Below are 110,235 nucleotides of genomic sequence, written 5' to 3' on the forward strand. Positions count from 1 at the left end.
CTGTCCCTACTCTGTGACAAGTTTTAAAGGGACAAGATCGTCCGCTCTTTTGTAAAGAAAGCAGATGAAGGTGGTCGTGATCCAAGGATTTCAAGGAGCAGAATTTACGACTTCTCACACTTTTAGTTCTGGATGGGTCTGTGTAAATCTGCACGTCTTTTAAACAGTTCCTTCCTTCAGGTGCTGACTATTTTGAGTTGCACTTCTGAAGTTCTTTGCTTTTCCCTCCTAGTCTGAGGCGCTGGAAGACTTGGCAGCTGGCCTTCAGCATTATGTGTCAGCATCCTTTGTTGTACCTATTCCTCAACCATCAAACTGGTCCTGTTCTGCATAAAACATTATTTGTGGTCTATTTCTGAGCGATGAGAATTTTCCTGGTCTTACCAACCATTTCTGCAAAAGGCAATTTTTTATTAATTTTTTTTTTCTTTTAGAGAAGGACTTTACAGATATGAAGTGGTGTGAAATGGGGAGGCTTTTCTAGGGTTGTCCTCCGCACCACCACTGGCCCCACCAATGACATTTTCTAGTTAATTGGATAAAATAAACTTGTCAGCAGCTCTGAACAATTTTCAGGTTTGCATTGCTGGAAATAGTTGTTAAATGCAAAGCTGGACCAAAATAACAATTGTCAGTTTTTAAAGAGACCAATCACAATCTACCTTAGAAATAGCATTGATATTGCCCTGGGTGTTTCACAGATAAGAGGAAAAGACAAAGGAAAGCAAGCATTCCACCACCTAACTTAGCAAATCTTTGGTAGATTATGGAACAGTTTTTCAACCTGATAGAGAAATTTTCTTACTGCTAAGCAACATTACTTGAAAAATTGAAAAATTAAAAATGAACTGGTAATAAATAATGCTTGCAGTTTGCATGTGAAGAGACAAATATTTAAATGTGACTCATTTTATACTAAATTTCAATCAAACAGCAGAGATTGAAAGTTCTGTTTTTCCTTTCCAAGCACCCTGTCCAAATGCAGGTTCTGTTTATCTCACACTCAGAACTTCAAACCCATTTCTTATGTCTCCTTAAAATGCATACTCTTACTTCCCCCAAACGGAACCTCATTCCCATGCATCATCACACAACATGCCCTGGCTTCCTTCCTTGCCGATCCATATATATGTTAGTGCAGATTACAGACGATCCTACAAAATGCCAGTGCATCTTCCAATGCAAGGATCTTCAAAACAAAAATAGGTCGCATGTAAGAAGTGATTCCTAAAACTGTATAGCAGAGGAAACACTTGGGTTTTTTTCTTATCAAGACAGAAGCTCCACACGGAGGAGAAACAGATTAGACATTAGACAAATAGAGGTAGATTAGATATTCAGACTGCAGGAGGAGAACAATCCAGATAAGCTGATTAGCCAAATTTAGCTGAAAACCTACACCCATTTAATTACAATTACTATTGTTAGCATGGTGAAAACTCGGAGAAATTATGAACTTTTAATTGAAGCATGCTATCATCTTGACAAAGACTGATTTTGCAGACATTCAGGTAATCACTCTCAATATTAATAATAAAAACACCATATCAAGATCAAAAGACATTAGTCAAGTCTGTGGCCTGCTGCAAGAATATTGACAATGCTGATTCAGCAATTGCAAAGTTTATATAGTAGGGAAGAGTTAAAATGTCAAAGGGCTGTCAGTAGTGAAGAAGCCTGTATCCTTTTAGATATATACTTCAACTAAGCTAACAAAAACATACTGACAGCTATTTAAGTGTTAGGGCAATCACATCTCCTAAAAAAAAAAAAAGTGTCTTGCCTTCTAATCTTACACCTACCTTCATGCTCAAAGAAGGGTCAGCTAGAGCAGGGAGACACTACAACCTCTCTGGGTAGCCTGTTCCAAAAAATTCTGTCTTATGTTTAAGTAGAATTTCCTGTGTTTCAGTTTGTGCCCAATGGCTCCTTTCCTGGGCAGTACTGAGAAGACTCTGGTCTGAACACATGGACGAGACTCCTCAGAGCCTTCTCTTCTTCCAGCTGAACAGTCTCAGCTCTTTCAGCCTCTCCTCATATGGGAGATGCTCCAGTCCCTTAATTATCTTCATGGCCCTTTGCTGGTCTCACTCCAGTTACGTCCATGTCTCTGTTGCATTGAGGAGCCCAGAACTGGACACAGCACTCCAGATGGGTCTCACCAGTGCCGTTTGGAGAGAAGCAATAATTTCCCTCAGTACTATTTTACAAATAATACTTCTCTGGTTTAATTTGTGAAACCCATTTGCAGATCAACCCTGAATGGCACTCCTGTCACTTTTTAATTTTGGTAGTTAAATAAAAGTAGCTTCAAAAAACATTGTAAACTCTCACACAGTCCTTAGTTTTAAGGGTTGTCAAGACCAGTCTGAGCTACCGTAATTTGATTCAGTGATCAGTTTGTCCGTGACTGTGGGACTTGCTAAGGTTAGTTGGAGTCTCAGCAAAACTGCCACTTAAAAAAAAAAAAATCCCTACATTCTAGGGTCATCAAAAGGTGGGGAGAGGTGATTCTGCTGCTTGCCATAAATGCTAAATACTTGCTAACCAGCAAAAAAAAGAAGGGCTGTGCATCGTAATGAATCAGCTTCAAACTCTCCTTGTCTGTCCAGAAAATGACAGCCTAAAGCATAAAAATATTCCTTCCAGCTTCTGAAAGCATTTGGATCAGAGATCCTCTTGTAACCAAATTTTACTTTTCTCCACCATCATTGGGACTGCGAATTATCATTATTATTAGCGGCATTACTACACATAGGAATCCCAGTTATGAGCAGGATTATGTTCTACTTTGTTATGTAGACTAATTAGCTATTGTTTTCAGTTGAAGAAAAAGAGGAAGCAGATAAATGCAGAAACAAAGAAAGATAGGGACCTACATGCAAAAACGTGGAAATGTAACCCTATCTGTAACTCTCACTGAGAGCCTGGAAAAAATTGAAATGTGGTATCTGAACCTCTGTCACATGCTGTCTGTTCTCCCAGGTGCACAACACAGTCAAATGACAGTTCTTTTTTTGTGAGTCAGATTGCGAATACTGATTCAGTCAGAGATGGAAATTAAAACTAAACCATCAATATAGAAAATCTACATCCTACCCCTTCAGTGGCACTCAGGATGTACATGTTATTAGATGCCATTTCCTAAGCTGTCAAAGTTGCTAGCCCTTCATGCTGAGTGAAGGGAAATCGGATGCTGAAAGTTAACCTGTGATAATACACAGTAGACCCAGCTCCGCACCCAGCCTATGCAGCCACTCTGTTACTCTTAACATATCTGAAGAACATGGACAAGAACTAACCACATGATAAGGCATTCTGGGTTAGAAATTTATGCTTTGCTCAGGTTTACAAACTCGGCACATCCTAGGGAAGGAATACCTCATTGATATCGAGTTGTACTAATTACCAGCTCAGCCAAATTCAAGGAAGATATGAATAAAATGAAGAATTTACAGTACTCAGACATTGTTTTTTAAGACATAGGGGAAGAAATTAAAACCATGTTTAACTGGCTTGCTCCAAAATTAACTTTATAAACCATCTCAGTAGAGAATGCAATGCTTCCCTAGAGCTGGCTGATACGCTGCAGATTTTTTTCTGTTTCATTTTATTTCATGATAGAAAAATATTAGAAGTGAAACTAAGACTCACGGAAACTCGGTCCAGCAGATATCTTACACACCCCCCACACCTCCCCCCAGAGGATAGAAAGCTATATTTAAATGTTTATCATTGTCAACTATGAAATTAAAATGTTGTGTCAAACAGAGTTCTGTAAGGATCAGTCCTAAGCCTGGTATAATTTTATTTATGATCTGAATGATAGTCTACAGGGCATATATAGAAGTGCTATGAGTACCAACAAAGAAATGCTAGAATGGTGGAGGACATCTTATGCACTGAAAAATGCCTGATAAATTTGAGATGTCTTCAAAAATGTGTAAAATACTTCACCTGGGAAGAAATATATGTGTTATAAATATTGGACAGTAGCAGTTGACTAGAGGCTGAGTAGATCTGGATCTTCAGGTTATAGTTATAAGTTGACAATGAATCAGTAATAGTATGTTACTAGGTGTTAGGAAAGGAACACAATGACAACATCTACAATACAGATGATGATGATCTTGCTCTGTAGTCAGGAATGGTATAGTCTCACTTGGAGTTTTAGTCCTAGTTTTTAGTACTGAACTTCACGTAGTGAGAGGTGAATAATATGAGAATACACAGAAGAGAGCAACAGTAATTATCAGACAGGCCTAAGAACTATTCCCTAATGGAAAGGCACATACAGTTGGAATTCCCCGACTCAAAGAGAAGGCTGAAAAACTGAAGTTTCTTCTCAGACACTTAAAACATGAAGAGGAAATAAGTCATCTTTCCTCAGTATACATCTTAGTAAATACAAGAATTAATGTTCTTCCCTGCAACAAGTTAGCAGTAAGAAAATAATTTTTAATATGGAGTGACACACTATAAAATGTTACTTGGGAAGATAGCAGGGTCTCCAAGAATCAGCAAAACTGAGCAACTATCAGAAATAATGCATGTTCAGTTGACTCCTGGTGATGGGTCGAGAGCAACAAAAATTGCTGATGTCTAGGTACTGGTAATTATCACAGAACTAGAAGAATCTATGCGGGCAGGGGAGGAGTGCAGGATACAATAGACTTGGCATTTATTAAGAGTTATGGAGCCATCTCACACAGCATTCTCATTTGGGATCTGAGGGAGTACAGGCAGGATCAGCAGGCTGTTAGATGTTTGAAAATTGTCTGTAGAACAGTATGAAAGGGCTGTAGTTAACAACTTAATGACTGTGGGCAACCAGTAAAGAAAAAAATGCCCCAGGGATGAATGAATACTTGATATTAATTGGTGTTTTCGTTAAAGATCTGGTTGATAAGAGGGAGTGTACCCTTAGCATGTGTGGATGATACTGAGTTAGGAAGGGTAGGCAGAGCCAAAAGTAAGACATCAGTTAAAAGGGACTTTGATAAACTTGAGGTATGGGGCAAAAGCAACCTTTGCAGTTTGTCAAAGAGAAGTGCAAAGTTGTGCACATGAAGCAGAACAGCTACTTGTATCAGCATGGGCTGGGAAATGACTGGTCTGACCTGGGCAGAACTTGGATGTGGTGGTGGCTTTCTCAACTGCTGGATCCTTAAAGGCAAGCCTGCTGCTGTGTCCAGAGCCTAAGCATAAATAAAACCCTGTAAGCAGCTGGGGTTTCCAACCAAAGTATTTGGTTTTCCAACCAAGTATTACTGTAACAAAGACAAAGCACAGCAGTAGTGTCTGGAGACACCGACACAATGCACATCACCATTTTCCAGACTTGGCTTCCTCCAGAAACACGCAGCCCAAGACAAAATTTAGTACATTCCTACAAGGATGCCCACAGTAGATTCATTACTTGGAAAATGATGCCCCAGAGAGACTGTTTGGACAGGGCAGTACTTCAGCTGCTGTTAAGTACTTACAACTCTGTAAGAGTTGGCAGAGTTCAACGGGAAGACTGACTGCCCAGTGCAGCTCTGCAGGAGCCCAGGCAAGGAGAGGAGCTGATCAGTCTTGGCTGTGCAGGAAACACTGTGCTTACAATGCTTTCATGATGTGTCTTTCTATTTTAATAATGTTCAATGTATCAGGAGTCCTGTACTGCTTCAAATGTCAGTTTAGAAAGCAGAGTAAGGATTTAAGAGAAGCAGTCACGTGTCAGCTGGTTTGCTGTTTGCTGTCCCTTGCACAAATGCAGGAGCAGATTTGCATGGTGTGCTACAGAGCTCTGAACTCCATGGGCCACCCTATTCCTGGGAAACCACCTGGAGTGCGTGTTAGAGAGGTCTGACTGGGCTTGATCCTTCATTGTCTACCTGGGAAAAGCTCAGAGCCCAGGAAGGAAAATAACATGGGCAATGGGGTGCCCCTGTCCCCAATTGCAGGTAATGGACCCTATCTCATCTTTCCCATGTCCTGAAACAGCTTCACATGAGGAAGTGGGTATATTACAATCTTCTCAACACCTAAAACCTGGTTTAGGACTTCCTCCAGCCTTTCTTCATAGAGCTTCCAAGGGAGCAGGCAGGCTGTTGATGGGGGTAACTGTCAGGCTGCAATCAGAAGTCATGAGTGGATGTTTCCTAAAACTTTGATGATGGGGGAAAGAGGGACCTATGTATCTTAGCAAGGCTGCAACTTGTGCATGGTGTAGTGGGGATGAGGCCCATGCAAGCCTTCTCCTTCCAAGGCAGAATGAGACACATCACAATCACCACTCCAAAGTCATGCAGGCCATGAACTGCTGTCCAGACAGCTGGTACATTGTTGTGTGAGAGAAACACCCCAGAGAGGGTATTTTTGCAATTCTAGCACAAACACCATTGCTTTGAAAGGAACCCTGAAACATCTGTCCTGGTGAGGAGGTGTGAGTGGTGGCAGAGCCATGTGAGTGCTTGGGTGTTGGTGCCTGCCAAGCACAACATTCCTTCGGAAGTGCGTGTGCAGTCTCTCTTCCTGCGATCTGCTGTTGTGGAGACTAATCCTGTGATGTTGTTTTCCATGAGTAAATGGCATCCAGCTCCTGCTGGTTTGCAAAGCAACATGGCAGTGACTCAGACAACATACACTTGCCCTTGCTCACAGCTGGCATAGTGCAGGGGAAGCGGACAATTTCTGGAAGATTTTGCTCCTGAATGGATTGTCTTCTGATCTGTAAGAAGCCACTCTCTGTGCATGGCGAACTGTATCCTCAAAGGTCAGCCCGGGCTGCTGGGCCACGACAGAGGTCTTTTCTGTCCCTGTGTAGTTTCTGAACTTGGCAGCAAGAAGAAGATTGGAAACAGTTCAAACCAGGGCTGAAGCCCAACCTCTTGGATCTCTGACTGAGGAGAGCCTTTACATAAAAAGGTGAGAATGGGGCTCTCCCCCTCTATCTGTCTCAGTTGGTGGGGAAGAGGGAGGGGAGAGATGAAATTAGTTATCAATCATTAAACTAAATTAATGATCACAGTCCCCCCAAATCTATGGTCATATCTATCAAATAGATAGATATGATCAACACACTGGGAAGCTGATAGTTGTAACATTTAAACATTAAACATTAGGTGACATTGTTTGCTAGTTTTATTTAAGCAACATAAGCACTTCTGCAACTATGCTACTGCTGGAAGATTCCTTCCAAATGGCAAATTCATACATGCAAATGTTGACTTGGGCCTCAGTCTCAACATAAAAGCTTTCTGTGCTTAAAATACTTCTTACCAAAATCATATGTTCTGCTCCATCTCAGTAAGCACAGCTTTGTAGTGTGGCTTACTTGCTGAACTGAAGATGATGTATGTGGGCACAGGGAACGAGGACCACAGGCGTAGATTTAGAAGCCTGAAGTGTGCCAAAGAAGTCAGTTCATGTGCCTCCAACCAGGTTCTTTTAGATATTACGCATGAGGAGAGTTTAATATTTAATAGAAAATTTCCTTATTCACCATATTTGGCATTACATGGGATTTTGATTTAGTGGAGTGATGCAGCAATGTACTGAAATCGTATAATATAGCAATTGCAATATACAACTGAACCACACCACAGATGTGATTCTCATTACTGGTCTCTATATGCTCATTGTCACAATGCTGGGCCCCCTCAGTTGCTGGGAAGGAATATGTTGCTTGAAACCATCTCAGGCCCATCGCTCTCTTCAAACTTTGTTTTATTTGTTGTCCAGTTTTTATACTTCATATTGGGCTGAGCCACATATACATCAACCGTCCCTCCCTGTCCTTCATGCTGGTCTGGTTTGCTCAGGAAGACATTATTCTTTGTTAGGGAACCTGATGATTCACTGGTGCAGCTGTCTTATCTAAAACCGTGGTAACCCTCCAGTCTTGCTGGCGTTGAGATAAGTGCAGCTTTCTTTACAGGACATTGTTCCTCAAGCTCATTGTCTTTTTTCCCTACTCCTCTGAGCTCTCCTCCACTGTGGGGGTGTGCTGGTCTGTCAAAAGCGCCCAGGTTTTCACTACAAGGGTGGAATTTTTTTCTTTCCCCCAGGTAGTCCAGATGAGATCTACTGTTTTCAGCATGGCAGATCACAGGAGCATGATAACAGTGCAAAGCAGGTGTCTGAACAACCTGTCTCATTCACAAAGGACAGATTGAAATTCCATGTTTTTCTTTGAGAGACAGAAAATATTTTAATAGGGAATAAAGCACCAGCTGCTAGTGAGTGGAAGGCACAAGGAATATGAAAACCTGTACAATAGTCATATAAAATTCAAAACTACTAGTTTGAAAAATATGAATACTTTTCCACAAGTTTATTCATGTATATACTTACAATATAATGTCTGACAGTAATTTTTTTGCCCACTGTTGATCTAAACCTGAAGCCTGAAGTTGTATTAACATTTCATGAATGATGTTTTTTAAGTCAGGATTAAAATAATAACTGCATATTCTAGTTACTCACCCTGAGGTGATCAATACAGACACCATGCCCTGCTGGACCCCTATCTTATTCTGCTAGACTTTAAAAACATAAATTAATTACCTAGAGGATGCAAAACCAGAATATAAGCAAAGCAGCTGAAAACTTACAGATGGAAACCAAAAGCTGAGCGTAAAAATCATGGAGATAGAGAGCAAATGTTCTCAGCACATTAGAGGTTTAGTCATTTGCCTCTGTTTTGCAGAATTAAATCTATCTTGATTCTGTCTTGTTGTGGATCTGTCTTTAGTTTACATAGGTGCTAAATGAACAAAAATTTAAGTGCTCTTGCTTGAACACGGTCACTAGTAAGTATGGTCAGGAGTTGGGGAGCAGAAAGGGAGTAGTATTGAAATTTAGTGTTCTGCTGCTAGTGAGGAACTAGTAAGTGAAGAGAGTCATAATTAAAAAAAAAAAAACAAAACAAAACCAAAACCAAAACCAAAACCAACCTATCCTAGAGTCCTTCTTTAGGCTAGTTACAGCAGAAAAGGCTTGAGTTTGTTTACTGTTTTGTGACCTGTCAGGTCCGTATAAACAAGAACTGTAGCAAGCTAATGCATTTTTTAAGCCCCAGTAGCATACTCAGCTGACCTGTTCACTCCTCCCAGGAAGATAAAGGAGGTATGTTTAGGGCTATACCAAATCTAAGGAGAGTCTCCATTATACCTATGCAGTCCTCTGCACCTCTGCAACAGGAAGCACAGTTGCTACAGCCTAGCTAAAAAGCTGTGAATGCCTCTGCTAGGTGAGGGATAGTAACTGATTAGAAGAGTTCAGTTAGGGTTGCTTCATATTGGAAGAGGGAAAAAGCAAAGATCATTCCCATGTTTCTTAATATACTCCTTTGTCTGAAGTGATGCAGATTAGCTAGGGAGAAGAATTTTTTCATCTAAATCTTATTTGTTATCTTCTTCTCACCCCCCCCCCCAAACCCTGAAACAAAACAAAACAAAAAAGCCCCCTGACACTCAAAAAGACAGATTTTATACTGATCATGAAAACATCTAGGGACAGTATTAGAAACAATATTTGAGATGGCAGGATAATGAGCTCCTCCATTAATCTTTTAACATGACCGTAGAGAGCAAAAGACTCCTTTGGTTTCATGATGGAATTTAATTCCATCATTATTAAATAGACTGGGGGAAGCTACTCCTTCCCAGTTTAGCAGCACAATAGAGATAAATTACTTATTACATGTTTTAATATGGCACAGTTTAAAAGAGTATGTAGAAATTATGCTTGCATTTCTTACATAAAAGGACAGAAGAAAATAAATATTTTTTATTTTTTCCCAGAAAAAATGAAACTATTCTTTCTGCATTAGTCTAGTAGCCATTCCTGCTGAGAATGTTCATTTAATGTGACATTTGAAACATCCTTAGACAAGGTTTGCTCCTTACTTTCATAAATACTAATTAATAATTTCATCTGTTTCTGTTATAGATTTAGACCCAAAAAACAACAGCTAAAGATTGAAAACGTGATCTGCAGTACAAGAGAAAGGTGATTTTCTTACTAATTAAGGTAGCAGAAGTTTAAATTTATACTAAAGGATATTTTGTAAAAAATAAGCAAAATATCCTCACGGCAGTAACTCTGAATGAGACAAATTAGAAAAAGTCACAATCTAGTATAAAGTTAACAATATAAAAAAAGATTCTATTCTGCCTTCTGGTTAATATGTGCTTACAGACTCAAAATTGCTTATGTAAAAATCGAAAGAGAGTATCAAACTTCCCATTTAATAAACAGGAGGTGGAAAGCAAAACACAAACCCAATATATTAGAAAACCTGATAGCACAGATGGTGAAGAAAATTCCCCAAAGCCAGTAAGAGATTTCAAAACACTAAAACTTCTGAAGAAAAATTTTTATATGATTGAATACAAATTTAAAAAAGGTTAATGAACAACAGCGTGAAAATAATGAAAATATAAAGTAATTGAAATAAAACGTTAGCCATTGCAAGAAAATAAAATACACACACGTATGCATAGCGAATGGGTTTATATAAATCCAAGGAAGGGGATAAAAGCGTTCCCATTGTTACTAACATGTACGTGGCTAGGATTGGGGTTTTTGGGGGGCGGGGTGTGCATTTTTTTGCTTACTTTGTGGACTTAACAGCGCTGTTTTAACAGGTAATAGCAAGCGATGGCCCATCACGACCCGTGACGGAAACAGAAAAAAATGGCAGGAACCCCGCCCCTCCTCGCTGCAGTCCCCAACCAGGTCGGCTCCCAACACATAAACAGCGCCGCGCCGCCCCGCTTTCACCACACTCGCTCGGCAGCAGCGACAGCATCATGTCTGGCAGAGGCAAGGGCGGGAAGGGGCTCGGCAAGGGGGGCGCCAAGCGCCACCGCAAGGTGCTGCGCGACAACATCCAGGGCATCACCAAGCCGGCCATCCGCCGCCTGGCTCGGCGCGGCGGCGTGAAGCGCATCTCGGGGCTCATCTACGAGGAGACACGCGGCGTGCTGAAGGTCTTCCTGGAGAACGTGATCCGCGACGCCGTCACCTACACCGAGCACGCCAAGAGGAAGACGGTCACGGCTATGGACGTGGTCTACGCCCTCAAGCGCCAGGGACGCACCCTCTACGGCTTCGGCGGCTAAAGTCTTTTCGCTCCCGCACTATTTCCAAGAACCCAAAGGCTCTTTTAAGAGCCGCACACTTGAGTTTTAAAAGAGCTGTATCACTTCAAGGCTAGTAAAGGGAAAGTAAAAGTTCTTACACTGCGTTTCCGTTAATTGGTCGCATTTTTCACTGGTAACTTGCTATATAGATCTTAAGAGGTGATTAAGTAGGTGATAATGGTGTGTATTATTAATGAGTTAGAGACTACCCTAGTTAAGTAGATTACAGAACTTAGAAAATTATTAGATTTCAGTATCGGCGTAATCGTAATGAATACGTTTTGGACTTTTTTTATTTACCCCCCAAAAAATCAAGTCGAATAAGGAATATATCCTAAACTTATGTCCAGTTTCGAGCTGGTGAGTTGGCCCGGTTCCGAGGCAGGTACGCATTGCCTAGCACGCACCTCTCAATTAGTTTGCAACTAATTTAGGAAACGGTAGCAAAAGTAGGTACGTATCGGTGTTTAAGTTACGTTGATCCCTGTAATGGTGCTCTGCAGGTGGAAATGTACGGGTGGGAGGTGTCACAGCTGGCCGCCTCCTAAACCCCTTCTCATAAAAACTTTGAATATGAGAATGATCCCAAGTCTGTCCTCTGAAAGTGGCTTTTAGGGACTCGTCCATTACTCTTTGTGCGTCCCATGTATTAAAGCTTAAGAAGCTTTTTGTGTCAATTTAGGGCTGCTGACGCCGGAGTCAGTACCAATCCTCTCTTCGCCCGAAAGCCTTTCTCTACTCGGGCTCTAGGGACAACTCCCCCGGCTAGGAAAGCACCACAAATATGTGGGAAAAACGGAACGCTCACAGACAACAAACTTTTTATTCCAACAAGCAAGATCCTGAGAGTACGCTATCCCTTTGAACTAGAACGTTTTCATGTGCAATTCGTCTTAATAAAAAAAAAAAATTACCATACTAGTTACGGTATTACTTTCTACTATTCTCAGATTTTAGTTATTCTGTTAAGAAAAAAAAACACAACAAAATACAAAAAAACCGCCAAACCCAAAAAACCGAGACAACCTCCACCCCTTCTCCACTAACAAGACCCCCAACGCACACACAAATACCCACCCTTAAACTAAGCCCCGTAATACCTTCATTAGGTTTCCTATTGAGGAAATCCTATATAATATTTATTTTTCAAAGCTCTAGTTTCAGTGAGTTAGAAGACGATAAACGTGAATCTTCTATGCGTTGAAGAAAGCGTAATTTGCAATTACCCATTTCCCTTTTAAACAATTTTTGCTAAAGGTTTTGGAGATAGACTGTAAAAATTGCTGAAAGAAATAGATTAAACGAAAACAAGAGCAGCTCTCAAGCCGCCGCCGCCGCCGCCGCCCGCCGTCCCCCCCCCCCCCCCCCCCCCCCATCTTGTACTCGCCAGCGGGCGGTTGGTGAATGAGCGCGCTTTCGAGGCGGGCTTTTCGAATTTGAAAGTATCCAATAATAACGGCGCATCGCTGCCAGCCAATCAGAGAGGCGAACATGCTATAAAAGTCCCACGGCACCAGAGCGGCAGCATTCTACAGCACCGGTTTCAAGAGGCGGCTTAGTTCTTTCAGAGCGATGGCGCGTACGAAGCAGACGGCGCGTAAGTCGACGGGCGGGAAGGCGCCCCGCAAGCAGCTGGCCACCAAGGCGGCCCGCAAGAGCGCGCCGGCCACGGGCGGCGTGAAGAAGCCGCACCGCTACCGGCCCGGCACGGTGGCGCTGCGCGAGATCCGGCGCTACCAGAAGTCGACGGAGCTGCTGATCCGCAAGCTGCCCTTCCAGCGCCTGGTGCGCGAGATCGCGCAGGACTTCAAGACCGACCTGCGCTTCCAGAGCTCGGCCGTGATGGCGCTGCAGGAGGCGAGCGAGGCCTACCTGGTGGGGCTCTTCGAGGACACCAACCTCTGCGCCATCCACGCCAAGCGCGTCACCATCATGCCCAAGGACATCCAGCTGGCCCGCCGCATCCGCGGTGAGCGCGCCTGAGGCTCCTGCCCCAGCCCCTCCCCTGTGATCCTTCATCCCCGCACCCTAAAGGCTCTTTTAAGAGCCACCACATTGCACAAGAGGGCTGTCACACTTGTTTTCTGATGCTTGGATACAAGAATAAGTAATCCTCAAGTTATTTTTGCTTTTTGCGAAATGTTTCATAAGTAGTAATATTAGCATTTAGTTTGCTACCCATCCAACTTCCCTGACTCTGCTCAGCTGATTTCTCTGGACATTTGTCAAGAGGCTTCTGCAAGCAGGTACCACAATTCCACTGAAATATGTTTATAAGTTTTCCTAAGCAGTCATCTCAAACTGGTGGGGTGGTGGGTTTGGGGTTTTTTTGGCTTTGTGGTGGGGTTTTCTGTTTGGTTTTTTTCAAGCAATCTTGCATGCTGTTAGAGTGAGGGGATTGGAAATATCTAATGGACTATACAGAAAAAGTAACTGCACAAATCAGAGGAAAAACACTCAGATAAGATAAATGAAAAATACTTTTAGTTTAATAACCGTGGCAAGAGCTATAATTTTAAAAAAAGTGGAGTAGGACAGAAAGCTTATGATAATTCTCCCACCTCCTCCCCAGACTTGATACTTCCTGTAAAATATTTTAGGAGCAAAGCAGGCTTTTAATTTTAAGCAATGTGGAGGGCTGAGTTAGTATTGGAAGATAAGCTTCAAAGAGGTTTTTATTAAACAAAAAATGATGTAAATATACTTTATCATGGCTCTTACTGGGACATACTCTAAAAATGCTAACACTATTAGATATGAGAGCTCTAATTCTCTAAGATGAATAAAACAAAAGGGCAAAAAAGATGAGCCTGATGCAAGGGATAAAAATGGGAAATTCAATACATTAGTCTAATTGTGATTTATAGTCTCAATTTTGTTTGCTTTATGACTTTGAGGAAAGGCTTGAGTAGAAACCAAAGGAGAGCTTGGAAAATGCAAAGAGAATCTGGTGGATTTTCCTGGGAAGTTTGCTCTCCCATTTTCCAAATAAATGGCATGGGGAAAGTTTCATGGCTTTTCTTTGGGACCAAAACAGCTGGAGGAGAACAAAAGAGGCTATCAAGCCTCGGCAGCTTTGTAAGGGATGAGAGGCCTGCAGGAAATATGCTTATATGGTTTTGAGAATTGAGGACAATCATTTTGTTTGATGATAAAAGAAGGTGGAGTCATTAGAGGAATACACACAGAGGAATCAGGTCAGAATTTACTAGAATTGAATTGATTCAATAAAGTTTTGTAGTCAGGAAGTTACAGTTGGCATTTAGTTCAGTTTCTTGCTTGCTTGTGTGAAGCCTTGCAGACTCTAGCAGTTTTAGTATTTCAGAGAAGTCACATTTTCTATTAATTTAGAAATAAAATATTCAGATTCCAATGGGTTTTGTTGCTTTATTGTCACAGCATCTTTTCCTCTGCCCTTGATAACAGAGTCTGGCCTCCCCAAGACATTTCTGAAAATGTTACCAGCCAAATTGGTCTGAAATGAAAGTTCAGGTATTTGAGTAAGGCATCTGGGGAACCCTGCAAGAAGAAACATTACACAGGAGGTAAAAGATAGTAGATACAACTAAATTTCATGGCATAAAGATGTAGGTATAGATGTATACACACATGTACGTGTTGTATATGTATGTACACACATATCTATGCTTTTTCCTTCACTCACAAATCTTAATTCTTCTCAGTATCCATCCACCTCTGTCTCTTTCCCAGTCCCCTCTGCCCCAGCACCATCCAGCTTTGTCCATCTGGCTTTATTTTTTGTGGCTCCAGCAATACAATATGATAGATCAAATGAAAGAAGCTACTTTGCAGTTGGAGTAGATGGCTGTTGTAGGGCCCTTCCAACTGAAATATTCTATTAATCTCTTTGTACATCACCACTTGCAGAGTAAGGGATGACAATTTTATAAAGTTGAAGTGCTTCTGCTGGAATAGCACAGAGACTGTGCCTGTCAGTGTAATTTGAAAGGAATCATATGATTATAATTTTAAAATTAACTGTATGTCTGGTACACTCAAAGACTTCAGAAGGTTCCATCCTGTTTGTAATTGTTGCTCCACATTTGCAATGTATTATTAACTGAAATGACTTAAGTTTGTAGCTAGGTGCTGCTTTGAGGTGTTGAAGTGTTCAAGGCCAGGTTGGAAGGTGTCCCCCCCCAAGGCAGGGGGGTTGGAACTAGATAAACTTTAAGGTCCCTTTGAACCCAAACCATTCTGTGAGGTTAGCAAAGGTTACAATGGCTAAAACCTCAGTTTTGTTACAATTGTAAGTAAATAATGAGTGAGGTAATGGCATGAACAAAAATGACCTTACCAGAACAGACACTGGTACCTGCTTATAGTGCACACCCAGGCTCTGTAAGGAGCCCTCACCGATACCAAACTGTGGAATCTGTTTTCAAAAGTGAATAAGAAAATTATTAATTGTGACTGATAAGTAGTTGATATCTTGTCTATGTTCTGAGGCCTTGTATCAGTGCTATTCAGTAAAATTGCTACAAAGGGTGGGGTAGGATCTTATAGTGTTAACAAGGTGGTACTTGTTAGAAAGAAGACAGAGTTCCTTCCCACTCTCCCCCTCCTTCCCCCTAACACTAAACATACTCTAGGACAATTGAACCAGTAGAAGCAAGGAATGAGGTTATGAGAACACAGAATTTTTATGGCTTACTAGGTTTCCTTCACTCCCCAGCCTGTAAGTGTAAAGTATCTTCTCACATCATGCTGCTTCTCAAGACAAAGGGAAATCTTAATGACATATTTTTCAATTCCAAAACCTCTTCCCCCCCCCCATTATTTGGGTTTCTTTTCTTCTTGTTCACTATGAACTCAGAAAGGTTTTTAGTTTACATACAAATAGAGGTGAAATCTACCTTAAAAAAAAAAATGTGTACATACGTTCTGTTTGAAAGACAAAAAAACCCATAGACTAGCTCCCCTGTCTATCACAGACTGCACAGCCATTCCGTTCATCACTTGTTAACATTGTAGCTCTTTACTTCTGTTGCAACCTGGTTTCAGAATAAGGCCATGGGGATCAACAAACTCATCTGAGGGACTTCATGTAGAAGGAAAAAAAAAAAGAAACCCCAAAACCACCCTTAATCTGGGCTGATTGCTACAGTCAGCAAGTCTTTTCACCTTTTCTCATCCATCAAAGTGCTCTCTCTGACTGATTGTGGCTATAAGGCAGTAAGCACTTCTAAGAGAAAGTATGCAAACAATGCCCAGAAGCCTCTAATGACATCAGGTGACAGTTCTGCCCTCTAATAGTGCTCTGCAGTGTTACCCAGCACTCAGGACTGTTACACCCCAGGTATCAACTGTGACCTTTCACAGCTGGGGAGAAGACAGGAAGATGTTTCCCAAAGTTATGATAGAAACTGCTATTGCTCTCTGTTATGAACCTGAGGCCTAATTTTTAACTTCCTATTTTAATGCTTAGGATGTTATTAGGCTCGTCATTCCTGTATGTATGTCTCCTAGAATTCAAGCAAAGGTGTATCCTTATAAGGAACGTTGAAAGCTCCATACATATATGCATATATCCTGCCAGTATCTTCTGAAGAATCCTAGAAATCCGACTGCAGAAATCTAACAGCTCAGCACATTTTCTGACTGCCTAAAATCTCTTAATCACTACCCGGGGATGTGCAAGTTCAAAGACAAATACATGTACATTTGTTATTAGAAGAATACACAAATTTCCACTCAAAGATTTTTATACAACTATTATTAAAAATGCATGCACACACCCTCCCCCACAAAAAAAAGCAACCACCCCCCCCTCCCCCAAAACCCAAAGCAAAACAAAAAACAACAAAAAAAAGAAAACCCCCATGAAATACATAACCTTTTCCCCCACAGTCTTGTATTATCAATGGTAACATATCTGAACAAACTTCATAGGTATTCCTGTGTACAGTACTTTTCAGTCATAGTTTCCTAGCCTTTTTAGGTATGTGAGAAAGAAGCTTCACAGGCCCTGTCCTTTTAGCATCGTCCATCATTTTGAGACCAGCTTCAAACCCCATCTTTTGAGACAGATATTCTTGCTCCTAGAGTTAACAAATACTGGAGCAAGATCACAGCCCCCTTGAAAACAGACTGCCTTACCAGATTCAACAGTAACAGAATTCCAGAGAGCTGCGAGAAGTTTCTGTTCTTGCCTAGACCCAGCCAGCCGGGGGAGTTCGAAAGTTTAAGGCATAGAATTCCTGAGCCCGTGGCAGTCCCGGACAGAGCTCTGTTCTGTCACCGTCTCCCTACCCCCTGCTTTTCTCCCTCAAAGCTATTTCAAGTCCAGTGGAGTCATAGCGATGCAAAACCCCATTCTACCTGATGCTCTCTGATTACCATCCTTAGACTAATATATCGACCACCCCCATCCAATTTTACCTCTCCCACCCTGCCCAGTGTTCACAAAGTGCCTATCGCTCCCCTTCAGTATTTGCAAAGCACCCCGGTGAACTGCAGAACAGGAGATTTAGAGCTTTGTGAGTTTATAAAATAGCGAGGTTGTACGCAGGCAACATATTTTTTTAATTTTAAAAAAAGTCAAATTATACAGCCTAGAAAAAAAATAAGGAAACATTGTTATCTCTAAAGCGTGCCTGTTTAAAAACAGTGCTACAGCCCTTTTTATTGTGCATGGAGTGGCTCTTAAAAGAGCCTTTGGGTCTGTGTAGGCTGCCTCGGCGTCTGCCAGAGCCGGGAGAAGGGCTGGGGCAGGAGCCTCAGGCGCGCTCACCGCGGATGCGGCGGGCCAGCTGGATGTCCTTGGGCATGATGGTGACGCGCTTGGCGTGGATGGCGCAGAGGTTGGTGTCCTCGAAGAGCCCCACCAGGTAGGCCTCGCTCGCCTCCTGCAGCGCCATCACGGCCGAGCTCTGGAAGCGCAGGTCGGTCTTGAAGTCCTGCGCGATCTCGCGCACCAGGCGCTGGAAGGGCAGCTTGCGGATCAGCAGCTCCGTCGACTTCTGGTAGCGCCGGATCTCGCGCAGCGCCACCGTGCCGGGCCGGTAGCGGTGCGGCTTCTTCACGCCGCCCGTGGCCGGCGCGCTCTTGCGGGCCGCCTTGGTGGCCAGCTGCTTGCGGGGCGCCTTCCCGCCCGTCGACTTACGCGCCGTCTGCTTCGTACGCGCCATCGCCAAGTAGATACAAACCTCAACCTGAAGAGACCGGAATAACTGAAATAAGCGCTTCAGCGCCGGTATTTATAGAGCCGCCGCGTGTCTGATTGGGCGACAGGATGCGCGATCTCATTGGTTATCCTGACAACCCCAGCCGGCGCTCAGGGTAGCCGAAGTCGCCGCCGCCTGCAGCCCCACTGTCCCCACCCCCACTCCCCCCCCCCTCCGAGTCACGGCTCCCTCTATGCGAGTCCGACGCCTTGGGGGGAGGGGGCGGGGGGGATATTTCAGGTACAGCGTTCGTATCTCTTCTGCTTCTCTAACTCTTTCTCTCCGCCAGGCTCCTGAGAGATTAAAAACCGTGTGTAGCCTCAAATTCAGGAGCTGTTCTTAAACCCGCAAATTATTCTAATAGATTTGGGTTTTGGTGGGCTAATTACAGAAGAAGAAAAAACTTCCTTCAATGCCGTACAGAGCTCCCTCTTACAGGAACAGGTACACGATCCCCAAGGGAAAGATCGCCTGGTACTTTAAAACACTTGAGAAATCCTACAATACAAGCTTGTAGCTGTAACAAGCTGTAACAATGTAGATGCATCTTTTAAACTAATTTTCACATGTTATTTTCTTTTCTCTAGAAAAATCGACATGAAAAATCATGAGTATCGTCAAGTAAAATCCTGACTCTGAGAATACTGAGGCAATTAACTTATTTGTGAAATGAAGATCTTAAAAGAGAATACAGAATTACTCTATTACTTAATTTGCCCCTACTCGTTAAAGCTGTGAAAACAAGAAGTGACCGCGAGTATTTATTGACCACCGTTGTTTACGAGTGGTCAATGACTACCGATAGTTTTATATAAATCTGCAAAATTTTTTTTGCAGTTTTTTCCTCCGGTGATGAAGGAAACAGCACACCAATATTTCACCAATACTCTCCTCGGACGAGAATGCAGGAGGACTGCGACAATGAGAAGAGTCTTCACACAAGACTCTCTTTGAACGCATTTTCTTAAGATGCACTGCCAGGGACAATTTTCCGTCATGGTCCCCTCCCCGCCTCCAGTAGGTAGTCTAGAAAACTCTATTTGATTTACTCCTGAAATTGTTTTTAAAAAGAAAGAAAATGTATTGACAAGAAACTAGGCAGAGGTTATAGTAAAGAAAAGTTTATTTAGAAATATCAGAAAGAAAACATTTATCTCAGAGCAACTTTCATATTTTTCCCTAAGTGATAAATTGGTTTCGCTTTCTTCTGTACGGTGGATTCAGTTAAACGAAAATTTTAAAGTACAAGACAACAATAATCCAGACTGTTATGCTTAAATTGGTGAAGATTTAACCAAAAGGTAAACACTCAGCTTTGATTACAAAGAACACTTGAATTAATTTTTAGTGGGGTACTGCATTTGTATGGGAATTTAAGGAGTATGCAAAGAGAAAGTATCTTACACAACAAAAACTTCCGCCATTAACAGCAAAATGAAAACATTACATCGGACTTATCTAATCACAAAGTCTTTTAGCAGTATTCCATAATCGTCAAATTTAAGTAGTTTTGGAAATTGGATAGTAGGCGCTTCTGATGTCCTTTCAGAGAAAAGAATGTCACAGCTCTTCTTAGGAGGAAGTGTGCGGCTCTTAAAAGAGCCTTTGGGTTCTTGGAAATAGTGCGGGAGCGAAAAGACTTTAGCCGCCGAAGCCGTAGAGGGTGCGTCCCTGGCGCTTGAGGGCGTAGACCACGTCCATGGCCGTGACCGTCTTCCTCTTGGCGTGCTCGGTGTAGGTGACGGCGTCGCGGATCACGTTCTCCAGGAAGACCTTCAGCACGCCGCGCGTCTCCTCGTAGATGAGCCCCGAGATGCGCTTCACGCCGCCGCGCCGAGCCAGGCGGCGGATGGCCGGCTTGGTGATGCCCTGGATGTTGTCGCGCAGCACCTTGCGGTGGCGCTTGGCGCCCCCCTTGCCGAGCCCCTTCCCGCCCTTGCCTCTGCCAGACATGATGCTGTCGCTGCTGTTGCGTTCGGCGGAGCGAGTGTGGTGAAAGCGGGGCGGCGCGGCGCTGTTTATGTGTTGGGAGCCGACCTGGTTGGGGACTGCAGCGAGGAGGGGCGGAGCGTGGGGCTCGTTCCCGTCGAATCTCCCCGCTCTCCCTATCGCGCGCCCCTCTAGCACGAAAAAGTGTGTTTCCTGCGATTTACCCTTCCCCCGGCACAAGCGTTTCGGTGTTGCTGCCCTTTCTCGGTACGTTCTTTTTTTTTTTTTTTCCAGCTAGCAAAGACATTGGGCCTATGCGTATAATAGTTCATATATTTTTTAAAATCTGTGATACGTCGTGATAATTTAGAAATAAAACCTCGATCATAGCAGAGTATCCCGGTTACTGAATCACTTCAATTACTCTTTGATTTTTTTACTATGATTGTTATTTTAAGGTACTGGTATGTGTTATGTATTGCAATTTCACGTGGTTGCATTGATTCTCACGTGTAGCTTCAGTGTTCCAAACAGCTGCTCCTCATGTACTGTTTTTTTGTTGTTGCTGTTTGTTTACTTTTTTAAATGGAGCATCTTGCAGCAAAATCTGTCCAATCATGTTTCTGAGAAATCCTACCTCTTCTTGAATTTCTTTCTCATCTCCATTTCCTGCTCTTTCTGAACGTTTAGCAGTAAAGGCACGCTAGTTGGGAGTTTAACAATTACATGCTCCACTTTAATTTTTTTTTAAGGTAAATTGGTTCTTTTGGACAAATATTTTCACAGTACTTTCCATTCCTGTGGTATCATAGATAATAACATGGCTATTTTTTTCGAGAGATTGAAAAATTTAATTCGTAAAAAGAAGGATATTTTCGTCCTTCAGGGGAAGGTGTCGAACTCTGGTTTTGATTGCTTTTGGGAAGAAAATTCTTCTGAGGTTTTGCTTTTGAAAACAAGAAATAGTATTTAACAAAAACGTGCGGCAGCTTGCTTTCGACCTGAAAATTATCAGGCAGGGCAAAAAGTTTCCAGTATTGAGCGTTTGCTGCCCTCTCATGGACGTTGGGTTTTTGTTGGTTTTGTCTGGTCTTTTTTTTCCCCTTACAAGCTGAGCAGCTTTATATAATGTATCCTTTCATAAGGATGCACCATAAAATTAATCAATAAATAGTCTCTATTTTCACATAGGCCACAGATACAGATCTTGCATCTGCTAGCAGAGAAATAACTGTTCCAGTGGTCCCTCACTGGCAGATGAAAATAATGTAGTGTGCCATGCTGTTCATACACAATCTTTTCAGCATAGGCTCAAAGGAAACCAAAATGGGGCAAGACAAACACCAAGACTCTGAAGAAGAAATCCTAAAGGCTCAAACCAGTAACAAATGTCCTGTTCCACAAGGAACTTGACAGAATCCTAGGTTGGGCTATGGCAATGATTCCAGAGTACAGTGGGGATGCCACAGCTAAGTCCATGGTGTTCCCTTTCCTAAGGCCAGTTTGCTCAGTCTGGGAAGGGAAGTTCAGGGACCATGACTGGACTGTTGCTGGAGAGTGGGTAATCTGTAGTCAGATCCTCTGTCATTTGCAGAAGATTTTGGGGGTAAGGCAGCTATAGCCTGCACTATAGGAAAGACACTTGATGTAACATTTGTTGCAGGCTTTATCACTCTCTGAGCACACAGGCAAGTCCCCAGGATGCTAGTAACAGTGTAGTTTAGTGGTACCTGCTGCAGAGCTCCCTGAACCCACAATGCCATGAAAATGCAGTTCTTTAGCCTACTCAGTCCTTGGGAATCTGATTGTATCACAGGACCCCCATAGGAGTTATTACCACTTGCAGACCACTGCCATGAGGTAGTGGACAAATCTGGGCTTCACCAATCACCTCCTCATGCAGTCCCTGATGGGTTGTCCAGCTCTGGGGAGCTTTTTGTTTCTGCTTTTTTTCATGGGGTAAAATTCAGTTAGAGATTCATCCTATAACTCTGCTCTATAACAAGCTGGTTCTGCCCAGAAATCTGTGACTACATAAAATATTTCCCCGTCTCTTGCTGTCTGTCTCCTTATCTTCATGCTCTCATTGGCAACATGTCAGAACCCATTTATGACTGTAAATTGAGGTAGCAACGTCACATCTTCTGGACAGCTGCTAAGATTCATAGAATCATTTGCATTGGAAGGGGCATTCAAAGATCATCTAGACTAACCCCCATGCTGTGGGTAGGAACATCTTTTACTTGATCAAGTGAAAACCCTGTCCAACCTGACTTTGAACACTTCCAGGAATGGGGCATCCACAACTTCTCTGGGCAACCTGGTCTAGTGTCCCACCATCTTCATCATAAAAGATTTCTTTCTTATGTCCAATCCAAATCTACCCTCTCAGTTTAAAACCATAGCCCCTTGTCCTGTCAGTACAGGCCCTTCTGAAGTCTCTCTGTCTGTCTTATAAGCTCCCTTCATATATTGAAAGTCCACAAGAAGGTCTCGCTGCAGCCTTCTCTTCTCTAGGCTGAAAAGCCTCAACTCAGCCTTTCTTCATGTGAAAGGTGTCCCAGCCCTTTGATTGTTTTTCTGGCCCTTCATGGGGTTCACATGGGCCCACTCATCAAGTCTGTCAAGGTCGCTCTGGATGGCATCCCTTTCCTCTAATGAATCAGCTACACCACTCTGCTTGGTGTCATCAACAGACTTGCTGAGGGTGCGTTCAATCCTACTATCTATGTCATCGATGAAGATAGTAAACAGTACTAGTTCCCGTATGGACCCCTGAAGGACACCGCTTGTTACTGCTTTCCATCACTTGTTACTTCTTTCCATTTAGACATTGAGCCTTTGGCTATAACTCTTTGGATACAACCATCCAGCCAATTCCTTATCCATTTAACAATCCATCCATCGAATCCATACTTCTTCAATTTACAGGTAAGAACATTGTGGGGGACCATTTCAAAAGCCTTACAGAAGCCCAGGTAGATGACATCAGTTGCTCTTCCCCTATCCACTGATGCAGTTGCTCCAATGTAGGAGGCCACTGGATTAGTCAGGCATAATTTGCCCTTGTTGAAGCCATGTTTGCTGTCTCTAATGACATTCATGTCTTCCATCTGTTTTGACATAGCTTCCAGGAAGATTCGATCTATGATCTTACCAGGCACTGAGGTGAGGCTGACTGTTCTGTAGGTCCCAGCATCCTCTTTATTATCCTTTTTTAAAATGGCTGTGATGTTCCCTTTTCTCCAATCTCTGGAAACTTCACCTGACTGCAATGACTTTCCAAATATGATGAAGAGGGGCTTAGCAACTACATCTGCCAATTCCCTCAGGACCCTGAGATGCATCTCACTGAGCCTCATAGATTTGTGTATGTTCATGTTCTTCATAGGGTCTCAAAACTGATCTTCTGTGATGGGAGGGACTTTGTTCCCCCAGTCCCTGCCTTGAGCTTCAGGGACTTGAGAGATGTAGGAAGAGTGATTGCCAATGGAAACTAAGGAAAAAAAAAAAAAAAGAGTACCTCAGCCTTTTCCATGTCAGTTGTCACTAGTTCTTCTGTCTTATTTATTGGGGGGAGGTGACACATTTTATTTAATCTTCCTTTTCTGAGGGGGAAAAAAAAAATCTTTACTGCCCTTGTGTAGCTTGCTTTTCCTGCCCAAGCAACTATGATTTTTGGGATAGTTGTCACATGGAATACTTAGTTGGCTTTTCTTTGACACTGGAGAAGAGGAAATATGTCTGAAACACACCCCCTTTTAATGAAAGAAGTCTCCTGCCTCAGGAGTGCACAAACTCACCAGATCTGGTCCTGACAGGAGAGAGATGCTGGTGATAATGAAGTGTTCTCTCTGACAGAAGGAGAAAAAAAAAAAAAAAAAAAAGGGGTTAAGAACCAAGTGGCCAAAGGCAGGCAACCAGGGAATTGTTAGAGAGTTCTTTTACGAAGACAGTATATCTACAGCGAAGAAAACAGAGAAGCAGGGAAGATGTGGCAAAACACTGAAATAGCAGTGTGCCTTTTTACTAGGGCAGTCACATAAAACTGAGCGTGAATACATGGTATGCAGACCAAGTATACAGAGCTTGACTAGTGCCGGCATACACACTGGTTGTTGAAAGAACAATAGGAACTTTTTTTATGTGCAGTTCCTGACCTACGCTTTGTTTATTTTTACTGTTTTCAGTGTTTGATGAGAACACTAATCCTATTATTATTTTTCTACATTTCATTTTTTCCACAGCTCCCGGCAGCCCAATCCTGAAATCATTGAAAAGCAAACCCTGCAGTCCTTGAAAAAACCAAGCACTGGGGTTTCACTGATGTTCCAGCAGAAGGCCTGCAGGAGTGATGAACAAAGCTTGCGAGGCACTGGAACTGCAAAGAGATCACAAAAACAATCTGCCAAGTGAAAATTTAAATGAAATACAACCTCAAATCTAGAAAAAGTTGTGCAAAATTGAGTATGGAGAGTGAAGGGGGATCCCAGGAGGAGTCACATCAATGATTTTGTTGTGCTTTCACAACTGGTTATGGAGAAGAGGGATCTCAAATCCCCACAGAGAAACGTGGCTAGTATCTCCCACTGCCCAGCACTGTGATCTAGGTAGCAAAAACAAAACCTGTGGCAGAAAAACTCTATTGTGTAACCTCACTAAGTCAAAGGTGTCTAGGTGACAAGTGCTTCTGTACCTGAACTCAAGCTGGCCCAAATCTGTACTGCCATGTAAGCAGCAGAGAACACGTCCGGTATTAATGATATTTGTATTGCACTCTGACTTTTGGGGACTCCACGCTTGCTGTCCTCACCTTCCTGTCCGTACACAATAGCTGTCTCCCCCCTCAGCTCCTTCCGTTTGAGAACCTGTAAACTTAGTCTTGAAATGTACATATTTACATCTCTCCATTTGTTCACCCCAGGATATTATGAAAGGTTTTTTTCCCTGCATTATTCAGTTTAGGATGTTCACTACTACTGAGGATGTGCAATAGCAGCATATCCCTATTTTAAACACCTTTGCACCTGAACTAACATCATTCAGCCTTTTATTGAAGACTAGCTTCCAATTTTCTGTAACAAATGCAGCAGCTTTCTTATGTTAGTATTGGAATAATTTAGCTTAAAAGTCCAGCTTTGATATTTTTCAGAAACGAACCTCTAAAGGGGACCTTTTTATTGGTTTTCAAAGATACGCTGAGGCCATGTAGAATAAACTCTTACTCTCACATGACAACAACTACAGCAAAAGACACAGCGATACACAAAAAGCACAGGAGTAACAGAACCCACTAACAGAGAACAAAGAGATAAAGAAATACATGTATAGAAAGTACCTGGTTTTGTGGTAATCTGACAGCCAGTCTGGCTTTGTGGTGATTAATGCTGATGAAAAATTCTCTAAACCCGTAATACCAAAGTGTTCAGCAGTACAAAGCAATTTATTATTCTGTGAGGGAGTAACTTGACTTCAACAGAATTCTTACCAGGCTGCTGAGAGTCTGTGCTGCTATATGGAGAACTTTTTTCTAACTCATGGATTCTTTTGCCATTATTTTCTTTCTCCATTTCTACCTTTGGTGCTGGAACATCACAGACTTCTGATATCACCATTTACTTAGTAAGTAAATCTGTGAGATAAAAAGTTGAACTCATGGAAGAGAAAACAAATTAAAGCAAATCTTCCTCAAAATAATTTGCAATTCTGAACCCATTTTTTTACTTTCCTCCTATTTTTAGCAGCTTAGTCAGCATTTAAAAAAAAAAAAAGTGGATACTTGTTTTTTCTATCTCAGTATGGCCCCTCACTAAACATAGGCCCTTTTTTGCCTCCTGTTAAGCCACCTTCTCTTTGGCGACCAGCATTTCAGTTCTCCATGTCAAATAGTTGCACAGAATCACTGAGCAGTCTGATTCCAATCCAGTTCCCAGAGCTATTCACAAAAGACAAAATGTGTTTTGTGCCTCAGATCCTAAAGCTCTGCTTTTCATATTGCTTGTGTTCCAGGCAGTGGTATTCAAGTTCCTTAGAGTCCATACTATGGGGAAGTGTCCGTGCAGTGCAGAAATATAAGATATCATGTATTTAAGATATCATGCATTTAAGATATTAATCTCAGAATAAGTATTAGTCTGAGTACTTAGAAAATGTGGACCAGGCTAGGGCCATGACATAGTCCGTATAAATATATGTTGCATTGCCACAGAGATTGTTGAGAGATATTAGTCATTTAACACAAATAAGTAGGTTTTAATTAGAATAAATTACTTAGGAATATAATAGGGTCTGATTTGTGCTGTTTGCTTAGCTTTACTTAGCAAGAGTGGGTAGATTTGCTGAAGCCTTTAGGCCCGACAGAGGTATTTATCTCAGTAATTTTCCTAGTACACAGCTAGTACAGAGCTGTGTTTAGTCTTTTAGTATGGGAAAGTGTTTTGATATCACACTGATGTCTCGGTAGTGTTTTTCCCAGTCTGGGACTCTTCAGTTCTCCATGTTCCACCAGCAAGGGCAGGGGCACAAGGAGTGTGAGCCAGATGATAAGGAGGCTCCAACCTTCGGGGAAAACTGTGGAAACTGCAAGTCAACAAGATAAGAGCCAGCCTGGACACAGGAGAAGAATCCAATTAAATGCAGGAAGACCCCAGACCAAAAATCACCATTGGACTAAAGGGTGTGTGGACAGTGCGTGAAAGGCAGGTGTGTGGGACCCAAGGGTAGAATTGCCCTGGGATTTATTTGCTCTGGGTCCACCTCTTTGGAGGCACCCAGCCCTGGCTGATCCTGCTGCTGCACCTTTCAATTAAATTAATTCTTTTATAAAATCCAGTGCCCGAGACTGTGCTGCGGGAAACCTAGGGTCGAGCCTGAAGAAGGAGGAAGCGTGCCCAAGAATAAGTGTGCGTGTGTGTGCGACACCATGAATGGCGTGTGATTGCACGGGCAGCAACTACTCCTTTAACAGAAATATCCTGCGATATAATTTAAAAGTCTTGTTGGAATCTTATTTTGGGATATTAATACAATCCCTGAATGTGGTAGGAACTGTCTCGAGAAGCTTCTGCTCATTGGTTCTTAGAAGAGGACACTCAACTAAAAGAGAGACAGAGATAAAGGCATGACGGAAGATCTTCCTTGCAAGAAATGTACCCAAATCCAGAAACTGCATAGATCACCAGCATTTCAAGATGACAGAACAAAACAACACTAGGCCCTCTTAGTCATTTTGAGTTTTGACTTTTCATTACGAATGCACATCCAAGTCTTTTCAAGCTGCCCTGAAGAGCTTCATCTCGGCACATGGCATATCTTGGCAGATATTGAACAGAGCTCATCTCTTTTCCTTCTTTTCCCTGTTTCATGAGGCATTATAACAGGTTTCAGAAAATAAATTAATGCCCAGATGTCCGAAAAGGATGTCATACAATAAAGTGAGACGTGTTCCCTCTCCACTGCAATCGTAAATCACACACTTCAATCTCAGCTCAGCAGGTTAGTTAGAAAGTTGAACCATGACAGCAGAATAATATCCCCTGATTTTTTTCTTAGGATATAACCAGGACAACAGGATTTTTTTGTTCTGACGTTAAATTTGTCCCTATACTTGACAGCATATCCAGTGAAGCCTATATAGCTAGTCCATTCAGTGTTCCTGTATACACATACACTTCCTTTCTGTAGTGTGGAACAATCTCTTACATTATTGCGCAGCTATAAAGTCCACTCAGCTGAACCCACAGCTGAGTAGTCTTTGCCTGTAATGGTATTTTAGACTGATATCATTGTACTTGGGCTGGTGTTCTCCATCATCACTTGTGTTCAGAGATGTACTAATCTTCTAAATCGCAGCTACTGCAATATCCTAGGTGGCTAACTGCTCCAATTGAATTTTCTTAAAAAAACAGTTATAATAATTTGAGTTTTCCCTCTTATCTCTCAGAAAAGGGAAAGAAGTGTCCTGTCACCTCCCCCAAGTGAGCAGGGAGGGTAAATTGCAACAGGCCAAGAGTGAACTGCTGTCATTACCCCAACTCATTTCAGAGGCCGAAATGTTTATTCCAGGATGGTCCCACCAAGGTCAATTCAATTTCCAGGGGTGTGTGCGATACAGTTTTGCTCATGCTACTGCAACTGTTTGGGTTTTGCCTTTTCAGGTTCAGCTGTGAAGAAATAAATTAAGCATGAATATCTCATTTGCTACAGCAGCCGTACCTGCTCTTTGACTGTAACCAGTCAAATCTACTCCTTTCCAACTAGTTGTAGAGAGCTGGAAAAATCACACTCTCCTCGAGTCAGTGCACCTAGTTGGGTGAAACCCTTTGAAAATTAGTGGGTGTGACTCCCAACGCCCTTCGCTTATGGTAACTGCGAGAGTCTGGTAGGCACACCTCCATCCCAAACAGGGGCACAGGCCTGTGACCTCAGGAATTCAGGATGTCAGGGTGAAGGCATATGGCCCGATAGTTTTAGAAAAAAAGTGGGATGTGTTTGCAAATTTGTATGTTATATAGAGGAAGAGGTAATAAACCTGAGCAAGGACCAAAAAGTCGGATGACCCTAACAAGTAATGCAGAGGAAGAGCAAGCATAGCGTTTCAGGAACAGGGCTTAAAAACAGAGGTTCTGGTTTTCATTCATTTCCCTTTTAGTACAGGGATTTAAGACGTGGACAGTCTTTGGAAAAGCACGAATACCGGCGAAATACGATCCCACTATTTCTCCTCCCGTTTCCGGGTAATCCCTTCAGATACACGAAGTTAACAGCTACGGACTTGAGATCAGCCCTCTTTTATTGAGAGCCAAGCAGGTAATTCCACGAAATTCCCCGTTTTCCTGCCCGCTGGGGAAGCGGTGGTACCAGCACTGTGAGCTCAGCGGGGCGAAGGGCATCGCTTGAGTGCGGTAAGGGCGACGGAAGGAGGGCACGGTCGAGTCACCAGGAAAAGGAGGCGGCCGCCGGGCTGGAGGACAGGCGGGGGAATACCCACGGGAGTCTCTGACCCCCCGTGGGTTCCTACCGCGCACCAGCGCTGCCTCCGAGCGTTTCCTTTGCAGAAATGAGCTCACGGCAAAGAACGACCCCGGCAGCTCCAAGGCGCAAGAGGTTCAGCACCGAAGTCGAGGACCGGCGGGCAGCACCAAGGATTGCTCAAAAGGCAGCTAGAAACACCCGCTGCCTCTCGGACCCCGCTGTCCCTACGATTTCCAGGGAAGGGACAGAAATGGAGTGGGAGTGAAAAAGCCCCATAGGAGGTGAGGCGAGCACGTACCCAGGAAGTTCATAAGCCTCTTCCGCCGAGTGGAAAACCCCGTCTGTTTTAACCCGAAAACTGCTGTGCACCAGAAAAGCCCGAGAGTCGCGGCCAATCTCTGCCCAGCGCGGGCTTTTCGAAATCGGTGGAGCTCCGGGGGGCGGGCGGGAGCGATTCCGAGCGCGGCTTTTCGTTCGTCCGTCCGTCGTCCGCCCCCCCCCCCCCGCTGATCGGAGAGAAACTACAGGGAACCGCGGCACTCACGCCCCTCACCACCCCAAAAGCCGGGGTGCCGTGCGCGCTGCCCACCTTCCACGGGGATTTTGGCTTCACACCGATTTATTACGGCTAATGGAAAGCTATTTGCACCCACGCCCCCGGGAGTGTGCCGAAACGAGCCGTACTGCGGTGAACACTGCTGCGGTGCTACCCAGCACTTGTGGGTTACAAGAGTGCGGAAGTTTGTGCTGTTACGGGATCGACCTTACACAAGAGCAGCGCCGAAGCAGGGTAGTTAATACTGCACGCGCACATACAGACTAGAGACATTAAAAAAAAAAGAAAAGCGTTTCAGCTCTTTTCAGGAAAGCTTGGGTGGCTCTTAAAAGAGCCGTTGGGCTTATCTGCAAGGCAGACGAAGTTTTTTTGAGGATCATTTATTTCTTCTTGGGCGCCGCCTTCTTCGCCTTGGCCGCTTTGGGCTTGGCCGCCTTGGGCTTGGCTGCTTTCGGCTTCACAGCCTTTGCCTTGGCCGGGCTCTTCGCTGCCGCCGCCGCTTTCTTGGGCTTGGCAGCCTTAGTCGCCTTCTTGGGGCTCTTGGCCGCTTTCTTGGCCGCCGCGGCCGCCGGCTTCTTCGCTTTCTTGGGGCTCTTCTTCGCTGTCACAGCCTTCTTAGGCTTCTTGGCGGCGCTGGCGGGCTTCTTAGCTGCCGGCTTCTTGGGCTTGGCTGCGGCCGCCCGCTTCTTGGGGGCTTTTTCCTTCACTTCCCCGGGCTTCTTGTTGAGGCGGAAAGAGCCGGAGGCGCCGGTACCCTTGGTCTGCACCAGGGTGCCCTTGCTGACGAGGCTCTTGAGCCCCAGCTTGATGCGGCTGTTGCTCTTTTCAACATCGTAGCCGCCGGCGGCCAGCGCCTTCTTGAGCGCGGCGAGGGAGAGCCCCTTGCGCTCCTTGGAGGCGGACACGGCCTTGGTGATCAGCTCGGTGACGCTGGGGCCCGCGGGCTTGCGGGCTTTGGAGCCGCCCGCCGCTTTCTTCGGCTTCTTGGCGGCGGTAGTCTTGGCCGGGGCCGGAGGGGCGGCGGCGGCAACATCGGGCGCGGCGACCGGAGCGGTCTCAGCCATGTCGCTTTCTGCGAAGTCAGCACGAACAATAGCGATACCGGCCCCGCCGCCCCCTTTTATAGCAGCGCCGCGCGCGCTGATTGGTGCGCCCCGCCCCGCCGCCCGCCGCCGCTCCCGTTGTGTTTCTTCCCGGTCCAAAACAGGCTTTTTCCTCCCGAAATCTACCGCCGATGCACCCCGTTTCTTCCCGTGAGGCGAGGGGGGGGCCTGTCCTACCAGCTAACGGAGATTCCCGTTGGAAGGAACAGGAATGAGGGAAAAGCGACCCCAGAAACTCCGCGGCGTGGAGCCTCAGAGACCTCGGGAGAGGGAAACTTTCGTTTTATCTTTTAAATTAAAATTAGACTATCGGCTAAATAGGGGCAGCCGGCGTGAAACATTGTGCTTTAGAAGGTCCTCTCCAGAGTAGGGCAAAAACCAAAGTGGCTTGAACGGTCAGAATCAGGGTAAATTGATATTAAAGTCGAGGAAGTAACACAGCTTCGCCCCGTCGTCCCGGACGCGGATGGAGAGGTGGCTCCTTCGGCCGAGCCGCTTCCCTCCGAAATCACATAAACCCACTCACTGTCCCTTCGGAGACCACGGTATCTTAGCTAATGCCTTTTGGGGAGACGTTTGTGCTTTAGCAACACATACGAAACCCGATGTTACCTTACCTCTGCTTAGGAATTGCAGTGGAACAAAGCACCGACGTGCCCCTCTGAAGTCTGATGTTCCTGTCATTGTGCTTTCGATGTAACCTTAACGAAGTGGCTTTCGTTTGTTAAATTCAGGAGTCAGAATAGTTGCAATTGCAATATAATCTGCTTTTAGTCTTAAAACGTATAGAAGTGCTTGTATTTGCATCGCGACTTGCTAAAATTGATTGGCGAATAGAATCTGGGGTGTAATGAAATCTGAAATGGACGGGGAGTTAAAGCTGAAAATTCGGTCCTTTAAGGGTATGGTTGGTAATCATAAAAAGTGCTTATGCAAAACTGATTTCTCTGTTCTAATGAATGAATGTTGATGCTGTAAGTGTTTTGTTTTGATAACAGCATCTGGTGAATCACCGCTTTGCTCCTTTCAGAAGTAAGATAAGAATTTACACCTTTTCAAGAGGGTTCCTTCCCTGGGTCAGTGGCAGCTCCATATTCCAACCAATAGATGAATTCTCACTTTATTCCTTTGTTTTCAATTGCATGTTACGTTCTTTTTAATACAAAACAATTAACATTCTGCCTGTAATAATACTGTGCTTCACACGCTAGATACCAGGCTATCATCACCTCATAAAAACGGGGTTTTTTTAATTCAGAGCTAAAAGAAAGTGTAACAGGGTGAATGGAATAAGGGTACAACGTAGAGTTCCCGCTACCTGGGACTGTGAAAATATACAAATACGCTGACTTGAATATTCATATGGCATTCGAGAAATGTCATATTATTTTCTGATTACGCGTGTTTAACTGAAAATGCTAAAGGGATACAATCAAAGCAAGGACTAGAGTTATTCTAGTAATTTAACATACCGGGTTTTTTCTCTTTTTGGAGGTGAAATGTAGGAAGAAATACAGCTTTGTGAGGTCTCCCAGCGAATCATTTCAACCTGTAAGACAAAGGTGAATACATGGTTTGGCTGCGATAACCAGCACGACGGAACTACAAAGTGTGAGACTGCAGAACTGTGCATTGTGTATTGATTAAACACAGAAATTGGAAACTAATTTTAATACCCATTTAATCTGATGGTTATTTCCAATAATGGGGGAGGATTAAGGTCCTCAGTGACATGACCAAACACTGTATCAGAACTGCTGACACTCTAATGAAAAGATTTTTTTCTAAACTATTAGTAGTGACTCCATAGTAAGAAAGAACGGAGATTTCAAGTCCTCCCAGAGACAGTGGAGATATGATTTTGTAACTCTCCAGTCCATTGATCTCTGTGTATGAATGGTTTGTTTGTTTCAAGCTATTCACATTTAATGGCAGCTTTCAATAAATTCGCTGGAGTCGTATAATAAAGGTGAATATTGTCATCCTTATCGGTCTTTGAAAGATTCCTAGTAATGTTTTTATTTCTCCCAAATTCTTTAAGACAGAAACGGACTCTGAGATTCCTGGAAATAGAAACAGAGCATTCGGGTTTTTTTGCTTTCATTCTCATGATTGTATCTTGACTTACTTGGAAACTGGAAAGTGTTTAGAGATTTGATTCCGATCTCTCAAACCTGTCATTGCTCCATGTAAAAAATATTTCTGTTCATTGAAGATTATCCACATCCACTATGCGAGAGATTTGTAACCAAAAAAAGAGAGATTGATACTATCAGGCTGTGGGTTCTCATCGGAAAACAACATTATGATCCCCTACAATGTAGGTCAATTCAAAGATGGGCATGAACCAGAAGACAGGAAGGACAGACTTGAATGGTGAAGCAACTTGCAGATCATTTGCCTCCCTCTGGTTCTTTTATTCTGTTATGTTTTGCTTTTGGATGTTCAAGAATAATATTGTAGAACTATACAAGTCTTTGGATTGCAATCCAGTAAGTGGATTTTAATTTCTCAGCCACTGTAGACTAAAATTCAATTTTTCAGCCACTGTAGAATATGACACAAAACAGAGGGCATGTGCTCAACACAGGAACTTGGTGCAGTTACATAGATACAGCAGGAAGGCTTCCACAGGCTTTAATATTCCATTATTTCTTCAGGTAGAAGTTGTATTTGGGTATCACCGCTCCATCCACCTTCCCTTCATTTTTAGAATCAGCAAGTGTCAATAAAAATACTGAAATATTTCACTAAAATGCTGTTTCTTTCTTTCCAGGAAATAAACACTTTTATGAACTAACACAGGCCTATGGAGTGATTCTGCCCAGAATTTCTTTAAGAGGAAACTGGGAAAAAAAACATTGACAAGAGTCTGTGATGGGTTCAGGTTCTACATCAAAACCCCACACCTACTTTGGACCAATTCAACCTTATCTAGATTGCTTACTGAAACTGGACATTTACCCTTGCTCTTATTTCAAGGAAGATCAGGGTAGGTAGTACTAAATGATTGTTGCCCTGTGTTTTAATCCTCTTTTTCAAAACTAATGCTAACCACAGATGTCCTAATAGTCAGTAAACCAAGAATCCTTGCTTCCTTTTGCTTAAACGAGTCATAGGGTCCTCTTGTTTCCCTCTGTGCCTACTGACATTAATTTTCCTGAATTACTAGGAAATTTAAAATGTACTATAATAAATGTTGGTGCAATATTTTCATTACCACCATGCACAAATGAACAGCAGCCAATTTGTTCACCGTGAATTGCAGTTTTCACAATGGTGAGGCCCTTGGATTTTTTGTATTTTATTCTTCTGACAGATTTCTGGATATAGGCCATAGCTCATGCTGAGATATGTACTACAAAATGTTCAGAAGAGTCTGTATTCCACATTTGAAAGACATCTGTTTGTGGGTTTTTTGGTGTTTTTTTGTTTGTTTGTTTTTGTGTCCTGTCCCCGTCCCGTCCCCCCCCCAGAACATGCCTCGTTTTCAGGAAAGGGAACCATTTTTTTAATCACATAAGCACCATTCAAATACAGATGAAAACTACTTCTCTATCATCCAGCCTTTGTACCCTAACACTCTTGAGAGGACAGAAACCCAGCTGCTCAGCATGCAGAAGCTCCAATGGACTGGAACTTTTCATTTTTCTTTTTCTCTCATGTGGAACAAGAGCTGTTTCTGACACGGATTAGACGTAACGTGCTGCTGGAGCTGGCTTAGTGGCACAAGGATGAGAATGATAAGGAACGATTTACACTTTGTCAACAGTATAGATCTAATAATAAGTATGGGTTAGGAAGAATCATTTTCCAGAGAGTACCAAAAGACCATTGAAGAATGAGGTGAACCACAGTGTTTTTCTAAAAATCATATTAGAGCTTTTTCCAAAATTGCAGGGTTAAGATGTGAATGGGGCCTTCTTGACCACAGGCAACTGGCAGTTGTTGCCCTTTGGAAACTCCAGATATGGCACAAGCAGAAAAAGCTTTGGTATAGTAGAGAGGGAAGTCAAGGATATTTGTGAAACTCCTAATGCACTTGGAATTTTTTTTATTTTCCTCCATATGGCAAAAGCAGTACATAGTGTTCCCCAACTTCATTGACACTAGTTAGCCTAATTCCTATTACTGTGTAACAGCCCAAGTTCTGGGGGCTACTTCAGACCAATCTCTAGGTATTTCTACACTGAAAGGAACATGTCTCTGCCTGCCTCAAACCCTATTAAATCTATGCTGTAGTTTTAACATTTAAAAAAAAAAAAGGAAAAAAGAAAAAAGAAAACTTTGTAACATAAAAACATAACATGGCTTTTTTTCCTATCACTTTCTATTGTGCTAACATAAAATGTTGATTGCCTCTTCTGCTAAAAGAGAGTCTAACATTCTTGCATCCCTCCTTTAATTTTTGAACCTCCTCTTGTCCTTTAATACCACGGTGATGAATCTTTTAACTGAGCCTTACATAACCCAAGAGAACGATTTATGTATAACCAAATGGCTGCAAACTGACAGTAGAAGGAAGCAAAGCTGTCAAGAGACCTTCCACCCTGGTTTTGGCGCTTGGAATTCATGATTAAAGCCACCAAATTCAGTGTGTTCCAACAGTCTAAACCCTAACTAAAATTCAGTTTACAGCTGTTATGCTCACATTTCACATCTTCAATGCTCACCCTCACTGATGACATACAAAGAGGTCAACTTTGTGTTTGTAACATATAAACCAGAATTTAATCTGCATATAAAAATATTTTTGTGCTGATTTTCTGAAAAAAGAACAAAATAAACCCCCCAAAACCCAAACGAACAAACTGTGGTCTCAAGGTTGATGATTTGTGATGATAAGAAGCTAAGAAGAAAATTGTGACAACAAATTAAATGGAGATAAGCTAAAAGATCAGTGAACATAATTAAGAAAAAAAGATGTAAGAACTGCTTTCAGAATCTTCACAGATACTTAAAACTATATTTGTAATAGTTTACCTATTGCTTTATAAATTATTAACAATTGTCCGTTGTCTTCTAGGCAATATATATATCTTTTCATATATAATGCTATTTAAAAGAGTTCCAGGGCATATGTAGGCCCCAAATCCATATCTAAAAAAGGCAAATGGGAGAAAGGAAAAAAACCCTCGACATATTCTTTCTGACGATCATATTCACTATAAACTCTACCTGTTTCACGTGGTTTATAACGTACTGTCATGTTCATTCCCTGTGTACCGTTCCCAGCATCAAAAGAAGTAGAAATTAAGAGTTCAAGGATTTAGGGCTATGCACAATACAAACCCGTAAGATCTGCACCCTTTCTTGGAAATACTTAGTACTCGTAAACTGACAGGGTAATTAATACACAAACATCGATATGGGAAGGATAAAGATGTGCTGCACGTATAGCAATACCGTAATATTCAAAATATTAATAACATTAAAAAAACAGCAATAATGGACAGATCAATAGATGCTCCGAACACTTATGCAAACTTGTCGAAAAAGTAATAACAAAAAATTTGAAGAAAATGAAATGATGTCCAGTAGATGGCAGGAGAAAATAAGACAAGCGAATCAAGGAAAGTAACTCCCAACCCTTTTCGGCACAGCTGTGCCGGGCGAGAGCTGCTCCAACCCGCTCGAAAGGTCCGCCAGGGCCGCATAACCGCCGATTCCAGGCGCACGGGCCCGCTGGGCCGCTGGGCACCGAAGCACTTAGGACAGAGCACAGCCGGCTCCAGAGCGAGGCGGCCGCGGTGGCGTGCTCGGCCCCGGCAAAAGGAAGGTCTGCGCACCGTCGCCCCGCCCGGAGGGAAAGATGCCGGGGAACGGCGCTTCAGGGGCACCGGAGCGGAGGGAAGGCGAGCGAGGCGGGGACCGGAGCGGTGAAGGCGGCCGGGGCCCCGGGGAGGTGCCCGAGAGCGGCGAAGAGCGAAGGCTCCGCCTCGCCGCGCCCGCGGAGGGGGCGGAATCGCAGGCCCCGCCCCGGCCATCCGTGCCCGCCCCTGCTCCCAATCAGGTCGGCTCCCAACACATAAACAGCGCGGCGCAGCCGGCTGCAGCTCATCAGCGCAGGGCAAACAGCAGCGACAGCGTCATGTCTGGCAGAGGCAAGGGCGGGAAGGGGCTCGGCAAGGGGGGCGCCAAGCGCCACCGCAAGGTGCTGCGCGACAACATCCAGGGCATCACCAAGCCGGCCATCCGCCGCCTGGCTCGGCGCGGCGGCGTGAAGCGCATCTCGGGGCTCATCTACGAGGAGACGCGCGGCGTGCTGAAGGTCTTCCTGGAGAACGTGATCCGCGACGCCGTCACCTACACCGAGCACGCCAAGAGGAAGACGGTCACGGCCATGGACGTGGTCTACGCCCTCAAGCGCCAGGGACGCACCCTCTACGGCTTCGGCGGCTAAAGTCTTTTCGCTCCCGCACTATTTCCAAGAACCCAAAGGCTCTTTTAAGAGCCACCCACTTTCTTTTTCAAAAGAGCTGTGTCGCGCTGCTTGTGTTCTGGTAGTGTTTGCTACGTCTCTCCTGTTGCCTTCCGACTCCCCTTCTCCTTATTCTTCACCCGCGATTTTCTTGCTGCACCCGGACTGGCCAGCCTCGCATTGCGCCTCTGGGTCCCTCCCTACTGCCCTGCTGTTGTACCACCCCCCTTTTTCAGCCCTCCTGCTTCCTCTTTCTTTCTCGGGAGAGCTTGTTTGCTGAGGCCCTCCGCCCTGCAAGGCAGGCAGCGCGCGAGTTTGTGACTCTTCCCGAGGCAGTTGCCGATGCCAGGAAAGCCCGAAGGGCGAGCCGAAGCGCCTGCCTTCTCTTGGGTGAAAAAAAAACCGCGGGGCAAGGCCCCCCCCCAGCCCTCCCGGCTCAAAAAAAAGGCGGGGAGGGGGGCAAAACCCGTGTCTGTCCCGCCAAGTTTTCTATTCCAAGGTGGCGAGCTGTATTTTCCTCCTGCCCGCTCATGCCTGAAGGTGACTACTGACAGGGGCTTTGCTTCACCCGGCAGAACGCGGAAGACCTCGCTCTTGCGGTGGCGGCCTGGCAGCCTCTGCAGCCGGACCCCGTCTCCGGCCGCGAGCGGGTTAAGCGCCCTCCCTCTTTCCAGAAGCCCGTGCGGGGGACGATTGGCTCCGGGCGATTCCGCGCTCGGCAGATTCCGCGCTCCGCTCCCCGGGACCTCGCCTCAGCACAGCCCCCACCCCGGGCGCTGCCCCCCCCGGGGGAGCAGCACGACCCTCCGCTCACCCGCTACCGGACCGAAAGTGCGGGGCCCACGAGGAAACGCACGCTTCCCGGCAGCGCCCGAGTTCTCGGCATAGCTTAGGCCGGGGCGGCTACAGAGGCGACATACACACCCCACCACCCCCCCCGCCGCAAAACGAGCCAACCCTCTCTCCTCCTCTTCCCTCCCACGAGGAGGGCACGCAGACCGTTCCCCTACCACCCGGCTCAGTAGCGTCTCAAGCTCCTTCTCGAGTTTGTGGGTGGCTCTGAAAAGAGCCTTTGGGTTTCGCTTCTGTACTAGGGACGCTTCGCCGGGCCCGGTTTACTTGCTCTTGGCTTTGTGGCTCTCAGTCTTCTTGGGCAGCAGCACGGCCTGGATGTTGGGCAGCACCCCGCCCTGCGCGATAGTCACCTTGCCCAGCAGCTTGTTGAGCTCCTCGTCGTTGCGGATGGCCAGCTGCAGGTGCCGGGGGATGATGCGCGTCTTCTTGTTGTCGCGGGCCGCGTTGCCCGCCAGCTCCAGGATCTCGGCCGTCAGGTACTCCAGCACGGCCGCCAGGTACACCGGGGCGCCGGCGCCCACCCGCTCCGCGTAGTTGCCCTTGCGCAGCAGGCGGTGCACGCGGCCCACGGGGAACTGCAGCCCGGCCCGCGACGAGCGCGACTTGGCCTTGGCGCGCGCCTTCCCGCCCTGCTTCCCGCGGCCAGACATGGTCGGTCGGTCGGTCGCTCGCTCAGCGATAAACTCCCGCTGCTATAGGGAAAAGAGCAGGTGAGTTACCCGCGCCCTGAGGCCCGCCCTTATATCCCTTCCCTTCGCGCGGCCGCCGGCTCCTGATAGGCCGACGCGCCTATCGGGGAACGCGCACCCAATGGCGGAGCGAATCTCGTTCTGACCAATAGCGAGGGCCACAGCTCTGAAGGTCTCCGCCCGCGCTCTCGAGACGGCCAATGACCAGGCGGGAGGGGCGGGCTTCAGCAGACGGCTCCGCCCGGACGGATTCGTCGGTCCCGCCGCCGCAGCCCGGACCCGCGGGCACCGCGCCGACCCTTTTTTGCTTCTGGCTCCCTTTTCTTTCTTCTTTCTTCTTTCTCTCTCTTTTATTTTATATTTTTTATTTTTTTAATTTTATTTTAATAAATTGTTTTAAAGCAGCTGGCTCGGCAAAGTGCGGGCTGGGGGCGGAGGGCGGGGTTGAGGAGGAAGAGAGGGGCGGCGTGGCTGTGTCAGTGAGCGGGAGCACAGAGGGGGGTTACCGGGAGAGGGGAAAGGCGGTGCACCTCCCCACCTTGTTTCACGCTGCATCGTTTCCCCGCGGGAAGGTTTCGCCCCTTTCTAACACCGGGCCACCCCAAAGCCTTACGACCTTCCAAAACTGTAACACGCTTCCTTGCATCGGAAAACCACCACAGCTCGCTCCCTTCTGTTTCCCCCGAAGGCACAGCGGGACGCTGTAATTAAACACGGCCCCTGCGCTCACTGCCTGAGCACTGCCAAAACTTCAGTTTAATTACTATAGTCATCCTCTGGTCCCTATTTTCTTACTACAGTTGTATCCATGTGCTGGTAATAGGGACTAAAAGGGGTGGGTCTTTTCCATTATTTTATTAAACATATTTTATTATATTGCATTTTTCGTTATTGTTTTCAATCTCTTATTTTCTTTCAACTGCCATCTTTTTTCTCGTTTGTTCTCTTTTTATATTCTGTATGTTTCTGTAATATTTCCACATATGTAAATAAAAAATCCAGAGAAATTTTATCCTTATTAACTCCGCATGGAAATATCCATACCAAAAAAGAAAAAAAAATTGCACAAAGAAAAATATTTTTTTAAAAAGAAGTCTTAATTATTAACTCACACAATGTCAAAAAAATTAAAAATCAATAACATATGAAGGGTTTCCGGAAATGGAAAAAATATACAGTGGTCAAAGAATGGCTTCTTTACGCGACACACAGTGTACAGCAAGAACAAAGACGAAAAAGGATAGGCGTTACCTGCCAGTGGCGGGATTTTTAAACTTTGAATACACCAATAGGACTCAGCATGAACCCATCCGCCTATCAGAGAAGGGACCAGTGCTATATATACTCCCCGACTAGCCCCAGGATGTTAGTTCATCTGTTGCTCTCTAGGCTCTTTGCTTCAGAGCGATGGCACGTACGAAGCAGACGGCGCGTAAGTCGACGGGCGGGAAGGCGCCCCGCAAGCAGCTGGCCACCAAGGCGGCCCGCAAGAGCGCGCCGGCCACGGGCGGCGTGAAGAAGCCGCACCGCTACCGGCCCGGCACGGTGGCGCTGCGCGAGATCCGGCGCTACCAGAAGTCGACGGAGCTGCTGATCCGCAAGCTGCCCTTCCAGCGCCTGGTGCGCGAGATCGCGCAGGACTTCAAGACCGACCTGCGCTTCCAGAGCTCGGCCGTGATGGCGCTGCAGGAGGCGAGCGAGGCCTACCTGGTGGGGCTCTTCGAGGACACCAACCTCTGCGCCATCCACGCCAAGCGCGTCACCATCATGCCCAAGGACATCCAGCTGGCCCGCCGCATCCGCGGTGAGCGTGCATAAACCAGTTTAGTACGTGTATTTTGAGAAAATATTTTGACCAACACAAAGGCTCTTTTAAGAGCCACTCCATACACAATAAAAGGAGCTGTGACACATTTTTTTACTGCTTATATTACCTTACAAATTTTTACTAAAATACAGTATTGAAGCATACATATGTAACAAATAATGAAAAACAAATAGAATAATGGAAAAGACCCACCCCTTTTAGTCCCTATTACCAGCACATAGATACAACTGTAGTAAGAAAATAGGGACCAGAGGATGACTATAGTAATTAAACTGAAGTTTTGGCAGTGCTCAGGCAGTGAGCGCAGGGGCCGTGTTTAATTACAGCGTCCCGCTGTGCCTTCGGGGGAAACAGAAGGGAGCGAGCTGTGGTGGTTTTCCGATGCAAGGAAGCGTGTTACAGTTTTGGAAGGTCGTAAGGCTTTGGGGTGGCCCGGTGTTAGAAAGGGGCGAAACCTTCCCGCGGGGAAACGATGCAGCGTGAAACAAGGTGGGGAGGTGCACCGCCTTTCCCCTCTCCCGGTAACCCCCCTCTGTGCTCCCGCTCACTGACACAGCCACGCCGCCCCTCTCTTCCTCCTCAACCCCGCCCTCCGCCCCCAGCCCGCACTTTGCCGAGCCAGCTGCTTTAAAACAATTTATTAAAATAAAATTAAAAAAATAAAAAATATAAAATAAAAGAGAGAGAAAGAAGAAAGAAGAAAGAAAAGGGAGCCAGAAGCAAAAAAGGGTCGGCGCGGTGCCCGCGGGTCCGGGCTGCGGCGGCGGGACCGACGAATCCGTCCGGGCGGAGCCGTCTGCTGAAGCCCGCCCCTCCCGCCTGGTCATTGGCCGTCTCGAGAGCGCGGGCGGAGACCTTCAGAGCTGTGGCCCTCGCTATTGGTCAGAACGAGATTCGCTCCGCCATTGGGTGCGCGTTCCCCGATAGGCGCGTCGGCCTATCAGGAGCCGGCGGCCGCGCGAAGGGAAGGGATATAAGGGCGGGCCTCAGGGCGCGGGTAACTCACCTGCTCTTTTCCCTATAGCAGCGGGAGTTTATCGCTGAGCGAGCGAGCGACCGACCGACCATGTCTGGCCGCGGGAAGCAGGGCGGGAAGGCGCGCGCCAAGGCCAAGTCGCGCTCGTCGCGGGCCGGGCTGCAGTTCCCCGTGGGCCGCGTGCACCGCCTGCTGCGCAAGGGCAACTACGCGGAGCGGGTGGGCGCCGGCGCCCCGGTGTACCTGGCGGCCGTGCTGGAGTACCTGACGGCCGAGATCCTGGAGCTGGCGGGCAACGCGGCCCGCGACAACAAGAAGACGCGCATCATCCCCCGGCACCTGCAGCTGGCCATCCGCAACGACGAGGAGCTCAACAAGCTGCTGGGCAAGGTGACTATCGCGCAGGGCGGGGTGCTGCCCAACATCCAGGCCGTGCTGCTGCCCAAGAAGACTGAGAGCCACAAAGCCAAGAGCAAGTAAACCGGGCCCGGCGAAGCGTCCCTAGTACAGAAGCGAAACCCAAAGGCTCTTTTCAGAGCCACCCACAAACTCGAGAAGGAGCTTGAGACGCTACTGAGCCGGGTGGTAGGGGAACGGTCTGCGTGCCCTCCTCGTGGGAGGGAAGAGGAGGAGAGAGGGTTGGCTCGTTTTGCGGCGGGGGGGGTGGTGGGGTGTGTATGTCGCCTCTGTAGCCGCCCCGGCCTAAGCTATGCCGAGAACTCGGGCGCTGCCGGGAAGCGTGCGTTTCCTCGTGGGCCCCGCACTTTCGGTCCGGTAGCGGGTGAGCGGAGGGTCGTGCTGCTCCCCCGGGGGGGGCAGCGCCCGGGGTGGGGGCTGTGCTGAGGCGAGGTCCCGGGGAGCGGAGCGCGGAATCTGCCGAGCGCGGAATCGCCCGGAGCCAATCGTCCCCCGCACGGGCTTCTGGAAAGAGGGAGGGCGCTTAACCCGCTCGCGGCCGGAGACGGGGTCCGGCTGCAGAGGCTGCCAGGCCGCCACCGCAAGAGCGAGGTCTTCCGCGTTCTGCCGGGTGAAGCAAAGCCCCTGTCAGTAGTCACCTTCAGGCATGAGCGGGCAGGAGGAAAATACAGCTCGCCACCTTGGAATAGAAAACTTGGCGGGACAGACACGGGTTTTGCCCCCCTCCCCGCCTTTTTTTTGAGCCGGGAGGGCTGGGGGGGGGCCTTGCCCCGCGGTTTTTTTTTCACCCAAGAGAAGGCAGGCGCTTCGGCTCGCCCTTCGGGCTTTCCTGGCATCGGCAACTGCCTCGGGAAGAGTCACAAACTCGCGCGCTGCCTGCCTTGCAGGGCGGAGGGCCTCAGCAAACAAGCTCTCCCGAGAAAGAAAGAGGAAGCAGGAGGGCTGAAAAAGGGGGGTGGTACAACAGCAGGGCAGTAGGGAGGGACCCAGAGGCGCAATGCGAGGCTGGCCAGTCCGGGTGCAGCAAGAAAATCGCGGGTGAAGAATAAGGAGAAGGGGAGTCGGAAGGCAACAGGAGAGACGTAGCAAACACTACCAGAACACAAGCAGCGCGACACAGCTCTTTTGAAAAAGAAAGTGGGTGGCTCTTAAAAGAGCCTTTGGGTTCTTGGAAATAGTGCGGGAGCGAAAAGACTTTAGCCGCCGAAGCCGTAGAGGGTGCGTCCCTGGCGCTTGAGGGCGTAGACCACGTCCATGGCCGTGACCGTCTTCCTCTTGGCGTGCTCGGTGTAGGTGACGGCGTCGCGGATCACGTTCTCCAGGAAGACCTTCAGCACGCCGCGCGTCTCCTCGTAGATGAGCCCCGAGATGCGCTTCACGCCGCCGCGCCGAGCCAGGCGGCGGATGGCCGGCTTGGTGATGCCCTGGATGTTGTCGCGCAGCACCTTGCGGTGGCGCTTGGCGCCCCCCTTGCCGAGCCCCTTCCCGCCCTTGCCTCTGCCAGACATGACGCTGTCGCTGCTGTTTGCCCTGCGCTGATGAGCTGCAGCCGGCTGCGCCGCGCTGTTTATGTGTTGGGAGCCGACCTGATTGGGAGCAGGGGCGGGCACGGATGGCCGGGGCGGGGCCTGCGATTCCGCCCCCTCCGCGGGCGCGGCGAGGCGGAGCCTTCGCTCTTCGCCGCTCTCGGGCACCTCCCCGGGGCCCCGGCCGCCTTCACCGCTCCGGTCCCCGCCTCGCTCGCCTTCCCTCCGCTCCGGTGCCCCTGAAGCGCCGTTCCCCGGCATCTTTCCCTCCGGGCGGGGCGACGGTGCGCAGACCTTCCTTTTGCCGGGGCCGAGCGTGCAACTGCACAGCGAGCAGGCGGCCTTGCGGCCCCCGCGGACCGTTGTTATGGTTATGCTGGCAGTGTCTCAGTAGTTCTGAGGTCACATCGCAGGGACTCAATGCTAGGATTGAGAACTGGCTGCTAAATTCAAGAACTGACAGGTCATCTCTGTGGCCTTTACTGCTAGTATTTGGCTTATGCTGTGAAGCATCAGAAAATCATGTCTATGTGTTCACCTAAGACCAGAAAGAAGCACACATGTTTTTCTAGAAGCTGGCTGTGCCTAACTCTCGGACTATAAAATCAATGGCAATTCCACAAAGGGCTTTTTCAGCATAGAACGGGAGAAGACCCTTTATTTTCTGCCTTGTGTCTGGAGTGTTGCTTCTTATCAAGTCCCAGACTTAATGCTGGTCACATTCAAAAAGATTCCATTTAGATCACTGCTACTAGCTGGATGAAAATTAGTCATGTATGTCAAATGCAGAACACAAATGTCTACATCAGCTATGTGCATGTGTACCTCCATGTTTTCAAAGGCTTGACATCATTCTGAATGGATACTCTTTCTTTCCCATTTCTCTTTGTTATTTTAGTACAACTTCACAACTGAAAATCAGTCATCATGACTGTTAAATCCATATCTCATTTCTGCTGTCTATCCTTGCAGGCCTCCTTTTTTGTACCTCAGGGCCCACTGGGGCTATGAGATTAGCATAATTCCAATATGGAGAATTTCCCAGTGCTCATCATGGCTGAATACGCACATCATTATCCACACAGAGACAGAGGAGATCCTTTCATGATGAAAGACTCAGGGAGATCTTTGTGAACCCTTTGTCTTGCTGACGTTGTCATTTGGTTCTGCCTCAGTCATAGTGACTCTGGGAGGGAAGGGCTATGTGAGTGATGGGATCTAAAAATATAACGGTGAGGTAATTCTTTCCCAGCATCTTTCAGCTCAGATATTTTATATAGGAATGTCTCTGCCTGGTCCTGAAGGCTGCTGATTTCTTTTTTTTGCTCTTTCAAATGACTTGTCATTCCCTCTGCTTCAAATATATTCTCTTCACCTCTCTTCAGCTACAAGAAAGGGAGTTCAGTTCAGCCTCTCTGCTGGTTGCTGCTTTGTCCCACTTCACCTACACCACAGAAAGCATATTTTCCAGCACCATTTTGTAACACACACAATGAGGACACTTAACTGTATATAAATGAGATCTTCCTCTATGATAGGGATGCACTGCATGTAGCATACGTGTCCATTACCCATTTGTCCATCTACCACTCCCACTGTACCTATTCCTCAGCTTTTTATACTTTGTCATGTTAAAGCCACATCCTAAAGCATGAAAAACGAGAGATCTTATGTCCAGGGAAAACAATCAATAAGCACACAGGAGAAAAATACATTCAAGGCTCTCCAATTCAAAGACATCCCCTCTGACTCAGTGAGTCCCTGGCCTACAAATCACTAGGACCTAAGAGATCATTTTTGATGACGTATCAGTTATTGTTCTTGTACTCTTTTTTTACTGGCCTCTGTCACAGCTGGGATATTCGCCCAGGTGGAAATTTCCTGTGAATTATTCAGTTCTTCCAGTGTTATGATCATAAGTCTCTGTCCAGAATGCAATTAAAGGGCAGCACAATCTCAAGGCTATCCCACTCATATTGCCCATTCATTTCTCCCCACTCTGGATCCATGCCGATATTCCTAACTGCAAAAACAAGTTCTACTTACAAGTTCTACTACTACATTTTGTAGTCTTCCTCTATCGTGTCTCAGACTTATGGACTGTGTGTCCTAGATACTAGCCCAATAGAGCTAGTGTCACCTTCTACACTGACCATAACCAGGTGACCCTGCTACCCTGGCGAGAAGAAGGTGACCAAAAAAAAGAAAAGCTAAGACCATTTACCGTGTTAGGAAAATAAGCATATACTGTAAAACGAAAACGAAAAAAAACAAACCAACCCCACCCTAAATCAGAACACTTTTCAAGTGTATGAATATTTTCTTTTCATTAGTGCCAAATGCAAACAAACATTCTTGTCCTCATCCAATGATGTAACTGACAGTGGTAACCCTTGAAAGCCTTTCCATGTACTCAAGTACATAAAGGCCTATTTTCTTCTAAAGAATTAATAAAACAAGCACAGATTACACCTTTGCCTCCACTTAGGTTTTGGTTCTTTTTTTCTTTTTTTCTTTCTTTTTTTTCCCCCAGGGAAGACATTTATATAAATGAACATGCATTAGATCTGGACAGTTAATATCAGAATTACTCAAATGTTTACCTCGTTGATCAGCAGGCCTTTTCTCAACAGCTTTCAGTAATTTGGGCTATTATGGGGGTTTTTTTGTAGGTGTTTTCTATTGCAATTGGAGTAAACCCAAAACACCATCTAGTTTCTCTTTACTTATCATCTCTATATAGCTGGACACAGGCTGATCCCTGCTTCTAGCTACTTAGTGCTGGCCTTGTGTGCTAGTCCTGTTAACCACACAATTAAAAGTAAGATGTTACAAACCACTAACCTCAAACAGCACACAAAAGTTAAACTTGTTATTTAACTCTTTATTTCATGCACTAATCAACCAAAACTTGATTGCATTTTCAGTGTCCAAAATGGCAAAAAACTATGTCAGGAAGACCAAGATTTAGACTTAATACACTTATGGAAGCCAATCCTTCTTTCTGGGACCAGATCATACAAAGCAAGTTGCAGGTAAAATAGGTGAAATATTTTCTTCTTGAATGTGCCCACACTGTATACACATACACTTGTAAGCCTGTGAAGCAAGATTCCTGACTTCCTAACTGTCTGATAGCAGGAGTGCTGATTCATTGGCCTCATTTGTATATTGTGGGGAAATCTGGGCACCAGCCTGCTCTTCCAGTGCCCCTGGCAGTCTGGATGACATCCTAACCAGGGACAGTGCAGCTCTGGCACCAGCCCATGGACTGTACAGCTGCAAAGCAGGTACTGTAAAAAACACAAGCTACAGCACAGCACCCTTGCAATGAACAACTCTTCAAAACCTTTTTGCCCCCTTCTATGGGAAGACAGACAGACTATATTGCTGGCACCCAATTGCTACCTTGCGATACTCCTGCTCTGGAAAGATGGCACAAACAGCCTTATCTGGAGCCAGTACTTGCTTCACCCCCACACTTCTGAGGAAAACTGGCAAGGCAGCATCACTTAATGAGAGCACCTTCACATGGTGTGTGACACAGTGCTTTGGCTCTTATCCAGCCTACACAGTGTCTGGGTGCCACCATCACTGCCTGTGTGGCAAAAAAAATGGGTTGCCTGCCAACCCAAAGGTACCTGGAAGCCCATCACATCACTGCTTGGGGTGTCACCAGCCAGAGAGATGGCACATTGCAGGCCAGCTGTGCAATGCACTATGTGCCCCAGGACACTTTGTCACTCCATAGGTACCAAACATGACTCTGGCTGGAGGGGGCATGTAGACTGGTCACATTGCTCCCTCCCTCTTACCAGCATTGCCAGGGAGCATTGACACACAAATAGGAAAGAGTGGAGGGCAGAAAGCACACAGAAGTGCCAGGATGTTGTGGGGAGGAAGACTGGGTTGCTCAGCATTGCTCTGTGTGGGCTGCTCGCTTCCCTGAGCAGCCAGGCTTCAGTGCTGATGGAGAGGCTGCTCTGAAAGGACACTGTGGTGGCACCCACCCTTGGTGGAATTCATCGTTAAATGCAGGTGAGAGAGAGGTACTGTCTATTCAGGAGGATATGATTTCTTTGGGAAGCCGTGGCTGATGGAGCTTCCATTAATGTTGCTTAGCTTTCATGGACAGTTTGCCTCAGGGCCTGAGGTCCTCAATCACTGGTTGAGGACTACATTCAAAGCATGCCAGGGTGGTCCAGAAGACAGTTTCTTTAATATCTGACTGACAGTGAGGATCTTTTCTTTGCCTGTGTGTGAGAAAAGTAAAGATGTGTTAACCTGGTAAACTCCTGTACATTATAGAACCAAGTGCATTTTTTTTTTCCTCATTAGCTATTCTGGGAAGGGTTTTGTCCCCTTGAGTTTTTGCTGGGATTTTTTGCTTTCCCAGGAAAGGCATCCTTCCTAGTGCCTCCTAACGATGGACCCATTCAGGTTTTGGACTATAGGTTTTCAATTGCTAAATGACATGCCATGGCAATGATGAAGGGAGGCCACAATAGGTGCCCCAACCCTTAACCAAGAGTACAGGGAGGAGTGTGCAACATTCCAGGTAGCTGAGTCTACCGGAACAGTCATCTGTTGCCTTACCCCATTTGTCCTGCCCACTATAGATGCTCAGCCATACATCGGATTTAAAAGGCCTTGTGTGGCCTCATTACACTTAGGAGTCTTAACACCACCAGCAGCAGCATTAGCATTATGTAGGCAGAGACTTGTTTGCTGAGCTGCAACGAGTTTGTAGTTTGGTAGATACCACTTTAAAATTGCTTAGCTAAGGGTTAAAAGCTGTTAAACTGTGCTGGCTGGTTTGATCACACGAGTTACTACATTTGTAACTCAGATGAAGGATGAAGTCACTGAGGGCAAGTAAGGCATGGGTGTAACACTGCAATATGAGTGTAATCACGGTTGCAGGGAGTATTTACACCTCTTTCCTGTGGAACATGTACGCAAGAGTAAATGTAAAGGCCCTCTCACCTAAATCTCTCTGGAAATTGTCACTAGAAGGAAGGAGAGGGGCTGTGGTGCACAGGCATATCAGCTGTACTTCCTGCAGCTGTCTAAGAACGACTGACCACAGCACTCACCTACAGCAGGCAGAGCAGCCCATTAGCCACATTTGTGTGGCTAGCTCTCACACTAATGCCTCATAACAAAATTGCTTGAGAAGAACAACTACCATGCCACCTCTCATCATTGCAAATATATCTAAATATAACCCAGAGCTCGTTTTCTTAGGAACAAGTACTGGCAGGTCCTAAACTGGAGATGGGAATGTTTGATAGCTCTCAGGTGCAGTGCCAGCCCTTGACTGGGGTTCATGTGTCTCCCTGCTTATGCCAAGAGGTCTTAATAGATAACTGCAAAAGTTGGACAGATCTGGGTATCTGAAGGGAAGTGACTTGCATGGTTCAGATTGCAATCTTGTTCAGGTTTCAGTGTGGCCTGCTGGGGTGCCCATGAGGTGAGGAAGGATTGAAGTCATTCAGATGTAGTAGACATTAGAGTGATCCTCTCCCCAAAACCATCTCTGGAAATCCTGATATCATTCTCCTTCTCTTTTAATGAATAATGAAGTCTGCCTCCCTCCAGTGTCATTGGGAAAGCCAAACTGCATATCAGAGTCTAAGTGGCACCTTCTTCATGAAGTATTTCTACAATATCCTATACCTAAACCAAGATTATTTCCTTTTTTCATTTGCTTAGCTGGAGGTGAAACTGCCATTCCTGCCTTTTATATAATCCTTCGCCACATTTTTTCTTTGCCTGAGTACATCTGTTCATTCCTTCTAAACTATCTGCTCTGACTGCAGAGCAAACTCTTTTTAAAATTGCCAAATCTACCTTAACTTTCCAAAATTTTGTTCCTGCATGAATTTCCTTCATGTAGAGAACACCACGTGTACCAAGCAGCAATTCCACATCGCTAAAGTTATGTCTCTGCTGTCAAGCCATTAAAAAAGAAAGATCACAGTTTCTCTCTGTGTCTCTGTGAAATTTCTGAAGTTACTTCAGTTTATTTTAAGATAGTAGACTGTAACTGTTGGAGATCAGAAGCTGCTACACATATTATTAGCTATCCCTACTGGGAATAGGGGGAGGGTAGCAACTGCTGGGAGAAAAGCCAGGCAGACAACTGGGATGGTGACCATTTTACCCACCTCAATTTCAGCCACCAATAAATGTGAATGAACCACTCTATGAAGCCACAGCTGAGGTCTGGAGTATTTAAATCTCCTCCAGTGAAGGTTACTGAAGTAAATGTGTATGAGTTCAAAATAACAAGAGTAGGCAACATGAGATTTCATTTTGCTGACATGTCACTCACAGTCTACGCTTTTCTTCTGTTTATGCGCTATAAAGCATCTTGGTAGGTGCTAAGTGTCATCTCTTCCCAGTGTTGCTACTTTATTTCACTATGTAGTTAAATCAATGGAAAGTCTCATTCATTGATTTACAAACACATATATGATATAGGCTTAACAATATATGTATTTATTTTACTTCAGTTTTGGTAATTTGTGAAGGTATATCTTCAATATCCACACCCACTCCAATTTATTTCATTCCTGTATCCTTATTTTATGTTACACAGCTTTTACCAGCAAGACTCTGAAAGTCCCAATTTCATTAGACCTTCTCTCAATTATATTCCTGTTGAAGCATTACAGAGTTCAGATGCACTTTTCCTGCAACCTTTTTCCTGATATTTTTTTCTTCTGGGGTACAGGTTGTGATTTTTCCCTTCATTGCATTTATTCATAGTTTCATATTCACTGAAACACAATTTTACAGCAAAGTGTTTTCATGTAATATACACATTTAGTATTTAAAAACCAGCTATTGTAAATGAAAAAAAAAAAGAGGTGAAAATAGGATTACACTTACCTAAAACTACCTATTCATAAAATCTGAAATTTTGGTTTGTAGTATCTACTTAAATACAGTCTTTACATTATATGTTATATCTGGTTACATCAAAGGAAATTAGAGGGCAGGGCTGAAGTGTAGTCTTTGTGATTCTTAAATAACTACAAAAGGCAATGGATAATACACTTGTTTATAATCAGGTGCAGATTCATGAAATATTATTCCAGAGCTCAGTTCTGTTCAGCACACTACATCGACTCCAACCAGATATTAATATTGATTGAATTCTTCCTGGTTCTTTAGGAACGACCTATGGCCTACCTCTCCCCTTGTTAAAACTCAGGTTATCACAAAGTGCACTAGTTTTTGTTCTGAAAGCATTTCCTCATTTCAGTGATGGCTGTAAAATACATAAGGAAGAATTAGGTGGGTTTTATTTAGAGTGGATTCAGAATTGGCTTTAGATAAACCTTTGTGTAGCCATACTATGAGAGATGTGTTTAAAAAAAAAAAAACCCACACAAAAAACAACCAGTAATATGGTTTTAAATTCTACTACAATCAGAGAAAATACATAACAAGATGATACTCCCTGGGCAGGAAGAGCATAACTACTAAGCTGCTACACTAGCACTAGAGAAATAAAGATAATTTCAGTAAATACCACCAGAAGTTTAGGAGCTTGTTTTATTTTACAAAGCTGCAGTTTTGTAACATCAGACATTAAATGACTGTTTCCTTGAAAGTGACATGCAACATGAAAAGCAAATAGCTTGATTTGCTTAATAATCGGTACAGAAATTCATATGGAAAACAAACAAAAGAAAGAAAACACCCAACACAAGGTAGCAGGGTAACTTTGCCTCCCTTCTACTGAAATTCCAGGAAGACAAAATAAAACAACTGCGTGTTCATAAATCTCCAGATATTAACAAATTGCTTACGGCTCTATAATAAGTGCAATGGGAGGTTGTACGAGACACTATTTCACTAGACTTTAGCGTTTTAGGAGGTAAAACACATGGTCAAAGGAACCGGTTCTTAATCCATATTCAGAGCTGAAAGAGGAGTTTGTGTTACTTCCTCCTCTTCAAAATCAATTTAAACTGTCAAAAAAGCTTTAAATCCGCAAATTTTGGCTTTGAACCCAAGAAAACCCTCTAAAGAATCAGACTGAGTCGTTGCTGTAACATTTATGTCAATAGGAAATTTTTAATTTGCAAGGAAAAACAAAAGTTTCTCTCTTCAGAGGTCCCTCCAGCAGCAGCACACGGGATTTATCGCCTCTCCTTTAACTCAGCCCGCGTGTTTGCGGCTGGAAACTCTCCCGAACGCAAGTACCTGCTCTTCTCCTCCCTCACCGGGGAAATGGGGCGATTTGGTGGCAGAAATTCCGAGGAAAATACACTTTTGTTAGTCCAAAGAAACACAAATCGAGCACACCGAAGGGCTCCCCGGCCGTGCAGCGGGGCGGGCTCTGCAACGCACCAATCACCGCGCGGCTCCTCTCTAAAAATACGAGCATCTGACCCGCGCCAGCCCAATTGTGTTCGCCTGCTCCGCAGAGGACGTTGCTGCGATGTCCGAGACCGCTCCCGCCGCCGCCCCCGATGCGCCCGCGCCCGGCGCCAAGGCCGCCGCCAAGAAGCCGAAGAAAGCGGCGGGCGGCTCCAAAGCCCGCAAGCCCGCGGGCCCCAGCGTCACCGAGCTGATCACCAAGGCCGTGTCCGCCTCCAAGGAGCGCAAGGGGCTCTCCCTCGCCGCGCTCAAGAAGGCGCTGGCTGCCGGCGGCTACGATGTGGAGAAGAACAACAGCCGCATCAAGCTGGGGCTCAAGAGCCTCGTCAGCAAGGGCACCCTGGTGCAGACCAAAGGCACCGGCGCCTCCGGCTCTTTCCGCCTCAACAAGAAGCCCGGGGAAGTGAAGGAAAAAGCCCCCAAGAAGCGGGCGGCCGCAGCCAAGCCCAAGAAGCCGGCAGCTAAGAAACCAGCAAGCGCCGCCAAGAAGCCCAAGAAAGCGGCGGCGGTGAAGAAGAGCCCCAAGAAAGCGAAGAAGCCGGCGGCCGCGGCGGCCAAGAAAGCGGCCAAGAGCCCCAAGAAAGCCGCCAAGGCAGGACGCCCCAAGAAGGCAGCGAAGAGCCCGGCCAAGGCAAAGGCTGTGAAGCCGAAAGCAGCCAAGCCCAAGGCGGCCAAGCCCAAAGCAGCGAAGGCAAAGAAGGCGGCGCCCAAAAAGAAGTAAATTATACCAGAAGAGTCCTGCTCTACCTATTTTGTTATCCAACGGCTCTTTTAAGAGCCACCCACACTTTCCCTAAAGGAGCTGAGGCACCGAGGTCGGCAGTAACCTGCAGCCAAGGATCCAGTAATTCGTAAGTCGTCAGAGGTCAATTGTGTCTTTCTTCCCCCCCCCCCCCCACGAATACCGAAAGAAACGCTAACGAGCACGGTATAACGCGGCGGCTTTAGGGAAGTGTAGACTTTTACACCTTTTTGCCGAGTAATTGGTTTGACTACCAGGAAACAATGTTTTATAACATTTGATGATTTGATAAAAATCGGATGTACGGTTTTTTAAGAATATATTTTGTAACAAAAGTAATGCAATTATCAGGCACGCTACTACTGAGCCATGTCTAATCTATTGTATTATTTCTCTTAAGGTGTCTCCTTAAATGCTTTTGTCTTTTGGGGAGGAGGGTTTTCCTTACTGACCTGAAAAGAGTTTTGAGCTCTCCCATTCCTTTTGTTCCTAATGAGAAAGAAAAGGAGCTTTTAAGTATTGAAAAAGCCCGCCCTGATTAAGGATTGGCCAGCAGAGAGCCCGTCCCTCTGCCCCTTCCCCCCCCTCCCCTTCGCCTCGTATCTCTGGTGCCGTTTCAGCCACTCTCGGAGAAGGAAAAACGCGGAAGAGGGGGGTGGGGATGGGACGGAACAGGAGTTCTCGACGAAAGACACTGTTCCCGTGTTCTCCGGCTTAAGAACTATACGGAAAATATATCATCCCAGGAAGAACTTGCTCTGGGAGGACATTTCGGCACGACTGTTTTGTGTTAACAAAAAAACATGGAAAGCGTTGTTACTATCACCAAGCCAAAAATACTGTTAATAAACATGGAGAAAGTAAGAAAAAACACGGCTTGAGTAATTAATATAAAACAGCATAATTATAGTAGGGATAACTGAGCTCTCTCATGATTTTGTGGGTGGCTCTGAAAAGAGCCTTTGGATTATGTTATCGGGAAGAAACAACGTGCCGGTTTTCCGTTGATGTTCACTTGGCTTTAGCCTTGTGGCTGTCGGTCTTCTTGGGCAGCAGCACGGCCTGGATGTTGGGCAGCACCCCGCCCTGCGCGATGGTCACCTTGCCCAGCAGCTTGTTGAGCTCCTCGTCGTTGCGGATGGCCAGCTGCAGGTGCCGGGGGATGATGCGCGTCTTCTTGTTGTCGCGGGCCGCGTTGCCCGCCAGCTCCAGGATCTCGGCCGTCAGGTACTCCAGCACGGCCGCCAGGTACACCGGGGCGCCGGCGCCCACCCGCTCCGCGTAGTTGCCCTTGCGCAGCAGGCGGTGCACGCGGCCCACGGGGAACTGCAGCCCGGCCCGCGACGAGCGCGACTTGGCCTTGGCGCGCGCCTTCCCGCCCTGCTTCCCGCGGCCGGACATGCTCGCTTTCTTCTAAGGGCAACCAACAGCAGAACAGAACAACCGTCTGCCGCTCCTCAGCTATAGCCTCGCATTCCCACCTCGCCCCTTCGCTGATAGGCTGAGAAGTAGGTCTCCTCTGGGCAGCCAATGAGGAGGTGAATCGAATTCCGACCAATTGAAAACGTTTATTGGGGTTATGACGCGTCGTTGTGTTCTGACCAATAAAAGTACGCAGAGGGAATTCTTCTCATTTGCATAACGGAGCTATAAATACGTCGCACGCGGCTCCTTCCCCTCAATTCGCTTTTGGCTCTTGCTTGTGCAGTACTTGGTGTCTGCGATACACGCGCGTTTGCTGCGATGCCCGAGCCGGCCAAGTCCGCCCCCGCGCCCAAGAAGGGCTCCAAGAAGGCGGTGACCAAGACGCAGAAGAAGGGCGACAAGAAGCGCAAGAAGAGCCGCAAGGAGAGCTACTCGATCTACGTGTACAAGGTGCTGAAGCAGGTGCACCCCGACACGGGCATCTCGTCCAAGGCCATGGGCATCATGAACTCCTTCGTCAACGACATCTTCGAGCGCATCGCCGGCGAGGCCTCGCGCCTGGCGCACTACAACAAGCGCTCCACCATCACCTCGCGGGAGATCCAGACGGCCGTGCGGCTCCTGCTGCCCGGCGAGCTGGCCAAGCACGCCGTCTCCGAGGGCACCAAGGCTGTCACCAAGTACACCAGCTCCAAGTAGAGCGCCTCGGGCCGTCAGTTTTAACCCAAAGGCTCTTTTAAGAGCCACCTACCTTTTCAATAAAGGGGCTGTACAGTCAAATATGGAAAAAGTTTAGTATGAATTATTTACAGTGTTTTTTAAAATTCTGCATAAGATTAATTTCGATAAGATACTGTCTTCCAATTTTCTGTGTCAGGGAACACATACTCTAGGTAACAGATGATTTGCTGTAACTAAAGTTTCTGTAACTAGAGGTTTTTTGTGTTTTCTTTCCAAGTGATACTATTTTCTTAATTTATCGTTTCATTATACTTTTAAGTTTGTGGTACGTATATTTCTTGTGCAATACATCACATAATTCTAAGATATGTTCATGTTATATGCGTTGTTAATTGAAGGAAAAACCCTGTTTCTGTAGTTTTTCTAGTTGGGAAAGAAAATTATTGCTAATGGCAACACTGCATCGTGGTAACTGCTGTATCATTATCTACCACTTGATGGTGCTCAGTCTTCTCTGTTTTTCGTAGCAAAGTGAGAGGCCTACAGTGTACTGCACTGTAGAAGAATTTATGTAGTAACAAGTTACATTTATCTTCATAAGCTGTTACCAATAGTCCAGTGATCAATATGATATAGATTTTCTAAAGTTATTTATTTTCAGCAATTTTCTTAATTCTCCTGTGCATGTGACTTTTGCAGTAATTTACACGTCTTCTCCCTTGGACTGCTTTAGGGAGAGAATATTCCTCTCATTCAACTTAGTGGTTTTAGTTATATTATTGCATACCTACTTGACATTTCCTGTATTTATATGACATTAGTTGTATTAAAACTATTAACGAATAAGAAACAAGCCACTGTGGACTGACTTACTAAACTCAGACTTTATCATATAGCTACTAACCAGTCCTAAAGTCTTTCAGCCTCAAAGCACAGGGTGAATCAGTCCATCGTATTCTTGGGTAAGTAAACACTGCAGTACATGCAGATCCAAGCTATTGTATTCTCTCAAACTGGATCTGAATAATAATGAATTCCAAGCATATTCTGTGGATTTGTGAACACAGTCAATACAGGGACCACAGAATCACAAAAGTCAACCTTTCTAGTACTGACTGCATGTCATTTGGTGGTACAGAGACAGGCACCAGGTCTCTCTTCAATTAGCCACCAATTTATCAAAGTTAATTTCAACTTGAAAGTTGATGGGCATCTCTCAAACTGGATTTCAGATATCCAGTGGCAAGAGGCATCTTCCATACTCAGTTTTCCAGCAGCTTCAAATGGAGTTTAGAGATCTGGTCTCCAAGATCTTTTGTGGAAACTGAAACATAGTTTGCATATTCTGGGCCTCTTTATATGTCCAGTACCTAAAAAAGATGAATAAAACATAGTATATTCCAGTCTCTAGGTTTTTGTGTAGGGGGATGTGTGTGTCACTACAAAGGGACTCTAGAAAATATCGTATACTAAAAGTGCTCAGATTTTGACAGTGGTGGTGATCATTGGAACAATTTGTCAGTGGCTATTATTCTCAATAATCCGTCATGTAAAAGTCAAAGCTGGTAATGTTGTCCTAAAAAAAAAAAAGACCTTAATTCAAACTGCAGTTATCACATAGCAGACCTGTTGCCTGAGCTCAGTGGTGCCTTTTTGGCCTCCCAGTTCAGGAATCCATAAGCATTCTGTTTGCCTTTCTTGAGTTTGTATGCTCCACGCTGCGTGCTTCATTAACACATCTTTCATAGAAAATTCAGTTTGTGATTATTGGTTGGTTTGTTGTTGTTTTTTTAGTTTTGGTGGTTTTTTTTTAAGGCTGTTTCAGTATGTGAAATTGTTTCTAGGCTTATGAAACTCTTCACTCAACAGAAAAGAAAATGTTGCTTATGATTGCTTCTTCCAATCTCAGTATGAATGATAAGGCAATATTAGGGGCATTTCTACCTGCAAACACGCGTCAACGGATCTGATTCTAACACATCCATTATTTTTCCATCAGTGCTAAGACCAAAGTCTCTGAAATGACAAAAAACAACTACCATGGAAAATTTTGTGTGCTTGTTCTTTTCAGCAGAAGTAAAAGTAGTAGGATTTAGGCTCAGCAAGAATGGCAAACACAGCAATTTCATCCTACAGGAGGATGAGCATTCAAAATTAACAAAGCAAATACTGTGAACATAAAATCGTGTGACATCATACTCTACCATCTTTAATGTTCTTTAATGTTCATTCTTACTCAGTTCAAAGCAGCTTGCTTTGTATTCTTAAATCCACTCTACTCAGATGAAATCACCCAGCAACAGTAATGTTGAGGGCTATTAGTTGTTTAACATAAATAAGTATGTTTTAATTAGAATAAATTACTTAGGAATATAATAGGGTCTGATTTGTGCTATTTGTTAGCTTTACTTAGCAAGAGTGGGTAGATTTGCTGAAGCCTTTAGGCCTGACAGAGGTATTTATCTCAGTAATTTTCCTAGTACACAGCTAGTACAGAGCTGTGTTTAGTCTTTTAGTATGGGAAAGGTTTTGATATCACACTGATGTCTCGGTAGTGTTTTTCCCAGTCTGGGACTCTTCAGTTCTCCATGTTCCACCAGCAAGGGCAGGGGCACAAGGAGTGTGAGCCAGATGATAAGGAGGCTCCAACCTTCGGGGAAAACTGTGGAAACTGCAAGTCAACAAGATAAGAGCCAGCCTGGACACAGGAGAAGAATCCAATTAGATGCAGGAAGACCCCAGACCAAAAATCACCACCAAAGGACGCATGGACAGCGCGTGAGGGGCAGATGTATGGGACCCAAGGGTATAATTGCCCCGGGATTTCTTTGTTATGGGTCCCTCTCTTTGGAGGCACCCAGCCCTGGCTGATCCTACTGCTGCACCTTTCAATTAAATTAATTCTTTTATAAAATCTGATGCCTGAGACTGTGCTGCAGGAAACCTAGGGTCAAGCCTGAAGAAGCAGGAAGTGTGCCCAAGAATAAATGTGCCTCTGCGTGTGACACCATGAATGGTGTGTGATTGCACGGGCAGCAGCTACTCCTTTAACAAGAAAGATGCACAGTGTTCAAATACATCACCCTGGTGTAGTAGGAATTATGCCGCTGCCACCCAGACCATGGTTGGAATTATGCAGATGCCATTTCAACAGGGCTTGGCCCTAGGTTCCTGCTTGAAGAAGATGAGTCTCCAGTATGCTGAGTAAATAAGTGGTTTGTTTATCAGACACTCAGAGCAGCTCAAGCTGGGTGCCTCTAAAGAGGTACCCCTACCCCAGATCGCACACCCCCCCCCCAATTATATACCACCCAGCACCCGATCCCCAAGTCCAGTTACTTAATTCTGGACAGTGGTCTCTTGATTTCTTATTGGTTTTCTTGGTCACTGGGCAGGTCGCCTTCTGAAGTTGCCTCATTCTCTTGGAATTGTTTTCTTGTTCCTTACCTCCTTATTGTCTTCATTCTGCTCGCATCTGCCGTTTTCAGCTAGTTCAGTGTTTGCAGCCTTAGTTTTATCAAAAAGTTTACTCTCAATCAGCTCTTGCAGCCTAAGGCCTCAACTACTTTAGCTTCTAGTGCTAAGCAAGTCTATCAATCCTAACAATTCTCAATACTGGGAAGTGCTAGAATAATATTTAAACAGGCCCTTTCTACTATATTTTTATCTATCCTAAATGTCTGTCTTCAAAATACCTCTTTATTCACAGCAACTGAAATATAGGGTATATTTATTTTTGGTTATACAAACGTTTTTGTCAAAATACTTTTTTTAGATCATCATCCTTTTGTATATCAAATTATCAGAGTTACATTACAGTTTACTCCTGTAGTGAATAACCAGCCATAAAGAATACTAAAGAACAATCCAAACAGTTACAAAAAAATCCCGTATTTTATTTTTAATAAAGAAGTTAGTAGGATTCTGCAAAGACATATATCTTCTCTAGATCAGCATATCTACAGTAAAACTTATATTTATTAATCATCATGTTTTTGTTTTTTTTTTTTAAAGTGCTTTTATTTCTGCAAAATAAATTTCAGCTGGGCAAACAAATAACTGTATTCCACAGTTAACTGACCAGACAATGAATCAGAAACAAGAAATAGATATCATACACCTGATCCAAAACCTGACCAAATCACACACTGGCTATAGCAATTTTATACTACTTCCTGCTTTTGGTTTGTTTGTTTGTTTGTTTGTTTTTTAAGTGGAGTAAATCAATATCTGCTCACCTATTTATGAAATCAAACTGTTTTTCCTAGTGGCCAGAGATTACAATTATTCAACGCACAGGGGAAATTATTGCTACGCTAGTTTCCCAGAGACTTTCTTTTCCAGTTTTAATAAAAAAGATTATATTTCAAAATAATTAGCATTGAGGGAGTAAGTATTAACTGCAGCTAGGGAAGAAAAGATTTGGTCTTACATACACTTTGACATAATGCTTTTTGGTCGGTAATGAAATGTGCCTGGTTCAGATTGTAAAGGAAAAAAAAATGAGTCCTTGGGTTCCCAAAGCCTGTATCAGAGCACAGCACAGCTCAGGATATGACACAAGTCCCACTGGTGACAAGGGCTGGAAGTAGAGGGGAATGCAGGTGGGAATTCAGGCTTATAGTAGCAGCTTCTAATTGTGCGTTTATCGACGGGACGAAAATCAAACAACGAAGGTTTCTAAAGCGTTAATAAAGACTATCAGAGAGATTAAGCCTTTTCATAACACCATGAAGGCGGATAAGTCTTTTACTCTTTTTTTCATTTTTACAGTATTTTCCACATGAGAACATTTGCACAAATGACTATTTCTCAGCAGGAAATGACACAGGGTGTAAACAACAGGGGATGTCAGGAAGCTTCAGAAGAACAGGGGTTTATTTACAGCATTTATCTGAACTGAATAATGTGGACTTTTCCGCTTACCCTACAGGTTTATTTCCTGACAATGAAAGTGTTAAAGATACTTTAATTAGTGAAAAGGAAATAGCTTGTTTCTGGGTTTAAAAACCCGGGCCCCTGCTCTGCCTTTCTCGGAGATATCCGACCCTTTTCCTTACCTTCTCCCCGCTGTTCCCAGGCGCCTCTTGCAGTGCAGGGGGTTTGGAGGATACCGCAGAAGCAGCGTAGCCCGCTCAGCCTCCATCGCCCTCAACGCCCCCATCCCCTCTGCGTCGTCCTTCTCCGCCCAGCCCGGCCTCCCCCCCCGCTTCTCTTCTCGAATCAGCCCGTGTTACACCTCACTCCCTCCTTCGACTCGTCCTCAACGGAACCCGGCTCCCTCCTCCCCTGGAAGCGGATCGTCCCTTAACCCTCCCATCTCCGGCACCGGCGTGGGGAGCAGGAAAATCTCCGCTTGCCACGGCCGGACCGACAAACCCGGAAAGTTTCGTCGTCACTGGAGAAATGAGGGAGGGGGTCCTGGTGGGGACTGCCCACTCCGTTATCCGCCACCAGCTGCATTTACGCAGGGACGAGCTATCTCGGCTTCAGCCTGAGCTCTCCTCCTTTAACGTACCCAAATTAAACTCGTGGGATTTAATCACGCAGTAAAGCCAATATTGTTTAGTAGATATTAAAAGCCCATTCGAGTGTTTTGCTTCTTTTTCTATTTCCCTCACTCAAGGAATAAAACGCGCAACGAAGAAAGAAACAAAATCGTATATAATTAATTCATTTCCATGTGCAGCCATCTCTTCAATCCGGGTGCTACTGTACGGTCCGCTGTCGGAAACAACGCAAGTCCTCCTTTCCGCAAGCGCGATGGATGAAGAGTGATGTGCGGTGGTGGCTGTCCCTTCAAGCAGCCGAGCTGCGCGGGAGCGGTGGGGGTTCGGGACCCGCTGGGAGGGACGCCGGGGGATGCGCTGACTTTTGCCAGGCCGCCCGGAGCGCCGGTTCGTCAGAGCTGCTGAGTGGTCCCATTCACACGGACTCAAGTAGGTAGATTTCTCTTTGTCTCCTGATGACAGGCGTTTTCACCTTCCTCTCCCATTCTGCTGTTGCAAAAACGAGTTGATGTTACAGAAATAACCGGGGGATAATCCGTCTGTGCCGCTTATAGGAGACTGCAGATGTTTACACTCGCCTTGTTAAAAAAAAAAAAAAAATATATATATTTTCAACCCAATCTGACCACTTACCCGAGTTTTGGTAAGCCACATCTATGAAGCATCTTCACGAAAGTGTCTGGATATACAATATGCATTTGAGGCCTTGCGGCCCTTCACAGTTTAAACTTCACGCAGCCCAATTGGTTTTTTAAGGCTTTGTTTCCCAGATATATGATTTGAAACTAGAGCTACATAATGCCTAAACGCCTTCTGCAACAGGGAAATAAGAGGAAAACTTACAAGAATAATAACGAATACTATATCTTCTGCAATATTACATTTGTACTGTTGATACTAGAGCATTCATTTATAAGGGAAAGAAATCCAAAAGATTGTCTTCTTGGAAATTTCTACAGTCTAGAAACTAGAATTTAAATCCTCTCGCACAACATCGAGATGATGCACATGTACCCAGGGGCTTTCACAGGACCCTTCCCCATTTTTGCTACAGTTCCCAGTGGTTTCGATATGCAGACAGCAGTTTCATTATATGGGAGAGAGAGACACGGAGGGGAATGGAGACTTCCCTCCCTTGTAGATGGGTGAACTTATTACCGACTCAATTTTAGGAAAGCTAAACTCAGTGAACACCAGGTCCAGAAAGATTAGCCCACCTCTCTCTTTTCCCTATGCTGGAGAACAGAGATGGGGGAAACTGTGGTCATGTTCAAAACCGCTCCTGTTACTCCAGCGACACCGAAATGATCACTAAGGCCATGTCCGTCTCCACAGAGTGCAAAAAAGAGCCCGAGGAAAGTCAAGCAGCTGGTGGCCTTTGTGGCCAAGAGCCTGCACAAGACTGCAAGGATTTAAAAAAAAAAAAAAAAAAAAAAAAAAGCGAGGAGCCCCGCTAAAGCCAGAAAGAAATCGGAAGCAAACAGGGTGGCATCACAGTAGAGAAGCAACCTTAAGGCAAGAGTGTGCCCTGCTAGAATGGCAGCAGCTCTTCGAAGAGCCCCTCACCTTCTCCGAAAACGAGGTAGGAGCTCGAAAATTCTCCGTATCTCACGGAGAAGAGGGGGCGGATCCAGCCAGCAGTACGAGAAAAACGAAATTAAAAGCGATAGTGCTCGTTGCAGGTTAACGCACCAGCCGTCACTGCGGTGGCCAGCTCACTGAGAACATGAGTAACCCTCCGCTGCCTGAAATCTTTCCCTAGCGCTCTGCAGAGTTAGTTTTGCCAGGGAAAGTTAGCTGAAGTCTCTCACACGATAGTATTAAAACGCAACGAAAACCCGGAAGTCAATGAGGGGCCAGAGACAGGGAGCACCCCTCCTGTTGCGAAAGAACGGGTCCAGGGTCGCGGCCGGGACCACGTGATTTCTTCAGGGTTTAATTTTTTGTGCGTGTGCTTTGCTCCCCCCAAACCCCCCGAGTTTGAAAATTCTACGTTGCAGGGAGGTGCAACAGTGATCGGCTACTGATACTCTCCAACAGAAGTAATCTAAATACATACAAAAAGTTCGGTTTATTTCGCCATCTAATAAATAAATACTGCTTAAACCATTTACAGCAAAGCCAGTTTGCTTACTAGGAGATGCAATGCTTACTGCATTGTTATACGAAAAGATAGTTGCCACTGCTGGTGTTAAAAGTGCACACTTTCTCAAAGCATATTTTATTAAAATAGGAAAAAGTTATAAAAGGCAACAAACAACTAAATTAAATACCTCAGTAGATCAGCACAATTTTTTAAGTAACATTTAGTATTAACAAAAAAGCAACCTCCTTTTAAAAAATAGGCAGGAAGGGAGAGTAGCATAGCAGAGGCACGCACAGTCCAAAAAAACCAAACAAACGGCGTACATGATTCGGCTTGCATTCATCAGAGAAACCGAAACCGCAGAGAGCAACTCAACCCTTTATGATCATTGTGAGTGGCTCTGAAAAGAGCCTTTTTTGTCCTTTTTTTTTTCTTTTGATTAGTCTTAGATGCGTTCACTTGGCTTTAGCCTTGTGGCTGTCGGTCTTCTTGGGCAGCAGCACGGCCTGGATGTTGGGCAGCACCCCGCCCTGCGCGATGGTCACCTTGCCCAGCAGCTTGTTGAGCTCCTCGTCGTTGCGGATGGCCAGCTGCAGGTGCCGGGGGATGATGCGCGTCTTCTTGTTGTCGCGGGCCGCGTTGCCCGCCAGCTCCAGGATCTCGGCCGTCAGGTACTCCAGCACGGCCGCCAGGTACACCGGGGCGCCGGCGCCCACCCGCTCCGCGTAGTTGCCCTTGCGCAGCAGGCGGTGCACGCGGCCCACGGGGAACTGCAGCCCGGCCCGCGACGAGCGCGACTTGGCCTTGGCGCGCGCCTTCCCGCCCTGCTTCCCGCGGCCCGACATGGCAGCGACTCAGCGAACTGAGAACAGCAGCAGCAGCTCCGCAGAAACAACGATGAGCTGCCGGGCCGCGCACGCCCGCTTATATTCGCCTCGGGCGGAGCGGCGGTGCCACCGCTGATAGGCCAGGAAGAAGGCGTTGTTCCGGCAGCCAATGGGAACGCGGATCGAGAGGTGCCCAATAGCAAAGCTTAGGGCTTGGTGACGACCAGAAGTAGAACTTTCAACCAATAGCGATGCGACGGCGTCGAGCCGGGGCCTCGCCGAGCGCTCTATAAAAGGGGCTCCCGCCGGCAGCAGCGTTACCGTGTGCTTCGTAAGCGCTGTTTGTGGGTGAGCGAGAGGTGCGCGTTTGCTGCGATGCCCGAGCCGGCCAAGTCCGCCCCCGCGCCCAAGAAGGGCTCCAAGAAGGCGGTGACCAAGACGCAGAAGAAGGGCGACAAGAAGCGCAAGAAGAGCCGCAAGGAGAGCTACTCGATCTACGTGTACAAGGTGCTGAAGCAGGTGCACCCCGACACGGGCATCTCGTCCAAGGCCATGGGCATCATGAACTCCTTCGTCAACGACATCTTCGAGCGCATCGCTGGCGAGGCCTCGCGCCTGGCGCACTACAACAAGCGCTCCACCATCACCTCGCGGGAGATCCAGACGGCCGTGCGGCTCCTGCTGCCCGGCGAGCTGGCCAAGCACGCCGTCTCCGAGGGCACCAAGGCTGTCACCAAGTACACCAGCTCCAAGTAAATATCTGTGTGAAAGACTGTTTTAACCCAAAGGCTCTTTTAAGAGCCACCCACGTTTTCAGTAAAAGAGCTTTAATTTCTATATTCTACTTCAGTTTTACTGATGGTATATGTTATTATATTAATGATGAATGTTCAGTCTCAGTTGTGTAAAAGCCCTAGCATAGTTTAGTACTAATAACAACACTTACCTCTTTATGGCTGAACCCTGCCATTACTGGCAATCTTCATACTGCCCGTTTGTATGTGGTCTTGTGGGCTGCTTTGATTGCTGTTTTTCTGTAAAGATGCCTTCTCTGTTATGTCTGCTTCCTGCGTGCCATTGCCTAGTGAAAGAGTAGTTATTGTGCAGGTACTCCCCGCCTCAAGCCTGGTCCATCCCTTCTCCACCTCCTCACACCATGTTATCACTCGGACACATGCTAATATAATTTAAACGTGTCTAATCAGTCAGAAAACACTTTTTTATTGCTCTGTTTCTTTGGTCAGGCCTATCTGGAAAAAATCTATTTACAATGTATGCCCTAAATGATTATATAAGCTATTACCTAGTATTTCTTTATTCTGAAGTTCTTAATACGAGACTGTTACTGTTTTCAGAATGGACTGACATTAAGATAGATAAGGTCTAATCGTGCGTCAACGACTGCACTTTCTTTGTCCCTGCTGCCCCCTTATGGGCGCTTCCGAAGTTTCTGTCATTTTGCGGTTTAGAGCATCAGGTTAAGACCTCAGACTCAGACATAAGAAAAACTGCAATAGCTGATGCAAAACTGGTCCCGAAGGACAGTATGCAAGTAAGACTTAGAAGACAGGTAAGTTAAATAACTTGCAGAAAACACCAGTGACAGACCTCTTCAAATGTAAAGGGTTGGTGGTTCTTAAAAGAGCCTTTGGGTGGAGCAGGTCTGGCACAGGATGCAGACGCAGCTTACTTGGAGCTGGTGTACTTGGTGACAGCCTTGGTGCCCTCGGAGACGGCGTGCTTGGCCAGCTCGCCGGGCAGCAGGAGCCGCACGGCCGTCTGGATCTCCCGCGAGGTGATGGTGGAGCGCTTGTTGTAGTGCGCCAGGCGCGAGGCCTCGCCGGCGATGCGCTCGAAGATGTCGTTGACGAAGGAGTTCATGATGCCCATGGCTTTGGACGAGATGCCCGTGTCGGGGTGCACCTGCTTCAGCACCTTGTACACGTAGATCGAGTAGCTCTCCTTGCGGCTCTTCTTGCGCTTCTTGTCGCCCTTCTTCTGCGTCTTGGTCACCGCCTTCTTGGAGCCCTTCTTGGGCGCGGGGGCGGACTTGGCCGGCTCGGGCATCGCAGCAAACGCGCACCTCTCGCTCACCCACAAGCAGCGCTTACGAAGCACACGGCAACACCACTGCCGGCGGGAGCTCCTTTTATATCAGTGGGGAAGGTTGCAGGGAGGAGGTTCTAACTCCTCCCTGTGTTCATGTGACGCATTGCGGCGGGGGGGGGGGGGGTGTTACCGGCCAGGGCGATGTTGCGCAACGATGTGTGGGGATTCGGACGCTTCGACGATGCGTCGCGTGGAGAAGAGCGATGTGTTCTGATCGCCGCAGGCATATGTGGGCGGCCCTCTGTGTCTCCTGGGGAGCAAAGGAACGTGTATTTCGCGTACCGTAGGGCGGCAGTATCGCGGGGCACTGAACGATGCGTAGTCCCTCGTTGCAGAACGATGCGAGTGTCTTCGGGGAGCGAAGCGATGTGTGCGAGGGGGAGGAGTGGAGGGATGTTTGTCAGTCTAGGTAGAGCGATCTGTGTGTCCGTTGTCGCGCACAGCTATGTGTGTGTCGGGCTCAGGACGATACATTTCGGGGGGAGCATAGAGCAGTGTTCGTGTCGGGGCATAAGGATAATGAGTTTTGGGGGCCCCGTGTGTTTCGAGGAGGATGAAGAGCGACGTGTTTCGTGAGTGGTAGAGCGATGGCTATGTCGTAGACAGGACGGGGCGCGGACCGATTCGGGTATGCTTGTGGCGGAGAACACTATGTGTTGTGCGATGATCAGAGCGATGTGGGTGTTGTCGTGGGGCTTAGAGAGATGTGTTTCTCGTAGCCGCAGAGCCATATGTGCGGTGCGTGTGTCGTGGGAGCAGAAGGATGGGGTTTTCATGGGGCGCAGGGAGATTTGTACATTGCGGAGCGACGATCGCTGCGGTCAGCCCGCGTGGAGCTGCGATCGCTGCGGTCAGCCCGCGCGGAGAGACGATCGATGCCGTGAGCCCGCGCGGAGCCGCGATCGCTGCGGTCAGCCCGCGCGGAGCGACGATCGATGCCGTGAGCCCGCTCGGAGCTGCGATCGCTGCGGTCAGCTCGCGCGGAGCCGCGATCGATGCCGTGAGCCCGCTCAGAGCGACGGGAGTGTCTTTGGGGAGCGGAGCGGTGGGTGTCTCCATCGGCGCAGAGCGGTGTGTGCGTAGGGGAGGAGCGCAGCGGTGTGCTCGTCGTTGAGGTGCTGAGCGATGTGTGTTTCGGGAAGTGGAAAGCGCTGTGTGCGTGTCCGTCGGTGCAGGGCGCTGAGTGTGGTGTTGGGCTCAGGGCGCTCAGTGTGCTGTCGTGGGGAGCAGAGAGATGTGTGTTTCGGGAGGTGCAGACCTCTGTGTGTGTCAGGACGTAAGGGGAATGTGGTTTGGGTGCGCAGGGCGGTGTGTTTTGGGGAAGACTTAGATGTGTTTCGGGGGTCGCGGAGCGATGGCTGCGTCGTACGCAGGGGAACGTGTGCGTGGCGGAGCGCTGGGCGATGAGAGTGTCGTACGCAGGACGAATTGTGCGCGGTGGGGGGCAGCGCGATGTGTTTGTCAGCCACTGCAGAGCGATGGGAGTGTGTTCGGGGAGCGGTGCGATGTGTGTCCGTCGGCACAGAGCGATGCGTTTATAGGAGAGGAGCGATGCGTGCACCTTCGGGCGCTAAGCGATGTATTTGTCAGTCGGAGCAGAGCGATGTGTGTATGGATGGGCTCAGGGCGTAGTGTATGTTGTGGGAGCAGAGAGGTGTGTGTTCCGGGATGCTCAGAGAGATGGAACTGTGGTGCGATGGGAGACGTGCGCGCTGTGGCGCGCGGAGCAATGCGCGTGTCTTTGGGGCGCAGGACGATGTGTGTTGACGTGGAGAGACGAGTGATGTGTTTGTCGTAGCCGCAGAACCATATGCGCGGTGGCATATGTGTGGTGGGGTGCGGAGCGATGTGTAGCCAGCCGGAGCAGGGCGATGAGAGCGTTCCGGGAGCAGAGCGATGTGTGTGTACGGCAGAAGCAGAGCGGTGTGCGCCCTCGGGCGCTGACCGATGTGTGTGGCAGTCGGCGCAGAGCGCTGTGTGTGTCCTTCGGTGCAGAGTGATGTGTTTCGGAAAGGGAGGGGGACGACGACGCTGGGCGATGTGTGTTTCAGCAGGCGCAGAAAGTCGGGACTTTCGTACGCAGGGCTATGCGTGCACCGTGGGACGATGAGCGATGTGTTTGTCAGCCAGTGCAGAGCGATGTGTGTTTCCTTCGGTGCGGAGCGATACGTGTGTAGGGAAGAGCGGAGCGATCTATGCTCCGTCGGGTGCAGAGCGATGTGTGTTTGGGAAGGGGCAGAGCGGTGGCAGTGCCGTACGCAGAGTGATGTGTGTTTCCTTCAGCGCAGAGCGATGTGTGTGTCGGGCGGTGCACAGCGATGTTTGCGTCGGGGAGTGAAAATCTAATGTGTGTTTCGGGATGCATTATCTTTTTCGGGAGCACAGTACGATGTGTGTTTCGGTGAAACTTAGTGCGATGTGTGTGCCGGGGACATGGTATTGAACGTTAAGGAAGTGAAGGCTTGTTTCCAGAACAAAGCAGTGTAAAGGAACACAGCAGTGGGCTGTTGAGAGAAGCCGTCTCTAAGGTAACAAGTGCTCCGTCTTGGGACCCCCGAACACTTGGAAGGGGACATCAGGTCTTCCTTCTCCGGCTGCTTGATGACATGGGAGTGAGTGTGTTGTGCACTTCACATAGATCGTCTTTTACTAGTTTCATTTCAGGTTTCTTCCGTCGAGCTTGCGCAAGCCGCGACAGCACAGCGCCGGGACTACCTCCCTACCCCTGGATTTCCGTATGCCCGTTTGCCGAGCATGGCGCTGCCCTGCTACCCACCGTGCCCGAGGCTCACTCGGCGGTAGGACCCACCTCCGCGCAGCCTCTACGTAAGACGAAGATGATCGCGGAGGTGCCTGTTGCGATCAAGAGCTCGGCGGCTGCGCCCAGCGTAAAGTCGCGGCTCGTTCCTCTCTGGTCCCGGCGCCGCGTCCCACGGACCTCTGCTCCCGGCCGCGCTCCCGGCTTCTCTCCCGGTCTCGCGTTTCGACTGAGATGTTAATCAGACACGCGTTCCTTTAACGAATTTGTATTTGACTCATCTGGCTATTCCTTCCTGGAAACATTCGTGTTAGGGGCTCAATTACCTTCTGTTTCTTGCACCGCTGCCGGAAGCCCTTGGAACGGAGCTGCCATACTCATGGGTCCCGAATTAACCCTTACGGGGCTTCAGCGGTAGAGTGCGGAAACAGAGTGCTCCCAGCAGTGTCCCGGAGCAGCTCGGGGGAGGAGCGAAACCTTCCCCCCCGTTCCCCGCCGCTGCACCTCACCTCGCCCGCCCTGTGCAAGAGGGACCGGCGTGGGGCGGGCAGCAACCCTGCCCTGCTTCGCCTTTCGGTACTGAGGCTCTGTCGTGGTTGGTCGTCGAGGGAAAAACGATTGTACGTGGAAGTTTTCTAAGTGTGGGAACTGCTGAAGTAAAAAGCCGTGTTTTTTTCCCGTATGGAAGTATTGGACTCATCCCCAGACCCCCCGTCCCTCCATTTGCTGGTGCCCAGACCCGTGTCGGAGCTCACTCATACCGGAAATAGCCACGAATCGGGAAACGCGAGGGGAGAGCCTGCGGCGGTCAGGCTCAGGGCCGAGTCACAGTAGGGCACTCGCTGGCAGCCTGCTTACGCAACACCCTCTCCCCCCCCCCCCCCCGGCCCCCCTCCTCTCCATTTTCCCACGCTGGTTCCTCCCTGATTTCGTCCAGCTTTAGGCTGACACACTCCATCGCCTCTCCACCGCGGCTGCAGCTGCGGCTCCGAGCCCCGCGCACACATACGGCCGCGGGAGGGATCTCCGGCCGCGGCGGGAAGGAGACTCCGGCAGAGCCCGCAGCGAAGGTGCGGCGCGGAACCCTTAGCTTCCCCTCGCTCCTTGCGGCACAGGGGGAGTCCGCATTGGCAGCGCTCGAATCAGCCCGGCATTGTTCCTTTCAGTAGTCGAAACTTTCCTCCCAGCCCATACAAGAGGCATATAATAAGGAAAGAATCGTGTCTCCTCCTCGCTTCCATCAGGAGCACGTATTCGTGCACAGATTTGGCAGGGAAGCCACCCTTCGCCTAATTAAGAGCAACACATTGGTTATCACTAACTGATTTTCTGTGTTATCCTTAGCTGTCTCATATGGTCCCTTCACAGTGGAATAGTTAGCAACAATGGTGAGAATATCTTGGCATGAAGTGGGAATAAATTTACTCTTCTCAGTGAAGGGTGAAGTGCCTTCTCTCCTCAAAATTATGGCAACCATCATCGATATAAACAAATATTTTACCAAATGCCACTTTCGTTTGTATACGATTTGTGCCTTTAGAAAGTCGCATAGTTCCAGGATTATTTTTTTTCTTGACATGAAGAGAATCTAAATTAAAACCCTCTTCTCTTTGGCTTTTTGCAGACATGTGTCACCTCTCTGTGATTTATCGCCTGCTAAAGTCTTCTCCCTAATAGACACTGGTGTGTATTGCATATTGTCTGGGAGAGAAAAATAAGTGCCGTGGAAAAAGATGATGAGAAATAGCTGTAATCAGTATCAGAGGGCGTGGTAGAAAAAAATCCCGGGCAGTATAAATCAGTTTTCCTTTGGGAGTTGCTTATCAAACTTCGCCCAGAAGCCACAAGCATATGGAAACAAAAACATACGAGCCACAAAGGTTAGATGTCTTTCTAGACACGAATTAAATATCATAGAGAGCTGAAAACGAGTAAGCTGAACTCATTCCTCAGCGTGGATCTACCAACCTGATGTCAAAGGAAATGGGAACAAAGACAAAGAAAAAAAAATGCACATCTGAAGACAGGGGGTTTAGCACTCTTTTGTTCTTGCAAAGCACTGTCTTCCCCGCAGCAACAGCCCACAGAGATATTCGGCCAGCCTGTTCCTCTCCTAATTTTTTGTGTGCTTTCAGATCTTATGGAAGAATTGATTCCCTGAACACAGACGGACATTTGGAAGGGGAGTTCTGGGCACCGGTTCCATGTGATGGAAAATCAAACCCTGGGCCGGCAACGCAGAGTAAAAATGCTTTATTCACCACATTAACTGTGTACAGGCAGTTTTCCCGGCATTCTGCTTGTATTTCTGCATCCAGTCAGACTCTGTTCCCATAAAGAAAACATGCTTCTTGTTGCTAGGACCTTCTTTCTCCCTTTCCCTTTGCCAGACTTGAAGGTGACTTGTTTGAGGATTTCTCAAGATCTTGATCTCCACCCATTGATTTTAACCTCTTGGCTTTGTGGTTGCATTTGCTTTACCTTACATTCTGTTCTTGTGCATCTCACTCCACTGGCTGCACTTTCCTGGCTCAACCTCATCCCAGCCTTGTCCCCGTAGACTTGCCCAGTGATCTAGGGCTGTGCCTGTTCCCAATCACTGCCACCATCCCTGCCCCACTTGCATGTGTGGGTGCTGTGGGGCTGTGTCCTTGTTGGTGACAGCATGGCCCTGCCTGCCCCACTGTCCCCCCTCGTCTCCAGTTCACCTGCCCTTGAGGGGCAGCCACCTCCTGGTGCTCCTCCACAAACTCTGTTGAACTTTTTTGTTCACCTAGGAATGTATTTACTTAAGTTAAATTAGACTTAATAGAGAATCTCCTCCCCTTTCAAATAGCCATCCTTTACACATCTGTCCCCATCTAGTGTGTTAGTGATGGTAGCATAGTGTTGTGGTTTTACCCCAGCTGGCAGCTGAGCACCACACAGCCACTCGCTCACTCCCCCCCCGTTGGGATGGGGGAGAGAATTGGAAAAGTTAAAGTGAGAAAACTTGGGGGTTGAAATAAAGACAGTTTAATAGGTAAAGCAAAAGCCGTGTGCACAAGCAAAGCAAAGCAAGGAATTCATTCACCGCTTCCCATGGGCAGGCAGGTGTTCAGCCATCTCCAGGAAAGCAGGGCTCTCTCACACATAACAGTTACTTGGGAATACAAGCGCCATCACTCCGAATGCTGCCGCCTCCCTTCTTCCTCTTCCCCAAGCTCCTTATAAACCGAGCATTACATCATATGGTACGGAATATCCCTTTGTTCAGTTTGGGTCAGCTGTCCTGTGTCCCCTCACAACTTCTTGTACACCCCTAGCCATCCTGCTGGCAGGGCAGTGTGAGAAGCAGAAAAGACCTTGACTCTGTAAGCACTGCTCAACAACAACGGGTCTATATAACAAAAACATCTCTATATTATCAACACTGTATCAACACTGTTTCCAACACAAATCCAAAACATAGCCCCATACTAGCTACTGTGAAGAAAATTAACTCTCTCAGCTGAAACCAGGACACACAGATCTGAGGTTTGAAGCAAAAATCCAGCCACTTCCAGGCAGTTCCTGAGACATTAGCCTTCACTGTTGATCCTGCACAGATCACTTTTTCTAGCTCAACGTTCCATCACCTTCTCAAATATCTGATGCTAGGATAATACCAGGGCAGGCTCCCCTTGATTTGTGTAACGATGACCTGTTGCTGACTTGGAGTGACACAGTTCAATATTGCACCTGCTTCTATGAATATTGGCCGCAAAGCATAGTAGGTGTCAATAATAGTGGCCATCAACCTGTTCTGTCTTTCCTTCCTCTTTCCTTCTCCTGTCCTTCTTCCTATCCACCTCACACATCTGAAGGTGCCTCCTGTTTGTTATTCCCCTTGTTCCCAGGAAGCTGCTGGATACCAGCATTCTCCCATCCCCACTCCTCCTCCTAGGGAAGGACCATTTCTTCCTTACAGCATGCAAGCAATGCCTGTCATTACTGAACATGCAGCATCCACCTCTTCCCTGCCTCATCAAATGTCCTGATTCCTGATTTGTGACATTGAATTGTGATTTTGAGCTGTAGTAACTCAGCCAAGTAATGTGCTGAACATCACTGTGGTCGGCCTAGACAGACAGGAGAAACTTGTCGTGGATATTCCTAAGCACCAGAGAAGACAGATGATTTCTTTGTCCAGCTGAACAGAAAATAGTTATTACTCTCACTATCTTGCTTCAGTTGTCTGTGTGCAGTCAGGCAATAAAGAGATGGACAAAGGAGAGAGCTAGTGGCAGAGGTGCCATAATGATGCAAATGCATCATATCCTGAGGAGAGAGAGATATCCCAGGGAACCTGTAAATCAAAGCTGAGCTGTATTGACTACCTGCATCAAGTGCCTGTATGCCCAAGTGATAGTTGGCACCATCCTGTAGGGATGTGGATGTTGGTAATGGCCCCACACTTTCCTCTGCAATGGTCCTACTGACAGGTGGGGCAGCCAGCGTACTCATGAGCCAGGTTAAGAGACGGAATTGTCAAAATTAGGGGTATCATAGGTACATCCTACTGATTTTGCTGATCTCATTCTGTGAATGAGATTCACTTATTTTCTGAATACTGGGCTGCATGCAGAGCAACCTTGTCAGGGAAGCTTGCAGAATAATCTGCAAGGCCTGTAACACTCTTTTTTTGAGAAGGGGGAAGGAGGAAACAGCAGTTAGGGACTGTAGCAAACAACCAAAATGGCTCCTGGGAGCAAAAAACCTGCTATGACTTCCTGGGTATCACCTAGAAGGAGAGGAGCACAAGCTCCTTCTGAAATGCATAGGTCTTCCCAACCTCAAAATGTCTGGGAAGGAGCCATGGATATCAGCTTTCCAGTGTCTCAGCTGTCTTCTCAGTGCTCACCTGCAATGCTCTGCATTTATCACAGTCTACAAGGAAGAAGGGTAGCTTAGATGTCTTCCACATCCTGAAGTACTGCAACTGATTGCACTCTTCCCATCATCGTAGTATTGCTTTCCACCATCAACCACAGGTCTTCTGAGCCAAGGTACCAGGCAGCTAGGAAGTGGCTCAGCCACTCAATCTCTGTCTGCGCTACCTGCGGTTTGTAGGAGATGATACAGGACAGTTCAGTTCTGCAACAAGGTGTACCATTACACATTTGTCACTTCTTATTTCACCTGACAAAAACCAGACCCACACTGCTGTAGGGACCAGGCAGAAGTCAAAACTAAAATTTTGTTCTCACCATCTTGAAATGCAAATAAAAACTTGGCCATTTGGCGCAGCACCTTTGCTGAGGCTGTTTGTGGAATGGATGGCCTAGGAAAGAGAGTTACTCCCCCAGAGTAACCTGCAGTGGGAAGGAGATGCTCTTCCCCAATGCACAGGGCAGGCAACAGCAGTCAAGACATGCTGCACTGGGAGATCCCAGATGACATGCACAAAGCGTGCAGCAGCAAAGGAAATGTCACATTCATGTGGCATTAAAATGCATTATTTCACATGTTCTTGTCCCCCAAAAAAGATCTTGAACATTTGCCTGAACAATTAGATATACTCAAATTAGTGATACCTAGAGTTTCCATTCTACACATCCTTTTGGTCTCCAGCTTGTGCACACATTTTCCAGACACGTCATATTTTTGTGTGACCCTCTCAGATTATTAAAGGAATAGGTTAAGCAGAAAGGAAGAGTGGTGACTGCCTGCTTTCTCTCTACCTGAATTCACATTCCCTACTGGCAAAATTAGGCTTTTCATTAGACCATTAATATACACATATAAATTCATCCAATGCTGTACCATTTTCATACATATTATATGTATATCACATTGAAACATTAAATACTAAACAAGAAACTTTATCATTTGAGTGACTGATTGCTTGCTTGATTGATCTGAACTGATTCTTGGAATTATCCCTTAACTGGGCTTGGAAGTTATCAAAAAATACAGAGTCTGGAATGATCAAGTTTTTAAATAAATCCATCATCCACAAAAAAGATCCAAAATCATCCAAAGTCTGCAATTACATCAAGGGCAGACTTGAATAGCCTGAGTAACTCTGTGACTTCATTTAAGTTTCTTATGTACCTGGAGAACCAATAAGTCAGAATGAATTTAACTGGATCACATATACAAAGTATGAATGCTCAGCAGCACAGGCATCAGGAAGGGCTACTTGATTGAGAAAATACTGAAGATGCTGTGCAGCATTAGGCAGCCTAATGTGAAAAACATGTTAATGTGGCTTTGGAGCTGTAGGCTTAATGCATGACCTTGATCACCCTGTTTGAAATATGCATACATGCGCTACAGTCCTGCCTCCTCAGCTGCATCTGTCAGACGGATGCCTTCATATATCCTTCTGAGCAAACAGTACAACTAGCACGGTCATAGTTCACTTGGTGGGATGAATCACAAGACCAGAGTGCTGCAACTGATGGCTATAAATTGTTCAGAAGGGACAGGCAAGGAAGGGGGGGGGGGGGGGGTTAGGGGGGAGGAGGCTGTCCTCTCTGTAAAAAAATGGATTGATTGCACAAAGTTGCTTTGAAAACCAGTGATGAACAGTTGAGAGCTTATGGGTAAAAATTAGAGACCAAGCCAACAAAGGAAATCTCATGGTTGGTATTTGCTACAGGTTGCCCGATTAAGGGGAGGATGTTGATGAAGCTGTCTTAATTCAACTACAGGAAGCATCACGCGTGCAGGCTCTGATCCTGCTAGGGCTCTTCAATCAACCTGATATCTGCTGGAAAAGCAGCACAGCAATTGTAAGCCATCCAGGAGACTCCTGGAGTGTGTTCAGGATAATTTTTTAATCCAGGTGAAAGACCGTTCTACCAGAGGAGAAATACTACCAGACCCGTTGCTCACCAACACAAATGAACTAATGGAGAGGTCAAGATTGGTGGCAGCCTGGGCTGCAGCCTTGGCCCAGGCCCATCACAAACTTGACATAAAGTGAAGACTCTGAATTTTAATACAGCAAAGTTTCAATTGTTTAAGGAACTAGTGGATGAGACCCTCTGGGAAACTGCCCTCAGGGATAAAGGAGCAGAACAGAGCTGACAGCTATTTAAGGACATTTTTCTTGGAGAACAAGTGCTCTTGATTCCCACATGTAAGAAAGTAGGCTAGGAAGGCAGGATACCAATATGGCTGAGTAAGGACCTTCTGGTTGAACTGAAGTGCAAGAAGGAAATGCACAGGTACTGGGAGCAGGGACATACATCCTGGGAAGAATATAGGGATGCTGCCAGGTGTGTAGGAATGGGATCGGGAAAGCTAAGGCACATCTAGTGCTGAATTTGGCAAAGGATGTGAAGAATAATAATAAGGGCTTCTGCATGTACGTTGATCAGAAAAGGAAGACTAAACAAAATGTACCCCCCAATAAATAAGGGAGGAGATCTAGTGACAACTGACATGGAGAAGGCTGAAGTACTCAGCAATTTTTTTCCCTCAGTTTTCACTGGCCCACATCTCTCTTCCCACATCTTTCACTCTTCCCACATCTCTCAAGTCCCTGAAGCTCAAGGCAGGGACAGGGGGAAGAAAATCCCTCCCATCACAGGAAAAGATTAGATCTGAGACCATCTGAGGAAACAACATAAAGAAGTCCATGAGACCTGATGAGAGACATCTCAAGGTCCTGAGGGAATTGGCACATGTAGTTGATAAGCCACTCTCCATAATATTTGAAAAGTCATGGTCGTCAGGTGAAATCCTCAGCGATTGGAGAAAAGGGAATATCACAGTCATTTTTAAAAATGGTGTGATATTCCTTTATAACTGGGAATAGGTAGAAAGGAGGATACTGGGAACTACCGACCAGTCAGCCTCACCTCAGTGCCTGTTAAGATCATGGAGCAGATCCTCCTGGAAGCTATGTCAAAGCATATGGAAAGTGATAGACAAGAGGTATGGATCTGATGGATGGACTGTTGAAGAAGGAATTGGCTTGCATCCAAAGAGTTATAGTCATTGGCTCAATGTCCAAATGGAAACCAGTAATGAGCGGAGGCCCTCAAGTGTCTGTGCTGGGACCAGGATCTTCATCAATGACACAGATAGTAGGATTGAATGCACCCTCAGCAAGTCTGTGGATGACATCAAGCTGAGTGGTGCAGTTGATTTGCTAAAAGGAAGGGACGCCATCCAGAGGGACAGGCTTGAGGAGTGAGCCTATGTGAACCTCATGAAGTTCAACAAGGCCAAGTGCAAGGTCCTGCAACTGGGTCGGCGCCATCCCCAACATCAGTACAGACTGAGAGATGAACTGATTGCAAGCAACCCTGCGGAGGAAGACTTGGAGATACTCGTGCGTGAAAAATTGGACATGAGCCGGCAATGTGAACTTGCAGCCTGGAAAGCCAACCATATCCTAGGCTGCATAAAAAGAAGCGTCACCAGCAGGTCAAGGGAGATGATTCTCTCCATCTAGTCCGCTCTCATGAGATCTCACCTGGAGTACTGTATCCAGCTCTGGGGTACACAGTACAAGAAAGATGTGGACCTGTTAGAGCAGGTCCAGAGGAGGGCAATGAAAATGATCAGAGGGCTGGAACACCTTTACCATGAAGAAAAGCTGAGAGAGTTGGGGTTGTTCAGCCTGGAGAAGAAAAGGCTGCAGCAAGACATAATTGTGGCCTTTCAATATATGAAGGTATATATCCCAGTCCACTGTGAGCAATACCTTCTATCCTTTGTATTTTAATAAATTTTCTGTTTGCTTAACTATTTTTTTTCAGGGAAAAATAGGAAGCAGAGGTTATTCTGTCTTTTACTGAGTACATCATTGTACAAATCTTCATATGGGGAAAAAAAAGTTAAGATCTTATTTTCTTGAAGATAATATTTGAAATAAGTAATGAATTATTTTTTAAGAAGGTTGGCCATTAAATTAAAGGAATTAAAGGGCACTGACAAAATTATTTTCTCCTTCTTCTTCTCCACCTGATAACATTTACCAGATCTCTTTGCACTTCCTCCTTTGCTGAGCCTAAAAATAACTGTCTATGATTGTAAAAACAAAACTAAAAAGTGCAGATATATGGTCAAAATTTTAGGGCACCACAAAAATGAGCTTTTAGGAAAGCATATAGACCGCTCCAGGACTGTGCTGCTACATCAGGTGTTGAGAAGAGGAATAGAGGCCTAGCCTAAACCCAGGAAAATGCATTTGCAAAAGATCAAAAGAATTTAGAGGTAAAGCTACTAGTGAACTGACTCTGATATGAGTGACTAGAATGGAGTAAGTTACAGAATTTGAAGGAAATACGTATTCTACATTACTACCTCCCAGACATTTCTGCTCAACGGTATGTGGCCTTCCCAACAGATTCACTTCTGTAACAATGTAGTTCACAACCTGCAATCCACAGTGGGGTCAGCAGGTGAAACCACCATGAAATATATCATCAGTACAGACACTGGCCCCAAATCCACATGATCTTCTGTTTTTATACTCTGGCATATGATGTTATTCTGCTGCTTGTCTTCTCTAGACAAAAGCCCCTCTGAAATGCTACCACATCTCTTGGCAGTTTCTCACACTTTAGGTGCACCCTAGTCATGGTAAACCAGCACTACTGACAAGCTCTTAAAAGTGACCCCCTCACTGCCAAAACTCCACGAGACAGTGTGTGGTATTACATTATAAAAAGAAAAAGTGAAAGATGACAAATGACTGCATTTTCAATCACATGAAATAATCACCAGGGTCTCCTAATACTACATATTTTTGAACATGACACTCCTCTATCCATCTCATCCCAAGAAGAAATAATTTTATGTATAGTCAGTTTATCCCACATCACAAAATTGTTTCATGGTCAAAATGTCTGACCAATGACATAATTGCTTGATTAAGCTATTTGATTTATATTATTTTATTAAAGAAATGCATGCAGCCTTACCTCTGTTTTTTATAAAGAAAACATGCGCAGCTTTTTTTTTTTTTTTTTTTTTTTTTTGCACAACTGCTGATTCTGGCTGACAAAATGCCCGAGGCACAGTGTAAAAGTAAGCACAAAAATAAACTCTATCTTAAAATAAGACCATACCAATGAATGTGTTTACTTATTGTGCTTAATCAAAAAAGGTATTTTGGAGAAAAAATGGAAATATAGTTCATCAAAATATTAATACGAGAATGCAGAAAACTGAGGAAAACGGTGAAAGAACTTCCATATGTTCTTATGATAAGTTGAAGGTACCTGCTGATTTGAGAGCTGTTTTTCACATTAAGGTTTCTGGTGAAAACCATCTTTCTTTTACTTTTTATTAGCTGCGAGTAGAACTACATAGGGTACTATGTCCAAAGGTTTCATTATTTTTAAGAGATGAAGCCGTCTTACGGGAAACAACACATAACCCAGATACAGAGCTGAGTGGCTACTTTGTGTTACTTGCTTCTTTTCAAAACTAATTTATGCTAAGAAAATGTCTCGAGATTACCTCAATTTTACATTACCTTGATGAAAAGCCGTCTCAGGAACATGAATTCGCTGTCACTGGGACAGTGCTGTCAGAAGTAAAGTTTTAATTCAAAAGGAAAAATAAAAATCTCACCGTCCAGCTCTGTGTTCAATCCCCAAACTCAGGGTTTCTTGGCTTGCCTGAAACTCATTTTAAGTCTCCGCTAAAAGAAACGCCGAAAGACAAAAATATCTTCGGTCCCCAGCAACACTGCTAAGAAATGGGGTGCCGCGGTCACGGTTTTTTTACGAAAAACACACTTTTTTGAGAAGGAAGAAACACAAGCCGAGCGGCAGAGCGCGGGGCGGTGGGGCGGGGCGGGCTCGGCAACCCACCAATCAGCGCCCGCAGCGCTGCTATAAATGGGGGCGCCGCTGCTGTTACCGCAGCCACTGCGTTGTCGTCTGTGTGGTATCGTCATGTCCGAGACCGCTCCCGCCCCAGCTGCTGAGGCAGCGCCTGCCGCCGCCCCGGCCCCCGCAGCCAAGGCCGCCGCCAAGAAGCCGAAGAAAGCGGCGGGCGGCTCCAAAGCCCGCAAGCCCGCGGGCCCCAGCGTCACCGAGCTGATCACCAAGGCCGTGTCCGCCTCCAAGGAGCGCAAGGGGCTCTCCCTCGCCGCGCTCAAGAAGGCGCTGGCCGCCGGCGGCTACGATGTGGAGAAGAACAACAGCCGCATCAAGCTGGGGCTCAAGAGCCTCGTCAGCAAGGGCACCCTGGTGCAGACCAAAGGCACCGGCGCCTCCGGCTCTTTCCGCCTCAGCAAGAAGCCCGGGGAAGTGAAGGAAAAAGCCCCCAAGAAGCGGGCGGCCGCAGCCAAGCCCAAGAAGCCGGCAGCTAAGAAGCCCGCCAGCGCCGCCAAGAAGCCTAAGAAGGCGGTGACAGCGAAGAAGAGCCCCAAGAAAGCGAAGAAGCCGGCGGCCGCGGTGACCAAGAAAGCGGCCAAGAGCCCCAAAAAGGCGACTAAGGCTGCCAAGCCCAAGAAAGCGGCGGCGGCAGCGAAGAGCCCGGCCAAGGCAAAGGCTGTGAAGCCGAAAGCAGCCAAGCCCAAGGCGGCCAAGCCCAAAGCGGCCAAGGCGAAGAAGGCGGCGCCTAAGAAGAAGTAAGCTCCCGTGGAGGAAAGCTTTTCTTCCGCACTTAAACCCAACGGCTCTTTTAAGAGCCACCCACGTCGTCTTAAAAGGGCTGAAATAAGTTTTGGGTTTTTTTGCTTTGTTCTTAATATCGCGGTAAATGGAGGAAATGCCTTTGAAGTTTTCGAATCTCCCATACGGAAGCTGGTAGTGTCCGCCGCGACTAGGAGGAACTTTATCGTTTTAGGAACAGCTGTTGAGGCTGCACTACTAGGGAGATCGTTCGCTCCTTTGAGGACAGACGTTGCTTCAAGGCGGTTTAAGTATCTAGAACTTTGAAATTAATTCCTTTGTTTTTAAACATAGTATTGTAGCCACTACTTAACGCTTTCTTTTCAGAATCCGTGCGTGCGAGTACGTGACAGGGCAAGCAGAGGGGAGGGGACGGTTTTTTGTTTGTGACTCGATAGCTCACCTTAGCGGTAAGATAGGATGGGGCAGAGAGATTTATTTTGCACTTGACTCGAACTATAGGATCTAGATCATGCAACGTTTCCGGTTCCAAGAATGAATCTCACTTGCACGCTACAAAAATAGACATTTTAAACCAGTCGTAATTATTAAAGATCATTCATCCATGCATTCTTTTTTAGAAAGCTAAGACCACTGGTGTTTCCTAAGCATTTCCAAGCACGCTTAAAGCAATTTAGCTCTTCAGTGATCTAGTGGGTGGCTCTGAAAAGAGCCTTTGGGTTTCTCTGGGGAAAAAAATTCCCGGGCGTTACTCTTTAGCGTTCACTTGGCTTTAGCCTTGTGGCTGTCGGTCTTCTTGGGCAGCAGCACGGCCTGGATGTTGGGCAGCACCCCGCCCTGCGCGATGGTCACCTTGCCCAGCAGCTTGTTGAGCTCCTCGTCGTTGCGGATGGCCAGCTGCAGGTGCCGGGGGATGATGCGCGTCTTCTTGTTGTCGCGGGCCGCGTTGCCCGCCAGCTCCAGGATCTCGGCCGTCAGGTACTCCAGCACGGCCGCCAGGTACACCGGGGCGCCGGCGCCCACCCGCTCCGCGTAGTTGCCCTTGCGCAGCAGGCGGTGCACGCGGCCCACGGGGAACTGCAGCCCGGCCCGCGACGAGCGCGACTTGGCCTTGGCGCGCGCCTTCCCGCCCTGCTTCCCGCGGCCCGACATGGCAGCGACGCAGCGACTCAGCGAACTGAGAACAGCAGCAGCAGCAGCAGCTCCGCAGAAACAACGATGAGCTGCCGGGCCGCGCACGCCCGCTTATATTCGCCTCGGGCGGAGCGGCGGTGCCACCGCTGATAGGCCAGGAAGAAGGCGTTGTTCCGGCAGCCAATGGGAACGCGGATCGAGAGGTGCCCAATAGCAAAGCTTAGGGCTTGGTGACGACCAGAAGTAGAACTTTCAACCAATAGCGATGCGACGGCGTCGAGCCGGGGCCTCGCCGAGCGCTCTATAAAAGGGGCTCCCGCCGGCAGCGGCGTTACCGTGTGCTTCGTAAGCGCTGTTTGTGGGTGAGCGAGAGGTGCGCGTTTGCTGCGATGCCCGAGCCGGCCAAGTCCGCCCCCGCGCCCAAGAAGGGCTCCAAGAAGGCGGTGACCAAGACGCAGAAGAAGGGCGACAAGAAGCGCAAGAAGAGCCGCAAGGAGAGCTACTCGATCTACGTGTACAAGGTGCTGAAGCAGGTGCACCCCGACACGGGCATCTCGTCCAAGGCCATGGGCATCATGAACTCCTTCGTCAACGACATCTTCGAGCGCATCGCCGGCGAGGCCTCGCGCCTGGCGCACTACAACAAGCGCTCCACCATCACCTCGCGGGAGATCCAGACGGCCGTGCGGCTCCTGCTGCCCGGCGAGCTGGCCAAGCACGCCGTCTCCGAGGGCACCAAGGCTGTCACCAAGTACACCAGCTCCAAGTAGAGCGCCTCGGACCGTCCGTTTTAACCCAAAGGCTCTTTTAAGAGCCACCCACGTTTTCAGTAAAAGAGCTGATGCTGTGGTGACTTGTTCTTGGGTGTCCCAGGTTCATCTTGGGAAAAGGGGCGATAATAGTGTGAAAGCACTGTTGGTTATAAGGAACCCCGGGGTGATAAACACGGTTTTTGGGGTTGCTTTTTTGGTGGGTTTGTGGTTTGTTTTTTTGTGTTTGGTTTTTTTTTTTTTTTTTTTTAATATCTGCCTCAGTGGAGCAGAGAATGCTCACGATTCGCTAAAAGTACCCTGGGAGACCGCTTCCCTTTCGCGTCCGTTGTGGGGGAGGTTTAACGATAAACGATGTAGGTGCTCTCTTTTAAGGTCCAAAAGAAGCGTGTTCTGGATACGTGCCGCTTGGCTCTTTTTCCCCGTGAGGCGCTCTAGCGGAATGCGGATACATCGAAAGCACAGACGGTTCAAGACAGCCGTGGGGGTCTGGGATTTAGTTTGGGGTGGTTTGGGGGGGGTTTTGTTTGGTTTTTTTTTTTGGTTGTTTTGCTTTTTTTTTTAAGCCAAAAGCGCCACGCTGGATCCTTCCCCCGCCGTTAGCGTTCTCGCGGACGACCGGGGGAAGAAAACCGGGGCGCTTCACGGCGTTCTCGCCCTCGACCCGCGCCGGCCCCCCTGTGGTCCCGGGCACAGTGTACCCCTCAGCGCTCTCCCGCGGCTCTCGCCCGCTTCTCCCTCCACAGCCCCGTTCCCCCGCACCCCGCGGGAGCGGGGGCCGGGAGGAGGAATCGTGTGACGCGCAGCTGCCGGGGCTCAGTCCGACCTGAGTGAGGACTGCACGGCGCTCCCCAGCAGGCGGGGCCGGCCCGGCCGCAGCTCCTGAGAGGGCGGTGATTGGTCGCGGTGACGCTCGCGTCTCGGAGCCCGTCCCGGCTTACACCCAGGAGCGCGCCCCCGAAGAGAGCCGGGCCTTAAACCGGGGGCGGGACAGCAGCCAGGAAACGGTCGCCTTAGCCGGCGTTTCGCGTGTCACCTGCGCCTGCAACGTTCCCGCCCCGGCCCTGAACCGAACGCGATTACGGAGTGGCAGGAAAGAGCGAGCTCTCGGGAGAGACGGAGGTTGCCAAACGAGGGAGCTTTAGCCAGCAGTCCCGATACCGGGCGGGGAGGGGGCGCGGGGAGCGGATTGGGACGGGGACGAGCCCGAGCCCGAGCCCGAGGCGAGGGCGGCGGGATCTGCTCCAGCCGCCACCCACGCTGGTGCCTACCACCACCCCCATTCCCCCAGCCCCCGCCTCCCAGACCGTATAGTTCGTGGGGATGGTACACGCATTTGCTCTTAGATAGCGAGGGAGCCAGCGCTAAAGCGTTCTGGAAGGCCGGAAAAGAGCAAGCAGCCGAGCCGGGGCCAGGGCCGCTTCGGCGGCTCTGGAGACAGAGGGGGCGGGGCGGGGGAAAGAAGGCAGGAAGGGCCGGCGGGCGGGTTTCCCGCCGGCGAGGCGCGGGCTTTTCGAATGCTCGCGTCGCCCAATGGCAGCCGGTCTCGCGCGAGCGGCCAATCGGCAGGGAGCTCCGGCTATAAATACTGCCGCGGCGGAGCCGCTACCGCGGTTCAGTCTTTGCTGACTGAGAGTGCTTAAAGGTGGGCGCGGAGCGATGGCGCGTACGAAGCAGACGGCGCGTAAGTCGACGGGCGGGAAGGCGCCCCGCAAGCAGCTGGCCACCAAGGCGGCCCGCAAGAGCGCGCCGGCCACGGGCGGCGTGAAGAAGCCGCACCGCTACCGGCCCGGCACGGTGGCGCTGCGCGAGATCCGGCGCTACCAGAAGTCGACGGAGCTGCTGATCCGCAAGCTGCCCTTCCAGCGCCTGGTGCGCGAGATCGCGCAGGACTTCAAGACCGACCTGCGCTTCCAGAGCTCGGCCGTGATGGCGCTGCAGGAGGCGAGCGAGGCCTACCTGGTGGGGCTCTTCGAGGACACCAACCTCTGCGCCATCCACGCCAAGCGCGTCACCATCATGCCCAAGGACATCCAGCTGGCCCGCCGCATCCGCGGTGAGCGCGCCTGAGGCTCCTGCCCCAGCCCTTCTCCCGGCTCTGGCAGACGCCGAGGCAGCCTACACAGACCCAAAGGCTCTTTTAAGAGCCACTCCATGCACAATAAAAAGGGCTGTAATACTAGTTTCAAGGGTAGTAATTTTGAAGCATCATGATTCATACCTTTATAAGGATTTTTTTGTTCAGTGTTTTTGTGTATTGAATTACTTATCGAAAGTCATTACACCACAAATTCTAATCTAATGATTTCAGAAATTGCCACTGCCACTTTTTTAGCAGGACATTTATATGCACTAGTGGTGGGCAATGCTTGGAGTGAAACATTCATTGTATTCTATGAACTCTTACATTTTTATATGTCAGAACACAAGTTCCAATTAGATCACAAAGTATTACAGCCCTTTTTATTGTGCATGGAGTGGCTCTTAAAAGAGCCTTTGGGTCTGTGTAGGCTGCCTCGGCGTCTGCCAGAGCCGGGAGAAGGGCTGGGGCAGGAGCCTCAGGCGCGCTCACCGCGGATGCGGCGGGCCAGCTGGATGTCCTTGGGCATGATGGTGACGCGCTTGGCGTGGATGGCGCAGAGGTTGGTGTCCTCGAAGAGCCCCACCAGGTAGGCCTCGCTCGCCTCCTGCAGCGCCATCACGGCCGAGCTCTGGAAGCGCAGGTCGGTCTTGAAGTCCTGCGCGATCTCGCGCACCAGGCGCTGGAAGGGCAGCTTGCGGATCAGCAGCTCCGTCGACTTCTGGTAGCGCCGGATCTCGCGCAGCGCCACCGTGCCGGGCCGGTAGCGGTGCGGCTTCTTCACGCCGCCCGTGGCCGGCGCGCTCTTGCGGGCCGCCTTGGTGGCCAGCTGCTTGCGGGGCGCCTTCCCGCCCGTCGACTTACGCGCCGTCTGCTTCGTACGCGCCATCGCTCCGCGCCCACCTTTAAGCACTCTCAGTCAGCAAAGACTGAACCGCGGTAGCGGCTCCGCCGCGGCAGTATTTATAGCCGGAGCTCCCTGCCGATTGGCCGCTCGCGCGAGACCGGCTGCCATTGGGCGACGCGAGCATTCGAAAAGCCCGCGCCTCGCCGGCGGGAAACCCGCCCGCCGGCCCTTCCTGCCTTCTTTCCCCCGCCCCGCCCCCTCTGTCTCCAGAGCCGCCGAAGCGGCCCTGGCCCCGGCTCGGCTGCTTGCTCTTTTCCGGCCTTCCAGAACGCTTTAGCGCTGGCTCCCTCGCTATCTAAGAGCAAATGCGTGTACCATCCCCACGAACTATACGGTCTGGGAGGCGGGGGCTGGGGGAATGGGGGTGGTGGTAGGCACCAGCGTGGGTGGCGGCTGGAGCAGATCCCGCCGCCCTCGCCTCGGGCTCGGGCTCGGGCTCGTCCCCGTCCCAATCCGCTCCCCGCGCCCCCTCCCCGCCCGGTATCGGGACTGCTGGCTAAAGCTCCCTCGTTTGGCAACCTCCGTCTCTCCCGAGAGCTCGCTCTTTCCTGCCACTCCGTAATCGCGTTCGGTTCAGGGCCGGGGCGGGAACGTTGCAGGCGCAGGTGACACGCGAAACGCCGGCTAAGGCGAACGTTTCCTGGCTGCTGTCCCGCCCCCGGTTTAAGGCCCGGCTCTCTTCGGGGGCGCGCTCCTGGGTGTAAGCCGGGACGGGCTCCGAGACGCGAGCGTCACCGCGACCAATCACCGCCCTCTCAGGAGCTGCGGCCGGGCCGGCCCCGCCTGCTGGGGAGCGCCGTGCAGTCCTCACTCAGGTCGGACTGAGCCCCGGCAGCTGCGCGTCACACGATTCCTCCTCCCGGCCCCCGCTCCCGCGGGGTGCGGGGGAACGGGGCTGTGGAGGGAGAAGCGGGCGAGAGCCGCGGGAGAGCGCTGAGGGGTACACTGTGCCCGGGACCACAGGGGGGCCGGCGCGGGTCGAGGGCGAGAACGCCGTGAAGCGCCCCGGTTTTCTTCCCCCGGTCGTCCGCGAGAACGCTAACGGCGGGGGAAGGATCCAGCGTGGCGCTTTTGGCTTAAAAAAAAAAGCAAAACAACCAAAAAAAAAAACCAAACAAAACCCCCCCCAAACCACCCCAAACTAAATCCCAGACCCCCACGGCTGTCTTGAACCGTCTGTGCTTTCGATGTATCCGCATTCCGCTAGAGCGCCTCACGGGGAAAAAGAGCCAAGCGGCACGTATCCAGAACACGCTTCTTTTGGACCTTAAAAGAGAGCACCTACATCGTTTATCGTTAAACCTCCCCCACAACGGACGCGAAAGGGAAGCGGTCTCCCAGGGTACTTTTAGCGAATCGTGAGCATTCTCTGCTCCACTGAGGCAGATATTAAAAAAAAAAAAAAAAAAACCAAACACAAAAAAACAAACCACAAACCCACCAAAAAAGCAACCCCAAAAACCGTGTTTATCACCCCGGGGTTCCTTATAACCAACAGTGCTTTCACACTATTATCGCCCCTTTTCCCAAGATGAACCTGGGACACCCAAGAACAAGTCACCACAGCATCAGCTCTTTTACTGAAAACGTGGGTGGCTCTTAAAAGAGCCTTTGGGTTAAAACGGACGGTCCGAGGCGCTCTACTTGGAGCTGGTGTACTTGGTGACAGCCTTGGTGCCCTCGGAGACGGCGTGCTTGGCCAGCTCGCCGGGCAGCAGGAGCCGCACGGCCGTCTGGATCTCCCGCGAGGTGATGGTGGAGCGCTTGTTGTAGTGCGCCAGGCGCGAGGCCTCGCCGGCGATGCGCTCGAAGATGTCGTTGACGAAGGAGTTCATGATGCCCATGGCTTTGGACGAGATGCCCGTGTCGGGGTGCACCTGCTTCAGCACCTTGTACACGTAGATCGAGTAGCTCTCCTTGCGGCTCTTCTTGCGCTTCTTGTCGCCCTTCTTCTGCGTCTTGGTCACCGCCTTCTTGGAGCCCTTCTTGGGCGCGGGGGCGGACTTGGCCGGCTCAGGCATTATAGTCTGCCTGTCACTACACCTCTGCTAACAAACCCACAACAGTAGATGAAGTCAGCGGTACGCGTTCTCCTTTTATAGGGACCGTATGCAAATTTCGGTTCCCCTAATCTTAGTTTTTATTGGCTGAGAGATGTTTTAGAGGCGTAATTCTCCGTGTTTAACCACCATTGGTTAATATTCGATCCGCGTTCCCATTGGCTGTTTTCGCAATGTCACCTTGTCAGCCTATCGAAATTCGCTCCTTTTGCCGAGAAGGGATATAAGGGCGAGCGGCGGCGCTGTTTTTATTTCCATACGTCTGTAACATCTGTCTGCAGAGTCGCTACGATGTCGGGCCGCGGGAAGCAGGGCGGGAAGGCGCGCGCCAAGGCCAAGTCGCGCTCGTCGCGGGCCGGGCTGCAGTTCCCCGTGGGCCGCGTGCACCGCCTGCTGCGCAAGGGCAACTACGCGGAGCGGGTGGGCGCCGGCGCCCCGGTGTACCTGGCGGCCGTGCTGGAGTACCTGACGGCCGAGATCCTGGAGCTGGCGGGCAACGCGGCCCGCGACAACAAGAAGACGCGCATCATCCCCCGGCACCTGCAGCTGGCCATCCGCAACGACGAGGAGCTCAACAAGCTGCTGGGCAAGGTGACCATCGCGCAGGGCGGGGTGCTGCCCAACATCCAGGCCGTGCTGCTGCCCAAGAAGACCGACAGCCACAAGGCTAAAGCCAAGTGAACGCTAAAGAGTAACGCCCGGGAATTTTTTCCCCAGAGAAACCCAAAGGCTCTTTTCAGAGCCACCAACAAAATCTGTAAAAGAGCTTGAACTTCATTGAAAGAGTAAAAAGCCCCCACGCTTTTTTAAATGGTTGGCTGAGACGGAGTAATCCGCTCTATCTGCAGGTACTCATCCCCGTGCACACCCACCCCCCACACCCTCCTCCGCTCCGACTCCTTGTTGCTTCCCTACCCCGGACCGGGGGCGGGGCTGACAGGGCTCCCGGGAAGCGGCTCGGCCCATCCGAAGCCGCAGCCAATCCCCGCGCCGTGCGGGCTTTGCAAACCCACCAACGCGCTACTTCACTCTCCTGGCTAAGCAGCAGCGAGCAAGTTTAACAGCAGCTTTCGGGTTTGCTGCTGCGACGTCTGCCTATCCCCGCACTAAAAACTTTATCGCCAGCAGCGTGCTATTCCCATAAAAACCCTCCCCATTTTCTCCTTCCCGAAGACGAGGAACAGCCACAGCGTTTCAGCCCTTTTAAGACGACGTGGGTGGCTCTTAAAAGAGCCGTTGGGTTTAAGTGCGGAAGAAAAGCTTTCCTCCACGGGAGCTTACTTCTTCTTAGGCGCCGCCTTCTTCGCCTTGGCCGCTTTGGGCTTGGCCGCCTTGGGCTTGGCTGCTTTCGGCTTCACCGCCTTTGCCTTGGCCGGGCTCTTCGCTGCCGCCGCTGCTTTCTTGGGCTTGGCAGCCTTAGTCGCCTTCTTGGGGCTCTTGGCCGCTTTCTTGGCCGCCGCGGCCGCCGGCTTCTTCGCTTTCTTGGGGCTCTTCTTCGCTGTCACAGCCTTTTTGGGCTTCTTGGCGGCGCTGGCGGGCTTCTTAGCTGCCGGCTTCTTGGGCTTGGCTGCGGCCGCCCGCTTCTTGGGGGCTTTTTCCTTCACTTCCCCAGGCTTCTTGCTGAGGCGGAAAGAGCCGGAGGCACCAATGCCTTTGGTCTGCACCAGGGTGCCCTTGCTGACGAGGCTCTTGAGCCCCAGCTTGATGCGGCTGTTGTTCTTCTCCACATCGTAGCCGCCGGCGGCCAGCGCCTTCTTGAGCGCGGCGAGGGAGAGCCCCTTGCGCTCCTTGGAGGCGGACACGGCCTTGGTGATCAGCTCGGTGACGCTGGGGCCCGCGGGCTTGCGGGCTTTGGAGCCGCCCGCCGCTTTCTTCGGCTTCTTAGCGGCGGCCTTGGCAGCGGGGGCCGGAGCTGCGGGGGCCGGGGCGGCAGCAGGGGCAGTCTCGGACATGACGGCGGCGCAGGCTGCACTGGGCGGCCGAAGCGGCGGCGCCCCCATTTATAGCAGCGCGGTCGGCGCTGATTGGTGCCGCCCGCCCGCCCCGCCCCGCCACCGCCCGGCGCTCCGTGCTCCGGCTTGTGTTTCTTCGGGGATAATAAAATGCGTTTTTTCTACTTTATCTGTCACGCAATTGTCCCTTTTCTACATCTGGGAGGCCGTGGAAGTGTCTATTTTCGCGTATTGCTGTTTTGTCGCGAAAAGAGTGGATTTTGGGTAGAGAAGGGACAGTAAATCCCGAGTCCTGGAACGGAACAGACCTTGAGAGCGCGAAAGTTTTGTTTTTCTTTATAAATTAGAAATTCCCCTTTAAAATTAACGTGAGACAGGAAACTCAGTGTTAATCTTCAAGGGGTCTTTTTCATATTAAAGAAGAAAGCGAACAGTTAGAATCTCATTCTTTAAAATAAAATCGTTTCAAAGAGAGTGAGGTAGCACAAACCCCCACAAGCCGTGCCTCCGCTTCTCTTACCGACGTTTATACCTCTGGCTCCTGCGAAACACTCAATTAGGGATTTTTTTTTTTCCCCCTGTACTTCCAAAACAAATGTTTCCGGCGGCCGTGCGTGAAATAATAGACAGCATATACTTTATTTACCTTAGAATAGACTACTTTCTCTGCAATTCTTTGTTGTTGTTAACATAGCAAAAAGCTCTCTAATGTTCATGGAATAAATTGGGACACAAAGACCAAATATGAAAAGGTTTGTGTCGAATCACTGAGCTTCATGTAAAGTCTCTGGCATACAGAAACAGACCACACTCTAAATAAAGCACACAGTGCTATATCTGTAAAATCTGCTTGTACGATTCAGTAACATGGAAAAAATTGGCAGAGATCAAGTCTGCAAGAGATGTGAAAGCACCATTTTATTCATATTTTGATACCAAGCTAGGAAGAAAAATCACAATGTTTGCTCACTGCTCTTTTGCCAGGTTACAGATCAAGTCAGAGCAGCTTCTGTACATAAAACCTTTGGCTGCAGCACAGTGATGCAAAGCTGTTTATCCACAATGTGGTGACTACTCTATTAGCATGCACACCTCCTTATCAGCTAAAAAATTGTATATATTTTTGTCTCTCTGGAAGGAGTTCTTAATTAATTTACATTGAAGTTTAATGGCCATTAGCCAGTTTAGCACCATCATATTGCTGCCTTTGTACCTGATGTATACAAACTGCACTTGCATAGTTTATGTATGATGCTGACCAGATAATGAACTTCATTATTTCAACGAAATGCAAGATCTCTGAGTGGAAAATATCACCTCACTCCTCTCTTTCATTCCACTATAGCGAAGGCAGATGAATCTCTTGAAGATGTTGGGTGACCCTTCATCTTCAATTAATTCACAAAATCCCATTCTTTAAAACTTCATTTAGGCAGTTTGACCTTTTCTTGTATATTTATGGTAAAAAGTACTTTAGGAAAATAAACATATTTTTCTCTCATGCATGTTTTCTTTCTAACTCTTTCTCGTCATTGAGGTCTCCTAGCTGAGGAGTTATCCCTGAGACAGGGAAGGCGAATAAGATGGCAAATTTGGCAAATCTGGATCTGGGCTTTCAAAGCTGTGTTAGAAGCAGGATGGCTTATACAGAAATGGTCACTGGAAATTTTACAAATGCAAGAGACTCGACTGTAACACATTTACTTCATGTAGTAATAAGGACCATAAAGAATTGAATAGTGAAATTATTAACGTCTCCTAAAATTTCCTGAAATCAGGCAGATGAATGTATGTCTGCTCTGTCCCATCTAGGTCTGGTAAAAGTCCTGACATCCCTTAAAAACTAAACTTATTACAGTGTCTGTAAGCTGCATCTTTTTATACTCAACAACTCTTTTCACATTACCAATGTCAATACTGGGGTTGGGACAGAAGCCTTTCTACCTCACAATAAAACAATTTACCCCATTCTCTGCAACTCTTATTTTGCAAAAGTAATAATGCAGCACAATAGCACATTTTCCTCCAATCTGTAATTTGATATTCTCAAGACTGTTTTCCTTACACACACATAATCAGATGGAATACAGCTGTATGTCTAAATCCTGTATAGCAGTGATAAGTACAACACCAGCCATCTCAAGAGAAGCTTCTCAGTATGTGCCAGAGCAACACTGCAGCTCATTGTGGTAGTCTTTGTCTTACTCCACTTCTGAGGCTATCAATCTCCATCAAACGTTAAATGGCCATTTTGCAACTTGAAGCTATTTTTTGTAATTACTTTAAGTACTTCTACTTATCTGATTTTCCACTTATGTGTTTACGCCATTATTCCCTTCCTTTATTGTTAAGAAGACAATATATTCTCATGACCATCTCACAAACAAGCAGTGAAGTCAGGTGTATTAGGCGGAGGATGCAGAAGTACCAGAGAAAAATCAAGGCATACAAGGAGAGCTGAATGCAGTGTCACCTCATTCAGTAGTAAATACACAAGGACCATGATACACTCTCCTCCAAATACTGCTATTCCTTGTGTGATTAGCAGCATGAAAAGCCTAAGTTATGCACCAGAGGTCATTAGCCTATTCATGATCAAGCTTAATTAGTATATGTGGTAGTAGTACACATTTCCCTGCAACACAGACACAAAAAAGGAGCAGCTAGGGAGGACACTTGCTGAGAGAGATTCTCCCTCCCTCTTATGCATTTGCTATCACAATTACAGCAAGCTTTGCTGCCTCACCTTAGAAGAAATGACCATTAAGAACCACAGGACCTCAACAGTATTTGACGCTGTCGGTCTCTACATGCTCTGTCAGTATGGACAGAGATATCTGGCAGCAAATCCTGCAGAATGTTTTTTGCTGGTGCTACCAATGTGAGCCAGCTCAGACTTCAGGGCTAGATCTGAAAACCTCTTTAGAGCCCTTCCCAGCCAGCATGAAAAATATAGATTATTATAACCAGTAACATATGCCTACTAACTTGAAAAAATACATAGAAATCCAAACCAAACTTAATGCCTGCAAGACAACAAGCCATTTTTGCAAGATTAAGGTAATTTTCCATTTATCGCATATCTCTTTTGTGATACTTAACCTGGCACTAGCTGACAAAGAATAGTGGCCAAGTCCTAGGAAAAGCAACTTACAGAGGTTCAGTGTTCAGCTGTTTGTACACATACTGAGGATAATTCTTCCTGAATTTTTTTCTCCTTTTCCTCCCCTTCCTTATGACTTTTCCACATGAGTATCTAACTGCACTGCAAGTATTCATTTCACATTTCCACGCCTTTTCCAAACACGTAAAGCCCATCCCCACTTTGGAGATGGGAGAATTGAGAGTCACTTACCCACATTTCTTAAAAATGCAGTTGGGTATTCCGATTTTTGTCTGGTTCAGGTTTTCCACCCTCCTCCTGCTGAGGCCCAGCTATATATGTTAACTCTCATCATTTCCTGCATAGCAGAAAAATAGTTCAGAGATGATTCATCTAATTTCACAGGGGGGAAAAAGCCAAAACCTGTTCAAAATGCAATCAATTTGTCAGCTCATTTTAACTTTTAATTTGTCACAAACCTCAGCTCCCTCCTGCACACACAGAGGCCAGGTCAGGATGTCAGTCTGCAGGTGGGGTCAGGATCAGGCCCAGTGAGGGGCTCCAGGGTCAGCCCCAGCCCCGGGCATCGGGCACCTCCCTGGTGCAGCGGGGCCATGGCCGGGCAGGGCCGTGGGCAGCTGGAGACCGGCCCTGCTGCAGCATCGCTGGGGCAGGGACTGATGGCCCCGGGGGGCTGAGATGGGGTCCTGGGACCTGGGCAGGGTGGGGGGAGTCCCGGGAGATGCTGAGCAGGGTCAGGCAGGGCTGGTGCCCTGACAGGACCCCTCCTTGGTGTAACAGGGATTATAAAAGGCTCTCAAAGCTACTGCTTCAGTATCCCTCTAGATCCAGACAATAAAGAGCAATTTTGGCCAAGTTGCACGCAAATGTTTGATTACAGTCCTAGTAGACAGAGAAATAGCTTTCACTTATAACAAAACTTTACTGCCACTTGCACTTACCGTTGACATTGAATGTAGTCACCAGCTTTAGGTTCAAGATTGCTGAGAACAACAGTTCCTGATCCTGATTAATGAGTCCCAATTCTTTTATCATCAAATACATCAAAATGTGGGAATGGCTTGGCTGACTTTGTATAGGGCTCTCAGTGGTCAGCTGGATCTGAACCACCCTTCCACCTTCATTTCATTGACCCTTACAGGGAAACATCTCAGGAGGTTTTGGACTAGCAGCATCCAGCTTCAGTTGCCAAGCTGTCCTAGATAACAGCGTTTCCATCCCCTCCAGCACAGTCAGAAAACCCCAAAGGGGCCAGTAGAAAGAGCCATTTGTCCCACCTTTTATCTGCTATCTGGAGAAAATGCTGACCCACAGTTTTGGTCTGGGTGACAAGGTACAAGTTTCCCTACTAACCACTGGTGGGAACTCCCATCCTTTCCTGTCCCACTGTGGACCATGGGACTCACGTCACAGGGGTGCCTCAGCCAGTTTCATTTCCTCTAAGGCAGCTGGTCTCAAACTTCTGGCTGGCATGCAGCTCTTGGGGCTCACCTGCTCCCGTTGGTGCCCACCCTGGCAAGTAACTGCCTTTACTTGCTATCATTAGATAAGCATATTAGCCGTTCCCTAATTAATCTAGACACTTAAGAGCTGCCTTTTGGACCTGTTTCTCATCTCGAGTGCTGTCACCCAGGGTTTGGGGAAAGATCTGCTTGCAGATGAGCTCTCACTGCATTTAGGCGCTTCTGCAGCCTCAGTGGAAAGATCCTGCATTACTAGGTTTGTTCGTCCTTTACTAACCAATAGCTTTGACTCTTCTCAGTTCCCTTCTTCCACCATCAGTGACCCACAGTGCGCCAATACAACCTGCAACCCCTCCGCTTCCTGCAGAGAAGCCAGGGAGATGAGCTGCCACCTCACAAAAACAAGCTCACAGTGGGTCAGCACAGGTGGACAAACGTCCCTGAGGGAGAAGAGATTGGCCCCCCTCTCCCTGTGTTGCTGGAGGGCAGGAACTGAAGGTGACGTTCCCTGCACTTTTCCTAGAGTACGCTGGGATGCAGAGTCTGCAAAGGAAAGGAGCACTTTGGCACAGATGTCCAGCAGCTGAAGCGCTGCCCTGAGCTAAATGCAAAAATAGCTGCTGGCATCACTGCACCTGTGAAACCAGGGGAGCTGTGTGGAGCTGGGCAAGCAGACATCCTCTGAGAAGAGCTGGAAGAGGAGGGATACTTCTGGTGGGTTGTTTTTCCACCTTCTTTTTGAACATATGTAAGGTGTGTTATGTAAAGTGCTTAGTATCAGGACCCTGAATACATCCATGTGTCTTGTTCCTTTTCTGCTAGATTCCTCTGGTAGTTTTGAACTGATGAAAAGCTTCTAAGAGTTTTTAAAAATTACCTTCATGAAGTAATATTCTTTCCTTATTGCTGGTGTGTATTCAAATGAGAATTCCTATGACAGCTGTCCCGTCACTTCCATATTCAGCAAAAAAAAAAAAGAAATTTTGTCTCAGGGATCTTACAAGGGAAAGATTCCTGTTGGCGTACTGATGACTTTTCTTTTCCAAGAAATATAAAGAAAAGAATGCTGTGGCCTTGAAGACTGGTTTAGTATTCCTCACATCAAGCTGTCTAGAATCAGAAGTATGATATAAACTTAAAAATGAAGAAGTCTCACCCTCCAATCTTGAAGAGGCCCAGAACAAGGGAATTTAAAATCATGACGTGGTCAGTATTACAAAAGCTGTGCTAGGTCACAGGGTAGCCTCTGGGAACAAACACTCATCTGTAACTGAGGCCACCTACGTTCACCATTTGGTTCTGCCCACGAGGCAATAAGCAAACCACCAGCTTCCTCCCTACCTCTGTTTCCCTGCACATCAGGTGACAACAGGCACCTCCCAAGTTTGTTGAGATTTCTGCAGAAGAGCAAGAAAGTGTGAGTTGTCTGCAGCTTCATGTTGGTAATCAGAGGTCCTGGATCCAAACTGATGTGATTTTTGAGTATACATCAGGATATGCATCAACACCATATGCTTCCTGAAATATAAAAGGTAGTGAGAAGTAGGCGGCCAGATTACCAATGCCTACTTAGTCTACTGTGCTAAGGAGGAAAAGACTCCTACTGAGGAGATTTTGGGAAAGAGACTGCTTTTTGCTAGGCTCCTTCATGACCGCCCACCATGGGAAGACCTGCCTACAGAATGGCTAAAGAAGAAAAAGTGTTTCAGGTGCAATACTTGGTCTGCGCTAAAGCTGAAAGAAGAAGGATGCTCATCTTCAGGTACCTCTCTAAAGAGGCACATATTTGTTTTCTGAGACCTGATCCAGCTCCCTGACTGCACCGTGCTCAAGCAAGGGCTGACAATAAGAGGCTGTATCCACCCTCTCTGCTCAGTTCTAGTTCTCCAAGCCTGCAGAGCTGCTTCAAGTGTGAAAACATTTTCTAGATCTATACCAGTTCAGTACAATATGTTGTCATCTGATCTGTGCAGTCACTCAATCTCTGACGTGCTGCAAATATAAAATAATACCCAGCCTAGAGGGGAGCCCTAGGATACTCCAAAAGATGTTAGTCTCATGGATTTTGATTGAAAATCTGATCTAGGTATCAAAAATGCATTTATTCTTTAAGGCAGAGTCCACAACCAGTCTCCAAAGCAGGTTTGTCAAATTCAGAGCCTTGACTCAAGATGGGCATAGAGGCCATCCCAACAGCCAAACACCCCCTGCCAAATACTGAGTTCAGTACGGATGCGACCAGTGGTACGTGTATGAGCAATGTTTGGGAGGTACAGAAGGAAACCTTCCCTAAGGATGATCTCATGACATCACCACAGTGCACAGCACCAGTCCAGGGAGGTCTGGGGTGCCTGGAGGTGGGGATGCTCAAGGCAAAAGCATCCTTGCTCTCAGCAGCAGCACCAGCAAATGGCAGACCAGTGGCTGCCCTCCACACTGCAGCTCTGCTGCTTCTCCTGTTAACCTATTGCAAAATTTCTCAGCTTAAATGAGGCCTAGGACCACTAATAACAATTAAAAGGCTCCAGCTTGAGCTATGTGATCTATAGGCCAAGGTTCCAAATGATTATTTTTTTAATTATCACCACCACCACCTTCCGGCTGTAAGAGCAAACATGGATTAAGATGATACTTAGCGGACATCAACGTCACATTGCATTTGTGTTGATATTCATTGAAATAAAAGCTTCTCTAAACAAACAACTGCACCAGTGCTTTGGCCAGTCATATTGTCAGCAAACCCCATCATCTCACTATTCATCCCTTTTTCCACATCATTTTGGAACTTGTTAAAGAGCACAGAACCTAGTGCAGACCCCTGCAGAACTCCCTGATGAACTTCCTCTATTTAGCCCTATGCTTTTTTCAACCTTCTATCAAATAACTATCCATGCTAGATTTTCCCTTTTATCCTGCTGCAGTTTTCTTTCAGGTCTTTTCAGAGAGGCTTTGTCAAAAGCCTTTGGAAATCCAGGCAGATCACATCAATCAGATCACCCTTCCCCACATACTAGTTGACCTTGTCAAAAAAAAACTCCAAGAGGTTTGTAAGGCAGGACCTCCCTGTGCATGCTGAAATTATGCTGTCAGTATTGAAAAGGCTGTATTTATCCAGGAGGCTGTTCTGACCCTCCATCAGTGTATCTGGCACAGCCAGTAGACTTATAGACCAAGAGCTCTCAGGCAGGATTTTTGCTGCTGCTGTGACAGATGAAGGATTTAGTACCAGATTTGATTTTTTTTAACCAGCCGATCTTCTGATCCATTTTTTGACAGCTCAGTTATATTTTTATGCTTAATCTGCTAGAGTTTATGTTCTTTTCTGTGTTCTTCATTCAGACAAACCTGCAGCTTTTTGAATGATGCTTTTTTATCTCAACCATCCCTCCTGTTATTGGTGCCAGCATCTTTCTCTGTTTCAGGCCTTTCTGGTGGGTGGTAGCCCTACCACTGTGTCCCCAGCAGTCACTTCAGCCTTCTCCACCCACCTGTGAGGATTTAATCCTCCCAGCTGTTCCTTTGAGCTTCTCTTTAACAAGCTCAAGGTTTCCAAAGTGCCTACCATATCAACAAAATGTGCCAGTGTCCTGTCTTGTTTCCCAGGCTTCAAGCCCTGATGTTGAGACAATCACAGCACGGACTGGGTTCCCTGGACTTCTCTTTGAATGCTAGCCCTCTTGTTTTATGCTATCCTCTGATGTATCCTTCCCTAGAGGCTACAGAATTTGTGATGTCTTTTCCTTGGGAACACTGTCCTGAAAAATGTCACCACTGGTTGGCTTTCCCCCACTCCTCAGTTTAAAACCTCACTGACAACCTCCTGCATGCTCATAGCCAGAAGCCTATTTCTCTTCTGATCCAGATGAGGTCCACTCCTTCTGTGCAAGTGCTCTGTAGTACAGAAGTGTTCCCAGCTCCTGCTAAAACCTTATTTTCAGCCAGGTTGTGAAACCACCATCCATGTCCCTCCCTGGTCCCAAGCAGCATACTGGGAGCTTTTCAGCAGCAGGCGAGCATAGACATTCTGGTTTTCATCTTCTTCCCCAGGAGCTTACACACTGCATCCAGAAATTTTCTCCTTCCTTTCACTATGACACAGGCACTGAAGCAGTCCATGACAAGCCCTCTGGCTTATCCAAGGAGCCACTCATGTACCTTGTGGAGTTTGTCATCTTCATGTCCTTCCCCAGAGTAGTGGGAAACTCCTCTGGCCCTCCAGCCCCAGTTGTTCCCCACCTGTGTCTCAAAACAGGGAATTAGGCTGGAAAGCTGGATGCTGGCTCTAGCGTGCGTACACATAGAGGGGAGGGGATGAGTGCTAAAAGGGCCCTGTTGGGGATACTGCAAGAAATATGTGTTATGGAAGAGGGTTCTGTATGTATGGCATGGAGCAAGCATGAGCCACGAGTCCCTGTATGCACGTGGGAATGGTGTACTTCAGTCTGGCAGCTTACTCCAGGGTTGTTCTTTGGAGCAGTCCTCCCAAGCCTTATGGATGTGTCCTCCAGTCAGGAATGGGATAGGGAGAGTGAATGGGAGAGCTCATATGGTGAGGAGACTGGCTACAAAATAATCTGGGAAAAAGCTATCTTAACACCTAAATTAAACATGTAGCCATGTGTAGTCTGTGAGGAAATAAAGAGGAGATTGCCTTCCACACAAGCATTTCTTCTGCATAGTACTTTTATGGACCATTATCCTGATGTAAGCATGAGTCAGAAGAGTGGTCCTTGGTAATCTAATTCTTCCCTGGTGCAGCTTAGGGGTTTCACTTTTGCCAGAGTTCCAAATGTCATGGAGCTCAGAGGAAATGCTGTTGTTAAGATGTTTTATCTTTACAGAATTTTCATTGAAAATACTTTTTGGAGTATTTCAGAGGAGAACCTCTTCATCTCACTCCAGCAATTTCCTGCTGCCAGCAGAGCATCAGTGAGAAGCGAAGTGTAAGGTAGAACCTGTTTTGAGTTGCCCTCAGTGACAACAGGGTTTATCTTGGCTCCATCCAACTTGGGAGATACAAACAGCTTTATTGTCCTCTGTAAACGTCCTAGGCCCGGCTCAACTAGATCCAAAAGCCAGGTCTCTCTTTACTGTTTGTGTCTGGGGTGGGTTAGAAAAAATCAAAGAAGAGCTAAGGAAGTATATTTTTTTAATTTTTGTTTGTTTGCTAACTTTGGTTTTGGGATAGGCTTGGGTTTTTTGTATTACTGTTCTGGTAAAAAAGAGGCACTACCTGATCTTTTCAAGAGCTGCATTTGATCAGACACTACCAGACAGGTTTACTACCCCTCCAAGCCTTTGTACCTCCCAGAATGATGCCATTTTTAGAAAGTATTTTTTAAAACTTGCATGTGTTTGCAAACCACAGGGTCACTCAGCCCTGCCCTGCCCTTATGGCTTCTGCTAATCATGCAGGGTGTATCTGCAGATGCAGGGAAGCACATCTCTACTAAGTTTCCTTTCCTCCCTCACATGTCCTGATCATTTATTCAGGAGGGTGCAGGAAGTGGGCCAAATCCACCTGGGCCAAGAGCATGTACTGACCATCCCTGTAGTCTTGTGAAAATCCTTCAGGGACACTGGGCAGCAGAAAGCCCCGTGTTCTTCTGTACACATCTGGCTTGTACATGTCCTCTGCTAATCCTGAGAATGTGACTGACAACTTGTCACTCACAAGCATGAGGGGGGACCACATGCCATGCACCGTGCAGTGCAGGATCACCAAACCCATGGGCTTTTCTTTCCCTGATCCCACACAGCTAGCATAAGGGTCACTCTATGAAAGGAGTACATTAGCTGAAAACAGTCAAAAGAAAATACTTTTTTATACCATGAGTAACTGGGAACTTCTGGATTTTACTGTCCCAGGAGGCAGTGGAGGCATCTGGAATCAGAAGGGTCAAAAGGTACCAGATAAATCCATAGGCCTGCAGGGGACAGGCAGGGATGTACCACTGCCACCCACGCTCTTTTGCAATAGCATCTCCTACTAGCGCTGCAGGACACCATGTGCTGGGTTACAGGGACCATCTCTGGCCTGGTGGGACAGGACATTTGAAATTGGAGCATAAACCTAGCAAACCTGGGGGGCATTAAACGGGGTGGGAGTGGGATAAAAAATTGCTGTCTATAATAAGTGATGTATTATAGAGCAGGTGCCTGAAAGAGATGGACCTTTGGGGATGGCTGTTTCTTCTCCTGGCTCTAGAGGGAGCTTTGGAAAGTGAATAAACTGTGTGAACCTCTGAAGAGGGCTGAAATTAGGTGAGATGCAACCCTGTCTGAAGTTCAAGGTAATAGTTTCTAATTTCTCCTGGACTGCTTTAGGCCCTTGTGTGTCTGTCATGTTTCTATGGTGCCAGATGGGTTAGCCAATGTAATGAATTTCATTATTTTGTTTTCATCACAGTGCGTTTTTTATATGGAAAGTTTCCTGCTGAACCTTAATCCTGTTAGTGAAAGCTTAACAATAGGAAATTAATAAAAAATAAAAAACAACAACAACAAAAAAACCCCACTCAGAACAACCCCCCACCCCAAATGGGTCTCCAATACCTAAATTTGATTACAAGTTCTCTTATCTAAGTTATTTTTCAATGAAATGCCCATGTATCATTATGAATATTAAATATCTCTCTTGACTAGCTGCAAATTATGTACCATAGAACAGTTGGTTAATTTGAAGAAGAGAAGAATTAAGATTAAATAAAAGCACAAATTCTAAAACAATGATCTTTTTCTTTCATATATTTAAAAAGAAATACTAGAGCTCATAAAAATAGTAAAAAAAGTTGTTTTCTTTACAAAATTTAAGTCAGGCAATGTCAATGCACTGAGACTCCATATCATCTCATGACTTTTTGTTTTTATTTTTTCACATTCTTGGTTCAATATCAGAGCAGATGCTTTTTTAGCACATTTGAAATCACATTGGCCAGCCACTGCCCAGGTAGCTGGTAGGGAAGCACACAAGGATGTGGGACAAACCCAGTCACTGCAGCTTTCTCACCTTGGCCGGTGACAAGTACAGAGACAGGATCAGGAACTTTTCATTGTGCAAATACAGGATGATACCAAATCCAATTTTCCTGACAAAGGTACATTTTCCTAGCCCTTCCCTCCCCCATGAACATTCAGTGAATTGTTGCTTGGTGCCTTCAAGCCTGCGAGTTTAAAGTTTTTCAAGTCTCAAAGCTGAGACTTGTTACCTCACCAACAGCCATATCAGAGCAATTGAGAGCAAGAATTGAGGAGCAAGAGATAGCGAGAGTGTCTCTGATATCATTAACCCAGACAGCAATCTGCTACCGGCAGGGGTAAATAGCGGAGCCAGGTAAAAGCTCTGTCCTGTGCTGCCTGATGGTAACACAGACACTCTCATTTCCTAGCTATTAAATCTACCCAGTAATCTGTTATCCCAAGACTCCTAAGACTGGTTTCAGGGATTTACACCTGAGTCTTTCCAGCACATTAGTTTTCTTGGTAAAGACATGATGTTGGCACCACACTTCCCAGCTGAGCAGCTTTTCCTTCCCATTCAAACTGTGGTCCTGGGGGCACTGCCCAGACCCACCAGCACGCGGTACAGAAACGCCACCAAAGGCTCCTGCACCGGCAGCTCCTCCTCCTGCACTGGAGGACATGGACATCACCTTGGCAGGGGGAAGACCACAGAGCAGTACACAAAACCAAAGATTGGCTAAATACTGCAAGACTCGCACCAGCAAAGGGGAATAAGAAACCATGGACATCTGTGCTTTGTGTTTTGGTTGCAGGACACAGAGATTTGTTCTCGCCTGGCTCCCTAGGGAAGTGAGGGTTACGGAGTGTGGCTGTTGGCAGTTTTGTCAGCTAGTTGCTTTTGAGCTTCCTGAGCAATCTCAGCCAGAATTTGACAAAGCAGTCAAGGTTTCAAAGACATCATCTTCTTGCAAGATTCATGAAAATAAGTAGGTTTTTAGATGAGAAGAATCCAGACTCTTGTTTCCTTCGAGACAAATGTTGCAACATGAGCTCAGCCATCAAGAAGTCCACACGAAAAGAGCCACAAGAAACCAGGCTACCTAATTTCTACTTTTCACCAAGCTATTGGGTTTCTTTGCAGTTTTGGAAATATGATATGGATTATCTGTTGTCTACAGTGCTTGAGTGTACGGGTAGCCAGGCTTGCTCTTTGTGGCACTGCTGCTGCCACTGCTGAGACACTGAACAGAGAAAAGTCCTTCAGCAGCACAGGTCTTAGCAGAACCTGCATACAGCCACACTCAGTCATGTCAGCTGTGCCACGGGCAAGGCTGGAGGCATATGGGCTAAGTGGGGAGTTGGTTTTTAGTGCGTCAGAGAGAGAGAGAGAGCGCCTTATGCTGTACAGCCTGCACTGGAACATGTAATTAAAGGTGGCAAATGGCAGCATAAGCTAGTCTGTTAAGTCCATTGCAGAAATTCACTCTCCATGTCCAAATAAATACTTGATCTCTGCAGACACTGCTGGCAGTGTTTTGTCAAAGCAATTTAGGATGGTATTTTTGTTACATGAATGCTTGCTCAGAAAGCAGGAACAGGCACAGTCAATGCATTTGGCTAATATCCTACTTAACTGGAACTAGCAAGAGGTGTTTCCATCCCACAGGCTGTCCTGTTCCCCCCACCCTGTCCTGATCTTGGTAGCTTTCTCCAAACTCACTGAAGTCACACACACGCTGGTGACCAGAGCTCAGAGCAGCCTGTCTCATTCTGGAATGCTTTCAAAAAATTATTTTGGATCTACTGGTAAGGTTACTAAAAGCCAATGCAGCCCTTTTTGGTCTTATTTGCTTTGTTTTAGTTTTGGCATATTCAAGTTCCCCCTGAATCTGAACAAATGTCTTGCTGCGAAGAGTTGAAATTTGTCATCATTTCAATTGACCACAGGAGAAAGAAAAAAAAAAAAGACACCTTTCAGCCCTAGGATCCAGCAGTTAAGGTTGAAAGTACCAAGCTGGCAGAAATCCCCTCTTAAAAAGATGATATTTGAATGTAAATTCACTCAAATTTACTCAATTATTTGATCAAAACAATGTTAATAAAGGATCTGTATCTGAAACTCCAGCTTCAAATACTACACATTTACATCTAAATGTTACATTGCAGTAGCTCCAAACAGCTTCAGAATAAACACTTCTGCTATATATCCCTTCTGCTGAAGAGAACAACAGCAAAAAGACTAGTCTTTTCTGCCAAAATCCACTGGAAGGAAGAGAGCTGAGGCAATAAAACATCCTTCCTTCCCCTTGCTAGTCATCTGCTCCCACAAAATGCCTTCAGGGCAGATTTTACATGGGTCTGGCTTCTGCCCATTTCAAGAGGATATAGCTAGATGGGAAAGGGTGGAGCAGAGGGACCATTTTTGGCCAGGGTAGTTGTAAAATACCTGCTATGGCTCCTCCACTCTCAAGCCCAAGCACTTCACAGGCCAAGAATGAAGAGTCTGCAGCAGCAGAAGGGTTGGGTGAAAATGTACAGCAAATGGGATGGTGAGACCTCCTAAACTAGTTTGCAGGACTGGCCAGTGAAGGTCAGACCTATTCACGAGTCTTGGGATCCCTGGTAGCTAAGATCCATTCCAAGCAGGCCCCTGGGACCTACTTGGTGACTTGGCAGATGTGCTCACATCTGGGCAGGTGTAATAAAGGCACTGAAAGCCTTTCAGTCTCTGGGAGGTGCTCAGAGAAAATGCTCCTCTCCCATCCTGCTCCCATTCCCACCTGCTCACCTTTGCTGGAGAGGGTGTCTGTAATTACTGGTGGGAGAGAAGACCAGCCCTCTCACCAAAAGGATGCTTGTGAGAGCGTCAGCAGAGACAAAATCAGATTACACCATACTGCTGTAGGGCAGCTCCCTAGGAAATAATGTTTCTTATTCTAATACACATTTATTTTTTAAAATCAAGTTGACATCTGTAACTCCTCATGGGAAATCCTTACTTTCTGGGCATGCACCTCATTATTGGGGTGCATTATGGGGAAACATCCTTTTTAGATGGTGAAGGAGCCCGGGGATGATCCCTGTGAGAACCCATCCTAGGTTGAGACCAACATCTTGTCTTGTGTGAAGTGCAGGTCTTCAGTGTGCAGGAAACTCTGTGAGGGAATACTATAAAAAAAGTGAATTGTCTTTTCTGTACTCTAATCATGTCCTCGCCCATGCACTGAGCATCACAGGGGTTTCTGACAACATTTTGCAGCTGAGTATATTCAAAGAAAAGCACTGGGAAACAAAGAAGAGTGAACGAAATTGTATCATCTTCGCGGGCTCATTCTAGACCTTTTTTTTTTTTCTTTGTTATTTCATTTTTACCAAAACTCACTGTCCTAACAAGGACATCTCTGCTGGCAGAAGTCCCAATGCAGGTACAGTTACATAAAAAAAAGCCTATTCGGTTTTGGAATGTGCAAAAGAACTCTTGTGTCTATCAACTGCAAACCTTCGCCAAGGCAGATGGGCTCCAATTCAAGCATATGTTTGCTAAAACAAAGGGAAGGGCTAAAGCACAGTTTCCTTCAGTGTCAAAACTCACCTTCCTGTTAATGTGCAATATGTACAAAGTGTAACAGACCAACATTGCTTACTTAAGCATCTTCAAAACAATGTTTTCTCTTTTCAGGTCTGTGACAGGTTGAAGTAGCTCTTCAATGCTATTTATTTATTTGTTCATGTCCCATCTCATGTAGGTCCACCCCTGACAAAACACTTGACATATTGTTTCACAGTCATTTTAAGATGATCTGAAATCAAGTTGCCATTGAAATGAATAATCCCAGCCTTCTCCTCTCCCTGCCTGCTGCCTTTCAGTCCTTGTCCCTTCCTTAGATCAGCTCCAGCAATTGCGTGGCTATGCATCTCACACATTCAACAGTAAAGCCTCGCCACTCAGTTACATCTTTCAGATTAACCAGGCCAGGAGGACACTAGGGCACAATCAGAGGTTCCCTGTCAACAAACAGCCCTGAAGAGTAAGAATCCACCAAGCAAGAAAGTAGATGCCCCAACTTCAAGCACAACTGCTCAAAACAGGTGTCCCTGGAACCACATGCCCTGCGTCAATAAGGACATGTGCCACTTTGGTCTAAGGTGGGTTGCACCACTTAGTGCCACCAAAAATCCTTTCTTTCTGGAGCCATCCAGAGAAACTGTCTTTGCCCTGGCTCAGTGTGAAAGGCTGCACCAGGAGTGTCACTTAGGCTGTTCCTTCCCAACACCTTCATCACTTCCTCCCTACGGCCACATCTGTATGTTGGCACAACTGCCAGGCAAAAACATGGCAGCAAAGGGAGGGATCTCAATGACCCTTCCTTTCTGATCATTGACCGCTGGGCAGATAACTTAGGAAAACGTCACGCTTGTTTCTCAACCATCATGGTGCCCATGGTTAAGAAACAGCAAAAGCACAGGGTGATCACTCCTTTTGCAGGATGTCACATAGTTTTATCTACTCAGAAGGAGAAGGGGTGGGAATTCAGAGCAATCATCTTGCTGTGGAGCTGCTTCCCTTTTACGTAGTGGAGCACCGCTCCAGCTCTCACGCAGCACTGCTGTGCTCCAGCCAGTCACACACACGATTGTTCCAAAGAGCTGGGATTTTAAAAGTACACTGGCCTTGAATGAAGTAGCTGGCTGGCTGATGCTCCACTGGCTCTAGACGTGTGTGTGGGGGGGGAAACTTCAGTCATCAAGCAATTGGTGGCTCCAGCACAAAGTCAGTTGCTATTTCAGGGAAAGGAAAGGCAACTGTTCCCTGGGGAGAATGACTGCACTAGCTCAACGCCAGGAATAGGCTGAGATTTTTTTACATTTTTTTCCCCCTACACTTCAGGAAAAGTGAACACACAATGTTCATTTGCAGGGATCGTTTCCTGAACATGATGTGTGCTCGCTGTCCTGCAGGTCACTTTCCAGTGTGTCATATCCTTCTGCACAAGGGAGAGCAGGAAACGGCAAACTCCCAGTATGAGGCAAAGCATTCCCATCGCAGCAATTGGTCCACAGGAGCTATAAATTGGTCTCCTCCAGAAACAGATCAAAATTTGTCTTTGGGGAGGTCGGCTGGAAACTAAAGGTAAGTTTGAACAAGCAATTTTTGGAGTCTCTCTGAGTACTGTGTTAGGAAAGCATTTGCAGGTTTTGGACTAATGTATACCTTTATTGTTGGGGAGATTTTTCTCTAAGAGCAGGAGTTGGGGTTATTTTCCTTTATGCTGGCATAAATCAGTGTATTCAAAAGACTTGCATCACTCTGCAACTTATGCTATATATTGAATGACTGTTCTACTAACTGCAGTGAGATGGCCGCTGTTAATACCTGAGACTGTTCTCAGCAAGAAAATCTGCAGAACAAATTGTTAAGAGGTTACAGGAATCAATATATTTAATGATCATCATATTGATGATGTTAAGTTATTGGTGATATGCTCATTGTTCATTTCAATGCCATTATCCATTTAGCTTAGTGTTAGTCCTTGTGCTTTCAGCTTCATCTCTGACTATAGTGTAAAAAATAAGAGGACACTGTACTAAGTGGCTCAAATGGCCCGATGATACCAAGAGAGACTGGGGTCATTGTTCTGAAGGGCATAGGGGGAGGTCCTATAGGATTATGCGTGAGATGGATTAGGACAAGTAGAAGGGAAAAAAATTGTAGTGAGAATTATTTACTTATACATTTCAGGATGGAAAGACTCTTTATGATAGGAGGTTTCCTCCTCCTGAAACCCAGGGATTCTGCACAATGAAAGCCCCAAGGGTCCTAACTATTCAGTGTGCCTGTGTGAGGGACCAGGCACCTCCAGTTCACACTGTACAGAAGACTTAGAAGTGAAAAGGTGGCTGCAGCAATGAATAATCTTGCTTAGTTGGCTCTAGGACAGGGTCTTTCTGCTACAGAGACTTCTTTTGGCTATGAGGGCATTATGGACTGCAAACAGCTTCTTAGCTCTATGGCTAGACCTTGCTAGGTGCAGAAGCAGCACAGCCTTGTGCGCAGTGCAGTGTTGTGGAGCACAAAAGCTCTGCTCCCACCAGACAACTAGCGATGCTACATCACTCCTGTTGCCTCCCTTGCCTCAGCTGCCCTATAGGTAAGCAGGGTTAACGATTCTGGCTTTCTTTGTAAAGCACTTTGCAGCCCTAGAGCAACCTGCAAATGCTTATTGGAACATTTCTTTCTACCTTTGTAACAAAGAACAGAGAGAGCAAACAGATCGCCTAGTACTGAAACCCTAAAGATTGACCCTTTAGAAGGGAAGACAGTCTTCTGCTATCTTGCCAGGGGAGGTTGCCATAGCCAGAAGTTTTCAAGCCTTTTCTATTCATGGTCCCCTGTATTTCCCCTGTTTCGCCATCCCCAAGGAAGTGTGCACTGCAAGTGGGCTTGCTTTTCTGATGTACCCTTCATGAACCTTCTAAACAAGGTCCACTGGCCTCATTGCCACTGTCACTGGGGATCTACCACCACAGGCTGGACTAAGCACTACAGAACAATGGTTCCCATCTTTGTCCAGACCCTGACGCCAGGTTACAATAGGAAAAAAAATGCTGCAGGATCTTGCGTTGCTTAGGCTTAAAGAAAGGAAGGATGTTCACAATACCCGTCTGAGGCATCAATGAGCTTCTCACCTCATAGATTGAAAAGCCAGACCTTGACTCCCCTCAGCAGCTTCCCTCTGTCCTCCTTTAATGGGAAATTACCCCTAAATAGCAACCTGGGATGGGTGGCTTTCACCTCCTCAGAGCCTGGCCTTTCTTGTGAAAGATGCCCTTGAATATCGCACATCCTCTGAATCCCATCATGGGGACAACTTATTAGTTCTGTCAGCATTGCTACTCTGGGCACCGAGTCACTTAATCTCAAGGGAATTTCCTTCCCCAGCGTTGGGAGAGATGTTTTATGTCTTCACAGAGGTAGTAACAACAGCACCTCTGGCCCCAGCCCTTGAGATACTGTAGTCTTCTCAGGGAACAAGAATAACCTTTAAAAGTTCCTCTGTCTGAAAGTTACAATGGAATCTGGTAATTAAATGTACATGTGTGTACATGCACGTGTGTGTGTGTGTGTACGTGAGTGTGTACGTGTGTGCAGACAGCAAACCTTTCATGTAGCTGAGTGAAGCAAAAAAAAAAAAAAAAATTGGCTGGATGCCATCCCTGAAATGGTGGTCCAGGCTGAGCATGTCTCCTGTTTGTTTTTTTTTTAACATAAATCCCAACCCAGCCTTTTCTGTTTCTGGACAGAGGCCATGGAGAGAAACAGTGCTGCCTTTCCCCAAGCACCAGACCCCACACATCACTTCCACATAGCGCTGCTGGATCAGAGACGGAGACTGCGTGGCCAAATTGCTCACCTTCACAAGGTGGCTCGTAAACTCAACAAGCTCCGCAAAAGGTCCGTGATTGCCAACGTCAGCGGGAGCACCCTGACCGCCGCAGGAGCTGTCACAGCCATTGTGGGGTTGTCCCTGAGTCCGGCAACACTGGGAGTCTCTCTCCTGGCATCGGCTGTGGGTCTGGGCTTGGCCACTGCTGGAGGGGCCGTCAGCATCACCTCCGATCTCTCCTTAGTGCTCTGCAATTCCCGGGAGGTGAAGAAGGTGCAGGAAATTGCAATGACTTGTCGGAAACAGATGAGGGAAATCCTCGGCTGCCTGGAGTTCCTCCGCCGGGGGCAGGGTCCGGGGGACCCCACACTGCGCCAGTCAGAGAAGAGGGCTTCCATCTCACTGTACAACTCTGTCTGCTTCATGGTCTTCTGTGGCTCCCACAGCTTCCTTGTGCCAGAATACCCAAAGGAGGTCACAAAAGTCAGCCAGGCCGTCCTGAAGGCCAAAATCCAGAAGCTGGCTGCCAACCTCGAGACCTGCACCAGGGCGATGGATGAAGTCTGTGAACTTCTTGAGTCCAGGACAGAGCTTTCCCCACACACAAGGAGATTCAACTTTGGTGCTAAAACCACTGCTGATATCCCGAGACCATCCAGCTGAAACAGTGTTTGCCCCATAATTAAAATTGGACTTGCAGACATTACATTATTAATTGTCATCGTTAGCACTGCTTTCTGTTGCTATTGTAATATTGGTGGTGCTAATCCACACAGGTGCGGACATGTCTCATGTGCCTTATCTATATCTGAACACAAACTCTTTCCTGATAGGAAGCTAAAGCTTCCACACACACACACATCCCACCAACTGACAGTATCCACCTGATTCAGGTTGGAGATTATGACGGACACGTGGACTACTGTGTAAACAGCAGCAGATCCCAGAGCCCAAAGGCAGGGATAGGTGGCTGTTCCTCAGACCCTTGTTTCCCCAGCCATCTCCTGGGCTCTGCTTCCCCAAGGCAGCAAAAGGGAGTGGGTCAGAAGGCTGATGAAATCCCACAGTCTTGATGCTGACTGAACCTGGTTTGTAAATAACTTATGAATCTATGAGTGGTAAAAGGGCTGGGGTACCCTCAAAAAGCCAGCAGCTGCCAATTTCCGGTAAAGTACAGTCCTGTTACCAAGGTACATTTCGAAAGGCTGTTGAAGGAAGCAGATATGACAGATTGCTCATCATCCCAGGGTGAAATAGCAGGCCCAGAAATTGTTACGTCTTTTGAAGAAATCTCTCCAGGCTGAGAACTGTGATGTTTGTGTTCTATTTATTTACATAGGATTATTTTAAGGTTTTGATATTGTATTTAAAGATGTATTATTTTTTCTTTTAAAAAGGAGGCCTCTGCTCCAAAGGAAAGCAGCTGTTCTTATAAGCAAAGCAAGTCTGTGGCATGTGAGAGCAAGTTACCTGTTCTTTGGCTGTGAGGGAGGGCAAGTCCCTGTAGGAAAAGGAAAGCATGGCCTGAATGCTGATAGTTATAAAAGAGGTGAAATGCGTATGTCAACCAGTGACAGATCTTAGGAACCAAAAGAGGGAAAAGGACAGGTCGGTGACTCTGGGACCAAAGCTTGCCTCAGGGCACTGGTGGAAAAAAGCAGTTATATCTCTTGCAGCAGGGACGGAAGCACATCTGAGAGGTGGAGGTGCTGCTCTCCGTGCAGTTCAGCAGCCTGTGAGACCCACAGTGATTTGTCTGTGAGGGAGGAGGCAGCACTCGTGGAGAGCTACACATACTCCTAGCAATGCTTCCCAGGGAAGGCTTCGTGTTAGCAAACTATGTACTGGTACTAATACTCAAGAGGGGTGCAAAGGAGTAGGATGATTTAGTGGCAGAGCACTTATGAAGCAGGAGGAAGCACTGGGATGCTGTTTCAAGTGACTGTTCTGCTAAATATGTCCTTCATGATTTTTGACCCCTCAGTGCTTCAGTTCTCTGTTTAAAAATGAAGATAGTAGCACTTCCCTACCTCACAAGGATGTTTCTGGGACAAATATTGAAAAGTGCTCAAGTACTGTGATGATGGGGATTATGTCAGTACCTGGAAGAGGTACAAGGAAGAAACCCCAGAAACTAGCTTGAGACAACTAGATGAGTTAATGCAGGGATAATTCCACCTCCACAAGTATGCTCCAGTGGATAAGGGAAACTTCCCTGCAGATGCATGAATCAAAATGATCAGAAAAACCCACTCTGTGATTCTTTAACACTGAGCAAACTCCTAGGAAGGGCAACACTCCATCTCACAAAGCTTGAATCCTTGTCCTTTTTGTCTCTTCCTCTTATGACATCAACATTTGTTTTTACACATAAGAAGAACAAAAGCTTTGGTCCTTCAAAGTGTGACTCAGATGCTTGTAATGCCCATGCCTGTTTGCCAGAAATGAACAAGTTTGATTAAATGAATATGAAGCACTTTTGTATCAGTGTCTCTCTGCACACCTGCATGTGATCACACTCCTGCCCCGTGACTTCACTCTGCTCGATTTCATGCTCCAGGCACTGGAGCCAGGGAATTGATACAAGCAGCTGGATCCGTTCAGAAGGTGAGAATGAAAAGTGAGATCATTAGCTCCATGCCACAGAGCTGGCATTTGTGTACAAGTGTATACATTTATGTCTGTGTGAGCACATAC

The 110,235-nt window shown here is 47.2% G+C and overlaps 25 protein-coding genes across 26 annotated transcripts; 13 read left to right on the plus strand and 12 right to left on the minus strand.

Annotated features, from left to right (window-relative positions):
* Positions 1-10,789: 10,789 nt before the first annotated feature.
* LOC129215340 (histone H4) lies at positions 10,790-11,221 on the plus strand. The gene has a single exon (XM_054848184.1). It carries the CDS (start codon positions 10,803-10,805, stop codon positions 11,112-11,114), a length of 312 nt encoding a protein of 103 aa, XP_054704159.1. The 5' UTR covers positions 10,790-10,802; the 3' UTR covers positions 11,115-11,221.
* Positions 11,222-12,690: 1,469 nt separating this feature from the next.
* Positions 12,691-13,146, plus strand: LOC129215252 (histone H3). The gene has a single exon (XM_054848040.1). The coding sequence runs from the start codon at positions 12,708-12,710 to the stop codon at positions 13,116-13,118; it is 411 nt and encodes a 136-aa protein (XP_054704015.1). The 5' UTR covers positions 12,691-12,707; the 3' UTR covers positions 13,119-13,146.
* A 4,492-nt stretch (positions 13,147-17,638) lies between these two features.
* Positions 17,639-18,305, minus strand: LOC129215242 (histone H3). Its single transcript, XM_054848027.1, has one exon. It carries the CDS (start codon positions 18,284-18,286, stop codon positions 17,876-17,878), a length of 411 nt encoding a protein of 136 aa, XP_054704002.1. The 5' UTR covers positions 18,287-18,305; the 3' UTR covers positions 17,639-17,875.
* Positions 18,306-19,427: 1,122 nt separating this feature from the next.
* On the minus strand, positions 19,428-20,327 carry LOC129215301 (histone H4). The gene has a single exon (XM_054848126.1). It carries the CDS (start codon positions 20,273-20,275, stop codon positions 19,964-19,966), a length of 312 nt encoding a protein of 103 aa, XP_054704101.1. The 5' UTR covers positions 20,276-20,327; the 3' UTR covers positions 19,428-19,963.
* A 9,542-nt stretch (positions 20,328-29,869) lies between these two features.
* On the minus strand, positions 29,870-30,882 carry LOC129215228 (histone H1.10-like). Its single transcript, XM_054848008.1, has one exon. The coding sequence runs from the start codon at positions 30,842-30,844 to the stop codon at positions 30,161-30,163; it is 684 nt and encodes a 227-aa protein (XP_054703983.1). The 5' UTR covers positions 30,845-30,882; the 3' UTR covers positions 29,870-30,160.
* Positions 30,883-36,956: 6,074 nt separating this feature from the next.
* Positions 36,957-37,342, plus strand: LOC129215314 (histone H4). Its single transcript, XM_054848130.1, has one exon. The coding sequence runs from the start codon at positions 36,975-36,977 to the stop codon at positions 37,284-37,286; it is 312 nt and encodes a 103-aa protein (XP_054704105.1). The 5' UTR covers positions 36,957-36,974; the 3' UTR covers positions 37,287-37,342.
* Positions 37,343-38,389: 1,047 nt separating this feature from the next.
* LOC129215277 (histone H2A type 2-C) lies at positions 38,390-38,849 on the minus strand. Its single transcript, XM_054848090.1, has one exon. It carries the CDS (start codon positions 38,807-38,809, stop codon positions 38,420-38,422), a length of 390 nt encoding a protein of 129 aa, XP_054704065.1. The 5' UTR covers positions 38,810-38,849; the 3' UTR covers positions 38,390-38,419.
* Positions 38,850-40,243: 1,394 nt separating this feature from the next.
* Positions 40,244-40,756, plus strand: LOC129215255 (histone H3). The gene has a single exon (XM_054848054.1). It carries the CDS (start codon positions 40,256-40,258, stop codon positions 40,664-40,666), a length of 411 nt encoding a protein of 136 aa, XP_054704029.1. The 5' UTR covers positions 40,244-40,255; the 3' UTR covers positions 40,667-40,756.
* A 971-nt stretch (positions 40,757-41,727) lies between these two features.
* LOC129202110 (histone H2A type 2-C) lies at positions 41,728-42,162 on the plus strand. Its single transcript, XM_054814208.1, has one exon. It carries the CDS (start codon positions 41,743-41,745, stop codon positions 42,130-42,132), a length of 390 nt encoding a protein of 129 aa, XP_054670183.1. The 5' UTR covers positions 41,728-41,742; the 3' UTR covers positions 42,133-42,162.
* Positions 42,163-43,209: 1,047 nt separating this feature from the next.
* On the minus strand, positions 43,210-43,871 carry LOC129202074 (histone H4-like). The gene has a single exon (XM_054814114.1). It carries the CDS (start codon positions 43,854-43,856, stop codon positions 43,266-43,268), a length of 591 nt encoding a protein of 196 aa, XP_054670089.1. The 5' UTR covers positions 43,857-43,871; the 3' UTR covers positions 43,210-43,265.
* Positions 43,872-52,007: 8,136 nt separating this feature from the next.
* Positions 52,008-53,605, plus strand: LOC129202071 (histone H1.01). The gene is made up of 2 exons (XM_054814104.1): positions 52,008-52,843; positions 53,135-53,605. The coding sequence occupies exon 1, from the start codon at positions 52,054-52,056 to the stop codon at positions 52,711-52,713; it is 660 nt and encodes a 219-aa protein (XP_054670079.1). The 5' UTR covers positions 52,008-52,053; the 3' UTR covers positions 52,714-52,843; positions 53,135-53,605.
* A 43-nt stretch (positions 53,606-53,648) lies between these two features.
* Positions 53,649-54,167, minus strand: LOC129202106 (histone H2A-IV). The gene has a single exon (XM_054814194.1). The coding sequence runs from the start codon at positions 54,133-54,135 to the stop codon at positions 53,746-53,748; it is 390 nt and encodes a 129-aa protein (XP_054670169.1). The 5' UTR covers positions 54,136-54,167; the 3' UTR covers positions 53,649-53,745.
* Positions 54,168-54,171: 4 nt separating this feature from the next.
* Positions 54,172-54,949, plus strand: LOC129202118 (histone H2B 1/2/3/4/6). Its single transcript, XM_054814235.1, has one exon. It carries the CDS (start codon positions 54,478-54,480, stop codon positions 54,856-54,858), a length of 381 nt encoding a protein of 126 aa, XP_054670210.1. The 5' UTR covers positions 54,172-54,477; the 3' UTR covers positions 54,859-54,949.
* Positions 54,950-62,541: 7,592 nt separating this feature from the next.
* On the minus strand, positions 62,542-63,302 carry LOC129202099 (histone H2A-IV). The gene has a single exon (XM_054814167.1). It carries the CDS (start codon positions 63,279-63,281, stop codon positions 62,892-62,894), a length of 390 nt encoding a protein of 129 aa, XP_054670142.1. The 5' UTR covers positions 63,282-63,302; the 3' UTR covers positions 62,542-62,891.
* Positions 63,272-70,630, plus strand: LOC129202081 (histone H2B 1/2/3/4/6-like). The gene is made up of 2 exons (XM_054814126.1): positions 63,272-64,015; positions 70,266-70,630. Exons 1-2 carry the CDS (start codon positions 63,639-63,641, stop codon positions 70,465-70,467), a joined length of 579 nt encoding a protein of 192 aa, XP_054670101.1. The 5' UTR covers positions 63,272-63,638; the 3' UTR covers positions 70,468-70,630.
* LOC129202114 (histone H2B 1/2/3/4/6) lies at positions 64,264-65,355 on the minus strand. The gene is made up of 2 exons (XM_054814220.1): positions 64,872-65,355; positions 64,264-64,344 (listed from the first exon to the last, which is right to left on the minus strand). Exon 1 carries the CDS (start codon positions 65,328-65,330, stop codon positions 64,950-64,952), a length of 381 nt encoding a protein of 126 aa, XP_054670195.1. The 5' UTR covers positions 65,331-65,355; the 3' UTR covers positions 64,264-64,344; positions 64,872-64,949.
* Positions 70,631-78,959: 8,329 nt separating the features above from the next.
* Positions 78,960-81,693, plus strand: LOC129202058 (histone H1.11L). The gene has a single exon (XM_054814083.1). It carries the CDS (start codon positions 78,960-78,962, stop codon positions 79,698-79,700), a length of 741 nt encoding a protein of 246 aa, XP_054670058.1. The 3' UTR covers positions 79,701-81,693.
* LOC129202101 (histone H2A-IV) lies at positions 80,439-80,852 on the minus strand. Its single transcript, XM_054814182.1, has one exon. The coding sequence runs from the start codon at positions 80,850-80,852 to the stop codon at positions 80,463-80,465; it is 390 nt and encodes a 129-aa protein (XP_054670157.1). The 3' UTR covers positions 80,439-80,462.
* Positions 81,224-81,693, plus strand: LOC129202123 (histone H2B 1/2/3/4/6). Its single transcript, XM_054814249.1, has one exon. The coding sequence runs from the start codon at positions 81,224-81,226 to the stop codon at positions 81,602-81,604; it is 381 nt and encodes a 126-aa protein (XP_054670224.1). The 3' UTR covers positions 81,605-81,693.
* A 1,537-nt stretch (positions 81,694-83,230) lies between these two features.
* Positions 83,231-83,809, plus strand: LOC129202086 (histone H3). The gene has a single exon (XM_054814140.1). It carries the CDS (start codon positions 83,264-83,266, stop codon positions 83,672-83,674), a length of 411 nt encoding a protein of 136 aa, XP_054670115.1. The 5' UTR covers positions 83,231-83,263; the 3' UTR covers positions 83,675-83,809.
* A 255-nt stretch (positions 83,810-84,064) lies between these two features.
* On the minus strand, positions 84,065-84,606 carry LOC129202092 (histone H3). The gene has a single exon (XM_054814154.1). The coding sequence runs from the start codon at positions 84,571-84,573 to the stop codon at positions 84,163-84,165; it is 411 nt and encodes a 136-aa protein (XP_054670129.1). The 5' UTR covers positions 84,574-84,606; the 3' UTR covers positions 84,065-84,162.
* A 1,495-nt stretch (positions 84,607-86,101) lies between these two features.
* LOC129202127 (histone H2B 1/2/3/4/6) lies at positions 86,102-86,959 on the minus strand. Its single transcript, XM_054814264.1, has one exon. It carries the CDS (start codon positions 86,610-86,612, stop codon positions 86,232-86,234), a length of 381 nt encoding a protein of 126 aa, XP_054670239.1. The 5' UTR covers positions 86,613-86,959; the 3' UTR covers positions 86,102-86,231.
* Positions 86,925-87,356, plus strand: LOC129202133 (histone H2A-IV). The gene has a single exon (XM_054814277.1). The coding sequence runs from the start codon at positions 86,943-86,945 to the stop codon at positions 87,330-87,332; it is 390 nt and encodes a 129-aa protein (XP_054670252.1). The 5' UTR covers positions 86,925-86,942; the 3' UTR covers positions 87,333-87,356.
* Positions 87,357-87,843: 487 nt separating this feature from the next.
* On the minus strand, positions 87,844-88,651 carry LOC129202063 (histone H1.10-like). Its single transcript, XM_054814095.1, has one exon. The coding sequence runs from the start codon at positions 88,649-88,651 to the stop codon at positions 87,929-87,931; it is 723 nt and encodes a 240-aa protein (XP_054670070.1). The 3' UTR covers positions 87,844-87,928.
* Positions 88,652-104,951: 16,300 nt separating this feature from the next.
* On the plus strand, positions 104,952-110,014 carry APOLD1 (apolipoprotein L domain containing 1). Of its 2 annotated transcripts, none has more exons than XM_054813205.1 (2): positions 104,952-105,284; positions 107,456-110,014. In XM_054813205.1, the coding sequence occupies exon 2, from the start codon at positions 107,461-107,463 to the stop codon at positions 108,199-108,201; it is 741 nt and encodes a 246-aa protein (XP_054669180.1). In that variant the 5' UTR covers positions 104,952-105,284; positions 107,456-107,460; the 3' UTR covers positions 108,202-110,014. The 2 variants fall into 2 exon arrangements, with proteins under 2 accessions (XP_054669180.1, XP_054669181.1); XM_054813206.1 differs by having other exon boundaries at positions 105,266-105,284; positions 107,436-110,014.
* The last annotated feature ends 221 nt before the right edge of the window (positions 110,015-110,235 follow it).

Source organism: Grus americana, chromosome 1, assembly GCF_028858705.1.
Source record: "Grus americana isolate bGruAme1 chromosome 1, bGruAme1.mat, whole genome shotgun sequence".
NCBI lineage: Eukaryota > Metazoa > Chordata > Aves > Gruiformes > Gruidae > Grus > Grus americana.

Coding starts and splice junctions, on each gene's coding strand:
- LOC129215340 (XM_054848184.1), top strand. CDS start 10,803: ATGTCTGGCAGAGGCAAGGGCGGGAAGGGGCTCGGCAAGGGGGGCGCC.
- LOC129215252 (XM_054848040.1), top strand. CDS start 12,708: ATGGCGCGTACGAAGCAGACGGCGCGTAAGTCGACGGGCGGGAAGGCG.
- LOC129215242 (XM_054848027.1), bottom strand. CDS start 18,286: ATGGCGCGTACGAAGCAGACGGCGCGTAAGTCGACGGGCGGGAAGGCG.
- LOC129215301 (XM_054848126.1), bottom strand. CDS start 20,275: ATGTCTGGCAGAGGCAAGGGCGGGAAGGGGCTCGGCAAGGGGGGCGCC.
- LOC129215228 (XM_054848008.1), bottom strand. CDS start 30,844: ATGGCTGAGACCGCTCCGGTCGCCGCGCCCGATGTTGCCGCCGCCGCC.
- LOC129215314 (XM_054848130.1), top strand. CDS start 36,975: ATGTCTGGCAGAGGCAAGGGCGGGAAGGGGCTCGGCAAGGGGGGCGCC.
- LOC129215277 (XM_054848090.1), bottom strand. CDS start 38,809: ATGTCTGGCCGCGGGAAGCAGGGCGGGAAGGCGCGCGCCAAGGCCAAG.
- LOC129215255 (XM_054848054.1), top strand. CDS start 40,256: ATGGCACGTACGAAGCAGACGGCGCGTAAGTCGACGGGCGGGAAGGCG.
- LOC129202110 (XM_054814208.1), top strand. CDS start 41,743: ATGTCTGGCCGCGGGAAGCAGGGCGGGAAGGCGCGCGCCAAGGCCAAG.
- LOC129202074 (XM_054814114.1), bottom strand. CDS start 43,856: ATGCCGGGGAACGGCGCTTCAGGGGCACCGGAGCGGAGGGAAGGCGAG.
- LOC129202071 (XM_054814104.1), top strand. CDS start 52,054: ATGTCCGAGACCGCTCCCGCCGCCGCCCCCGATGCGCCCGCGCCCGGC.
- LOC129202106 (XM_054814194.1), bottom strand. CDS start 54,135: ATGTCCGGCCGCGGGAAGCAGGGCGGGAAGGCGCGCGCCAAGGCCAAG.
- LOC129202118 (XM_054814235.1), top strand. CDS start 54,478: ATGCCCGAGCCGGCCAAGTCCGCCCCCGCGCCCAAGAAGGGCTCCAAG.
- LOC129202099 (XM_054814167.1), bottom strand. CDS start 63,281: ATGTCGGGCCGCGGGAAGCAGGGCGGGAAGGCGCGCGCCAAGGCCAAG.
- LOC129202081 (XM_054814126.1), top strand. CDS start 63,639: ATGCCCGAGCCGGCCAAGTCCGCCCCCGCGCCCAAGAAGGGCTCCAAG. Junction 64,016..70,265: donor ACCAAGTACACCAGCTCCAA/GTAAATATCTGT, acceptor GTGTGCTTTCAG/ATCTTATGGAAGAATTGATT.
- LOC129202114 (XM_054814220.1), bottom strand. CDS start 65,330: ATGCCCGAGCCGGCCAAGTCCGCCCCCGCGCCCAAGAAGGGCTCCAAG.
- LOC129202058 (XM_054814083.1), top strand. CDS start 78,960: ATGGGGGCGCCGCTGCTGTTACCGCAGCCACTGCGTTGTCGTCTGTGT.
- LOC129202101 (XM_054814182.1), bottom strand. CDS start 80,852: ATGTCGGGCCGCGGGAAGCAGGGCGGGAAGGCGCGCGCCAAGGCCAAG.
- LOC129202123 (XM_054814249.1), top strand. CDS start 81,224: ATGCCCGAGCCGGCCAAGTCCGCCCCCGCGCCCAAGAAGGGCTCCAAG.
- LOC129202086 (XM_054814140.1), top strand. CDS start 83,264: ATGGCGCGTACGAAGCAGACGGCGCGTAAGTCGACGGGCGGGAAGGCG.
- LOC129202092 (XM_054814154.1), bottom strand. CDS start 84,573: ATGGCGCGTACGAAGCAGACGGCGCGTAAGTCGACGGGCGGGAAGGCG.
- LOC129202127 (XM_054814264.1), bottom strand. CDS start 86,612: ATGCCTGAGCCGGCCAAGTCCGCCCCCGCGCCCAAGAAGGGCTCCAAG.
- LOC129202133 (XM_054814277.1), top strand. CDS start 86,943: ATGTCGGGCCGCGGGAAGCAGGGCGGGAAGGCGCGCGCCAAGGCCAAG.
- LOC129202063 (XM_054814095.1), bottom strand. CDS start 88,651: ATGGGGGCGCCGCCGCTTCGGCCGCCCAGTGCAGCCTGCGCCGCCGTC.
- APOLD1 (XM_054813205.1), top strand. CDS start 107,461: ATGGAGAGAAACAGTGCTGCCTTTCCCCAAGCACCAGACCCCACACAT.